The sequence below is a fragment of the Cibotium barometz genome, chromosome 15, assembly GCF_041138505.1.
Source record: "Cibotium barometz isolate CiBa-2024 chromosome 15, ASM4113850v1, whole genome shotgun sequence".
NCBI classification, from domain to species: Eukaryota; Viridiplantae; Streptophyta; class Polypodiopsida; order Cyatheales; family Cibotiaceae; genus Cibotium; species Cibotium barometz.
In genome coordinates this window covers 19,006,289-19,128,184 of record NC_141060.1, presented here as the reverse complement: position 1 = coordinate 19,128,184, position 121,896 = coordinate 19,006,289, and the positions used below count along the sequence as shown (strand labels likewise).

The following is a 121,896-nucleotide window of genomic DNA, read 5'->3' as shown; positions in this document are numbered from 1 at the left end:
ATACTCATCCAAGAGCAATTCATTCCACATAATGGCTTGTTTTTTAGCCTCTTAGTTTGTCATGGAGGTATGTGAATCAAGAACCTTCTTATTCAGGATGAGTATTGAGAAACCCATTTTGTGTGTCATGAATAACCCTTTGAAAGAACATGTTGTAACCTCATACTCAATGCCTTAGATAAAATTTTATATGGAGATCGAAGTAAAGTGATGGGCCTCCATTGCTTGCTTATCCCCACATTTTGGGATAAGGTGGATAAGACCATTCGTGTGAGAAAGGGGAGCATCATACGTGTACACTACATTGCGTGTAAAGAAGTAGCAACAAGATCATCCCCAATATGGTCCCAAAGTTGTATAAAAAAGGATGGGGAGAGACCATCATCCCCACCTTTTGGGATAAGGTTGATAACCATCGTACTTGTACATGCCACATCACCTTTGTAAATAAGCAATGAGATCATCCCCACTATGGTCCCAAAATTGTATCAAAAAGAATGGGGACCATCGTACTTGTACACGCCACATCACCTTTGTAAATAAGCAATGAGATCATCCCCACTGTGGTCCCAAAATTGTATCAAAAAGAATGGGGAGACGCTATCATCCCATGGGCATTTTCCTTTTGGGGGAAGAGCTTGCAATGCATGTCCTAGCTCATCTTTTGATAAAGGGGCATCCAATGAAAAATACTTATCATCTAAGATAAGTCTAGGCATGCATTCCCATACTTTTTGCTGCACATCTCTATGAGAAGTCTTGGCATAAGTGGAAAAAAACATATCATCTAAGTCTGGGTGGGCATAAGTATGGGCATGCACTCCCAAACTTTCTGTTGCTCACATCTGTATGCAGAGAAGGGGGCCTCCGTAGAGAGAATAAAAATATTGTGCAATAATCGTCACCTTATTTAGCTTAGTTTGAATCTCTCTTTGTGAGTCTTGCAATTATCTCACACATTCCCTACTATGCCTGAAAGTCCTCGTTAAGCATGAAACAAAAACTCAACCTGCCTATCCATGGCCATTTGCAACTCTTGTTTGACTATAGATAACAGGTATGGTATCCAAGGAGATTGTGGACGCTTCTCATGTTCCCTCTAAAGCGTAACAATCGTGTGGCCAATAGCTCTCTCCTTGTCCTGGGCTTCATGATTCTTGGCCAAAGCAGCACTATGATAATACTAGCTAGTCCTCTCTAGGGCCAAATCAACTCTCTATCGAGAGGGTAAAGATCGTCACATGACCTCCAAATTTCTCTAACCTCAAGTGAAATCTTTGCATCCAAATAAAGAGAATCAAGGATACAGACACGAGGGGGATGCCATCTGAGTCCCCAACTCCCTAAGGCACAAAATAATTAGGTGATAATCTAACTTAGTGGTGCAAGGAATGATAGGAATGGTGCCTCTCCTATCCAAGCTGCAATCATCCACATAAAACCTATCCAATCGTGCCAAGATATACTAGTTAGGCCTCCTATGGAAGTCATCCTCTCTCCAAGAGTCCCTCTCCCCCATGAGGCTTTCTCTGCAAGAGGTGTTCACGGCCACCCTTTTTTTGTCAGAGGGCTTCCCAACCACGTTTACATCCCCTCCAACTATCCTAATGATCTATTTGGGAGGGGAGGAGGTTTGAGATGGTGTCCCAAAAGGCCACCCTCTCCCTCTCACTTCTCACATTTGTTGCATACATATGCAAGATGCCTAATTTCTGACCCTTATGCATGACCATAATCCATTGTGCCCTAGCAAGTATATGGTGTCCCAAAAGGCCACCCTCTCACCTCTCATATTAGGTGCATATATATTCAAGATGCCTAATTTTTTACCATAATCCACTACGCCCTAGCAAGTATGATAACACAGCACATTCCATGAGACAGTCCTCATGGTAAAGAACCTCAGACCTAAGAAAACCCTTAGCCAGTGTGTCTGTACTCACCGCCTCTCATAATGTTAAAGGAGGGGGAAGTCACTCTGTAATCTCTGCATGTGTGCAATACATAAGCACCTTTCAAGGCATCATGATTAGATACCTCTTGATAGGGAGACATGTCATGGTGTGCATCTTCATGATCCTACATGCTATGTACATCCTACATACTATCCAACCCTAACAACTTAACAAAGTTATTTTGGCCTGATGCATCATCCTTTTGCAAAGATGACTCAAAAGCTTCATCACTCTAACCTAAAAATCACTCTGATTGAACCATGCATTAGAGAATGTGAGAGATTAGTATCGTTGTGTACTCACTTTTTTAGCTACTCCATTGCTTTCTAGTAGATAATGCGAGGTGGCTCATTAACTAATGTACAATTGGCTTCTCCAATGCTTCCCAAGCTAGGTCCTTTCACATGTGATCTAGCTTCTCCTATGGGGTCCTTCTTCATGCTAGTGCTTTCCAAACCTAAAAGTAGAGGGAATCATGCTCACATCTATTCTTTGAGAACTCTTTAAGAATCTATTATGAAATTAAGTATAAATCAATTTATTTACCAACTCCATTTGACTAAGGGAGTCACATCTATCACATTATATCTCTCGTTTTTATACCTTAGTTCAAAATCAAACTCTTGCAATATCTCAGTCCATCTAGTCTTCCTACCAGGAAGGTTGGGCATCAATGATCAAGTAGCAATCTACTTGAAATTTAGCACTATACAAATAGTTCCTTTCTTCAAAGCTCCTTTTCATATGCAGAATAATATTGTTGCTTTCAATCTAACTTCTTGCTTTCAAAAGCAACTTGGTTTACCTCTACGACATAAATATTAACATTTGTTTCAACCACAAAAGCTTTAATTATTCAAAACTCTTGTTTTGTAGGTCTTTCCAATGGGAATGTTTTTTCTTTCCTTTTAAGCTAGCATGTAATTTAACTTTCACATTTCCACCTTGGCAACAACAGGGCTGAATGTCTCCCCATAATCAATTTCGTAGGTCTGAGCATAACCTTTGGCAACCAATCTCACCTTGTACCTATGATATTGCTTCCATCTGAGTTGTGCTTCACTTTGTAGACCCACTTACATCTAATAGCCTTTTTACCCTCACACAAAGGCACCAATTCCCATGTCTTATTTACATCCAATGTAGCCATTTCTTCATCCATGGCGGTATCCCAATTTGCATGCCCAATAGCATTCTCAAAACATGTGGGTTCAACATCCTGCACAACCTTCGCCATGTATGCATAATGGTGGAGCTACATAACCATCATACATCAATCTTGGAATAGGGTTTTTCACCCTATTCGACGACCTACATGGTCTTGGATCTATCATTGGTGTCCTCGTGGGGCTGCCTTAGCCTTCCTTACCTCAAGTGTCCTGATAGATGGAATCCCAAACTCCTCGTCAAGGCTTTGCCATTAACAAATGAATGCCTTGCTAAAATGTCAGGCATACCAAGGGACTCATTGACCTTCTCTTTACCTTTACATGATGCACCTGCTAAATTTGTGGGACTGAACATTCTGCTCTGCAACTTGCCAGTCCTCCATGGTCTGTCAAACTGACCCACTGTTAGAGGACTCTCTTGATCCACTCAAAAACTGTGATTGTTTACCTGTCTTTTGTGCAACCACTTGTTCTCATGCATCAGCCCCATTTGAGTCTTTTACAACAGCATACCAACTGCTCATCTCATCAAATACAACATCCCTACTCACCCTCATCTCACCTATGACAAAGTTGTAATATGTATACCCCCTTTGCTCAAGGGAGTAACCAAAGAAAACACATTTTTCAACCTTTGGATCCAGCTTACTGCATAGCTCATCAAGAATATGTACATATGCAATGCATCCAAAAGGTGTAACAAATCTAGTTTTCTATCATTGTACTTCTCTTCTCAAGTCATACCATGCTTTACTATTGTGGGGGTCCTATTCAGAATGTAAACTACAATCACAAGACTGCTTCAGGCTAATAATGATGAGGCATGCTCTTCTCAGCCCCATTAATGCATGAGAACTTTTGCAGTGTACATATTCTTCCTCTCACAACACTGTTTTGCGAGACAGAGTGTACCTGCATGTAAATAGCCTCTGAATTTCACTTTTTCAAATATGCATTGAACTCATTGGATAAATATTCTCTCTCTCTATGTAATTTCAAGCACTTAATCTATAAACCTGTTTGTTTTTCAGCCAATATTCTAAAATTTTGAAAGTGAGTAAATACTTCACTTTTGTCTTTCATAAAGTACACCCACATCTTCCTTGTGTGGTCATCAATGAAAGATACATAATAGTGACATCCTTCCATTGATTCCATCTTTGCATTTGAGTGTATCGCATCAAGTGCCCTCTTGTTTACATTTTTGTCATGTGAAAATACATTCTTTGTTTGATTCCCAAATTGACATGGTGTGCAAACCTTATGCATTCCATCTACCTTAAACTTTGGTAAACCTATACAATTTTAAAATTGTGCATCGACTTCAATCGTTTCTCATTTACATGACCAATACGTGTTCTTTCTTTATGAAGAAATGTCCTTAAAACGAGACACTTTTCTTCTATGATCAGCATAGACACTAAGTCTCAAAAGTTAGGAACATTCTCTCTGACTGTGCAATGGAGGTCTTGAATAGCTTGTACTCTTTACTGAGCTCATTCAAATAAATGCTTACTAAATTATCTTTACCAATACATTGATAGGCCCAAGGGATTAAACGATGCCCTTGATCTTTAAACCATACTCATTGATAAACATGCTTTTCTTCTCCAGAGTATGCAACTCTTGTTTTAGCTGCAATTTTCTTATCTTTGTGTTGGTCAAGAACATCCACACAAGTTCTACCATGCAAGTTGGGGTGTTTCCATCATGTATGTGTTCTATCACATTGTGCCTATGACACTGATTGAAAGACAATATATGACTTTCCTTGCACCCTAGTTCTAGTGTTTGAATGCCTTTACATTTTTTGGAGTGGCATTCTCTTCAGGCAACTATGGAGGCTCCTCATTATCTCCTTTGACATAGTCCCAAAATCCTTTATCCATCAAGATATTGGCTATTCTAAACTTCCAAGGATGGAAGTTGTTCTTGTCCAACTTCACTGACAATCTGATTGAGTCTATCGTACATGTTTGCCTCTACAACAACTAGAAACTTGCAAACAAATAATTTCTATATGTAACCTATAACACAACAATATCTTTAGTGACTGCCACTAGTAGTGATACTTCTACATAACCTATATGTCATCAGATGTGACCAGAGTACATGTACATACACCCAAGATCACCCCAATACATGTGCAAACACTATATGTGCTCCCAAAATACATTGTTGTACTATAGTAACTAGGTTTCAAGCAAAGGAAGTTCTCAACCATAACTTCTCTAAACAACCCAAAAACACCTTCTCGTAGTGGCCAAGCAAAGGTCAAAACGGGCTTGAAACGCGATTCTAGCCGCAAAACTACAATACAATATGTACTATGCACCACAAAGGCATCTCCGCGCCTGCAAAGACAGCTCCTCAATCAAAGATGTGTAGCTCCTAGGGGGTATAGTACCTAAACAAGAAGGGAAAGACATAATGATGCTCTTACCTGTGTACCACTTCCTTTGCCTCTTAGCTTCCTTAGCTTAAATCAAGATTCGATACCAAGAAAAGATTGGAGGAAGAGAGAGAGCTTGAGTTCTTGTAAGCACACACACACTCACACAACAATGGATAACACCCACACAAGGATGGAAGAGAGAGAGAAGATTGGGGGAGAAGAGAGAGAGCTTGAGCTCTTGTAAGCACACACACATTCACACAACAAAGGATAACACCCACACACACACACTCATACAACAATGTATAACACCCACACAAGGATGGAAGGCTAAAATACAAAAGATAAGTGAAAACCCAACATAAGTACTAGACAAGCGGCCCATAATGTGAACAAGCTAAATAGGTGCGCTGGCAAGATAAGTATGCCACCATAACTGGACTAGGTAGGTGTAGTCTAGTTGTAGAATCACTAGCAAACATCCACCGTGTCAGCTACCAAACACACCACTAGTGTAAATGTGAAATGGTCACCCAAGTGCATCATGAGTGTCAACTCGTGTTGAGCTTAAGATCTCAACATAGTGCCAAATGTATTGTCATTAAACTCAATGGTATCTATACAGCACTCATTAAAGGTCATTCGCCTTCTCTGCAAATGAAGATAGTTATACACATTTTGGTCTTGTAAGCCCTCGAGAAGCAACAAGATCAAAATAGGTTGGCTTAATTTCTCATTGATTGAGCAACGCAAATATTTATGTATTAAATGTACTCCTATACAGACTCAGCTTCTTGTTGTTTAACATTGCTCAGCCGTTCAGCTAGTGTACTTGGGTCCAATCTTGGAGAATTCCACCCTAAAAGCATTTTTTAAGGCAAAATATGTAGCCTCAAGGGTTTGGAACCAACATCAAGATGCTACATCCAAGGTTAAGACAATTAAGATTTGGGTAGGTTCCCAAACACCTACACCTTTGCACATTTTCTCAAAAACTTCTAGGTGGTCCAATGCATCTAGTGTGCCACATCATACTTGTTCTCATCAATCTTTGAACTTATTGAGTTTTAGATTCTCTAGGAGGTGTTGTTCCTATTCTCAAACCTTGACCCATAGCTTCCATAAAAGCTAACATTTTTGGAGAGACTCTCAAGTAGCCATGAGGTGGATCAATAAAATATTTGTAGCAAGGTCTTGAAGGAATTTGCTATTTTTATTCACACTGAAAGTTGAGTCTACGGATACTATCATGACCTAGGAGGACTTATAGATACTAAACCATAGAGTTCAGAGATAGACATAGTTGTTGATTAGATGTCATTGGATCAATAAGGATTGGGTGTTGGAATGCCCCTGACTTTGTGCCATAGTGCCTAAGATTTTACTTCAATTAAGGTGAGCACTAAGTAGTAAGTGGCTCATCCCATCTTGTAAGAGATGGCTTTTTTGGATATTTCGACATAAGAGAGTATATCCATGAGTACAGAGCTAATAATAGAAATATACTAAGTTACTATACCAAATTCAGAAATGTATGAAGTTACCAACGAAATGTACGAAGTTACTCGACCAGATCGAGAAAGAGATTTGGTGTTTTGATAGACAGGGTAAAGTGGATGTTGTTCCTCTTTACTTCACTAGAGAAAAGAAAAATTATACACATTTGTTTTTTGTAATATGTTTATGAAGTGCGTACAAGGACCCATTATTTTTGTTGTCAACATCGGTTACAATTGGGCGCATATTGCCACTGTCATCCATGGGGGGGCAATAAAGATTGGTTATACGCTAGAATTCATATTGGTATTGAACACAAATTAGATGTGTTATTCATGTCAAAGAAATCTCAAAAAACAAAGATTGATTTTGTTTGTCTATCATTGTAAGGTGTGTATACCTAATCCACATATGATAGCATATGTATATACAAATTGGGTAAGCAATAAAGAATTTCTCATTAATTACTTTATAGTAAATCATTTTCCATAATTGAAATGGTTTATGATATTGTTTCAACTGGTAGACGTGTCCAATGAGACCACACTTGTAGAGGTGTGTTTGGATGGTGCTATTAGCTTTTGGTGTGACCATAGATAGCCCATAAACATGTTTGTAAAGACATGGTTGGCCATAGAACCATAGATATGTATTTCCAAGCAACCAAAGTGGTTGCAAGAGTAGACATGTGGATAGGCCTATATGTACTCATGGGCTAGGAGTGGTACTATCATTGGTGCATGTCTCTTGATTTTTTAGTAGTGCATACACACTATACATCACATAGACGCTATCTATGTGAAAATCATTTTCATTGCAAGATTTGTAAATTTTTCCTGGAGAACACAAGAACTTTTGGATAGAGGAAAGAGGAAAGTGTAGCTTTCCTTAGACTGTGTAAGGTCAATTCAACTTTACCACATTATAGAACAATTTGCTAAAGACTTGTAATAGTTGCACAAATTTGTTGAATTAAAGTCCATGTGGTTTCTAACCACAAGGGAAAAACATCTTTGATGTCATAGAACATGCAAACATCTTTGATGTCATAGAACATGCAAACGTATTCCGAATGTCGGAGCACATTCAGTTTGAGGTTCTTGAGGATTTGAGAACTTCTAGTGTATACTAAAGACATGATGTTATTCAATGCCTTAGTAGCAATTCATGTTTTATTGACATCTTTCATAGTTGTAGTGGAAACTATGGTTTATTGTTCTAAATGAAACACGAATGTTGCATGTTTCCTTGCTCATAGTACTTAAGAAAAATATGTGTTGTGCGTCTTGCTTTCCTTGTCATAGCACTTCTGGAAGTTACAGGCCTAGATGACCATATGGTCTACATATAGACACTTGTTTACAACTTTCCAAACCATTTTCGTTCGCGAACAAAAACTCTTCTTGAAGGGAAAAGTAAAAAGGTCAACATTTGACCAGCTAATAGGATGTGAAAACATCTTAGTCTAAAAGGCTCTTCAAGCATCCCTACAAACTATATGGCTTGGCTGCAGATATAGTGTTGGGTAGAGATAGAAAATTTGACAGACATCTTTGAAGGAAAATCTTCAAAGGTTAAATATCACTTTAAAAGTAAGTGAGATCAACCATCCATACATTGATGGTGGTCAAACTGAAAACCCAACGAGGTTCTACAGTATATGCTTGTGCATAGAAGAATAATTCAGTGGAGAGGAGTACCTCTCCCACCTTTGGAATCTGTTTATTTGTTGTTTGTGACTAGATTTGCTCCATTTACATTGTTTTATGGACTCTAGTCTAGATCTCTTATGCCGTAGAGCTATGCAAGGGAAATTTAGTAGCATAGTCTACAACTTGAGTTCTCGGAGAGATCTCCAGTACATCTAACTTTTAAGTTAGTGGCATACAAAAACCAGGGCATGCAGTTTTCCTTGAAGTTCTGGTTAAGAGATCGGAACCCGATGTTTACTGTGTATCAATAAATACTTGTTAAGTGAAAGGATAAACTGGAAAAGGTCTCAAGTGAGAACAACTAAACATGTTTACCAACAACTTTCCCAGTTTGTTTTCATAGACAAAAACTCTTTAGAAGGGGGGGGGGGTAATGTCACATAACCTATAACGGCATTCGTGAGTCGCCCGTAATGGTGGCAGAGCTCAATCGGACACAGAGTCCACATGTGGCAAGTGTGTTTGGGGTTCAGGGGTGAGGCGCCCAAGTCTAAGGACCATGGGCAGCCTGGCTAGTGTGGGCAGGCATACCACTATATAAGCCTGGAAGTGTGGATACTTATTCACATTCGCGTATGGTTGGGTGGTGACAAGAGCTCCTTTCCCTCTTCGACTATGACCGTGGCTACCAACATGATAGATGAAGGACTCAAATTGGAAAGCCCCAAATTTTTAAGGCTATAATGTGTCAATTTTAGCCAAAACTTAGGAAACCCCCAATTTTTAAGTGTTGCAAAGGCTTTAATTAGATGCTAATGGCCTACTTTTGGAGGAAGCCCCGAAAATTAAGCATGTGGACACCTTCAATTAGGTAATTTTGGGTGAAATTTTAAAAACCCCCAAATCCTTGCTAAGTGTTTCAATTTTGCTGATTTCACCTAATTTTAAGAAAAGCCATAATTTGATTTTGCTGTAGAATTTTACAAGTACTGAAGAAGCTGATGATGATGTTGATGATGTTGACTCTCTATAGGTATAAGAAGTTGGTTTTGATGCTCCTCTGGAAAAGGCATTGTTATAGGTAGAGGAGATGGAGGCTCTGGTGATTGTGTACATAAAGGTGGCCTACTAAGAAGGAGAAGGCATAGCAATGGGCGAAGAAAAACAAGCTATTGACGTGGCCTATTAAGGTTTGTTTAACCTTAATAGGCTAAGAATCTGCTGCTCGAAACTGCCAATTGTGGAAGATTGCTCGGTAGCATAAAGAGAGAGAGAGAGAGAGAGAGAGAGAGAGAGAGAGAGAGAGAGAGAGAGAGAGAGAGAGAGAGAGAGAGAGAGAACAGTTGTAGAAAGAGAAGGATAGAAAGAGCTTAGAGAGAGAAAAACAATGCCCTAGAGAGAGATTACATGACTCAAAGTACTTGATTAAAGTTGTGTAAAGTACACCAAGTGCATGCATTTTTATAGGTTGCAAACCTTATCTTTTGACTCACTCACATCACACACACAAATGGATACGAGACTCATGGGGCATACACTTATCTTATCCAGTATAAGGGTGAGTTCACGCCACTTAAGCAGGTGTTCACACACACACATACATGAATAAGGATACACACACACACACACTAGCCCTTTGGGGCAATTCACACACACACATGAGTACACAAGTGGACACTTACACAAGGGTACACATGATGGTTACGCATGAAGCTCTGACTTATCCTAACAATTTCTATTAAAACCATTACTTTGAAAGGTGATCCAACCCATCAAAAATCATCCTTGATTTCCTCTTCATGAGACTGCTGGAAAGATATGCTTTATTTGCCAACAAGCACCAGCATGGGGGTCTCATTTATCCCTTTCTTTTTAATAGCAAAATGTATCATATTCTTCAATAAATATGGATCCACATATTTCTCATATATGCGCCATCCATGAGATACAATAAAAATTACTTCATTCATGATTTCTTATTCAATTCAAACTAGGTTAAGGCTGTGTTTCCACCTAACAGCCCATCACCATGTGTCTAGGTGATGTGACAAAAAATGTCTTAATACTAATAATAGCTTAGGAATAGTTTAATAATACTACTAATTGCATGCCTCTAGTAAAAGGGTGGGGTTATAGAATTTTGTGGATCTTGTTTGATTTTTCATATTTCTTCTAACCACAAGTAATGGCGAAATACTTGATGCTTACTACATAGATGCAAAACTGCATCAACAAACTAGAAATTGATTCTAAATCTAGCTATCTAGGACACCATTCATTTCTCCAAATTGGCTAGAGTGGTGCTTTTGATACACTTACATGAAATGACTAGATCTACCCCAAGTGATTGCAAACTTCTACAACATTAATTTCTTGGAAAATTTAGATTTGAAGATATCATAAAGATGCACTTCTATGTGCCTATTATGGGATCCATATAACCTTCTTATTATCTGCTAAACCCTTTGCACCAACTACTTTAATGCTTACATGTAAGCCAATTTTGAGCACATGTAAGGTAGGGAAAAATGTAACCCATAACGTGTCCATTGATATCACATTTTGGCCCTAATGTTAAGTGTGGATGCACAATTCTCTATAAGTTCCTTCTTATGTAATTCCCACACAAATTTCTTTTGATGTTAAAAGAACTTTATAAGTGTGGATCCACAAACTCTCTATAATATCCTTCTTATATGTAATTCCCACACAAAGTTCTTTTGATGTCAAAAGGATAATGGTAACTTTATCTTCAAGCATTTAATCCATGAGGGAAAAATTCTTATAATGAGTTTACATGTCTCATTAGTGACGTGTACACTCTACACACTTAGTCTAGGTGGCCACATATAGAATCTTGCTCATGTATATATAGCACATTTTTTAGTAATAATAAAGGACACAATCCCAATATCCAAACTTTATTTTAATTTTTTTTCTTGCATTCTCTTGTATTTCTTCTCTCATCTCTTACGAGTGTGGTAGTATGTGTAGAGAGAGGAATTGCTTACATGCTTGTGTGGCAGAGTGCATCTTATTCTTTTTTTATTGCATTAGTAATATGAAAAGTAAGTGCCCACATAGCCTTTTTTTCATGCATTTCTCTCTACCAACCGGATTGAGGACCACAATAATAGAGTTACAAAAAAGTAGGGATACAAGCACGAGTAGCTTTTGTCACCATGTGGTTGAGTCCTCGACTTAAGAGGCAAATACCTAGATGACCCTTTCATTAACAAGTCTAAATAGAATCCATAGGGACACTAGCACAACTCCTAAGGATGGATCAACAAAAGAAGCTTGATGTGCTTGTAGAGATAAAAATCAACCTTACTCATATGCCATTGATCCCTTAATCTCTAGGTGTGCAACCTTCATCCGCCGTTACACTATATGTCCTCTAGCTTGATATCATGATTATTGAGTCCAAGGACCTCATGTACGTACTTGCTTAAGAGTAGTAATAATGGCCGGACCATTTTTAAGCTTTGGCTAGCCTGTTGTGAACACTAGCCACTTGTATATAAGTTACTTTTTACAATAATCAATACACATTCATTCCCTTGTAATAGAATACTTGCGAGCTTTTTTCTTCTCTACTCTTACTTGCATATAATACTTGTAATAGAATACTTGTGAGGTCTTTCCTTCTCTTCTCTTACTTACATGTAATTGAATCTTTCTTGCTTGATGGGATGCATACTAGATAGGTTTATTATAGATTTATCTCTTCTATTACCTTTTTTCCCATTCCACCTTTGTAAGAAAGAACCACCATAAAGGTTACCTCCTTATTAACTCCATCTACATAAGGTGGCTCTTCCTTCACCCCCCCCCCCCTGCAACTATTTTGATGTGGTGACAATAGAGTCAGGATGTGATGAACAAGCTAGCACACCCACATTGAGGAGTTGCATTGCGGCTGAAAGGAAGACCCAATGACACCTAATTCATCAAGGAAAAGTTAAGCGCTTAACTTGAACATATTTGGCACCTTTGATGGGGACTAACCTAAGGCTTAGCTTTGTTATTTTATCCATTCCAAGCTAGTTATACTTGCTATAATCATCAATGAATGTTACAAAATATAAATTTTATCCCAAAGAAGTAATCCTCATTTTCCACACACATCACCATGTATAAGCTATAATTTGTTATCAACTCTATTTATTGTATTCTTCAAGAAAGAAAGATTGGCGACAAGCAAGTTTGCTAAGGATGCATCTTTCAGCTCTATCTGTTGTATTCTTCAAGAAAGGTTGTCGAGCAAGTTTGCCAAGGATGCATCTTTCACAAACATATATTGGTGGTGGATCAAATAAAGAAAGTGTAATTTTGTTAGATGTTCATTCATGGACCCCTTTTCTTGCATATTTTCATTATCAGGTTGCCTTCTAAGAAAGGTTATCCTTGCATTATTTTTAACCTGATACATAATTTTTAGAGTGTAGCAAGCATGGATGTTTTACAAGAACATATGTGCAAAACAATACACCTTTTAACTAACAAGGCAATCAATGCCAAAGCTTAAGCATCATGTGAATCCCATGTTCTTTGGTCAGCAAAGTAATTTGAAGAGATTGTTGCTTGTTGGCCCAGACTCCTTTAAGGAGTAGTAGGAGCAATTGCGCCAAGTCTAGGGTCCTCACCAACTGACATGGCTCCATAAACCCTTTTCAAAATAAGGATATTTTTTTACCATAAAACTCCATAGGAAGTTATTTGACCTATCTAGTTTATCATCTTTGGAAAGAATACTAAACAAATCATTTATAAAGTTGTTGGCTACACCTAGCTACTGGAGACTTTGAGAAGGGAAGATGCAAAAATAAAGCTTGAACTTAAGTGAGATATTATTGAAAATTTTACAAACTATTGAAAATTAGCATTAGAATTGAATGATCCAAGAAAGAAATTTATTACCTCAAACGAGAGGCCACCTGAGGTCTTGACACACACTTTCATTATGGGTTTCTCACCCCGTGGAGCAACCAGATGGAGCCCCATTAAACAAATCTATTACCTCAAATAAGAGGAAGGTGAGATAATGTGGGATTACAACCAAGTATCTCCCACATGAGATACAGTCCCCACAAAAGATTGTGTCATTGATTGATTTACAAGATCAGTCTCAAGGGAAAAAAGCTTTATGACCATCTCTACAAGTCTAGACACTACATCTTTGATGAGTGTTGCCGTGATGCAACACTCATCAAGGGCAAGAGGCTTCATGACCATCTCTATAGGTCTAGACACTCATCAAAGATGAGTGTCTGTGGGCAACACTCATCAAAAGCAAAAGGCTTTATGATCACTTCTAGAGTTCTAGACACTACATCTTTAATACCGAGAGGTAATAGACCTAGTAGAAAATTTGTAAAGTAAGGGTATATATGCCATCCACCTAAACCACATGGGGAATGCATCATACAAAGCCTATACGACTAAAGGAGCTCAACTAACAATAACAAGTTCCCTTCTCAAGAAAATGACGAGTTGGCTAAAAATATTCTCTCAACAAAATAGGCCAACAATGGCTAGGCCAACCCCAATCAATTCTTCAAGTTGGACACCCACACTTATTTCCATAATAGAGATATGGTTTGGTGTGCAATTTGCCACCAAAAACATTTAAATATAGAGTGTGCAATTTACCACCGAGACCATACAAGTATGAAGTGTCCTCTCCTAAGGCCTAGGCAACAACAATATTGTGCTCATTGCCAGTGCCAACTAAACCATGATGCAACACATTGCTGGTACCAAGGAAACCCAACACCACAACCCACTTGCCCCACTGCCAAAGCAATCAAATGTACTAAATCAAAGCATAATCTAGTGCTCGTTTATCAAAACCCTTTATCAAGAGATATGTACAGATCACCACCAATGCCATACCCACCTCCGACATTACCACCTTGTTCAACTTTTAAGAGCTTACCTTAGTCTTGCCAAAGTATGTGTTGTTAGGTCTTGCCTTAGAGCTACAAATGTAACCTCCCTTTGTGGGTGCGCTAACTTGTTTGTCACGTCCTCACTCTGTTGTCACACCGGAATGCTCCTTGCCAATTGGGTGAAGGTAGAGCTCTCTTCAATGAGATGGAGGCAAATAGGGATGGTCCTTCACGCGATGATTCTCTCTCACAAAAAGCAAGGGATGAAGAGGAAGCTAATACAAGAGGAAAATCTTCAACCAATCATTTCTACTGGCAAAACATGCAAGATTCAATAGCATACATGCAAGCAAGGAGAGGGGAGAGGAGTATTCTATTGCAAGGGAATAATTGTATATTGCTTATTGTCAAAAACTACTTATACAAGTGACTAGTTTTCAAACTAGTCTGGCCAAACTCTTTAAAATGGTACGTCTATTACTAGTCTTAAGCAAGTGTATACATGAAGTCCATAAACTTTTCCTATTTGACGTTACGCACAAGCAAGGTCGCTTAATATATTCTAGCGTCATCTTGCACACAGGATAAGTGTCTGTTTACGCAGGTAAGATGGCAAAGTGCCTTACAATAGGTCAGGCGGGTGAAACCATGTTAACCTATGCAGTGGTTAAACATGCCCTTCTTCTTGGTAACCACGTCCTTGCATCACCCAAGTAGATGGTGAAGTTGTTGTCGGGGTGGAAAGGTGTGTATGGTTCACCATGAAGTTGGCATATGAACTTAAGTGGTATCACGGCATGCAAGGTTAAGTGGGACCGATCCCCACAAATAGAGGTACGGCAAAGTAGTGAGAAGCAAGAGCTTCAAAGTTGCCCTCCTTTGCGAGGACAGGGAGCGATCTAATTGTCGAACCTACTTATAAAAACCTCTAAAGAAACTCAATGAGTATCCCAACCCTGTGTTGGAGAAAGAACAAATGAAACAAGCACAAGAGCTCCTGGGAAACGTGCAAACTACACTAGAGCCAGTCCTTGAGCAAGTGGTCGTGTATGAACACCACTGACCTCGCCTTGGCATATCCTTGACCCTATCCCAGAGCCAATCATAGAACTCTTCAGTGACCCTCAAAGCATTTCAAAGCTCTTCACCGAGCCCACAACCATTCTCAATTGGCCACAGAAAGAGCCGTCTTTGGAGCCTCTGACTATAGCCAAACACCAAATCGCTAGATGCCATGAAGGATGACTCAATGGGAGGTGAAAGATGACCTTTCATGGATAATAGTCACCACGACATTTTCTCCAACATGATTGGAGAATAAGAGAATATGATTATCTCTACATTTCTCATGCAAACATAGATACGTTAGAGATGTGTAACATTATACTTGTTCACATACCAACTATTTTAGAATTGCATACCAATAAGAGACGATAGCAAAACAAGTAAGTGTATGGGAAGCTCACTTTTGCTGACTCATGGATAATGTCAGCAAGCGAAGAGATGAGGACGGACAAGGGTGCAAAAAGATCAAGATCCCTATTTATTAGTGTAAGTGATCTTCATAAACATAATCAAGATCGTAATGGAGGTGGAGGCATATAAAAGAGGTTATAGCGAAAGGTGGGGTGTGTAGGAAAGAATCTTGATATCATAATTGCCACATAGGTGTTGCTCCAATGGAATAGTGACATCTCAAACATACCGTATGTACTAGGGACCTGATTAGATAGTCTATGATACTTGGACGTGTCTCCAAGTGGGAAACAAGAGGGGCCTGCCTACTAAATATGGCAAATAGAACATTCATTATTTATTATCAAATCATGGATAGCTCCCAATGATCCACCAAAATCCGTACCTTTTTCTATTGTCATCTAAGAGCCTCAGCTCTCGAATGTTGTTCGGAGAGGACTATTAGAGGCAATTCGAGCACGAAATGGAAGGGTTTTATCCCATGTGCAAAAGCATGGAAGTTGAAGAGCCATACATAGGCTAGAGTGGCACTTTGTCAACGCTCGGCCGCTATTTTTTGAGGGCAACACAAGGAGAGTTGGGGGTCCTAATGGAGGGGTTTACTCCAGTGTTGCCCAAGGGGGGTATGGTCAGGTTCGTGGTGCTCGCCTCTTGGTAGTGCATCGCTTGATTGTCCTAATGGCCAATGTTATGCTTCGTTGTTCCAATGTTGTTGTGACTTCACATGGTAACACAACTCAAGCGTGTGATCTTGGGCAAACCTCGCTCCTACCTTCAAGTAGCTCAAATGGAAGAGGATCGTAGAGGTGATTTGAGTAATAATGGTTAAGAGGTTTGTTGTTGGATTATACCATATGTAACGTGGTAAGTTAAATAGCCATCCTGGCACCTTGTCATAGTACTCTCCCCCCAGCCAATGTGTGGGGGGCAACACCCCCGGGTAAGGGAGCCCGATGGAGGGTTGACTGCGGCGCCTAGTCGCCCTGATGGCTTGGGTTGTGCTAGGACATGGTGGCACTACTGACCTCCATGTTATGATCTAACCACACAACACTAATTTGATCCGAGGTTACCATGTCTAGTCCGTCCATGACCTACCCACACAACACTAATTCGATTCTGGGTAGCCATGTCTAGCCCATCCATGGTCTCATGGACTCCTTGGCCCTATGCAAGGCACTCCTCTGTTACGATTACTTATCCATGTAGACAATCAATTCCCTTGCCGCCCTAATCTAAACCGTGTTGGCTTTTCAATACTCAAACGGTACTGCAATGAGGTCATTTCCAACAGTCTCATGTAACTCCAAAGAAAGAAACAAAATTTAAAAAAAAGGAAAGGGATAGTGGAGAGGACAGCCGAGGACCTATAAGAGGCATCTGGGGGAAGCAAACTAGCAAACTAGCAAACAAGGGCAACAAATCAACAACCGAGGCAAACACACACACACACACACACACAAAAAAACATAAAAGACAAGGCACCAAATAGGCGAAGTGAATGGAGGCTACGCTTAGCTCATGCATAAAGGCAGCCCTAAACACAAACAGAATAGACCTACATTCCGAGGAGCTTCACAATAGTTGTAACCTAAGCGTTGCAAAAAGCAGCAACACTCCAGCACTTCATGCCCGAACATGCTTGTTTTGTTCAGATGATATTTTAGATTACAAATGACGCAAAACAACTGGAAAAAGTGTTTTATTCTATTGATACTTATCAAATGACAATAGGGTATTTCACGCCCCTGCAAGCTCCAACCTTTGTTTACACAGTAAAACCACCACAATAATTTCGAATTTTCATTGTCAACATTCGATGACTAAACGTACTTACACAAGCTTCAGTGTTGTGTGCTACCCTAAGCTTTTGTTGTGCATGAGCACGCTGAATTTCAGCTTGCTTCATTATGTAGGACAGGTCATAATAGAAGGGCTCAACATCATAAACACACCAACACTTTTTGATCACATCACTAAACCAAGGATATCTTCTCCTTCTCTTTGAAATCGAGCTACATAACAACCTAGAGCATCTCTAACACACCAAGACCCTGCAGCTACAAAAAGAATTGGCACCCATTTCATGGTAAGTGTTCATAAACGTTCCAATGTTCCATCCAAGGGGGCATAGACAAACCCCAAAACCTAAATGTAGCCCTGATACATTTACCAAACCCTGTAGATTGATAGAACAAGCATCAAATGGGAGGTAAATGTGGAGAAAGAAACCAAATTTCAAATCTTGATTTGTTCTAAAAAAGGTTAGGTCAAATCAACCAAAATTGACACTACTAACCTCAAAAATAGGGTGCACAAGGTCCAAGGACGCCTTCGTGAGAAGATTCCATGCAAAAAAAACAACAGGACCAGGAAAGAGTGAGCCAGCAGCATTGTGGACAGATACATTCGCAAGTCTCTGTTTCCTCTTTTTTGTTGTATTGAGTGTACATTAGGATAGAGCCTCGACTAACACTATGAATAGCGGGGATGAAAAAACTTCTGCAAGATGTTCCATACGATTCCCAAGGTATGCAACGTGTTTCTTGCTACTATGACTACAAAACCCACAAGGGTACAACAAGCTAGTCTCTGGGAACAAAGACTTATATTAACTAGCAAATCAAACACTACAAAACAACTCAAATTGTGTCTAATCGAGCCGTACATGTAATGTACAATAATCAGGACACGAGGTGGTTTACTCAACTCCTGGGAAAACAAAGCTTGACTGAAAGCAAGCACAAGGCATGAAAAGGAAGACACCCAATTGGACGCCCATCCCACAACTTGGGAAATGCCAAGAAAATACACAATGAAACATCACTCTTGACATAGCCTGGCTGAGTCTACATGAAATAGCTCAGAGAAGCTTTCTTGCGGGAACCTCCTTCACCATATAGCTCATTCCACTGCAGCAACTCAGTCATGTTGGCTGAGTCAGAAGCCACGCTAGCACAAACCTGCATGCAAATTAAGTCAATATGAGCCCACACATGACAAAAGACATGAAATCATATCATCCTTTCTAATAGTGCCAAATACCTGCTCATGTGCACGGCGCATGTCGTCCATATTCAAAGGCCTTATGTTAACAGGGCTGCCCGCAGTTCCCACAAGGGGTGGAGGAGACCGACCTTCTGCAACTGCAGCTTCTTGTTCCTACCAAGATAACCACCATACACCATAAGAGCACAATTTCAAAAATCTTAACTACGGAGAAACCCGAATACATAATAGAGACAACAGTACTTTCACGTACCTTCTTCTCCCTGTCTAGAATTTCCCGAATTGGGCGGTAGGCAGCCATGACACACAAGTTCTGCAGAAATGACAGTAAGCACCCAGCTTGAAGTTCAAATAAGTAAGCTCAATTACAGCTTATATAAGGTAGGTGGCACACTAACCTTCAGATCACTTCCAGAGTAGCCATCGGTCATGCTAGCAATGTCATCGAAGTCTAGATCAGGAGCCACTTCCTCCTTTGAAAGTATGACGTTCAAAATCTTGGAACGATTAGCTGCATCAGGCAGATTTACCATAAGCCTGCCAACAAAACATTACAGATCTCTGTAAGAGCTTTGCTTGAACACTTCATTATTGAAGATCTCACTAGTACAGACTTCGCAGACCTCCGAGGAAGCCTGCGAATAACAGCTTCATCCAGGTCAAATGGTCGGTTTGTTGCTGCGAGCACAAGTACACGCTCTCTATCCTTAGTTCTTAGCCCATCCCAATTGGCCATAAATTCATTCTTCATCTTGCGCATGGCCTCATGCTCTCCAGGCTTTTCTCTGCGTCCAAGCATACTATCTACCTGTGCTCATTGCCAGTAAAAATAATCTTTCAAAAAACAGAATATTATTAACGTCTACCATTGCCAAAAGACTGTCACCTCATGCCTCATCTAACAGCACACGCTGCACATGCGAAACATAAAATTGAGCACTACACAATGACCAAATAGACTCTACAAATACCTCATCAACAAAGACGACGCTCGGAGATATCTTGCTTGCCAAAGTAAACACAGCTTTCACATATTTCTCTCCTTCACCAAACCACTGCCGTGAAAAACAGACACATCAAAAACCCTGATTGTTTGACATGCAACAACTCTTGAGTGTTGCCACCTACTTACCTTCGAAGCAATGCTAGACATCGAAATGTTGATGAAGTTTGCACCAGCTTCAGTAGCAACAGCTTTCGCCAGCATTGTCTTGCCTGTCCCGGGAGGCCCGAACAGCAGTATCCCTTTGCAAGGCTGCAAACATTAGTGATACTTAATAACAGTCGGACAAAAAGATTCTTCTCTCTCCCCCTTCCTCCCTCTCCCCGCCCAAAAAACCAAACCAGTTTCGTGCCCATTTCCTTCAATTTTCTTTTCCACTTGGTACATTTGTGCTTCACCCAAAATTTGGGATGCTCCATACTCTCCTCCTCTTGCGCCCGTACTCTGTCCTGCCCTGGTGTATCCTCAATTCTCTTCTTTCTCCTCTTTCTCCTTACCTTCTCCTGGTGTATCTTCAATTCTCTTCTTTCTCCTCTTTCTCCTTATTCTCCTTTTTCTCTCCTCCTCCCTCTTCTATAAGAGAACAGAGCCCAGATCCAGGACAAACTGCACAGCCATCCATCACAAGCTTCTTCAAAATCACATAGGAGGGCAGCACCAGACAAGGACCTTGAGGAACCTCCCAGGAGGACCGAATTTTCTTTTCCACTTGGTACATTTGTGCTTCACCCAAAATTTGGGATTCTCCATACTCTCCTCCTCTTGCGCCCGTACTCTGTCCTGCCCTGGTGTATCCTCATTTCTCTTCTTTCTCCTCTTTCTCCTCTTTCTCTTTACCTTCTCCTTTTTCTCTCCTCCTCCCTCTTCTATAAGAGAACAGAGCCCAGATCCAGGACAAACTGCACAGCCATCCATCACAAGCTTCTTCAAAATCACATAGGAGGGCAGCACCATACGAGGACCTTGAGGAACCTCCCAGGAGGACTGGACAACATACACAGCCAGTTCTCGTGCCATCACCACTCCCAGGAGTCACCCTAGACAGAGCTCATCAGCTGAAACACACTAAAACCCACTGCTCTCTGGCCCGAAGTGGACCTCCACACAGCAGCTTCAGATCCAGTAGATTCACCTATTTTGAGTGGATTGATGAAGAGGACGTCTCCCTTCTATTATTTCTCATTGACTTGTACCCCCGTTGTATGAGTAGCGAGTCTTTACCTTTTCAGTTCCCATGACTTCGTATTTTAATGGATTCATTGTACTACTTTTGGTCTCATAGACCCCTTGGGTCTTTTGAAGACGTTAACATAAGTTTCTTTCTTTCTTTCTCCTCACCTCTCCCTCCTCATCCCTTCTCTTCCCACTTCTCTTCCTCTTCCTTTTTCCTCTTTTTAGACCTTTACTTACACCCTTCATCGGCAAAGGTGCATCATCAATGTTATTAGGCAGCACTTCTTACATGAGCTCAGCACCGAGCAAAGGTTGGCAATCAGATTGTTTGTTTCTTCAAATCCATAGTTCAGTCCTAATCCATTTTGCTTAGCCATGCTAATATATTTGTTATATTCTTTCACAATCGAAAAAAGTGAGTTTTCAGGTAAAAAATTTTAGTGCAATGCCCTGCACGTCAATGAGTTACTTCATGATTTGGATTGTGTTGCATATTCCGTTTCATTGCATCATCTTTTTGGACCAGATAATCTAAATCTAACTTCAGTTGCCAACCAAACTTCTTGTTGGATGAAGGTTTACATGAAGTAACATGTGGAAATACAAATCTGAAATTTCCAAACAGCTAGCTTAACTTGGGATTAAATGCACTTTAGTTGGCCCTAGATGGGTCTGAGCTTTCATGTCAAGGTGTGGATACATCCACTGGTCAAAACCTACATGTCAACCATGGCAAGGAGGAAGAGAGACACGAAGTGTAGAAAGAGAGTATACAAGATTGCACAACTCAAGAAAAGATTGATTGATGATTAACCTCCACTCAAGTAGATGATTTTCATAGGCTAGAGGGTACCCTTATCTTTTGACACATACCTAGGACACGTTCATACATCCACTTGTGGCTATAAGCCCTTGTTCACACAAAAGTACACAATGCACACACATGGTGAATACACACACGAGCTCAAAAACCCCAACAAAACCCCCTTCGGAGCAAAGGCGGAGTGGTGCTGGAGAAGACCTCCAGTAACAGCATCAATGATGACCTCTCGAATGCACACCACTGGTGCCAACACCCAGACCTCAGGTCAACAAGGCATGATAAAAGAAGCTATATCACTGATAAAAGGAGCTATATCACTAGGAAAACTACCTGGTAAACTTTTACCAATCTCCTGCTACCTCGAGATCCAATTGTGCATACTCGTTAACTATGAATATGTCACATGCCACAATTTTTACAATAGCATATACGAATGCTGTAAGTGAATTACCAAAATCCTACAGGTCAATTGCCTGGGAAACTCCTCGCGAGATATGTGTAACTGATTCTACCAGATAAAACTTTATGTCACTAGGAAAACTACCTGGTAAACTTTCAACCAATCTCCTGCTACCTCGATCCAATTGTGCATACTCGTGAACTATACGAATATGTCATATCCCACAGTTTTTACAATAGCATATACAAATGCTGTAAGTGAATTCTTGAAGCGCACCTAGCTGTTACCAGCAGTTTCAACTGAGGCATGTCTCTCTCTATTGGCAATCTACTCGATAGATTCTCTGTAGCTTGATCCAAGTGCCTAAACTATGTGAATGGCTTCCAAATGGCAAAAATAAACAAGACAACTATAATCAATTGCCTAAAATATATCATTTACAAATGATGGGCGACCAATACTAGTTACCCATCAACAATTTACATACCAACAACAATCTGAATATTCAATGCATATTGTGATGAAGCCATGGTTGATATAAATCATTGGACAGTCAATTCAACAGGTCCTTCAATAAATACGGCTGGTACATGCATAGTTATATCAAAAAATGGAGCTCATAATCAACAATTAGAGTTCATAAATAAGCAACTAAGATTCAATAATCAATTTATGTCCAAAAATCAACAATTAAGGTTCAATAATTAACAATTATATCATCAACGGCCATAATTAGGCTCAATAATCAGCAATTAAGCCCAATGACCAACAATAGATCTCAATAAACAACAATTAAGGCGAATAATCAACAATTAACACTAGTTTAGAAATAGGACATAAATAATTTTATGTTTTGTCAATTTAGATAAACACGTAGATTTTTGTTGGATGCCTTTTGCACCCGTCTCTTTTGAATTATCATATTACATATCTAAAAAAACTTGACATTTTTACCAAGCACAACCGACCCCTCCATCATATCCATTTCAAGTTTTAAAATCAAATTTTTGTTTTCCATCCAACCAATACTTTTCCCATATTGTTAGAATAATGTAGATTGAGCATGGATAAGGAAATTATGAAATAATGTTTTTTATGAGAAATTTGATTTTTTAGCATACCTATGAAATGACACTTTTATGTCATGTAGTATTACCAAACTAGGTTAAAGGCGGAGCAAAACAATGGAGGGAAGAGAAAAAAAGTTGGTGGCTCTCTAAGTTTAAGACGAAAATAGATGACGGCTCTTGCAAAATGTATGTATTTGTCTAGTTTATTTGCTTAAATGTTGTTTTGATATTAGTGAATGTAAGTCGCTAACCAAATGTGAAAAGGTGAGAGATTTCAGATGCATATACTTGATGATGTCATGGGCACATGTAATTACATGGATCCTGGCCACATGGGCATATTGGGTGACAAGCAAGGTATCATTGTGAGATGATGCATGTACATACCCTCTTGAAATTTAATTGATGTACTCTCTTTCTCTCAATATGTGAGAGAAGTCTAATGTGAGACACTTTGATTTTGTCCCATGTTCATAAACTTATCATTGTGTTACTCTTTAAACATTAAATTAAGAGCTTTGTTATATCTATATACCTAGATAAAATCCAGGAACATGCCCAAATTCACCTTTTAGGAACGTGCATGTTATATACTCATGGTAGTCAACCCACAAGACTATATAACTATCAACTCCATTATGCATAGTATGGACTAGATACTACGACATCCCCACTAACGTCCTCAATGCCCAATAGTGGGTGTAGAACTCTGTATCAAGGTATGCTCTCACACACGCACTCCACACACACATAAAAGCATATATTCACACAAAGCTCTTCATACTGAGTTTCTGTCAAACCTCTACCTATGTCAATTTTTCAAAAGTTTGGGAAGGAAAGAGAGGGGGGAGGAGCGACAATAAGATAACAAATTTTAAATCAATTGAGTGACTAAGTTAAAGAAACCTTCACTGATTTTGCATACCTTTGTCAACTGACCTTTACAAAACAGCTCTGGCCTTTGCAAAGGAAGCATAACTAGTTCCTTGAGTGTCTCCTTAACATTCTCTAGAGCCCCAATGTCATCAAAAGTCACTCCAATGTCACTTGGTGGGATAACCTCAGAAAGCAGCCTTTTCTCAAACTCGTTGTCTGTTACAATATCCTACACACATAACAGCAAGACGAGGTAAGTGCTCTTGTACAGAAACCATTTTTTTATTGAAATCAGTTTAACCAATTTGTGGTCATACCTTAAGAGTCTTCTTTAAGCTACGAGATTCATTTTGTACCGCCTGTAAAATATTTAGGCCATGGACAATACTGCAAAAAAGAAACACCAAAAAGACAAAATAAGCACTTAAATTGCAATTACAAGATGCTAACAGAAATAACTCCAAATGCAAATTGAGGTCACCTTTCTGTGGACAAAACCAACTTGTTGTTCCTAATATCCGGTTCTTGACAATGCATCAGATGATCACTCATCGCCCAACCAACTACCCTTTCAGTACCTATAACAGAAAGACAAATCCATGTTTTAAAGAAAAAATACCTGCACCACGTGAATGCGATAATAAAATGTCTACCTTTCCTAACCCAAGGACTAGATCATTTGCTGTGAAGGGACAGAAGCCTGCAAGACCAACTTAAAAAGCACTCACTCTCATTTGTAAGTGCCTGATCCTTAACAAAGACAGCAGAAAGACCATCGCACTCCACATTGTTCCGTGCTAATACCTGCAGGGTATTATTAAGTAGTACTAATTAAAATCTCTCTCTTTTGTACCATACATGGACACTATTGTATCACTTTTGGTCTCATAGACCCACTAGGTCTTTTGAAGACGTTTAATCTCTCTCTCTCTCTCTCTCTCTCTCTCTCTCTCTCTCTCTCTCTCATGTCCCATGTTCTTGGTATTCCATCATGAGATTCCATGGACAGTTTTGTATCACCCTGATGAGATAGCTTTGTTTTGTTTCTATTTTATTTTCCGTTCCATGATGAGATATGCCATGCACATTATTGTATCACTTTGGTCTCATAGGCCCATTGGGTCTTTAGTAGACACATCCTCTCCGACCTCGACCCCCACATCCCACTTGATGAGTTTACTACACACCTCTCAGCCACCCTCCATACGTCCGCTGCAGCCGCCTTCCCACACTCCAGAGCCACCCCTACATCACCAGGAGGGACTGTTGGGGTAAAGGCACTATGCCCACCCTTATAGTGTGTACAAGCCCATAAGTTATAGTACATAGTACACTTAGTACTTTTAATGTACTAAGTGCACTATGTGTACTAGTGCAATATACATGTGTGATAGGGGAGTCACACACTCATTCCCATGAGTTGACTTATCCCCACAACTCTCTCTCTCTCTCTCTCTCTCCCTTGTTTCTCTGTGTATGTCTCCCACATGAACTCTAAACCCTAATTCTCTCTCCCATTCAACTGGTATCAGAGCTAGTTATTTTTCTAGGGTTTCGTCGCTGCAGAGAACCTGCGTGTGCTGTATGGATCTGCGTGTTACATCATAGCAGGGGTTGGTCGCCTGTGAGTGCTGGTTCTCGTGTGTTGGGCGCAGCCTGTGTGTGAAGAGGCCAGAAGCGACCAGATACAGGCAAAAGGCAGCTGAGCAGGTAGCCTACGCTGCCCAGCAGGCAGCAGCCGCGCTAGCCAGCCAGGCGCCTACAGCAGCTAGGCGAGCATGGAGCCTTTCGAGCGTAGCTGGAGGAGTCGGGCAGAAGTTTAGCATTACGGCTGGCTACTAGGCGGAGTCTGCGAAGCAACGCGTTGGGCGGACAGCGCTGGCGGGCGGCGCTCAGCTCCACGTCACTTTCTCCAAGGCGCTTTGCTCCACGTCACCACTAACCTGCACCTGCCTCTTGGCGTCGAAGCAAGAACGCGTACCCCTCCGCCTTCATACGCGTTCTTTGCACTCGATGATCTCTCTCAGCACGGCAGCAGAGTCGATGCAGCCGAACATGGGCAGCTTCCACATGGTCCAGAAGCCATCTTAAGCACGCTTGAAAAGCCCTCCATCTGCACAACTAGCCACGGGCGCCTCCTCCGTTTCAATACGACTGTAGAAGCCTGACGAGCAGCAGCAGCATCATCGTGCAGCACTCTTTCTGCAGCAGCATCAGCAAAACCCCCTTTCCTGCAACAAAAAAAAAATCAAAAAATTACAAGGTATCTTGCTTCAATTTTTTTTTGGGATTTGCAATTGAGCAGGTACAATCATCAATTGAGCAGATACAGGTGCCGAATTGCTCAATTTTTGAGCAAAATTGGCAAAATTGGGTGACATTGGTCACAATCAGGATTAATTTGCAAGAAATTGGATGTCAAAATTTGGGGCTTTTGATGTAATTGTGCAATTAAGCATTCATACATGCTGCATGATGTGAGAAATCGCACATTCGAGCAAAATTGCAGCAAATTGCAGTGCAAATCAAGGGGCTTTTGTGCCGATTTGGTTGATTTGCATGCAGGCAATCGCATTTGATGCTGTGGACAATGTGTTGATGCCTTACAAGCACTCAATGTGCCTGTAAATCAAGGGGCTTTCATGTATTGAATGTATATGTGGCCAAGGGGAAGCATCGCGAAGACTCTGGATGCCTTCATGTGCGTCAATGTACCATGTATGATCAGCAATTGATCTTAAATCAAGGGGCTTTTCAAGATTTTATGCTTGTTAAGCTTGGCAAAGCAGCAGGCAAGACTTTTATGCCTTGAATCCTCAGAAATCAGCTTGCAATCAAGGGGCTTTTGCCAATTTCTGTTCGGGACTGTTGTATGCAGTGTACGAGACTGTAAAAGTCTGATTTTCACTCATTTGGACAGCCAGGAGAGCATTTATTGCTACTGTACCTGCTGGTACAGATTTGGTACAGCTTTGTACAAGTTTTGGCATGGCTGCACATTGATTTGAGTGAGCAAAAGGTTCATTTACAGCTGCTGTATTTGCCGGTACAAGTTTGGTACATCATTGGTGAGCACTTAGTACTGCTGTACAGTACTTTGGAAGGGGAACAGAGCACATTTAAGGTGCTGTCCTAAATCTGCAGCAACCAGATTTTGGTGATTTCATCACATACAGTGGGAGGAGAGTTGCATTTGTGCTTCCGCAGTGGGAGATAAGCTTGGGAGAACAACTGTGAGCACTTTGTGTGCTTTTGGTGCAGTGTTTGCACATTTTGCAGGGAGTCAGGCATTGACAGGTTACATATTGCTATGGCAACCACAGGTGAGAGCTCTTCATTGCTTCACATCAAGAAGCTTTAAGGCTCACATAACTATGATATTTGGCAAACCCAGTGCTATAATGTGTTGCTCCAGAAGAAGCAGCACAAGCCTATCAAAGAAAGGGGTGTAATGCCCGCTTCTCTTACTGCTGAAGAGTGGGAAGATATGGATGAGTTGGCAAGATCTACTATCATGTTGTCTGTGTCAGACTCTTTACTTTTCAGCATTCGTGAAGAGAAGACAGCTTGGGGAATGTGGCAAAGATTGCAGGACTTGTATGCCCAACAAAGTGCCTCAAGCAAAGTGTATTGGTTGAAGAAACTCATAGGTCTTCAGATGAAGGAAGGGGCGTCTATGACAGCCCATTTAAATGAGTTTAATGGTATTGTCAGCCAGGTCATTAATCAAAAGTTGGCAATGGACGATGAGTTCAAAGCCACTTTTCTCTTATGCACTTTGCCAGAGAGTTGGGACACATTCAGGACAGCCACTAGCAATTCGAATGCTATGCTGTCATTCGAATGCTATGCTGTCATATGCAGATGTTGAGGGTGCTCTTCTTCAAGAAGAGATGAACAGGAAAAACAACTCTGTTGGAAAGTCCAATGCAATGAATGCACGTGGTAGATCCCAGCAAAGGGGTAAAAGCCAAGAACGGGGAAGGAGCAAGTCTCGCTCCAAAAAGGATTTGGAATGCCATTATTGTGGCAAGAAGGGACACATTAAAAAGCAATGCTACAAATGGAAAAATGATCAAAAGGAAAAGGGAAAAGGCAAAGACAAAGACAAAGATGAAGCCAAAGATGTAAAGCCAAAGGGCAAAAGTGGAGTCAAGATTGAGGAAATCAATGTGTCACATGCAGGTGACAGTGAGGATGAGGTCCTATTTACGTCTTCACTTGATGCCCATTCACTTCTTACAGGTGGTCATGGTATGCACTCATGGATCATTGATTCAGGTGCCTCCTTTCATGTCACAGGTTGCAGAGACTTGTTTGTCAGGTATACTGCTGGCAATGAAGGAGTGGTTTATTTGGGTGATAACCATGCATGCAAGATTCTTGGCAGAGGTGATGTGAGGCTTGTGTTTTCAGATGGCTCACAGCTTATGCTCCATGATGTCAGGCATGTGCCTGAGATCAAGAGAACCTGCTTTCTACTGGACAGCTTGATGATGCTGATTATGTTACCACATTTGGTCGTGGAAAGTGGAAAATTAGTAAGGGCTCACTGGTTGTTGCCAGAGGCTCTAAGGTGGACACTCTTTACTTCATGCATGCTGGTGTTTGTCACCATGCTAATGTAAATGCAACCGAGCTGCCGGAAATCTCTATGTGGCATAGCCGGTTGGGACACATGAGTGTCAAGGAAATGGAGCAATTGTCTCGTTTGGGTTACTTGCCTTCTCTAAAGTTTTCAAGTTTTTAGTTTTGTGAGCATTGTATATATGGTAGGCAACTACCGTGCCCCCACAAGAAAGCTCTTGGACAGAAAGATGCTCAGTTAGAGCTTGTGCATACAGATGTATGTGAGATGCCTCAGCTTTCTTTGGGAGGGGCAAAATATTTTGTGTCTTTTATAGATGATGCCACACGCAAGGTGTGGGTCTATCCTCTTCGTTTGAAGAGTGATACATTCTCAGTGTTTTAGAAGTTTGTTGCTCATGTTGAGAATCAAACAGGCAAAACACTGAAGGCTTTGCGTTCCGACAATGGTGGAGAGTATATGTCCAAACAGTTTCAGGACTTTTGTGATGCTAAAGGCATCAAGAGGGAGCTCTCTACTCCTTAAGATCCTCCACAAAACGGGACAGCAGAGAGGATGAACAGGACTATTCAGGAGAAGGTCCGTTCTATGTTGTCACATGCTGCGCTACCTCATGGTTTTTGGGCTGAAGCTGTTATGACAGCCGTTCATCTTATAAACAGGTCACCTAACACGAGGCTTGGTGGGAAAGTGCCAGAAGAAGTATGGACAGGGAAGCCTCCGTCATACAAGCACTTGAGAGTGTTTGGTTGCGTTGCGTATGTGCACATACGCAGGGAAATGCGCACCAAACTTGATCCTAAGTCTCACAAATGCATATTCCTAGGATATGGTGACAGAGGTGAAATGGGGTATAGACTTTGGGATCCCGTGAATAGAAAGATTATACGCAGCAATGATGTCATTTTTGATGAAACATGCATGTATAAGGAGCCTGCAAGGCAACAGGAGCCTAACAGAGTCATCTTTGATGATGATGGACATCATGGACAACAACCAAGGGCTGTAAATCAGCCATTACAGCAGCAAAACCAGCCCTTAAATGGTGCTGAAAATGGTCCAAATGGACAGCCAAAGATGGCAGAAGATATCCCTATGGATATACCACAGTTAGAGGAGATACCGGGCATGATTTTTCAACCTTATGGCATGGAACAGGAGCCACCAATAGGTGATATGCAGGCTGGACAGCAACCTGCAAATGATGGTCATTGGGTACGGAGGTCCACAAGACCCTCCAGAGCCCCTGACAGGTTTGTTCCAGGGGTTGACTACTTAATGCTTACTGACTGTGGGGAGCCCTCATGTTATAAGGAGGCTTTACAGAGGGCAGACAAGGCTCTTTGGGAGCGTGCCATGAAGTCAGAGATGGATTCTCTGCACAAAAATGGAACATGGAAGTTGGTGCATTTGCCTGCAAGCAAGAAGGTTTTGCCATGCAAGTGGGTTTACAGGCTCAAAGTTGCACCAGATGCAAAGCCAAGATACAAAGCCAGGTTAGTGGCTAAGGGCTTCAAGCAAGAATATGGTGTGGACTTTGAGGAGATCTTCTCTCTAGTGGTCAAAATGACCACACTTAGAGCTGTGTTAGCTTTGGTTGCACATGATGATCTGGACTTGATTCAGATGGATGTGAAGACTGCTTTTCTTCACAGTGATCTCCATGAGGAGATATATATGCAGCAGCCAGAGGGTTATGCAGTGAGTGGAAAGGAGAAGCTTGTATGCAAGCTGAAAAAGAGTCTTTATGGGCTCAATCAGGCACCAAGGGAATGGTATCATAAATTTGATACATTCATGAAATCTCAAAATTTCAAGAGAAGTGACATAGATCACTGCTTATACACCAAGAAAGCTTTGGATGGCAGTCTATTGATCCTCATCTTGTATGTTGATGATATGTTGATTGCCGGGAAATCTCGTAAGGAGATGGATACCTTGAAGCAGAGGCTGCATCAAACCTTTGATATGAAGGATTTGGGTGATGCAAATCACATCTTGGGTATGCGGATACTTCGGGACGGAAATCAGCATGTGTTGCATTTGTCTCAGAAGCAATACATTGGCAAAGTCTTGCAGAGGTTCAATATGGACGGGGGAAGAAGACTAGTACTCCTTTGCCTCCATATGTGAAACTCAGTGCTATGGACAGCCCACAGTCAGATAGTGGCAGGGCTGATATGGCCAAGATTCCGTATGCTTCAGCTTGTGGCAGTCTCATGTATGCCATGGTTGCTACTAGGCCGGACATTGCATTTGCAGTGGGAGTGGTTTCTAGATACATGGCCAACCCTGGCAAGAAGCATTGGGAAGCAGTGAAAGGTGTCATGAGATACCTGAAGGACCTGCATGGTTACACAGATTCGGATTATGCCGGTCATCCAGATAATCGGAAGTCTACTACCGGTTATGTGTTTACATTCACAGGAGGTGCTGTGTCATGGATATCCAGGATGCAGAAGTGCACTGCCTTATCTACTACAGAGGCCGAGTATATTGCAGCCACAAAGGCTTGCAAGGAGGCATTATGGCTATCTCGGTTAGTGGTTGATTTGGGTTATACAGGGGATATTCCATTGTTGCATTGTGACAGTCAGAGTGCCATCCAGTTGGCAAAGAACCGTGTCTTTCATGCAAAGACAAAGCATGTGGATGTGAAGTATCAGTTCATCAGAGAGGTGATAGAGAACAAGCAAATTCAGCTTGTTAAGATTCATAGGGATGACAACCCGGCTGATCTGTTGACAAAGAGTTTGCCTCCGAAGCGGTTTGCTCATTGCAGACACTTGATGGGCATTGGATGAGGCCAGTTTCAGCCTTGATATGGCCTTGTATATTATCATGTACATGCTGATTTTTTCTTTTCCTTCATTTAAGGGCACTTTGCCTTTAAGTGGGAGGTTGTTGGGGTAAAGGCACTATGCCCACCCTTATAGTGTGTACAAGCCCATAAGTTATAGTACATAGTACACTTAGTACTTTTAATGTACTAAGTGCACTATGTGTACTAGTGCAATATACATGTGTGATAGGGGAGTCACACACTCATTCCCATGAGTTGACTTATCCCCACAACTCTCTCTCTCTCTCTCTCTCTCTCTCTCTCTCTCTCTCTCTCCCTTGTTTCTCTATGTATGTCTCCCACATGAACTCTAAACCCTAATTCTCTCTCCCATTCAGGGACTGTCCCACAGAATAGCTGGTACGACGAGGAATGTCGTGATACCCGAGCCCGTCTACATCGGGAGATGGCACTAGGATCCACCACTCACTAGCAGGCGCGAGTGATCTTTCGACGTCTCACACGGAGAAAGAAGAGAGCCTACCTAGCAAGGCTTGAGCAGGAGCTATCCCAGCTATTTCTTGGAAGGGACCGTAAGGAGGCCTGGAGGATCTTCCAGGATCATCGCCTTCCAACTCCGATTACTTCACCCAGCACCTGGCACACCTATGCCACCTCTCTCTACCATGTCCCCGAGCAACCACCTCTCCCCCATCCACCCGAACCTCATCCCCCACACTCTTCCTTCTTTCACCTCAGCATGGTGAGAGATGCTATTGACAGGATGCAGACTGGGAGAGCACAGGATCATGATGGACTCCTCACCGAGCATTTCTCCCATGCTAGAGACACGCTAGCCCCTTTACTAGTTCACATGTTTAACAGGGCTTTATGTGAAGGCTTCCCCGTGAGCTGGTCATCGAATACTATTGTACCTATCTTGAAAGCAGGTGACCCCATGGACCCCAACAACTATAGGACTATCATGATTGGTCACACCTTGGCCAAGATTTATGGTTCGATTTTGGAGCATGAGCTTAGTAGATGGTCCGAGGAGCAGAGACTCAGAGCACCAACGCAGGCAGGCTTTAGGAGAGGGCACTCCACACTAGATCATATCTTTACACTATGGGGGATCATTGAGGAGGGGAGCTCACGGGCAATGGATATACTGTTGCTTTGTGGATTTCCGCAAAGCTTTTGATACTGTCCCACGGGCCAGACTGATGAGGAGACTGCACGATATGGGAGTGCCAGCAAAGATGCTCTGGGGGATCATTACACTCTATGAGTCAATCACAGGCAGAGTAAGGGCTCCAGGAGGTGACTCAGAGATCATACACAGCACTATCGGGGTGAAGCAGGGCTGCCCCTTGTCTCCTACTCTATTTGGTCTATACATTGACGAGATCTCAGATTACATAGACAAACAGGGAGGACCAGGAGCACATTTGGCAAGAGTCCTGATACCGATCCTCTTGTATGCAGATGATATTGTTCTTATTTCTGATTCACCAGAGGGACTGCAGAGGCATTTGGATGCATTACAGGTCTTTTGTGAGGACCGGGACCTTACTGTGAACCTTGGAAAGACTAAGGTCGTGATCTTTAACACCTCCTCACAGTGGACAAGTAGATCTGCAGTACAGTTTACATACAGTGGAGAGCCTGTGGAGTATGTTACCTCGTATGTATACCTTGGGATCACTTTTGCTGGACCTCAATTCTTGATGCGGAAGGCGGCCGACGCTAGATTGATGAGGGGATATGCAACCCTTGGCTCGCTAGAGAGGCAATGCTCACAGATACAGTTTCAAGAGCCGAGGACGAAGCTGTGGCTATTTGATACTCTAGTTACACCTGCACCACTGTATGGTGCCCCCATCTGGGGTCCTAGCTTATACCATAGGAGGAGACAAAGGAGAGCCGGCCGAGACAGATACAGAGGAGGTATATGATGGGTGGAAACTGATGGAGAGGCCCCTAGTGGCGATGATCTCACCCATGATTAGGAGTAAACCATCAGTGCCACATGAGATTGTGCACGTAGAGATGGGGGCTGCACTGATAGTGACAGAGGCTCTACTCCAGACAGTGACATACTCGCATAGGCTATGGGAGCTTCCACTTGATAGATACCCCCGGCTAGCCCTGGAGTCCTCGAGACAGTTGACACTTGAGGGAGATACATAGTGCTGGTATGCACACGTAGGCACTTGGTTTGGCATGCACGGTATGCAGATGGAGGCACTCCCCCCCTTCCAGTACAGCATAGAGGCCCCATCATTTGCTCTCAGCCGCACAGAGCAGAACAAGGTTATCAAGAAGAACATTGTCAGACTGGATACTCAGAGGACATGGAGTTCACCTAGTCGTCCACTGGGGACAAAGATGGCCTTCTACAGAGATCACCTCCTATGCCTGACAGAGGATGGGTTCATCATCCGTCCACGCTACATGGACATACACCTTTCCTTTGGGGTGAGATGTGCGATCGGCCAGATCCGCACCTCGTCTCACCAGCTGAGAGTGGAGACCGCCAGATATGGGCCTAGGGTGGCCGCACCAGAGGACAGGATATGCTGGCTCTGTCACACAGAGCCCGAGACAGAGGACCATTACATATGCCGATGCCCCGTGTACTATGAGATTCGGGGGAGATTTCATTGCCTCTTTCGAGCTAGATTCGCACCACTTTCCAAGATCATGGACTTCCCGGATCAGCGATGCCTAGGACTTTTTCTTCTAGAGCTCCATAGACACAGGATGTCCTTAGTGAGATCCAGATCAGCTGTACTTGCTCGAGGACCAGCACAGAGAGGCCTCCAGTCCTCCTGGCTGCCCGACTGCCTGTAGAGAGTCTCCCGCCTGGCGCCCGTTCCTGGCTGAAGCCCATACGTGCAGCCACCTGGCATAGAGAGCCTCCCACCTGACACCCGCCTGGCTGCCCGACTGGCTGCAGCCCACCTGGCGCCCGTAGCTGACTGTAGCCCATCTGGTCGCCCATTGCACAGCCGCCTGATCACTCATACGTGCAGCCTGACGCCCATGCTACAAAGAGCCTCCCGCCTGGGAGTAGCCCATGCGCGCAGCAGCGCCTGCCTGGCTGTAGCCCATGCTTCAACATTATGCATTATGTATTAAACTTAAAGTATATGCTTAAAGCATTATGCATAATGCATAATACATAATGTAATAAGTATTAATGCATTAAGTGTCATGCATTAAGAATATGCTTAATGAATTATGCATAATGTTACAAGCATTAATGTATTAAGCATATGCATGATGTAAAAAGCTTAATACATGATGCATATTATATAATAAATATTCATAATGCAATAAGCTTAATGCATTATGCATAATTTATAATGAGCTTAATACATTATGCATAACGCAGAAGCGCCTGCCTGGCTGTAGCCCATGTGCGCAGCGGCGCCCATACGTACCTCACCACGACCACACGACTTCGCTCCAGAATCCACATGGAGACCTGCATACGATTCCGCCATCCTTCGCCCCTTTTTAAAGATGCGATTCCGCTTTCTCAAAAACGCCAAAAGCAAAACACATGCCTTCAAAAAAAAATTATATATATTTTTATCATCAAAGGTTTTAAAACCTTATAACCTTTAAAATCCTTTGTGTCCCCTTTCACGCTTGGGCTGGCCACACATATGGGTTTCCTTTTCATATCCAAACTGATACCTGTTCACACTGTCCATCCCGTGCCCGTGCCCACCTGCTTGTTGTCCAGAGGGAAAAACACAGGGTCGTAACAGATGCACATGACATCCCCCCGGCAGCCCCCCGGCGCTAAACTTGATGATGGGACACCATAAGGGTGGAGACTCGGAGCAAAGGACACTACCAGAGAGAACACAATATGAGGTTTCATTGCCCCTTCAGGGAGGGGTTTGGGCCATTGTCTCGGGTCATTGATTCCCCAGACGAGCAATTCATGGGACTCCACCTGATTGACTTGTGACACCACAGAAAGACATACAGGCAGACCCAAATACTTCACAGCCCACCATCATGAGTTTCTTTCATCCAACCCAGGATGGATGGCCTCATCGAAGACCACGAGATAGCCTTGATCCAGATGCCCCTACTCGACGCACCACAGTGCACACCAACAGCACATGTGCCAGAGATGCCACCCCACCTAAAAGGTGTCTCCCTAGAATGAGCAATTCAGGTGCAACGAGCTAGAAAACCGATACCCACCTGTTCAAGGAGATGCTCCACCCAACAGCTTCAGATCCAAGAGATCCTCCGGAGATACAAGAGTGCCCCTCCCCACAGGCAGTGGGGAGCCTCTATATAGACATAGATGTCGAGGACCCACTTGGATACCCTCACATTGTATTATTGTAGTGGCAGTTCCAAGGCTGTTGTTGCTTGTCTCAGCTCTTGTGGGATGTTTTTATCATGTTTTCATGATTTTTGACGCTACATGGACACATTGTAACACGTATGGTCTCACAGACCCCCTTTGGTCTTTTGTAGACAAACCAGCAGATGAAGCTTATTGAAATCCATAAAGATATGGTTATGCTACCTAAACTAGAAAACATCAAGACTGGGACCATAAGCGTTTCAAAGGACCATGGAAACATTACTGTATAAGGCCAGCGTCTAACTTCTACGTCAGAGTTCAAAAAAAACCGGACACTAATATAAATTGAAGTATGTACAACGCAGATCTTTATCCTTGACCTGAAGATATATTCTCTGGTTAGCTGAACATAAACCACTGTATCCAGACTGAACAATAGGCTGGACCTTGCTGCTCTAAACAGTTCTTTGCCACAACTTTCTTCTGAGCAGGGCTCTGAAATACCCTGTTTAGCAAGGTCTGCAGCAAAATGCTTGCCTATGCTCAGTGTTAATTGTCTTAGATTGATGCCACGTTAGGTGCTGATTTGTCCCTACTCTGGGGATCAGATGACTGAAGGGAAAGGCTTGGCCTATTGACAGGGCAAATCATGCCCCACCGCTCCAGACCTGCTAACTGGCTGACCTGCTTCTGCCCGACCTGCCCACCGCTCCAGACCTGTCCAAACGTGCCCAGATCCATCCCTGAAGGGCTGGGTTGCCTGCCGACCTGACTTGGGCATCTTGCCTGTGGGCTGACTTCTTGCATGGCCTGGGCATCTTGTGTGTTGGCTGAATTCTTGCCGACCTCATAAGCTGCCAAGACATCTGTACAAATGTCAACTTCAAGTGGTCTGCAGGCTTTGCACACATACAACTGCCTGGACTAAACCCTGATGGCAACTGGCCGTCTGTCGTCGCTAGACTGGGGCTCACAAGATGCATTGTTCACATCACAAACCCAAAACTTGCACTTTCTGGTACTGTCATGTCACAGTGCCACGCAAGTACAGTGGGCCCACATGACAGAGGATCATCTCAATCAGGGAAACGCCATACTAAATGGACCAGATCAAGCTGTACTAGAGCTGCCGGGTACCTTACACATGGACAAGGATGATTTATTGGAAACATCCATTTTGATGGTGTGGCCATTTTCATTGCAGCGTTTTTTTTATCATGATACCAAAATGATTGGCTGGTAGCATGGATGTAGATGCTTTTTTCTTTTTCTTTCTGAGAAAGAAAGAAAGAAAGAAAGATATATTAACGTCTCCGAAAGGCCAAAGTGGCCTATGAGACCAAAACATAGTACACAGCTGATGGTGTCTCATCAAAAAAAGTAAGACAAAAAGGACTAAAAAAGTCCTAAACAGCTATGAAAGGAAAATACTCCTATTGAGGTACAACAAAAGTGTATAATATCTACAACTAGCATAAGACTGGTGTAATCTGCTCATCTCAGTATCTCTCTCATGGGGTGCTGTCAGATAGAGAAACTAAAGTGGCGGGGCAGTCGTCTCCTGTGGCAGGTCGTGTATCTGAGAGAGAGAGAGAGAGAGAGAGAGAGAGAAGTGAATTATATTATAAGAGCAATCCCAGTTACAGCAGATTCCCTACTCATCAGCTATATGCACCTCAACATCAAGTTACATCACCAAGCCATCTAAGAAGAGTACTCTTCTTAGCTTGCTTTCTTCTTCTTACCCTCATAAAAAAGCATGGATGTACAGAATTCATTGTGTATGGAATGTGAACATAAACCATGACTCGCGTGAAGCTCTCTCTTCATGCAAGTTCTGCCTACGTGACCTCTTTATTGATAGGCATTTGTCTTTTGGGTAGAATTCTTTTGTTTAAACTTGTGGGCATCCCAGCTATTCAGTCCGTATGAACTTGTAAAGACCGTATCATTGGGTATGAAAAAGATTCCATGGATACTTTGGAAGCAGAAATACTATGAAAACAAAATAAACATGTTCAGCAACTGCAATGCTATTAAACCTGTGAATCACTTGATCATTCTCATTGCGAACAATGGAATATAGAGGGACCAGATTCATACTGATCGCAGCTGGACCATATTAGCCTTGGATTTTAAAGTATCTACATCCCGTTCCAGTTGACGCTTCCATTCAGATAGAAGATTTTCATCCTGAGCAGACATTAAATGGAACGTATGAGATTTTTGTTAAAAGACACAGATGAAAACATATGGACCATGATTAATAAACCCTAGCCACTAATTAGTACCTGAGGAAGCTGCACAGAAACCTTGTTGGGGAAAAGTTTAGACAGCATTTTTGATGCTTTGGGTACTTCCTTGCTTCGTTCGTGAAGCCTTCCGAAATTGTCCTGCATGACATCCACATAAACGCAATCAGTTTAAATAACTTGGCATGGTCTATAAACAGCAACACAAATAAAGGCAGTTGTTGTACTACCGGAAATGCAAGATCAAGAAGTGTTGTTTGATTGCTTCCAAATTTAGTGAACACGAGACCACCTGGATGAGACTGCAAATCGCATCAAATAATCATTCAGGAGTAAACAAGAAGCACGGAATGAAAGCCCTCTGGAGAGGGAAGCATTAATACACTTTAAACTTAGTGAGAGGTTGTGGCATGCCTTTTCCTTGCGGTTGTCAGACAAAGTATGCGAACCAATGACAACAGTTCCACCCTCTAGCTTCTCCAGCTTGCTCTTGAAGGCTGCATGGTACTCGAAGTTTCCAATAATTGACTTCTCTACATCTTTGACAAAAAGTATACATGGGCCTTTTTTATTCTCTGTTGCCACAACCTGGAAGATTAACCAGTATAAGGGTGTTTACATATATAAATTTCACGAGCAGACAATCTTGGAGATCCATCCAAGCTCACCCACTCTCCAACCATAGCCAGAAATTGAAATCTATGCACACCAACGTGATTGCCAAAATCTTGTGCTGTATGCCTCACCTCAAAGAGCACATCTGTCACAAGCTTCTCCAAATCTTCACTGTAAGCTCCCTCCAATCGAAGCTCACTTGCTGATTGGGGAAGAGTGGTTAGTGAGCAGCAAATGTGATGGTTGTTGGGTGCAGATAACATGCCATAGACTTCTCCATTGCAATAATTAGCCTAGCTTACAAGTGCAGCAGATACTAACCATTGCAGAAGAAACCATGGTCATCCTCACTAAGTCCTCCTAGATTGTTACCGTCAGCAACAGCTTTATCGAATCGAACTCCAACTTTGCCAGGATTTTCGTCAAATGTAAGGAGAACCTTCCCTCGGGCACCAATGGAAGGACCCCGGCTGTACACAACAATGATATACCATTAGGCGGGGCTGCAACACCACAATTGTTGCCTACCTATAAGTGTAATCACACTACATTATTTTACAGGCAGTCTACTGTTGCTCCCGATGGCCAACCAACAGCTTTTTTGCACTGTTTGCCCAGCTAACTGCTTCAGGTTTTGTCACGCTCCTGTTGTCCACCCAAACCCTGCTGGCCGCTCTGGTGGTTGAACCTCACTGGTCTTTGTCTACTACCTTGTTTCCTGCCCCACGCTAGTGCATCCTACAACTATCTTGTGCATTCCCACTCACACTGGTATTGCCTCTAAGTCAAGGCTCTCACAAAAGAGGCTTTTGTTCTCCCTTCCTAATGGGCTATAGGCCTTTTATTCTCTCTTCCTATAGGCAAACCAATTAGTGCCCACGTCTGCAAATGACACTATAATTTCCTTCCTTTCTCCCCCTAACTCCATGAGCTTGAAATCTCCTCCAGGTGAATATGCAATTTTCTGTTGCGAAATTGATATGTCTTGAAGGCATTGTGGGAAACAAGCAGATATAAGCGGCATATACCATTAGGAAAGGAAAAAAAAAACTTCACCTTATCAACAATTCCTCAAAATGTAATGGCATCACAATTTTAATCACAGCAGAAAAGATAAAGGTGTCCACCTGCACACGTAATTCTGAAAAGCAACACTCGCAACATTGGGACCAATAAACTTGACCCGATCCCCTACAGATCCAGATCCAGCCGCAAATGAGCTTAAACTTCACCTGTCTGGCTAAGCTGCAATCTATAAATCCTGTGTGCTCTCACCTACCTATTTTGAGGATGCGTTTCGAACTTGCTGCACCAAAAACAGATGCCATATCTAGCTTTGAGCTTGCATTAGCAATCGATGGCAAAGAACGTGATACAAGAGCATTCAGATCTGCCACAAAGGAAGATTCATCTTTTCGAATGATATCTTCAGATGTTTCTGACTCTTTTCCAGAAGAACTCAGTTCAAGCATTCCAGTCTCTTTGGCTAAATCAGTATCACTTCCAATCGCAATTCCCTGTACAATATAAACATTATAACTGCATCAGCGAAGCAGCTTTTGAGTCTAAACTAAAAGCATGACTGCTACGAGGAAAATTTCAAAACTTGCTGAAACTTCAAGCCCCAACCCTTGCAATACTAGACAACCCTATACATAAAATAGTTCAACAATTGAGACCAGGGAGGACAAAATGCATTTGAGAGTGTGCAGTAAGAGAGAATTGGGCATTTTGATGTTTGAAAATTTGCATGGGGAGTAGGCATGGAGAATAAACACGCTTATTCTCTTTTATGGAAAGTGATTCAAGCTTGCAGACCTTATGTTTATTTCCTTAGTTTGTGACCAACTGGTTCATGCTGTTCTAACATGGGTGCCTGCGGAAGCATGTGTATGAATTGATTGATTACGATTAGCACCTAATTAGAGACTTAAGCCCATTTTCAAACTGTTTCTTCGTAATGCTCAATACACCGTAGAGAGATGACCTAATCTACCATGTATTACCAACATGAAATATATGCAAGGCTAAATAGAGATACTCAATGCTAGTGGAGCGTTGCTGATTGTGGCAAGACACTGGGGATTGGGGAGTGAGGTTCTTCACAACACAAGTTGTTGAATCAACCCCAACTTCAACAAAAAATGCTTGCAAAAAGTTTTCATTGCATGAATGTCATTGGAAACCTGACATGTGATGCCCACGAAGCTTGTATCTTGAGGAATCCTTGATAATACAATCATATTACACGGGGGTCGGCCGTTTCTGGCCCTATTGCAGCTTTGTCATCATATTTAATTTTGTGCCATTTTATCTTGTTCAGTAATATTGATAGTTTTAAGTGTGTGTCAAGATTGTAATCAACCCTTTTTGGGGCAATTACATAAACCCATGTTCAAATGACCTAATCTACCATGTATTACCAACATGAAATATATACGATGCTAAATAGAAATACCCAATGGTTGCACTACTCCTAAGCTCTCAATGCCTCAATGATGATCAATGAATGAATATGGCTAAAGCCTAGACTCCTATTTATAGTGTCTAATGTTGGTGAGTTGGTTACCAACTCTACCAAGCCTAATACAAATGTCCAACTAAGTCAGTAAGAAGAGTTGGTGACTGAAGAGTAAACTAATGCTCGCTGAAGCTCACGCTCCCCCCCCCTACTCGTGCTGACTGCACGCTTTCCCCCCTCTCCCGCCATCGCGTCTGCTCCCCCCCCTCCCCCCCGCCTGCACTCACGTTGGCCCCCCCTCCCCTGCCTGGCTGTCCTGCGCGCCCCAGCGCTGCATCGCCCGCCGCCCCTCTCCTTCGCGCCCTCCCGTCTTTCTTCAGCGCCCCGCCCCCCCTTTCGCCGCCTCGCCTTATCTTCCCCTCCGCCCTTTGTTTCGCGCTGTTTCCGCCTCCCCCTAGGGGCTTTTTGTCTTTGCCATCTTACCTCCTTTTTTTTCTGATTTCTCCGTCCCCTGGGGTCTCCCTTTTTTTTTTCTTTTTGCCTTCCGCCTTCCCTCTCCGTCCTTTGTGTGCAGCTCGGCTCTTGCAGGACTCTCCGCTTTCGCTCCGCCTTCAACTTAGCTTCAGACACTGATGGAGGCTCCTCCCGCCCCACCTCAGAGGGACTCTCCCGCAGCCCCCTCGCACGCCCCTGACGATACCCCCATCAGGCTTTCTCTTTCGCCAGAAGAGGAAGCGAGCCTCGCCGCAGAGGTGGAACGCCTCCAAGCACACTCCACCATCTGTCGTATAGTCGGCACTCGCCCCAGCAGAGGGGAGATCCGAGATCTTCTCCAGGCCCGCCTTCTTGCAGATGTGGGCAAGATCCTGGACGTTCAGCTACTGGGCCATGGTCACTACCAGATTGAGTTTGAGACCGCCCAGAGCGTGGCCAGTGAAGGCACTCAAGAGTTAGGGTTAGGGTTTACACAGGTTCAAGCAAGCAAGCGTGGAAACCTAGGAGGAGGAGTGAACACGACTGTTGTATACTTCAATGATAGAAAAATCAAGTACAATAGCCACATGATAGTGACCCTAGGGCCTAAAGGATAAGTGTTCACATGTCCGGCCATAAATGTGCCGGGTGGACCAAAACACTTATAAACTGCATATAAGTGAAACTGAACTAAACTGGGGGAAAAAACCTCCACTAACTAAAGTAAAAAGTGCCCCAGTAACCTACTGATGATCACTAGCACTCCTCTGGGTGCATACACAGCATAAAACCCAACAAACCCCCCTGGAGTGATATGTGATCACTGTACATCATCCACCAAAAGGAAACAAATTCAAAGCATTGCGGAATGCTTCAAATTTCGGACGTGGTAATGCCTTGGTGAAGATGTCTGCCACATTCTGATCTGTATGCATGAAACACAGGATTCCTGGCCACAGCAATGGCACTCTGACTATCACTATAGATAGGTGTAGGCTCCTCCACTGAAATATCCATATCAGTCATAAGACGACGCAGCCAAACACACTCAACAGTAGTAGTGTAGGCTGCTCTGTACTCTGCCTCACAAGACGAAGTGGCCACTGTGGTCTGTTTCTTGCTTAGCCAAGAAATGCATGAAGCGCCAAGGAAGAAACAATTTCCACTAGTGGAATGTCTGGTATCAAAGTCACCAGCCCAATCTGAATCACTGTAAGCATGTAACTGCATGTCACCCCCCTCAGGATAAAGCAACCCAAGAGACAAGGTACCCTGCAAATAACGGAATACACGCTTCACAGCTTGCCAATGTGACAACCGTGGGCTGTGCATGAATCTGCTCAACTGAGAGACTGCATACTGAATATCTGGCCTTGTATTACACAAGTAAATGAGGCACCCAACAGCCTGAGCATATGTAGTGGCATCAAAGGAAACACTGTCATCTTGTAGTGACAGTTTCATCCCAGGCTCCATAGGAGTACTAATAGGCTTGCAATCCTGAAATTTAAACTTCTCCAGAAGTTTAGCAACATAACGTGATTGCAACAACCCAATGCCTCTGTTATCCTGCACAAACTGTATGCCCAAATAGTAATGTACAAGGCCCAAGTCAAACATGTCAAATGTGTGTTGCAGTATCTCCTTAAAAGCTGCAATTTTGTCATCATTTGATCCCATGAGCAAGAGATCATCCACATAAAGACTGATGACCAGCAGATCTGTCTCTTCTTTCTTCACATACAAAGTGGCCTCTGATGGACTGTTCACAAATCCCTGAGTGAGTAGAAAAGCATCTATTTTTGCATACCAAGCTCGTGGAGCTTGTTTCAAACCATACAAGGCCTTTTTCAGCCTGCATACTTTCCCCTCATGACCATGTTCTGCAAATCCCATGGGCTGAAATACATAAACTTCCTCCTCGAGGTCCCCATGTAGGAATGCAGTCTTTATGTCCAACTGGTGAACAACCCAACCACGATGTGCAGCCAATGCAATGACACACCTAAGTGTCGACATACGGGATGTAGGAGCAAATGTTTCCTCATAATCAATGCCCTTCTTCTGTGCATAGCCCTTTGCAACTAGACGGGCTTTGTACCTGTCAATGGATCCATCTGCATGTCTTTTCAACTTATCGACCCATTTAGTACCAATGGCTTTCTTGCCTTTGGGCAGATCAACCAAATCCCATGTTTGATTCTTTTTAATAGAATCAATCTCATCCTGCATGGCTTTGTTCCAATGCACATTATCTCGTGCATCCACAAATGAATCAGGCTCATCATCATCCTGTAAACTGGCTGCCATAACCAGATTCAAATCCATGATGTGTGCATGCTCATTGGTCCTTGTCTCCCTACGAGTACGACCAGCAAGAGGACCCTCCAAATGGCTGTCCTGTAATGTCCTCAAATACCATCTAGGTATATGTCTAACCTGTGGTGCCTGCTGTCCCATATTTGGTTCAGCTTCTGGCTCATTTGGCTGCTGAATTTCTGCACCACCTACATCATTTGCTGGCTGTCCAGTACCCTCATGAGTTGGATCACCAACTGTGGAATGAAACTCCATGGGTAGTAGACCTTCAAACACATCATTTTCAGCCTGATTTGCCTCATAACCAGCCATGGATAATTCTGATTTTTCATCAAAAATCACATCCCGACTGATGAATATCTTCCTGGATAGTGGGTCATATAATCTGTAGCCCTTGCTCTCACGGCTATACCCAACAAAAATGCATTTTGTGGCTTTATCATCAAGCTTCCTCCTCAACTCTTTGGGTATGTGTGCATATGCAAGACACCCAAAGATACGAAAATGCGATACAGAAGGCTTGCGGCCATGCCAAGCCTCAAAAAGAGTAATAGAAACCAATGCCTTTGTGGGACATCGATTCAAAATATGACAAGCACACATTACTGCTTCCACCCAAAAGATATGTGGTAGTCTTTTTGCCTTTAGCATACATCTGGCCATCTCCATGAGTGACCGATTTTTCCTTTCTGCAACCCCATTCTGCTGCGGAGTGTAAGGAGTAGTATACTGATGTTTTATACCTCTACTCCCAAGAAAGGAATTCAGCACATGTGACATATATTCCCCCCCTCGGTCAGAACGGAGAGTCTTCACCTTGCATCCTGACTCTGTCTCAGCAAGTGCTACAAAGGCCAAAAATGCATCATATACCTGTGATTTCTGTGTCAAAGGATACACCCAGCATATACGAGAGAAGTCATCAATAAATGTTGCAAAATAAAAGCAACCACCTAATGACTTCGTCTGCATGGGACCACAAAGATCATAAGTTGCAACCTTGCAGTTGCTCTTAGAGCCTGATCACGTGGGAAGGAAAACCTGTACCAGTAAGCATCAAGGTCAAGGCATTTGCTTTGTCTCTGACCATGCATTTATCATCATCAAAGTAGACCTGCATTCCACAATGTGCTAAAGAAGAGATGGACAACAAATTCTTCTTTATCCCTGGTACATATAAGGCATCTGTAAGGCGGAGAATGGAGCCATCAATGGCTGTAAGCTGAATCTCCCCAATGCCACAAACTGGATATGAAGCATTGTTGGCACACTGAACAGTTTTGCCAACAGGGGCAAGGCCAACATGACTAAACAAATCCCTGCGAGATGTGATATGCTTTGAGGCACCACTATCAAAATACCAAGTACATGCATGCTCTGTCAAACTGAGTGCCTGTGAAGACCAAGAGGCATCATAGCTGCATGTATAAAAACAGTAATCCCTGTCCTCAACAAAAGAAGCAGTATCTGGAGGAGCTTTAGAAGTATCATTAACTGACATCCCAGCTTCCTTTGCCTTCTTTTTGGCAATCCTCTTCCTACATTCCGTGATGTAGTGACCTGGCTTCTTACAGTAATGACATTTGCCCTTCTTCTTGGGCTTTCCATCACCTTTCTTGGTATCCTGTGAAGAACCACCATCACCTGAATTTTGGTTTGCACTCTTTGGCTGAGTTTTTCCTTTCCCCTTTTGACCTGTAGTAAATGCTTGTTCAGCATTTGTGTTCATATTCATATTCTTCCTCATTTGCTCCTCTTGTAGTAAGAGAGCAACAAGTTCCTGATACTTGAGGGGTTCAACAGCATTCCTCATGCTGAGGTTCAAAGAGGTATGGAAAGCCAAGTAAGATCTTGGCAAAGAGTGCAAGATGGTGGACACAAGCTGTGTCTCAGGAATAATCTCATCCACATTGATGAGTTGCTCTCTCAAATCCTGCAGCTTGTTTAAGTGGCTAGACATGTCATCTCCTTCATTCATTTTCTGATTTTCCAGCTCTCTTTTCAAAAATGAGATCCTAGCCTCATTACGAGCAGCATACATCTGCTCCAAAGTCACCCATGCATTCTGTGAAGAGCCAGCTGAACGAATATGAGGTATAATGGACCTCTGAACTGACAATGCAATGAGTGACAAAGCTTGTGCATCCCTGGCATCCCATGTCTTTTGAGCATTTGTTCTCTGAACAGGCAATAGCTGTCCTGGAGCCTGTACCTGTTGTCCTCGTCCACGAGCACCCCCTTGGGGAGGAGTCTCTGGAGCCAATGGACCTGGACGTGGTTCATCACCACTAACAAAATCCCAAAGACCTTTTGCCACAAGCACATTTTTCAGCATAAAACTCCACAAGGAGTAGTTCGTGCATCCAATTTGTCTTCCTTAGACAAATATGTGAATACATCACTTTGCTGTTGATTTGCCATTATGCTTTACGCACAATGTTGTACCTGTTTACCAAAAAACCCAATAGCAGAAACCCTGATAACAACTGTACTCCACTGAATACAGTTCACCCAAATCTGCCTGCACTCTCAATCCTCTGAATGTGCAGCTCAATGCACCAATGACTGAGTAGAGCAGCAAATGGCGTACACAATGCCAAAATGCCCCAAAAATGCCCAAATTTGCTGCACCCTAACTGTGCAAAAAACCTGTATATTTTCTTGCTAGAAAATCTGCCTGTTGTGCCTGTATATTTTCACAGAGAAAATAAAAATGCCCAAAACTCAAAACTTGTAATGCTTACCAGCTGAGATTTCAATAGGTATGAGTTGATTGTAGTGTGCAGATTCGTAGACTGTTGTACTGTGCAGGTAAAGATGACTGTACGGCAAATGTACTCAGCTGGTACTGTACGGAGCACTGTACTGAACAGTGCGAACAGGTACACAACAGGTACAGAATGCGCACAGAAGGTACAGTCGCCAAATACAGAAGGTGTGAGCAGGTACACGTCAGGATGGCTGCGCTTGACTGTACGGTGGCTGCGCTTGACTGTACGGGCAGGTACAGTCACTGAAGGCAATGCAAGCGGCGCACAGATGTACGGGCTGAAGGCAGACTGAAGGCGACCAAGCACAATTGGTACAGGCGCTGACAAGTGCAGTACAGTACTGCGCTGTCTTGTACAGTTGGCGCAGGCAGGTGACAGTCGGCGCTTACAGGCACGGAGGCTGCAGTACGGCGGCGCTGTCAGGTACGGAGGCTACAATACGGCGACGTTGACAGGAACAGAAGCTGCAGTACGGCGGCGCTCAGGTACGGAAGCTGCAGTACGGCGGACTGGTACGGGCAGATGTACGGGCAGATGATGAAAGTGAATGTGTACAGCAATGGGCAAAGGCAAAGCTTCAATGGCTCTGATACCAATTGAAGGCACTCAAGGGTTAGGGTTAGGGTTTACACAGGTTCAAGCAAGCAAGCGTGGAAACCTAGGAGGAGGAGTGAACACGACTGTTGTATACTTCAATGATAGAAAAATCAAGTACAATAGCCACATGATAGTGACCCTAAAGGATAAGTGTTCACATGTCCGGCCATAAATGTGCCGGGTGGACCAAAACACTTATAAACTGCATATAAGTGAAACTGAACTAAACTGGGGGAAAAAACCTCCACTAACTGAAGTAAAAAGTGCCCCAGTAACCTACTGATGATCACTAGCACTCCTCTGGGTGCATACACAGCATAAAACCCAACAGCCAAGGTCCTAGCCATGAGTCCCCTAGACATCAGGGGTGCTCGGGCATTCTTCAGACCTTGGCAACATGGCTTTGACCCAGCAGCGGCCGAGCAGGGAGAGCGCCTTTTCCATGTTACAGCTTGCTTCCCTGGACTCCGCCGTGAGTACCTGGCACCTGCCGCTCCTTTCTAGGCTAGGAGCATTGGTGGGTTCAGTGCTAGAGACTGGCCCCACAGTAGCTTCAGTGGTGGCCAGAGCAGCTGGGCTACCTTCAGTCAGAGTTTTGGTTCCCGACATCTCCTCCCTTCCGAAGGTCATTCAGCTACCTAGGATAGGGGGGGGGGATGGATTGATCAGAGAGTGGAGTTCTCGGGGCTCCCGAACCAGTGCTTTATTTGCAGGCAGGTCGGCCATCTGGCCAAGGCCTGTCCTCGCAAGAGACCCCGACCCTCACCGCAACAGGCCCGATGCGGCTCGACAGGCAGCCTCCGGGACACCTGCTCAGGCTACAGAGACCTCGGAGTGGCAGCCTGGACAGGGGCGCCGTCGAGGGAGACAGCCACAGCAACACGCCCAGAGATCGATGCAGCAGCAGCCACAGTCTCAGCATCACTGGGTTCCCGTGAGGAACAGCTTTGCTTCCCTACAGGAGGAGACCCCTGCGACGACTGAGGACCAGGAGATGCCAGCACCCCCTCCTTCACCCCCCCCACCCCCATCCCCCCCTACCGCCTCGATTCCACCTTTGCCGCCTCCCGTCCCCGCTCCGGCTTCGGCAGCGGCTCCTTCTCCACCCCCCTCGCCCCCCCCCTCCTTCCCCCCCGGCCCGCCTCAGCTCCCCGGGAGGCCCTGGCAGTCCCCTGGCGTTCACCTGCAGTCCGGAGGGCTCTGAGCACCGATCTTGATCGAGCACAGCAGAGGAGACTTACCATGCCGATTCGGGCTTCACGGATATCATCTATCCGCAGTCGGTTGAGTCGCCTCGGTACTAGACAACGCTCGGAGGCTTTTGATTACTCCTCCACACGGCTTTTCGGAGCAGAGGGCCCCCATGAGCCAGCACCCATCCGAGTTCATGTAGTGATACCTCTAGCCCGCGGGGAGAAGGCACTTGATTCAGCGGTGGCCTTCTCGTTCCCTCTCTATAGCCCATGCGACCAGGAGTGGACTCTGGAGCTCGCTCTTAGCACTTTGAAGACTCAGGCAGTTGAGTTTTCCCACCATGTGAGCGATCTGGAGGTGACAGATGTGATAGGCCGACTATGGGAGTTGGCTCATTTTTTCTTGGATCCCGGGAGTGTGGATGCCTCAGGGATTCGTCATTTGTCGTTCGCATAGTGGCAGACTTAGCACGCGACCCTGGATATGTATGCATACACGAGGTTGCTCTGTCTGAGCGAGAGGCATCGCCATGGGACACAGCCAGTGGCGCCTGATCCGTGATTCTTGCAGCACACCGGGTGGGCAGATTCGTAGCCGCTCGGATGGGGACTATCTCCATCCAAGCCGCTGGCGAAGGCCCGCCGTACGGCTGAGACAGCATCCACCTCAGCAGGTCATCCATGAGGATCATCTCATGGAATGTACAAGGCCTTGGCGGAGCACATTATATACGCTATCGTGGTTGCTTGAGGCAGGAGCTGCAGAGATGCCTGGTTGGTGGCAGTATTGATATTTTGATGATGCAAGAGCACCACTTGGGTGAGGGCAGGATCCGGAGATATGGTTCGGTGATGCCTGGTAGATGGGACACCGTTTGGTCTGCAGGGTTGGGCCCTTTGGGTGGACAAGGAGGAGTATGCATGGTCATTGCAGATGTATGGCGGCAGGCCATTGTGGATCAAGGGATCATTGTGCCTGGTAGAGCACAATATGTCATTCTGAGGATGCATGATGAGCTCTTGGGCGTGCTCAACGTCTATGCGCCCAACCATGCTAGTGCCAGAGCAGAGGTCTGGACCCAAGTTACGGATGCATTGCCAGAGGCCGCACATTGGTGTGTCAGGGGAGACTTCAACATGCTTGAGGACCCGGCCGATAGGGTGGGAGGCAGTCATGTTACAGTGCACGGCACGGAGCTTGCAGCTTGGGAGCGATTTTGCATGTCACTGAGGATCACTGATGCATGGCAGCATGGGGCCTTCTCTCGCTCTCAAGACAATCTTAGTTTCTCTCGATCGGATCGCCGGTAGGGAGGGACTAATCTATCACGGATTGATCACTTTTATGTAGGCGACTGGTTAGGGGAGCGAGGGGGCTCCGTTGGCATTCTCGCTGGCACCTCATTTTCAGACCATGCGCCAGTTATTTTGACACTTGAGGAGAGGACAAGGGAGCCCAGCCTGCAGTTGAGGATCCCAGAGAGGGTACTTACAGATCCTAGTCTCGCTGAGGACATTGAGAGGATCTGGCATGACAGTCAATGCTCTGACCAGGATGCAGCAGGCCAGTGTGCCCAGGGACTCATCGAGCTTAGCTCTTTTCTGCACGCTGCAGCTTTGACACGGCTGAGAGAGACTCGCGAGCGGGAGCATCGGCTGAGATGCAGCCTTGCTTCGCTTCAGCGCCTTCAGGAGCAGCAGCCTGCATGTGAGTGGGTGGCGTCCCAGCTGAGCCAGGCACGCCAGGAGGTTAGAGAGGCAGAGGAGCAGAGACATGAGTTTTACTATCGTCGCCAGGCCTCTCAGTGGACGCAGCTTGGTGATAGAGTGACAGGGGAGTTTTTTGAGATCACTGGACCCCGCCATGCTCGAGCAGGAGTCCGTCAGCTTGGGAGGCCGGACGGATCGGTAGCTACTGAGCCCGGGGAGATCAAAGCCATTGCCACTGGGTTCTATAGAGACCTGCTTTCTGCGGAGCTTGCAGACAGACTGTGTGGGCCCATGTGCAAAGGAGGGTCACAGATCGTATGTGTTCAGTTCTCGGTGAGCCTCTTTCAGAGGTTGAGCTTGCTGAGGCCTTAAGGGTCCTGCCACGCCATAGTTGCCCAGGGGAGGACGGATTGACACCTGCCTTTTTTTGCGCTATTGGGACCTTTTGGAGCCAAGCCTCCGCAGGGGCTTTCAGTATGTTTGGGACACTAGGGTGATGCCACAGAGCTTTTCAGAGGGCTTGATCTTTCTTATCCCCAAGGGGGAGGGAGTATCAGATGATATTCGACATTGGAGACCTATTACGATCCTCAACACTGTCTACAAGGTCTTAGCAAAGGCCTTGAGTTTGAGGATCCAGCCCTTCCTGGGGGAGTTGATTCATGCTACCCAGACAGGATTCGTCAAGGAGCGTAGTATCCTTGACAACATTTTCACCTTCTGGGAGGCGACGGCCCGAGCTAGATTTCTTGGTGAGGACTTGGTCGTGATGCTTCTCGATTTTGAGAAGGCATACGATAGAGTCGATTGGGGTTTCTTAGAGGGCACTATGCTTCGCCTGGGCTTTGAGCCAGGTTGGATTAGAGGGGTGGCGGCTCTGTATTCCACAGCTCGTAGCCAGGTATTGATTGCAGGAGAACGGGGGCCGAGTTTTGAGCTGACCAGATCAGTCCGACAGGGGTGTCCTCTCGCCCCGTTTCTATTTCTCTTCTTTGCTGAGGCTATGAGCATGTATTTGACGGCAGAGGAGGTTGGTTTGAGAGGACTCCAGCTCCCAGTCCAAGGGAGGACCTGCTCGATGCTGAGTTTGCTGACTACACGGGCTTATTTTTGCATGGCCAAGAGGCCAATCTTCTTCGCGCAGAGCAGTCACTCCAGGTTTTTAGTGCAGCTTCGGGAGCATTGATCGATTGGCGCAAGACAGTGGCCTTTTGGATCAATAGCGCTCCCACTCCGGCATGGAGCCCAGACCCCGGTTTTAGATGGATTCCTCCTGGCACAGCAGTGCGATATTTGGGATGCCAGATTGGACTAGATTTGTCACCTGAGCAGCAGATTGCCCCGCTTCTTCTGAGCATTCGGAAGAAGCTTTTGTATTGGAGTACAGCTCGGCTATCCTTGGCTGGGAGGGTGGTGGTGGCAAATCAGGTGCTTTTAGCGACCATGTGGTACATTACGTCTTGCCGGATCTTCTCGAGCTCTTGCATCAGCCAGGTACAGAGGCTAATCAGGAACTTTCTTTGGTCCGGGCGGGACGGTCAGCCAGCTCGGGCAAAGGTTGCTTGGGCAGTTATTACACTTCCGCTGGCCCAGGGAGGCTTGGGCATTATAGATCCAGTCGATCAGAGTAGAGCCTTATTGGGGAAGCTTATTGTTCGGGGGCTGCTTCTAGGCGCTGAGCCTTGGAAAGAGCTTCTTTTGCAGCGGCTGCAGGCTCGGGCTCCCCCAGCAGGGGGCACTTGGGCACCAGAGATTCGATGGATCTTCATAGAGATGAGGAGGACAGGCCTCAGTAGAGGATGGGAGGACAGATTTGCTTTGAGCATCCTGAGAGCTTGGGAGCTGCTGAGACCGAGGCTCTCTCAGAGACCTCCTCCTTGTGTTGAGGAGCGGGCCAGACAGCCGCTCATCTGGAGCCCAGCGGTTCGCACAGAGCAGGGTCATATGCTGGGTTCTCGGCCTCGTCTAGCCTGGGGACCTTTGGCGGCAGGCCCAGCACGTAGCTTTGGAGACTGGCAAGCCTTTTGCAGTCTCCCAGAGGGGATCCAGGTGGAGAGGCTAAGTCACTTCAGAGGGGGGTTGATTATGAGGGATGACATTCAGGAGGCACTCACAGAGGAGTGGTTCACGCCTCTCGAGCTAGTGGCCCCACGGTGGATGGGAGCCGTTACACAGTTGGAGATCCTCATTGCTGTCAGAGCTTGCACTGAAGATGGCAGATGCCTCTACTATGAGATTCAGGATGAGGGCCGACTTCAGAGAGTGGAGGTGGAGGCATATTGACCCAGACCCTGCAGATGTGCTCCCGGATTGGCGCATATGGGCATATGCAGTGCGCCCCTTGGCCCGGCTACAGTGGGACCCTGGCGAGTACGAGTGGCATGATCCTTATGCATCCCTTGAGGCCACAGAGATCACCTTTTTCCAGTATACTGTTACGCTGGGGCGGCATATTTTGACGGCGAGGAGGATGGTCTCTCCAGCTGCAGCGGGGCACTGGCGGCTACAGGGACTCTCACAGGAGTTCCTGGAGGATTTTTGGACCCGGCTCTGGGCTAGTCAACAGGCCCGCATGATCTTGACTTTCCAGTGGCTGGTCGCCCACAGGGGCTCAGCAGTTGGCACCCGGCTTGTCTACAGCGGTATTCCGGCGGCCTGCGTCCGATGCGGCCACCCTATGGAGACACAGAGACATTGCCTTTGGGATTGCCCTCAGGCGCAGCAGATTTGGTTGCGGATGTTGCGTATTCTGGCCCCCTTCTCTCTAGAGGGTATGTATACGTGGGGTGCCGCTGCTTGGTCGACTTTGTCATGGCCTAGTATGGGCTATGAGACGGAGCAGGACAACCAGGCCATCAGATTCATTAGGGACCAGCCTCGCCTCGTTCCTTCACCGGATTTCTCGTCCGCCAGCTGGACGCCGGAGAGGGATCTACGATGGGAGCTCCTCAGCAGCCTCACCATCTGGTTCACCTGGAGGGCCCGGTGTTTCAGGGCCTTTGAGGGGAGACTGGAGCCACCAGCAGAGACTGTACGGGGGATTTGGCAAGAGTTGATCCACACCCTGCGAGGACAGTATGACCGCATCCGGGGCGACTCGGATGAGGCGATCTTGCGGCGCCAGGCCTTTCACACCACCTCGCGCAGCGGCCCCTTCTATACCCTACACGCGGGGTCCCCCCGTTGGCATTACAGGCCACCTGTTTGGCTTTTCCCCCCTCCTATTGTATGATTTAGCCCCTCAGTTCTTTGTACTGATGCTTGTACTTTTCAGCACCTAGGGAGGAGAGTCTTCCGGGCTGCCTTGCTTTGTTCACTGCTCTGTTTTTCTTGTGAGCAGGAGAGGATCTTTTGTAGCCCTACGGGCGTTTTTATATAACTAGTGAAAGGATCTTTTCTCGAAAAAAAAATGTCCAACTAAGTGTGCTCACACAGTAACCCAATAACTTTGTCCACACTAGTGTTCACATGCCCCATGCCATGCGGATTGTGATTGGCGAGATACTGGTTTCATCCATTCCATGATGAGTTGGAAGCCACTTCTCAAGGCAAGCTTGAGGATGGAAAATTTCAGCCCTCCTTTATTGAAGAGCTGAATACCATCAAGGAACAAATGAGGATCATTCGAGAGAAGGAGGAGCAACATAAAGAGAAGACATCTTCATGGGTGGAGGTGATCACAGAGACACAAAAGAAGATGGACGAGGCAGAGAAATGGATCGAGGTCGCAAAGAAAGGGAAAGGTAAAGAATCGCCACCCATCCCCACTCCCACCATCAGCAACATGACCCTTGAAGAGGAGCAAAGGAGGAAGACCCGGGCCTTACATGTGCGAGTGTCCGGTCTAAAAGACCGTGATGATGCGGAAGGGGAAACCAAGGAGCTCTTCTCTATGATGGGCATTGAAGCCACGCACACAAAGGCATGGAGAGTGGGAAAGAAGAGAGAAGGTAGTGGCGAATCTTCTAAGGAGAGAGCATTTATCATTCGTTTCTCCTCCAGGGAAGCGAAGAAAGACTTCTTGAAGAGACATCCTACACTCAAGAAGACGGGAATATTTCTTGGAGATGACCTCACACTCTTGCAACTTGCCCACATGAAAGAAGTTATGCCCGAGATAAGGGCAGCCTGAGAGAAAGGGAAAGTGGCCTTCTATAGAGATGGTAGAGTGGTGATTATGGAGAGGCGCTCTTCATGACGGCGCGAGACCTATGGGACTACACTCAAAGTTGCTACTTGGAATTGTGATGGATCTCTACGCCTTGATGTAGGGGCTTTTGAGGATAGTTTCACTGGGAGGGACATCATCTTCTACTGTGAGACGCATCAGGCTCCTGGACAGTCCATGCCACATGTTAGTGGATACCGATGGGAGACAGGTTGTAGACAAGAGACTAGTTCAGAGCATAGAGGACGGGGCTCAGGAGGAGTGGCAGTATTGTTTAGAGAGGAGCTGCAGCCACTGATACATATAGTCCGCAGAGATGAGCAGGCTAGGTACATGTGGGTTGGCTAGGTACATGTGGGTTAGACTGAGGGCAGAGACGAGCAGATATCTCTACATTGCTATATGCTATTTTGCTCCTAGTACATCAGTGTATGCATCACCTAGCGGGCAGTCTCCCTTTTCTATTTTGGATGATGACATTTGGGAGTTCTCCAGGGATGGTGACATCATTCTCCTGGGGGACTTCAATGCCAAGACCGCCCATAACCAGACAATATTTTATGATACCTCAGAGGAGATGTTGAGGGAGCTTGATGTTAGGAATATGGGCCTATCTAGACTCTCACAGAATGAGAAACATACTGTGTATGGGCAGTATTTGATAGACATGGGGATTGCACATGGATTGGCCATCCTGAATGGCCTACAGAGATTCCGGACGGCAGGCGGTTTCACTAGCTTTCCACATCGGCATGGTGCTAGTACAGTGGACTATGTTATGGCTCAGCCCAGTCTCATTCCCTCTTTTCAGGATTTCATGGTAGGCACTAGGCCGGTTGGAGTAGCAGTGGATCATGCTATCTTGTCCTTCACTCTCACATTTCAGTTCAGCACAGCTCCATTGGGACAGATCTCCACACACTCTCGTTATACCTTACGAGGGAGACTGACACCGTGTACACAAATGAGATATACAAACGCTTATGTGCCGAGGAGCCGGGACGGCCATTAGATGAGCTCACTCAGATATTGATAGAGACACTTCATGTTGCAGCATCAAAGGCATATCCCCATAGTCAGCCTACACGGAGACGATCTGGGAACATGCCCCAGAACAGCTGGTGTAATGAGGAGTGCACTCATAGACAGTCACGAATTACCTTCCGGCGCCTAGTGCGACAAAAGAAGAGGGCTTATCTTGCTCAATTAGAGAGGGATTTGTATCAGTTATTTATGAGTCAGGACTCAGGCGAGGCATGGAGACTATTCCATGAGCATTCACCATCACCAGGCATTACCTCCACAAAGATTTGGGATGAGTATGCAGCATCCCTGTACACAGCACCAGGACAGCCGCCCCTGGCAGACCCATCGGAGCCATGCCCAGAAACATGTGCTTTCTTTACTGTTGTGATGGTAAGGAAAGCTATTGACAGGACGAAGACTGGGAGAGCATATGATCATGATGGTTTGCTAGCAGAGCACTTTATTCATGCCAAAGATATGCTTGCAGAGCTTATTGCTATGATGTTTAACCGAGCCATGTGTGAGGGTTTTCCTGAGACTTGGAATATGTCCACGATTGTGCCTATCTTCAAGTCAGGGTATCCCATGCTTCCTGGGAATTATCGTACCATCATGATTGGTCACACATTGGCTAGATTATATGCATCTATTCTTGAGCAGGAGTTGAGTAGATGGGCAGAGAGAGAGGGCATCCGTGCATCAAGGCAAGCAGGGTTCAGGAGAGGTTTCTCCACTCTTGACCATATCTTGACACTCAGAGCTATTATTGAGGAGGGCAGATTATATGGCAGGAGGATTTATTGTTGCTTTGTGGATTTCCGCAAAGCTTTTGACACAGTACCGAGAGCCAGACTGATGCGCAGACTACAGGAGATGGGAGTGCCCACAGAGCTGATTTGGGGAATCATGGCTTTATACAGGACAGTTGTGGGGTAGGTACGTACTACTCAGGGTATATCTGAGATGGTTCACTCCACTATTGGGGTGAAGCAAGGCTGCCCCCTTTCTCCCACCTTATTTGGGATGTATGTGGATGAGGTTTCGGACTATGTAGAGCGGGAGGGTGTCAGAGGAGCACAGCTAGCAGGGACATGGATTCTATTGTTATTGTATGCTGATGATATTGTGCTGATCTCAGATTCTCCAGAGGGGATGCAGCGTCATTTGGATGTATTGCACACGTTTGCACAGGACAGTGGATTGTCTATTAACCTTGGTAAAACCAAGGTGATGGTTAAACCAAGGTGATGGTGTTTAACACCACAGCACAGTGGGTTAGGAGGTCAGTACCCACCTTTACATATGGTCAGGAGACAGTGGAGTATACATATGCATATACTTACCTTGGTGTGGTTTTTAGTGGCCCACTATTTTCCTTGAGGAGAGGAGCGGAGACCAGATTGACCAGAGCTTATGCAGCATTGGGGAGACTAGAGAGGATGTGTTCGCAGGTTCAGTTTCAGGAACCTCGAACAAAGCTCTGGCTCTTTAACACTTTGGTCACTTCAGCCACGCTGTATGGAGTGGAGATATGGGGACCCTCAGTGGATCACCATAGCTGAGCTAGTAGCACTGATGGATGGAGATTGGTTTCTATGATTTCCCGGATGATTAGGACCAAGGCCTCTGTACCACATGATATTATCCGTGCAGAGATGGCTGCCCCCCCATTGGTAGTAGAGGCACTCACTCGATCAGTCTTTTTTATACATAGCACTTGGGCTCTCCCTAGAGACAGATATGCTCGCTTAGCCCTGGAGTCTTCACGACAGTTGGCATCACAGGGAGACGGATCATGTTGGTATGCACAGATGACAACTTGGTTCCAACTGCATGGCTTTAGTATGGACAGGCTACCTCCATTTCAGTACTCCCTGGATGCACCCTCCCTCTCTCTCACACGGGTAGAGATTACCAGACTTATCAGGCAGGACTTGACTCAATTGGACACTAGGAGGACATGGATACAGCCGACACACGAGCTTGGTACGAAGATGGCTTTCTATAGAGATCATCTTCTCCAGCTCACGGAGGATGGGTTTGTGATTAGACCCAGCTACATGGATACTCATCTTTCTCATGGGATACGGTGTGCTATTGGTCAGATGCGCACATCCTCACACCAGCTAGAGGTTGAGACTGGCAGATTCAGAGGAGTACCAGCTGAGGCCAGGATTTGTCAGTTGTGCCAGATGGAGCCAGAGACAGAGTTACATTACATATGTCACTATCCAGTATATTATGAGATACGAGGCCGTTTTCACTGCCTGTTCAAAGAGGGTTTCGGACCACTTTCCAAAGTCATGAGATACCACAATCAGAGATGCCTCGGTTTATACTTGCTGGAGCTGCGTAGACATAGAGAGGGTCTCTTGAGAGGGAGAGGATCAAAGAGGGAGAGACACCTACAGAGGCACATTACAGACTTCTTTCGACCAGAGATTGAGCAGTCAGGCCAGCAGGCATTGCAACTAGCCCCAGAGTATAGCCGCACCAGAGGTACACTGATTGATCGGGCTATTGTAGGCATATGCTCACTTATGGTAGTGCTATGTGTGAACAGGGCTTAACCAAGGGCACTTTTTCCCATGTGGTTTTTTCCTTTGGATATCAAGTGTGAAAGGACAATCTAACATATAATATTTTGTACTTCTATATTATATGGATGTGGCACACATGCAAGGGTTGACTTCCCTTCCTTCCCCCCCCCCCCCCCCCCCCCCCCGCCCTTGCTCAGGCCCCCAAGGTAGCAACATAACTCTCCCTCTCTCTCTCTCTCTTTCCCGTTGCCCATCTCTCCTGCTACTCACATACGCACCTGTGCACCTATTGCCCACCTGCGCACCTTAGTTGTAGGGTAGGGTTGTAACCCACCTCCAAGCAGGTAAGGGCTTACACCTCATGGGGGTGGGGTTCGTGAAGAGCAACCTCTCAAACAGTCCAGCAGTTTGACATGGCCAGCAAGAAAACCTTCTCCGAAACCCTTATCTCCCCTCCTACCAAACCCAATGAAAAACCATCACCATGGGAGCGGTACCTCCTGAGCATGATTCAACATCTTCAGCAAACAAATTCAGCCTTGCAAAATGAACTACATCAGACAAAACAACATCTTTCAACCCTGGAGAAACAGATTAAGGAACAACAACACGAAAAAGAAAACAGGGAGGAAATCACACAGGTAAATTTACTTGATCCACAGCCTAAAGAAATTCTCATTAACGAAGTAATATCACAAATTAATGAAGAGAACGAGCAGCAATGGATTGCAAAAGAAATTAGGGTGGGTGGTTTGTCAGAGGGTTGGGAACAGGTGGAGGTATTGGAGGACGAGGAGATTGCGAATGATACTTATGTCCCGGAATGCGAGATTCTACAAAGAAAGCTGTGCAAAGCTATCCCTTTCATCGACATTGGAGATCCCTCACAGTGGCAATCAAAGGAAAACATGTGGTTTTGAGGTACGCAGATATGAAAGACAAAATTAAAGTCATGAAGCAAACAAGGTCACTTAAGGCAACGAAGGTGTGGATGGCAGATGAACTCACAGCCACACAACTAAAAAACAGGAAACAAGAACTCAATAAAGTATACGAAGCAAGGAAACAAGGAAAATGGGTAGTCTACCGTAGAGGTAGAGCTGTTATTGCAGATTTCAGGACAACCAAACATGGTAGTAATGAAGAATAGCTGCTAGAGAAATCCTTCATGTTATCTAGGATTCTCCTACGGTCATGTAGGGAATTTGAACTACTTTTAGTTTTATCTCTATTTTCATTTTGTTGCCCCCGAAGTGGAATGTAATCACATGGATGTATCTGATTAGTCCTATAGGTCAGATGTGGCCTCTAAAGGACGTTAATATAGTTTTCTTTTCTTTCTTTTCTTTTCTTTCTCTCTCACTTCTGTGTGTGAGCTTCTCTATCCTGCATCTAACCCTAATGTGCAGGTTTGTGTGTGTGAGTGTGTGAGTCCAACACCAACAATTGGTATCAAAGCTGGGAGCTAGCCCTGAAATTCTGCCGCTGGAAGAAAACCTGTAGATTTCCGTCGCTCTGCGGAATTCCGTCGCCGTGTCCGACAGTTCCATCGACGCAGGTTTCGTCCGTCGATTCCGGCCGGCAGTTCCGTCGCCTCCGCCCCCGTCAGCCACTTCCGACGGCACTAGTGGGGAGCCCACCACTGCCGCTCAGCCCGCGAGCAGCACCTCCCTCTCCAGCCGGCGGCGATGGTGCACCTAGGCAGCCACCGCCTAGCAGCGCCTCCCCTCCGGCACTGTTCCGTTCCGACCGCCCACAGCCCCCGTCGGTGTTCCGTTCCGCCTGCCCAGACCCGCCGCCGTCGGTGTCCCGTTCCGGCGCCCAGCAACGCCTACCATTCGACGACCTCCGTCGCTGCTCCATTCCGTCCGGTCGTAGCCGCCCCACCATCTTAGCTCCATTCTGGCCGCCTCGCCATATGCTCCGTTCCGGTTGACGTTGCTGCTCCCTTCCTGTTCCCCAACATCCGCCCCTACTCCAAGCTCCGCACGTGCCCGGGCCGACGACTCAAGCCCGTTCCGGGCCCCCAGCGAGTTGCCTGCAACCACCGTGCTCGCCCTGCGCCTACCGCCTCCGCCTGGCCCGTCTGATCTGCGCTTCGCCTCCGCCTAGCTGCCACATACGTGGCCCCCCATCTGCAGCTCCGTGTGCTCCTCCTCGTCGAGTCTCCGGCTCCGCCGGCTCCCACCAACGGCTGTGCCTCCCTACTGCCCCGTCAACATGTTCAACTGTCTGCTCCCCGCCTAGCACCTGCTTCCTCACACGTGATGCCCTTGCCTAAAGGTATTCACTGTACATATTTTTGTTCAAACACAAATACAAATTTTGGAGCCATTTCAGTGCAGGTCAGATACAATTTTGCAGACACTACAGTGCATGTGGTGAAAATATGCAGATTTTGCAGACACTACAGTGCATGTGGTAAAGGGTTCAGGCGATTTGGAGGATTTCTCAATTTCAGGACAAATTGATAAAATTGGGCATGTTGCTTTGCTTGCAATTTGGGGGTTTTCAAAATTGAGGTCACAATCAGCAAATTGACCCTCTTTCAGTTGCAAAAATTTTGGGCTTTTGTGAAAATTGACCAATTAAATGCACATTGGAGCAATTGGAGTGCATAAAAATTGGGGATTTTCATATTGGAGCATGTAATTGGGCATTACAGCTGTGATATGTCGCGTATGTATACACATTGTGTGTAATTGGACAATTTAGTGCAGGTTTACACTTGCTTTGGTTTGCAGGCATACATTTGCAGAGGACATTTGGTTGCCTGGCAGTGCACATTGGTGCTTGATTTGCTTGCACGTATATTTTGTTGACATGGCACAAAATGCCACAGATGTATTTGGTGTGCTCACCCAGGAGGACAAGTTGGATGGATCTAACTACTCCCTCTGGAGTTTCATGATCCGTAATTTGCTGGTAGCCAAAGAGCTTTGGGGCATCGTGTGTGGTGATGACACACGCCCACTTACCATACAGCCAGCCACGCCTCAAAGGGGAGGTGCTCAAAGAGCTCCTGATATAGAACCTGCTCCCACACAAGAGCAGAAGAGATGGGACTCTAGAGATGCACAAGCCATGTCATTGATAGCCCTTTCAGTGAAAAGGACCATTATTCCGCACATTCGTTCTTGCAAGACATCGAAGCTTGCATGGGACACATTGGAAGCAATGTATTAGGTACGCAACGAGGCAAGAGTTGCCTACTTGAAGAGGCAATTGGATCTTCTTTCTATGGATGAGGGTGACTCCATGGCAGATCATCTCACCAAAGTGAAAGATTTGCAGGAACAATTGCTCAACATTGATGAGGTTATCCCAGACAGACAGATGGTCACCAACACTCTTCATTCTTTACCACCTTCCTACTTGGGATTTCGCACCTCTCTCAACCTCTCAATGAGAGGAGGTGCTGATCCCGTCACTTTTGAAGAGCTCGTGGGTTTACTCTTGCAGGAAGAGCAAACAAGAGCAAACTTATCGAGCAACCGTGGTGGAGACAAGGCATTTACAGCCAAGAATAAGGGTAAAGCAAAGAGCTTTAAGCATGGGGGACAACAGTCTAGCAAGGCTGGTCATGGACAGCCCTCTTCTGGTGGTGAAAAGTCTGACAAAGGGGATGCAAACAAGCCCAAAAAGAAGGGCAAATGTCACTACTGCCATAAGCCTGGACACTACATCAATGAATGTAGGAACCGGATTGCAAAAGAGAAAAGGAAAGAAGCAAGCAATGCAGCAGCAAACTCTTTTGATGACAAAGCACAGCAATCAGCTAATGTAATCCAAGAAGAGTACACTTTTTTGGTCACATGCACTAGTGGCACACCAAGTGCTTCAGACAATGATATGTCTTGCATTGCATCTGACAGACAGAATGCATCATGGTATTTTGATAGTGGTGCTTCGAGCCACATCACTTCATGCAAAGATGTATTTCAGCACTTGGTTTATGCTTCAAATGGCCGCACTGTATCATGTGCACATATCCAGTAAAGGGAATTGGCAATGTCATACTTATTGCAGCCAATGGTGCCAATATTTGTATGAAAAATGTATTGTATGTTCCAGGAATAAAGAAAAATCTGCTCTCCGTCTTAGCCATAAACGACCAAGGTTTAAAGGTTGAATTTGAAGACGGGAAGTGTTTGGTAAAAGACCCATCAAAGGGTTATGAAATAGTCACTTCTAGAACACGATACAAAGGCTTGTATAAGCTGGACAGCTATGACAAGCGTACTTATGATGCAAATACAGTGGCTGCCCACACTCCTGCTATGCATGATGCAGAGCTATGGCATGCTCGTTTTGGGCATGTAAATTTTCGGAGTTTGATGCTTTTGCAGAAGCATCATATGGTTGATAATATGCCGCCTCTTGAGTCTCCACCAAGACATGTATGTGAGGGGTGTATTTTGGGAAAGATGCAACGAAAACCATTCCCCAAAGATGGAGCTGTTAGAGCTGAAAGTAAATTACAGCTCATACATAGTAATGTATGTGGTCCAATGCGGACACCATCCATAGGGGGGCATCTTTACTTCGTCACATTCATTGACGACTACTCCAGGTTTGCTTGGGCTTACCCCTTGAAAGCGAAAGCAAATGTGTTTACATGCTTTCGACACTTTGTAGCAATGGCTGAAAATATGTGTGGATGTAAAGTCCAAACACTCCGCTCAGATAGAGGTGGAGAATACATGTCAAATGCATTCAAGGATTATATGCTTCAAAAGGGCATCAAACACCAATGTATTGTGCCTTATACACCGCAGCAGAATGGTGTAGCTAAAAAGAAAAATAGATCTCTCATGGAGATGGCAAGATGCATCCTGAAAGCACAAAAGTTGCCTCACAAATTTTGGATGGAAGCTATAATGTGTGCAACTCATGTGTTGAACAGGTGTCCAACAAAAGCTTTGAAAACCATAACACCATTTGAGGCTTGGTATAGCCGAAAGCCAACAGTGGACTCATTTGGGTGTTTGGCATATGCACATGTGCCGGAACAACTCCGAACAAAGCTAGATGACAAAGCAATGAAATGCATTTTTGTAGGCTACAGCAATGAGAGCAAAGGTTACCGTCTTTATAATCCAACTACACGAAGGATTTTTGTAAGTAGAGATGTGGTATTTGCTGAAAAATCAGAAAAGCCCATGTACAGCTTGTATAAAAGCAATGATACAGGCATACAGGACATGTTTGATGGACTTCTACCCATTGCAATTAGGGGGGATTCAGATCAGCCAGCCCCTACACAAGAAAATCCTCATGTAGAACATGTGGAACAGCCAGCCATTCAGCATGAGGCCAGACATATCTTTTGGGGTGTCTTTGTTGAGCAAATTCATGCACAGCCCAGGCACAAAGCATTGGCAGGCAGTCAAACGCATTTTTCGTTATCTTAAGGGTACCCTGGATCTTGGTATGGTTGAGGAGACTATGGCTGCTGACACCCACCACCATTCTCACTGATAGCCAGAGTGCTATGGCCGTGGCACGAAATCCAGTATTTCATGCACGTACCAAGCACATTGAGATTCATTATCACTATGTCACAAAGAGGCTACATGCAGGGGAGATCACTTTATCTTACTGCCCTACAGAGGATAATGTTGCAGATCTATTCACAAAGGCTTTACCTCGAGAAAAGTTTGTAGCTTTTCGCAAAGCTTTGGGCTTACTCTCATACAGAGAGTGATCTGCTGCCTTGTACAGGTTCACACTTCCACTACAGGGGGGATTTGTAGGCATATGCTCACTTATGGTAGTGCTATGTGTGAACAGGGCTTAACCAAGGGCACTTTTTTCCATGTGGTTTTTACCTTTGGATATAAAGTGTGAAAGGACACTCTAACATAAGGATATAAAGTGTGAAAGGACACTACATATAATATTTTGTACTTCTATATTATATGGATGTGGCACACATGTAAGGGTTGACTTGCATTTTGTGGATACCACACTTTTGAGGAAAAGTACGGTACCAGGCGCCCCAAGATGAGAGGCCCATCTCGACACCGGCGGAGACTACAACAGAGGATCAGGATCATACTAGCACGGCATGGGAGACGTCCAGTCAGAGTACTCACCATGGAGGACATTGAGGATATCCGCCATCGACCGATGAGAGACATCTTTGGATAGTGATGTGTATGATGCTTACCTTTGTTGCTGGAGTTTTCCTCCTAGATGTTATCCATTAGGCGTTCCTGGTACCGTACTTTTCCTCAGTTGTTTCAGTTTCAGTTAGTTGTTTAGTTGTTTTTAGCTTTCCTTACACAGACATTGTATCAGATCCACCAATTATTGTAACCTTTTTGGTCTCATAGGTCATTTTGGCCTTTTGAAGACGTTAATATATCATTTCATTTCATTTCATTTCATTTCTCTCTCTCTCTCTCTCTCTCTCTCTCTCTCTCTCTCTCTCTCTCTCTCTCTCTCATTTCTGTGTGTGAGATTCTCTATCCTGCACCTAACCCAAATGTGCAGGTTTGTGTGTGTGAGTGTGTGAGTCCAACAGCAACAGCTATAGAGCTGGGGCGGTGCTTCTCCTAAGCAACACAGGTGCACCCCAAGGTGATTTACTTGGACGGATCTGGCCCATCCTCAAATAATCTTCGAGTTGTTTAGCCAACTCATCTTCCTCAGCTTGGCTCATCCTATAAGGTGGAATACTCACAGGATGAGCACCAGGGATCAAGTCAATACGATGATCTACTGCCCGTTCAAGTGGTAAACCCGATGGCAGTTCCTTAGGAAATACATCTTGAAACGAATCAAGTATCTTCTATAATTCTTTACTTTCAAACACACTTAATTCATTTACATCCATGGAAGGGATGAGAAAGGAAGAAAGTGGAATCAATACACAATGGAAAGCGGTATACAAAGAAGAATTCATTATATTTCCAAAATCAATTGTATTTACAAGAGGTTCCTGAGAGGGATGAATACAATCACCTAGAATACTATACTTGTTGTCTCTATGCTGAAAAGAAAAAATATGACTAGACCAATTTATCTGGACGTCAAGAGTCTTAAACCACTCAATCCCTAATAACAAGTCTACATTTTCCAGATGCATAACATAGCATTCCAGAGTATCTTTGTCGTGAATCTGGATTGGAAGCATCTCCACCTTGCGATCCCAAACTTGTCTTCCCGCAGGTAGACGTACCTCATAGGTATGGTCGCTGAGTGTCGTATCAAGACTCAATTTCTGCACAAGTTTGTAGTTAACAAAGTTATGCGAACTTCCAGGGTCTAAAAGAATGTGAATCTTATGGCCCTTCACTTCTCCATAAACTCGGAGAAGATCATGCATGCCAAATACCTTAGAATTGAACAAACAATCAGAATAAGTACTAGGGCGAGAAAGTACAATAATTGACTTACCTGTCAAAGACAACTGGTTAGCTGCATTTGGCTTGGGTCCTGCGTTTGACTTGGTACCCTTTTTGCTTTGGGCACTCGTTACGCATGTGTCCTTTTTCTTCGCAGATAAAACAACGTCCTTTCTTCTTGAGCTTCAAAGCTCTAAGGAGTTGTTTCTTCTTCGCTGGTGTCGAACTTGAATTCTTCGAAGGTTGGTCCGAAGACTTGCCTTCTGTCGTGTTAGCCATAGGTGCGGAGAACTTTCTTTTATTCTTGTTCCCCTGCTCGGTAACGGGTTTCGACTTGGAAGAGACCATCGTATCATCATAGATACGAGTTGAATGAATGGCCTCGTCCAAAGTTTTATATTTGTTATTTTTAACCTGTAATCGGTACGAGTCTGGTAAACCAGCTACGAAAAATCCCAAAAGCGTAGTGGGATCCATCTTTGTAGCTTTCATCTGCAAGTCACCAAACTTCTAGAGGTAGACCTCATAAGTGAGGTGCTGCGAGATCATGGTCAAAGCTGTAAACCGGACAACAACATTGTAATCATCCTCTTTCTTGAGGAATTCTTTCTTGAAAACGTCTTCAAATTGTGCCCAAGTCGTTGGCTTAGAGTTAAGTTCCTTCCACCAAAGCAAAGCTTTGTCGGACAAGAAACCTGCTGCTAACTGGATCTTCTTTCCATCATCATATGGATGAAACTGAAAGTGAACTTGCCACTTATGTAGCCAAGTGTCCACAATCTCCTTGGTGCGCTGCTTTTGCTCGCTCCCAAACGGTTCCGGAGTGATGTTGGGGCCTAAAGCTGAAGCCAAGGTATCCATACCCGAGAAAGTAGAGGGGGTAGTAGTCAATAGAGCGATGGAGTTCTGCAAAGCTTGCATCTGGGCTGCGATTTGTGCCTGACGTTCTGTCGAAGAAGCTTCGAGAGCTACTTTGAACTCTTGGAAATCTGATTTTGACACAAAATCGTCAAAAAGATCGGCATCGGTACCTTCCGTACCCGGCAAGCCTTCGCGTTCCACAAGGGACTCCAACTCTGATTCTTGGGTCGACATCGTGAAGAGGGTACGTGGAGAGAAAATTCGATCTTTGCACAACAAAAGTGCGAGCGAACTTGAGAGCTTGAGAGCTTGAAAACTTGAGAACTTGAGAGATGTGTGGCAAGAAGCCCACTTGAGGGGATTTATAAAGGTTTCCCAAAAGCCAAAAATCTCCAAAAGCTAGGCTTAGCTTTTGCTTTGCTTTTGTGTTTTTTTTTCTTTAGAACATATATATCCATATATATATATACTGATACCACTGTCAAATCCCCACGGATCCCCTCGTGATCGATCTTGGTTCGAAACTGAATCCTGCAAACAAACGAACAATAAACAAGAAAGGGGGTGCAGGCCTGAATCACCTCCCAACCATGACAGCCGTGGGCGAGCCCACAGTCTTGGCTGTCCCCACCGAGCCACGAGCTGAGCTAACTAGGATGACGTACCGACCAATCTCCTCCTCGCGACATCCCATACCGCCACGAAGCTGCCCTCGCGGGCCTCGAGATTGCTGCCGACCTTGACTGCATAAAGCAGGTGCACGTCTGCACTAGATCCAGACTCCAAGACCATAGAGCTCTCACAAACTCGCGAGACTCTCTATATTACAATAACTAACCTTGGCCACCCTTTTATAGGCTCTTGGCCAGTCATCGGGCGTCCACACTTGGCCGCCCGCCCGTCCATACTTGGGTGCCCGTCCGTTAGTATTTCCCTAACTCAGCTCGTCAATTAGCCTGCCTAGTTCCAAGCTTCCCCAAGCCTCGAAACTAGTCTTGCATGCGTATAGCACACGGTAGATACACACTGTGCACATGACAGCATCGGCGATGTATGATATCTTATATCCCTCTTATAGCACTGGATGGAGTTAGCCATAGATCTGCATAGCATGCTTGTACTACCCCTTCAGCATATAGAGATGCATCTTGCCTTAGCACTCCATCCACATCCCCACCCCCCCTTATATTGTTTGTATATGGGCTCCACCGATCCATGATGATTCTCAGTTGTATCCAGACACATGCACACTTTTTCTTTTCTTTCTTTTCTTCCGATGACCGGAAGAACACAGTTGTATTTTTTTTTGTCTCATAGGCCGACTTTGGCCTCTCGTAGACGTTAATATATCTTTCTTTCTTTCTTTCTTTCTCTCTCTCGGGCAGGCTTTCAAAGGAGCTACTCTACCCTTGACCACATCTTCACCCTCCGTGTCATTAGTGTAGGCATATGCTCACTTATGGTAGTGCTATGTATGAACAGGGCTTAACACTTTTTCCCATGTGGTTTTTCCCCTTGGATATCAAGTGTGAAAGGACACTCTACATATAATATTTTGTACTTCTATATTATATGGATGTGACATACATGCAAGAGTTGACTTGCATTTTGTGGCTACCACACTTTTGGCTCTCTCTCTCTCTCTCTCTCTCTCTCTCTCTCTCTCTCTCTCTCTCTCTCTCTCTCTCATTTCTGTGTGAGCTTCTCCATCCTGCACCTAACCCTAATGTGCAGGTTTGTGTGTGTGTGAGTGTGTGAGTCCAACACCAACAATTGGTATCAGAGCTGGGGCTACCTGTGGAGTTCTATCCCTAAAATCTGCAGTAAACTGAGAGTTTCCATCCAAAACTGCGAAATTCCGTCGCTTGCACAGTTCTGTCCGTCGCCTACAGAATTTCGTCGACGGAGCTAGTCCATCCGTCGACGTAGCCGTTCGCCTCTTCCGCCCAGCCCGGCCGGCGGCACTAGTGCAGCCAGGACCACCGCCGCCCAACAGCGCCTCCAGTCCGCCACCATCCGTCGCTGTGCCATTCCGGCCCGCCACTGCTCCGCCGCCCAGAGCCCACCGGCAGTGCACGTGCCCACCACAAGACTCCCACCTGTTTTCGCCTCCAACGCCCTGCGCATGTGCTTCTCGCCTGCAATTCATCCACCTGCACATCCGTACTGCCCCTCCACGTGCAGGTACCTGTACTCCAAGAAACTTAAATATTCCAAATAAATAAACATATAAAAGGGGGAAAGGCTTTGCAGGCACTCTGCTCCAGATTCAACAAGTTTTGGGGGATTGCCAGAAAATTTGAAAATTGCAAGTGGTTCAGGGTTCAGGCAATTTGGGGGGTTTCTCAATTTGAGGCCAAATTGAAAAATTGGACATGTTGCTTTGCTTGCAATTTAGGGGTTTTCCAAATTGAGGTCAAAATCAGCAAATTGAGCCTCTTCCAGTTGCAGAAATTTGGGGCTTTTGTGAAAATTGGCCAATTAACTGCACATTGAAGCGATTGGAATGCATAAAAATAGGGGCTTTTCGGATTGAAGCAAGTAATTCGACATTCCTGTTGTGATTTGTCGCATATGTATACACATTGTGTGTAATTGGACAATTTGGTGCAAGTTTACACTTGCTTCAGTTTGCAGGCAAACATTTGCACAGGACATTTGGTTGCCAGCCACGCCTCAAAGGGGAGGTGCTCAAAGAGCTCCTGATGTAGAACCTGCTCCCACACAAAAGCAGAAGAGATGGGACTCTAGGGATGCACACGCCATGTCATTGGTAGCCCTTTCAGTGAAAAGGACTATTATTCCGCACATTCGTTCTTGCAAGAAATCGAAGCTTGCATGGGACACATTGGAAGCAATGTATCAGATACGCAACGAGGCAAGAGTTACCTACTTGCAGAGGCAATTGGATCTTCTTTCTATGGATGAGGGTGATTCCATGGGAGATCATCTCACCAAAGTGAAAGATTTGCAGCAACAATTGCTCAATATTAATGAGGTTATCCTAGACAGACAGATGGTCACCAACACTCTTCATTCTTTACCACCTTCCTACTTGGGCTTTCACACCTCTCTCAACCTCTCTATGAGAGGAGGTGGTGATCCCGTCACCTTTGAAGAGCTAGTGGGTTTACTCTTGCAAGAAGAGCAAACAAGAGCAAACGTAGCGAGCAACCATAGTCTAATTAAGAATAATCCTTAATTATCTGGGAAATCAAAGTACACAAATTTTCGTATCTCTATTTAGGAGCCCTTTATAAGTAAAGTAATTACACGCTCGATTAGATAGAATTGTGGGCTTTTGTTTTTTTTAATCTTTTGGTAACCACTTAAGCAGCGTAGGATTTGATGGCTTTCTTGATCACTGTGATGGCAAGTTCATTGCATTCTTAGCACTCTCATATTTTCTGCATTTCGCAGCACTGACTTGCACTTACATGAACCTATGAAAATTACGCACTTTCAAGGGCTCTTTTCGTTGAGGTGTTCTTAATTATTTTTTACATCTGACTTTCTTAATTATTATTTTTAGATTAGGCAAATGTAATCAGCTGAGCTAAAAGCACTACAAAATTACAAATATATGTTTGTGATTATTTGTGCGCTAATTAATCTTCATTTATCATTATTTAATTAGTTATCTGGGATAGGTCCATGCATCACCGACATTTTACTGTTTTACGTAAGCTTCGTCACCGACTTTTCACGTATGTGATTGATTTTTTTATTCCAAATTTCGAAAATTTAATTCTACAGCGTCTCAATTGCCCAAAATTTTAGACAATCTGACGACTAATCATTCACTGGGATGGCTTGTTTTGCACGTTTCTGGACTTAATGTGACAATTAGGTTTTCCCTCCTGCACTAATCAGCTTAATCACCGTGTAGTCAGTCCTCTTCAATGGCTGTTTTTCCATGATCTCTGAGCAGACACAAAATTGAAAGTAGGTTATTTATTCCGGTTAATGGTGATTAGAAACCGGGTTGACTTCAATCGATTCGATTAAGATAACCGGGGCAATGGGCGATAATTTAATGGTAATTAGTACTTGGGTTGCCCAGTTCCGAATGGATTAGTATCATGGTATTTTCATAGTGGTGCTTCGAGCCACATCACTTCATGCAAAGATGTATGCTTCAAATGGCTGCACTGTATCATGTGCAGATCATACCACATATCCAGTAAAGAGAATTGGCAATGTCATACTTATTGCAGCCAATGGTGCCAATATATGTATGAAAAATGTATTATATGTTCCAGGCATAAAGAAAAATCTGCTCTCCGTCTCAGCCATAACAACAGGTGTCCAACAAAAGCTTGGAAAACCATAACACCATTTGAGGTTTGGTATAGCCGAAAGCCAACAGTGGATTATATGCGTACATTTGGGTGTTTGGCATATGCACATGTGCCAGAACAACTCTGAACAAAGCTAGATGACAAAGCAATGAAATGCATTTTTGTGGGCTGCAGCAATGAGAGCAAAGGATACCGTCTTTATAATCCAACAACACGAAGGATTTTTGTCAATAGAGATGTGGTATTTGCTGAAAATTCAGAACAGCCCATGTACAGCTTGTATAAAAGTAAAGATACAGGCATACAGGACATGTTTGATGGAATATTACCCATTGCAATTAGGGGGGCCCCTACACAAAAAAATCCTCATGTAGAACATGTGGAACAGCCAGCCATTCAACCCCCTCCTATGGAAGAAGTCGAAGATCTTACCAGGGAAGAGCAAACAGCCATAGACACAGCCAAGTCAATGCCAAGATGGTTGCTGAAAACTTTGCAAGAAAGCAAACTTGCAGCTCCACTCACTGGTAGAACAAGGGCAAGTTCCAGCCATGCATTGAATATACATCGTGGGGAGTCTGCATTAGCAATGGGTGGTCTCTTTGATTCAGAAGAGCCTTCTTCTTATGAAGATGCACATGAGAATGAGCATTGGGTGCAGGCTATGCAAGCTGAAATCTCTTCTATCATGAAGAACAATACTTGGGATCCTGTGGAATTGCCTAAAGGCAAGCATGTCATTGGAACAAAGTGGGTGTACAAAGTCAAAAGAAAGTCTGATGGTACTATTGACAGGTACAAAGCAAGACTTGTGGCTAAAGGCTACTCCCAGAAAAAGGGAATAGATTATGAGGAGACTTTTGCTCCTACTTCAAGAATGACCACAATAAGATCAGTGATTGCATTGGCTACACATAAAGGATGGAAAGTGCATCAATTGGACATCAAAACTGCATTCTTAAATGGGGATTTACAGGAGGAAGTATATGTAAATCAGCCCATTGGTTTTGTAGTTCTTGGTGAGGAACATAAAGTATGCAGATTACACAAAGCATTGTATGGGTTCAAGCAAGCTCCAAGAGCTTGGTATGATAAAATACATGCTCATCTAAATAGCCAAGGTTAAGAGAATAGTCCAGCTGAAAGCACTTTGTATGTGAAGAAAACCGGTGCCGATATTCTCATAGTCATCTTGTAAGTAGATGACATGCTCATTACAGGTACTAGCACAGCACATATTTCAGATTTCAAAGCTGATTTGAAAGATTTGGGGCCTTTACACTACTATTTTGGCATACAGTTTATGCATACAGATGATGGCATTGTTATGCAGCAAAATAAGTACATAAAAAGTTTGCTAGAAAGGTTTCACATGGATGAATGTAAGCCCACTTCTACTCCAGTAGAACCAGGCGTACGGCTTACTATGCATGATATTGGAGAGCCTTTTGAGGCCGGCATTTACAGCCAGGCAGTGGGATGTCTCATTTACTTGTGTAACACGAGGCCAGACATATCTTTTGGGGTGTCTTTGTTGAGCAAATTCATGCACAACCCAGGCACAAAGCATTGGCAAGCAGTCAAACGCATATTTCATTATCTTCAGGGTACCCTGTGTCATGTGCACAGTGTGTATCCATTGTGTGCTACACGCGCGCAAGACTAGCTTCTAGGTTTGGGAAAGCTTGGAGCTCGGCAGGCTGATTGGCGAGCTGAGTTAGGGATAGACTAACTAGCGGGTACCCAAGTATGGACACCCGATGACCGGCCAAGAGCCTATAAAAGGGTGGCCAAGGTTAGTCATTAGTCATATAGAGTCTCGCGAGATTTGTGAGAGCTCTATGGTCTGGAGCCTGGATCTAGTGCAGACGTGCACCTGCTTTACGCAACTGAGGCCGGCAGCAATCTCGAGGCCCACGAGGGTAGCTTCGTGGCGGTATGGGACGTCGCAAGGTAGAGATTGGTCGGTACGTCAACCTAGTTAGCTCAGCTCGTGGCTCGGTGGGAACAGCAAATTTTCAAGTCTCGTACCAGGAGCGTTCTAGGAGGAGATCCTATGGGGATTTGACAGTGGTATCAGAGCGTGCCTCGTGAACGAGCAAGTCGGTAGGTAGAGAAGATGAGGTCAAAGAAAGGTATGTGTTCAAGAAGCTTGCTGTTTTGTTTATGCATACTGCTGTTTTTTCAGATAGTATGTGCTTTTTCATCAAAGCACCCGTGATGAGGGTGTAGGTGGTTTGGTAGGGTTGTTTTGCTTTGCAAGACGAAGGCTGAAGATGTTTGTGGAGTCACATGAACAAGTTGTGAGAGAAAACAGAAAAAAAAAAGAGCATGTTCGTTTTTTGTTGAGAGAGAGAGAGAGAGAGAGAGAGAGAGAGGATCGCCGGCTGATTGTACGCGCAGTCGCCTAATGGTCGCCGGGTCTTGCACGGACTGTGGGCACAGGTGTACAGGCAGCGTAGGCGCACGTAAGTTGTCGTTGTGGGCAGCACAGGCCGGCATGCGCCTAAGCCTCGGAAGGCATGCGCCCAAGCCTAGGCAGGCAGGCGGCCAAGCCAAGGCGCAAGTTGGTGCAGGCAGCTAAGGGCATCAGAGTGCAGGCGGCCAAGGGCCTCTAGGCGCAGGCAGCCAAGAGCATCCGGGCGCAGGCGGCGGCCACACCCTTTCGCAAGCAGCAAGGCAGTACACTGGCGGCAACAACTTTAGCCCATGCCGGTGACGTTGGCGCTAAATCCAGGTTGGGGGGGGAGGGGGGACCAGTAAAAGCTTTGAAACACCGATTTGGGCTTTTTCGGGTTTTTTTTTTAGATTAAAATTTTTTTTTTAAAGAGTTTGAAGGTCCCCTCTAAGGTTTAAAGGTGTTTTTTTTTAAGAAAACAGAATATATATATATCTAAATATATATATAAAAACACAAAAGCAAAAGCTCAAGTTGCTTTTGGGAAAGATTATATAAACCCCTTAAGTAGGCTTCTTGCCACACCTCTCTCAAGTTTTCAAGCTCTCAAGTTCTCTCGCACTATTCTTGTGCGAGATCGAATTTTCTCTCCACTTGCCCTCTTCAAGATGTCAACCCAAGAATCAGAGTTGGAGCCCCTTGTCGAACGCGAAGGCTTGCCGGCTACGGAAGATACCGATGCCGATCTTTTTGATGATTATGTGTCAAAATATGATTTCCAAGAGTTCAAAGTAGCTCTCGAAGCTTCTTCTTCGGAACGTCAAGCACAAATCGCCGTCCAGATGCAAGCTTTGCAAAACTCCATCTCTCTCTTGACCACTACCCTATCTACTCTTTCGGGTATGGATACCTTGGCCTCTCCTTTAGGCCCCAACATTACTCCGAAACAGTTCGGGGGCGACCAAAAGCAGCGTACCAAGGAGATCCTGGACACTTGGCTACATAAGTGGCAAGTCCATTTTCAGTTTCATCATATGATGATGGAAAAAAGATCCAGTTAGCAGCAGGTTTCCTCTCAGGCAAAGCTTTGCTTTGGTGGAAGGAACTCAACCCTAAGCCAACAACTTGGGCACAATTTGAAGACATCTTCAAGAAGGAATTCCTCAAGAAAGAGGATGATTATGATGTTGTTGCCCGGTTTACCGCTTTGACCATGACCTCGCAGCACCTCACTTATGAGGTCTACCTCCAGAAGTTTAGGGACTTGCAGATGAAAGCTACAAAGATAGATCCCACTACTCTTTTGGGGTTCTTCGTAGCTGGTTTACCAGACTCATACCGTTTACAGGTTAAAAATAACAAATGCAAAACATTGGACGAAGCCATTCATTCAGCTCGTATCTATGATGATACAATGATCTCTTCCAAGTCTAAACCCGTTACCGAGCATGGGAACAAGCATAAAAGAAAGTTCTCCGCACCTATGGCTAACACGACTGAAGGAAAGTCTTCGGACCAACCTTCAAAGAATCCAAGTTCGACACCAGCGAAGAAGAAACGACTCCTTAAGGCTTTGAAGCTCAAGAAGGAGGAACGTTGTTTTATTTGCGAAGAAAAAGGACACATGCGTAACGAGTGCCCGAAGCAAAAGGGTGCAAAGACCAACGCAGGACCCAAACCAAAGGCAGCTAACTAGTTGTCTTTGACAGGTACGTCAGTTACTGTACTTTCTCGCCCTAGAACATGTTCTGATTGTCTGTTCAACTCTAAAGTTTTTGGCTTGCATGATCTTCTTTGAGTTTATGGAGAAGTGAATGGCCATAGAATCCACATTCTTCTAGACCCTGGCAGCTCACACAATTTTGTTAACTACAAACTTGTGCAGAAATTAAGTCTTGATACGACACCCAGCGACCATACCTATGAGGTACGCCTACCTGCGGAACGGCAAGTATGGGATCGAAAGGTGGAGATGCTTCCAATCCAGATTCAGGACTACAAAGATACTCTGGAATGCTATGTTATGCACGTAGAACATGTAGACTTGTTATTAGGGATTGAGTGGTTTAAGACTCTTCAAGTCCAGATAGATTGGTCTAGTCATATTTTTTCTTTTCAACATAGGAACAACCAGTATAGTATTTTAGGTGATTGTATACATCCCTCTCAGGGACCTCTTGTAAATACAGTTGATTTTGGAAATGTAATGGATTCTTCTTTGTATACTGGTTTCCATTGTGTATTGATTCCACTTTCTTCATTTCTCATTCCTTCCATGGATGTCAATGAATTAAGTGTATTTGAAAGCAAAGAATTACAGAAGATACTTGACTCGTTTCAAGATGTATTTCCTAAGGAACTGCCATCGGGTTTACTACCTAAAAGAACAGTAGATCATCGTATTGACTTGATCCCTAGTGCTCATCCTGTCAGTATTCCACCTTACAGGATGAGCCAAGCTAAGGAAGATGAGTTGGCTAAACAACTTGAAGACTATTTGAGAATGGGACAGATCCGTCCAAGTAAATCACCTTCGGGTACACCTGTGTTGCTTAGGAGAAAGAAGGACAACACCTAGAGAATGTGTATAGATTACAAGAGATTGAACAAGCTGACAATTAAGAACCATTATCCTCTCTCTAGATCAAATGACCTAATTGACCAGTTAGCAGGAGCGAAATATTTCAAGAAGATAGATTTACGTACTGGCTATCACTAGATACGTATTCATGAAAGGCATGTCGAAAGAACCGCCTTTCGGACTAGGTATGGCCATTACGAGTTTCTCGTATTACCTTTTGGATTAATCAATGCTCCAGCCACTTTCCAGCAAATGATGAACAATCTTTTTCGTGAACATTTGGGAAAATTTATGGTGGTGTTCCTGGATGATATTTTGATATATAGTTGTACTCTTGAGGATCATGTTCGACACCTCACGATTGTCTTATCTATTTTAAGACAAAATCGACTATATGCTAAATTAAGTAAATGTGAGTTTTTTATGACAGACATCATTTACTTGGGACACAAGATCACTAGAGATGGATTGAGCATTGAAGGTTCTGGACTAGCCTATACCAAGAACAGTGAAACAACTTCGTTCTTTTCTCGGTTTTGTTGTTTTTCCTCTAAAATCGGTGCGGGAGTACTCTCAGCTCACACTATCGATGACCGACTTGTTGAAAGGTCGTGGACGTAAGTCAAATCAGCCTATCACTTGGAATAACGATTTGGATATGGCCTTCAGACTTTTGAAAGATAAAATCAAGGAAGCACCTATCTTAGCATTACCCGATCCTAGTCGGTCTTATGTTCTTGAAACTGATGCCAGTGACTATGCGATCGGGGCTGCTCTATTTCAGGATGGTAGACCAGTTACTTTTGAAAGTAAAAAGCTTGACGATACTCAATCTCGTTGGCCAACCCTTGAGAAGGAGCTTTATGTTGTGATTCATGCTCTCAAGGTTTGGAGACATTATTTATATGGCTCCAAGTTTGTGGTATTGACTGATCATCAGTCAATCAAGTATGTGTGTGATGCGGATGATTTGAGAGAAAGGAAAGCTCGTTGGACTGAGTTAATAAAAGATTTTGATTTTGAGATTCGTTATCGAAAAGGGTCCATGAATAGAGTTGCAGATGCGCTTAGTCGAATTAGAGAGGTGAATACTTTGTCATTCACCGAGATTTCTACTGACTTATTTCAGTCATTGAGAGGGCTTTGCAGGACTGATAGTTATTTTGGTCCATTTTAGCAGAAGATCCAGGACGGGAGCTCATTGATTGACCAAGACTCGATGACTGAACAGTCTACCATTCAGGCTGCAGGAGTCCAGTGGATGATTCGGAATGGTTTACTATTCCGTAATGACAAAATTTGTGTACCACATATCCCGGACATTAGGTCCATGATTCTTAAGAAGTGTCACGAGGCCCCTTATGCTGGACACCCTGGGGTACACAGGACATTAGCGTTAGTGAAACGCACTTTTTATTGGCCAAAGATGAAAGAGTATGTAGAAGATTATGTTCTCAAGTGTCAAATTCGTCAAGCAAATAAAGCTGAACGCTTTAGACAGGCTGGGTTGTTGCATCCTTTGCAAATCCCAAGTAATAAATGGGAAAGTATTTCCATGGATTTTATTACCGGATTGCCAAGAACACATCAAGGCCACGATTCTATTTGGGTTGTGGTAGATCGCTTGACAAAAATGGCTAGATTTTTACCGACCCGAAAGACTATTACAGCTCCGCAATTAGCAAGGCAGTTTATCGAGCAATTGTTTAGACGGTACAAGTTACCGCAGGACATAGTCAGTGATAGGGACTCTAAGTTTACAAGTGATTTTTGAAAACTTGTTTTTGAGAAGTTGGAAACAACTTTGAATTTGAGTTCCTCATATCATCCTCAATTTGATGGCCAGACAGAAAGAGTGAATCAAATTTTGGAGGATATGCTTCAAGCATATGTATCCAAAAGATAGAGTTCATGGGAGGATTATCTTCCTATGTTAGAATTTGCATATAACAATACTAAGCATACGAGTACAGGTTTTAGTCCTTTCATGCTTATGTATGGTTTTCAACCTAGATCACCTGTTACGGTAGGATTCTCAGGACTTCAGCATGATGCAGCACGTAATTTTTCGCAAGATATGCAAGAAATGTTACAAGTTGCGAAGGAATCTATTAGAAGTGCTCAAGACCGAGACAGATTTTATTCTAATAGACATCGTTTACCCAAAGAGTTCTCTGAAGGAACGATGGTGTATTTGCGAGTTCCGAAAGATTCCAAGACATTACGGACAGGTCAATCTTCGAAATTATCCCCTAGATACTGTGGACCATTTCGTATTACACGACGGATTGCTTCAGTTGCATATGAATTGGATTTGCCTTCTCATGTGAAAGTTCATCCTGTATTCATGTCAGTAGACTTAAGGAAGTACTGGATGGAACAGACCAATTAGTTACTCCTCAAGAAATCATAGATGTCGAGGACATGACATTTGTTCCACACGAACCTGCAAGGATTCTTGGATTTCGTAAAAGAAGATTGCGTAATACGCTTATCACGGAATCCAAGATCAAGTGGAACGATCGTGTTGAGGAGGACGCTACATGGGAGACATTGACTACTCTTCAGAGAGACTACCCTGGCTTTTTAGTGAGCTCAGGAGTGAGCTCTTAGTGGAAGGGGAGTATGTCATGTGCACAGTGTGTATCTACCGTGTGCTGCACGCATGCAAGACTAGCTTCGAGGTTTAGGGAAGCTTGGAGCTAGGCAGGCTGATTGGCGAGCTGAGTTAGGGATAGACTAACGGGCGAGCACTAAGTATGGACGGACGAGCACCCAAGTATGGATGCCCGCTGACCGGCCAAGAGCCTATAAAAGGGTGGCCAAGGTTAGTCATTAGTCATATAGAGTCTCGCGAGATTTGTAAGAGCTCTATGGTCTGGAGCCTGGATCTAGTGCAGACGTGCACCTGCTTTACGTAACCGAGGCCGACAGCAATCTCGAGCCCCGTGAGGGTATCTTCGTGGCGGTATGGGACGTCGCAAGGTAGAGATTGGTCGGTACGTCAACCTAGTTAGCTCATCTCGTGGCTCGGTGGGGACAACAAACATTGTGGGCTTGCCCACGGCTGTCATGGTTGGGTGGTGAGTCTGGCCTGCACCCCCCTTCTTGTTTGTTTGTTTGTTTGTTTGTAGGTTTCGAGTCTCGTACCAGGAGCGTTCCACGAGGAGATCCTATGGGGATTTGACACACTCGATCTTGGTTTGTTCTATCTCGGGGGGCAGCTTGCAGCTTTATGCATACAATGATTCAGATTGGGCTCGTGATTATGATACCAGGCAATCCACCAGTGGGAATTGTTTTTTTCTTGGCAGTTCATGCATATCTTGGTTGGGTAAAAAAGCAACCCACTGTTGCCACATCTACTTGTGAGACTGAGTACAGGGCAGTCTCACAGCTACAGTAGATTGTGTATGATTGAGGAGCTTATTGGCTGATCTTCGTGAGTGTCAGCAGACACCCACCACCATTCTCACTGATAGCCAGAGTGCTATGGCCGTGGCACGAAATCCAGTATTTCATGCACGTACCAAGCACATTGAGATTCATTATCACTATGTCAGAGAGAGGTTACATGCAGGGGAGATCAGTTTATCTTACTGCCCTACACAGGATAATGTTGCAGATCTATTCACAAAGGCTTTACCTCGAGAAAAGTAGAAGGGAGAGAGAGAGAGAGAGACATATGTGGGGATAAGTCAACTCATTAGAATGAGTGTGTGACTCCCCTATCACACATGTATATTTGCACTAGTACACATAGTGCACTTAGTACATTAAAAGTACTAAGTGTACTATGTACTATAACTTATGGGCTTGTACACACTATAAGGGTGGGCATAATGCCTTTACCCCAACAACCTCCCACTTAAAGGCAAAGTGCCCTTAAACGAAGGAAAAGAAAAATCAGCATGTACATGATAATATACAAGGCCATATCAAGGCTGAAACTGACCTCATCCAATGCCCATCAAGTGTCTGCAATGAGCAAACCGCTCAGGAGGCAAACTCTTTGTCAACACATCAGCCGGGTTGTCATCTGTATGAATCTTAACAAGCTGAATTTGGTTGTTCTCTATCACCTCTCTGATGAAGTGATACTTCACATCCACCTGCTTCGTCTTTGCATGAAAGACAGGGTTCTTTGCCAACTGGATGGCACTCTGACTGTCACAATGCAACAATGGAATATCCCCTGTATAACCCAAATCAACCACTAACCGAGATAGCCATAATGCCTCCTTGCAAGCCTCTGTGGCTGCAATATACTCGGCCTCTGTAGTAGATAAGGCAGTGCACTTCTGCATCCTGGATATCCATGACACAGCACCTCCTGTGAATGTAAACACATAACCGGTAGTAGACTTCCGGTATCTAGATGACCGGCATAATCCGAATCCGTGTAACCATGCACTAATGCATCCTGTTTGCCAAAGCATATGCACATATCCTGTGTGCCCTTAAGGTATCTCATGACACCTTTCACTGCTTCCCAATGCTTCTTGCCAGGTTTGGCCGTGTATCTAGAAACCACTCCCACTGCAAATGCAATGTCCGGCCTAGTAGCAACCATGGCATACATGAGACTGCCACAAGCTGAAGCATACGGAATCTTGGCCATATCAGCCCTGTCACTATCCGACTGTGGGCTGTCCATAACACTGAGTTTCACATATGGAGGCAAAGGAGTACTAGTCTGAGTTTCACATATGGAGGCAAAGGAGTACTAGTCTTCTTCCCCCCATCCACATTGAACCTCTGCAAAACTTTGCCAATGTATTCCTTCTGAGACAAATACAATAGATGCTGATTTCTGTCCCGAAGTATCCGCATACCCAAAATGTGATTTGCATCACCCAAATCCTTCATATCAAAGGTCTGATGCAGCCTCTTCTTCAAGGCATCCATCTCTTTACGAGATTTCCCGGCAATCAACATATCATCAACATACAAGATGAGGATCAATAGACTGCCATCCAAAGCTTTCTTGGTGTATAAGCAGTGATCTATGTCACTTCTCTTGAAATCCTGGGATTTCATGAATGTATCAAATTTATGATACCATTCCCTTGGTGCCTGTTTGAGCCCATAAAGACTCTTTTTCAGCTTGCATACAAGCTTCTCCTTTCCATTCACTGCATAACCCTCTGGCTGTTGCATATATATCTCCTCATGGAGATCACTGTGAAGAAAAGCGGTCTTCACATCCATCTGAATCAAATCCAAATCATCATGAGCAACCAAAGCTAATACAGCTCTAAGTGTGGTCATTTTGACCACTGGAGAGAAGATCTCATCAAAGTCCACACCATATTCCTGCTTGAAGCCCTTAGCCACTAACCTGGCTTTGTATCTTGGCTTTGCATCAGGTGCAACTTTGAGCCTGTAAACCCACTTGCATGGCAAAACCTTCTTGCCTGTAGGCAAATGCACCAACTTCCATGTTCCATTTTTGTGCAGAGAATCCATCTCTGACTTCATAGCACGCTCCCAAAGAGCCTTGTCTGCCCTCTGTAAAGCCTCCTTATAACATGAGGGCTCCCCACAGTCAGTAAGCATCAAGTAGTCAACCCCTGGAACAAACCTGTCAGGGGCTCTGGAGGGTCTTGTGGACCTCCGTACCCAATGACCATCATTTGCAGGTTGCTGTCCAGCCTGCATATCACCTATTGGTGGCTCCTGTTCCATGCCATAAGGTTGAAATATCATGCCCAGTATCTCCTCTAACTGTGGGATATCCATAGGGATATCTTCTGCCATCTCTGGCTGTCCATTTGGACCATTTTCAGCACCATTTAAGGGCTGGTTTTGCTGCTGTAATGGCTGATTTACAGCCCTTGGTTGTTGTCCATGATGTCCATCATCATCAAAGATGACTCTGCCAGGCTCCTGTTGCCTTGCAGGCTCCTTATACATGCAGGTTTCATCAAAAATGACATCATTGCTGCGTATAATCTTTCTATTCACTGGATCCCAAAGTCTATACCCCATTTCACCTCTGTCACCATATCCTAGGAATATGCATTTGTGAGACTTAGGATCAAGTTTGGTGCGCATTTCCCTGCGTATGTGCACGTACGCAACGCAACCAAACACTCTCAAGTGCTTGTATGACGGAGGCTTCCCTGTCCATACTTCCTCTGGCACTTTCCCACCAAGCCTCGTGTTAGGTGACCTGTTTATAAGATGAACGGCTGTCATAACAGCTTCAGCCCAAAAACCATGAGGTAACGCAGCATGTGACAACATAGAACGGACCTTCTCCTGAATAGTCCTGTTCATCCTCTCTGCTGTCCCGTTTTGTGGAGGATCTTAAGGAGTAGAGAGCTCCCTCTTGATGCCTTTAGCATCACAAAAGTCCTGAAACTGTTTGGACATATACTCTCCACCATTGTCGGAACGCAAAGCCTTCAGTGTTTTGCCTGTTTGATTCTCAACATGAGCAACAAACTTCTAAAACACTGAGAATGTATCACTCTTCAAACGAAGAGGATAGACCCACACCTTGCGTGTGGCATCATCAATAAAGGACACAAAATATTTTGCCCCTCCCAAAGAAAGCTGAGGCATCTCACATACATCTGTATGCACAAGCTCTAACTGAGCATCTTTCTGTCCAAGAGCTTTCTTGTGGGGGCACTGGAGTTGCCTGCCATATATACAATGCTCACAAAACTGAAAACTTGAAAACTTTAGAGAAGGCAAGTAACCAAAACGAGACAATTGCTCCATTCCCTTGACACTCATGTGTCCCAACCGGCTATGCCACATAGAGATTTCCGGCAGCTCGGTTGCATTTACATTAGCATGGTGACAAACACCAACATGCATGAAGTAAAGAGTGTCCACCTTAGAGCCTCTGGCAACAACCAGTGAGCCCTTACTAATCTTCCACTTTCCACGACCAAATGTGGTAACATAATCAGCATCATCAAGCTGTCCAGTAGAAAGCAAGTTCTTCTTGATCTCAGGCACATGCCTAACATCATGGAGCATAAGCTGTGAGCCATCTGAAAACACAAGCCTCACATCACCTCTGCCAAGAATCTTGCATGCATGGTTATCACCCAAATAAACTACTCCTTCATTGCCAGCAGTATACCTGACAAACAAGTCTCTGCAACCTGTGACATGAAAGGAGGCACCTGAATCAATGATCCATGAGTGCATACCATGACCATCTCCTGCAAGAAGTGAATGGGCATCAAGTGAAGACGTGAATAGGACCTCATCCTCACTGTCACCTGCATGTGACACATTGACTTCTTCAATCTTGACTCCACTTTTGCCCTTTGGCTTTACATCTTTGGCTTCATCTTTGTCTTTGTCCTTTCCTTTGCCCTTTTCCTTTTGATCATTCTTCCATTTGTAGCATTGCTTTTTGATATGTCCCTTCTTGCCACAATAATGGCATTCCAAGTCCTTTTTGGAGCGGGACTTGCTCCTTCCCCGTTCTTGGCTTTTACCCCTTGCTGGGATCTCCCACGTGCATTCATTGCATTGGACTTTCCAACAGAGTTGTTCTTCCTATTCATCTCTTCTTGAAGAAGAGCACCCTCCACATCTGCATATGACAGCATAGCATTTGAATTGCAATGTGTCCAACTCTCTGGCAAAGTGCATAAGAGAAAGGTGGCTTGATCAGAAATTGATCTTAAATCAAGGGGCTTTTCAAGATTTTATGCTTGTTGAGCTTGGTACATTAACGCACATGAAGGCATCCAGAGTCTTCACAGTGCTTCCCCCTGGCCACATATACATCCAGTACATAAAAGCCCCTTGACTTACAGGCACATTGAGTGCTTGACAGGCATCAACACATTGCCCAAAGCATCAAATGCCAGTGCCTGCATGCAAATCAACCCAATCGGCACAAAAGCCCTTTGATCTGCCCTGCAATTTCCTGCAATTTAGGCCCGAATGTGAGATTGCTCACATCATACAGCATGTATGAATGCCCAATGGCACAATTACATCAAAAGCCCCAAATTTTGACATCCAATTTCCTGCAAATTGATCCTGAATGTGACCAATGTCACCCGATTTTGCCAATTTTGCTCAAAAATTGAGCAATTTGGCACCTGTACCTGCTCAATTGATGATTGTACCTGCTCAATTGCAAATCCCAAAAAAAAATTGAAGCATGTACCTCTGAAATTTTTTATTAATGTTGCAGAAGGGAGGAGTCGTGAAGGGAGGAGTCGTATTGCTGATGATGCTGCTGCTATGCAGGTGGGCAATAGCTGAGGAGCTCTGTAGCGATAGAGGGGAGCTGGTGTCAACGATAGACAAAAAAAAAATTGAGGCTGGTTGCGGCGTTTCGCTATAGGCGCCTCATTTGCTGTGAGCGCTGCTTCAGCGAGTCGGGAAGAAGACCTCCCTCTAGCGCCAAAGACCTCCACGGGCGCTGCCCCAGCGAGTCGGGAAGAAGACCTCCATGGGGACATGTTTGCTGGCGAGCGCTGATGTTACGCCTTGTGGCCAGGCGTCTGACACGCAACGGCTTGCTGGCCTGTTTGTTGACGCCGCCTCCGCCTTTTCACCAACAGCTTGAGCGAAGCTACGCTGCCAGCTATTACCCTTCCGTTTGAGGTCCTGTCGCCCACGAGGAGAGCTTCGCACGGATACGAGCCAGGCTAGTGCATTGCTCCAATATCTTCACACGCATAGGCTCGTCTTCATGCGCGTGGTGATTTCTGACTTGCGCGCTCTGTTATAGGTGCGACGTTTCTCTGCCTGGCGGGCTCTCTTGGCAGCGGAGTCCACCTTCTTCGTCGTAGTGGCAGCGGCAACAACACGTATCAAAGGGCGCCTTTTGACGTCTGAGAAGAAGAAACCCCTACGAGCCAGTGATTCATGAGCGAGTGGGCTAATGGCAAAGCTCCACGAAGAAGCCAGATAGCAGGAAGGCGCAGGTGGAGAAGAAGACGAAGAGTGAAGAAGCGAGAGGCGAGAGCTCAGCAGATCTCTGCAGTTCTGTTTGCCAAGGCTCTGATACCAGTTGATGGGAGAGAGAATTAGGGTTTCATGTGGGAGACATACACACCGAGAAGAAGGGAGAGAGAGAGACATATGTGGGGATAAGTCAACTCATTAGAATGAGTGTGTGACTCCCCTATCACACATGTATATTTGCACTAGTACACATAGTGCACTTAGTACATTAAAAGTACTAAGTGTACTATGTACTATAACTTATGGGCTTGTACACACTATAAGGGTGGGCATAATGCCTTTACCCCAACAGCTACCACACTTTTGGCTCTCTCTCTCTCTCTCTCTCTCTTTCTCTCTCTCTCTCTCTCATTTATGTGTGAGCTTCTCCATCCTGCACCTAACCCTAATGTGCAAGTTTGTGTGTGTGAGTGTGTGAGTCCAACACCAACAATTAGCCAGGAGGGCACAGCACGACATCAGAGGATTTATTGCTACTTTGTGGATTTCACAAAGCCTTTGATATAGTACCCCGAGCCCGCCTCCTACACCATCTATAGGAGATAGGAGTCCCATCCGACATGGTTTGGAGCATCATTACCCTCGATGAGTCCGTCCCTGAATGAGTGAGAGCCCCCAGGGTCCCAGCAGTTACATCGTAGGAGATTTCGAGTACTATTGGGGTGAAACAAAGCTGCCCTCTATCACCTTCTCTTCTGGCCTCTACATTGATGAGATCTCGAGCTTCATTGACAGATTAGGCGAGGTTGGTCCCACCTTGGCAGGCATATTGATCCCCCTACTACTTCATGCAGATGACATCGTCCTCCTTTCAAATTCAACGGAGGGGCTTCAGAGACATTTGGATGCCTTACAGGACTTTTTCACTCAATTGACCCTGGTAAAACCAAGCTAATGGTCTTCAATACCTCCCGCCCATTCACATCTAGATTGATCTTCACATACAAAAAGGGGATGCTATGGAGATTTTCTTATCCTATGTCTACCTCGGTGTCACCTTCAATGACCCAAGCTTCACTACACTACAATTCCGAGAATGAAGTAGCGAAAATTTCTAGAGGAGGATTTTGCACTCCTTTGGATGTAGGTAAAGGTGTACTAGACGAGCTTCGCTCCCCGTCATGAAATCATCATTCAACACCTACGCAGAGTCGAAAGTTATGTGTTGTGTTGTTGTGTTGCGATCAGTTGTGTGTTGTTCAATTGTGTTGCATGTGTGACCTAATCCCGTGTGTTGTACTCACTCTACCCTTGGGACCCCACAAGGGGCATGAGAAACTAGGCCATGAGCCTAATATTTATCCTTGACACAGAATGAGGTAATCCCTTGAGGGGGGGATTGTTGGGAATCAAGGTCTTACATGTGTGTGAACCCACTCCTAGAGTGAGGAAGTATATGTGTGAACCAGTCCTTAGAGGGGTATCAAATAATATCTAGAAATTTGTGAGTGAGTGACATAAGCAATGATGTCAAGACGCGACTTTTGTAACCTATAAAGATACTTGTACTTTCATTGAAATAATCATGTAAGTGTGACATCGATTTGAGTCATGTACTTCACCTCTCTATTATTAAATTTATCTTCTCTCTCTCCCTTTCTCTATTGTGTGCAATGCAACAACCATAGCCATGTTCATCTTCCAATCACCATAGCAGGGTTGATGTAAGCCCAGCGGGGCGTGCAGTGACAGACTCAACCATGTGTCCAAGAGATAAAAATATAAAAAGAGAGAGAGAGGAGAGAGAAAAGGGAATGGGAATCTTGCACAGTACACCACATTGAGCAGGGAACAGGCCCCACTCCCTTTCAGGAATTTATTCAGGAACAATCCACGGGCACGCTGGCCAAGATCAATATAATCAATGAATACAAAACAAACAAATATGCCGATGTAGGATATTCAAGTCAATGCCGATGTCGACGCACAAGATCTCTGATGTCAAGCACCCCACGGGGATGACCCACAAGTATCTCTCACCGAGCTAGTACCAGATCCAATATGCAAATCCAATGGATCCCAAGTCCAATGAATCCAAATCCCAGTCTAAAATCCAAGCTCCATGTCTAAGCTCTGTGTTCCATGTTCATGTCCAAGCTTCATGCCCAAGCTCTATGTCCAAGTTCTTCATGTCTATGCTCAAGTTCAAGCTTCCATGTCCAAGCTCTAAATCCACTCGCTCATCGCATGAATAATCTCCATAATTCCTACAACCTTGTCGATGATGAAAACCCTAGAGAAGTTCTTTCTGGCAAGAAAACTGATATAAAACCTGTTTTAATGGTTTTCGAGCGATAAAAACATCCAAAAAGCAGTTTTTAGGGTTTATTGAGCAGTTTTAGGGTTTTTGGAATTTTATGTCCATATAGTCCATACAACTGTACAGATCTGTACGATCACACGGAAAGATGGTGACATGGCACTGCAGTTGCTGGAGGCGCTCTGAAATCAGCGAGTAGATATGAAAAACTCCATGATTTGGTTCATAGATGATAATAAAGAAGATAATCTCCACGCTTGAACGAAGATGGCAACGCAATGAAGAGGTTCTTCTTCAACTTGATGCTCAAGAGAGGCTCATGCTTCTTTTATTGTAACGCGCGGAAGCTCTGGGTAGTCTTCTTTCAGCCCTAAACACTCTTGAAGACCGTCTTGATGCAAAACGCACCATGATGCAAAAACGCAGGTAGAGAGAGAGTAGAGAGAGAGAGTGAGAAGTGCTGGAATTTCAGTATATACTATGTACAAAAAAGGTACAATTCTGTACAGCATTTGGCTGCCCACTTGAAAAGGTGATAAACCCTAATTCTGGCCCCCTATGGGACCTCTAGTGACCCACACCCCTAGTGGGAGTGAATGCTTTCAATGATGAGTCCTTGTTGCCTTTTATAGGCTCTTTGGAGCTGCTGAAAACTGGCCGACTGCTGGTCGGCCAGTTCTGAATTTATTAAATGGCTTTAATTCAGCCGACTGGGTGATCTTGGCCTTGTCTTCATGCGCCTGCTGCTGCCACGTCAGCCGACCTGTTTTCTGGTACAGCCGACTGTACCCTGGTTCTTCTCCACATCCAAACTGGCCACATGCTCCATAGTCTGACTCTATCTGGTTCCTAGTCTTTATCTGCTTGCCTCTTCTGGATCTAGCCCTAGAAATGTCCATGGCATTGCTGATGCACACGTCATCCAAGAGTAGGTTGGATTCCCGTCATCAAGTTTAGTAGAGGGGGATGTCATGTGCATCACAGATGCCATGGACATTCTCAGGGCTAGATCCAGAAGAGGCAAACAGATAAAGACTATGAACCAGTAGAGCCAGAAAATAGGAGCTTCAGGTGTAGCATCTGAGGTGAGCATGGAGCAAGACAAGTGGGGTCATGGAGGGAAGCAGTCGGCTGAAGCACATGAACCCAGACTAGGGCTGTCGGCTGCAAGGAAAGGAGGATGTTGGCTGTCAGCTGACGTCAGCAGGAATGGTGGGCAGCAGGCGCATCAATGACAATGACCAGCAGTCGGGCAGCACCAAAAAGGACCAGTCGGCTGATATAAATGGTATTTAACTCATTTATGACTGGCCGACCAGCAGTCGGCCAGTTTCCCAGCAGTCCTAGAAGTCCAAGAGCAGGTATAAAAGGGCAAGGGTGCTCCTCATTGTAAGCATTCTCTCCCACTAGGGGATTGGATCATAGGAGGTCCCATAGGGGACAGATTTAGGGGTTAACAACCTTTTTATGAAGGCAGCCAAGGGCTGCAAAGACATGTACCTTTTTTGTACATAGTATATACTGAATTTCCAGCACTTCTCACTCTCTCTCTCTACTCTCTCTCTACCTGCGTTTTTGCATCATGGTGCGTTTTTGCATCAGGAGGTCTTCAAGAGTGTTTAGGGCTGAAAGAAGACTACCCAGAGCTTCCGCGCGTTACATTGGTATCAGAGCATCAGGCTCAGCCAAGCTAAACACTGATTCAGTCCCAGATGATGGTGTACAGGTCCAAGGTACAGGAAAGTACACGGATTCGAAGCCCAAGGCGGGAACACAGATCGGGAAGATCTCCCAGGAGGTTTGTTGGTGGTGTTCCACAGTGCCAGATGGGGATGGCAGTACCGTGAGCCAGATGGGTTCTCAGGTAACGGTCCCAAGGGAGGTTGATCCTCCAAGGGTGATGTGAGAGTGCCAGACTCAGTTCTAGGAATGAAGACCAAGACGGTGTTCAGAGTCAGGGCAGGAATGGATTGTGGACCAGAGGAAGACCAGATGCATAGATCTTCATCAGAGACAGAGTGGTTTGGAGAACAGACCGGATTTTCAGAGAAAAAGGTTTGCCAGGGATGGATGATGACAGAGGGACTTCGGAACAGGATTGGGATGATGACAGTCATCCAAGAGCAGGTTGGATTCCCGTCATCAAGTTTAGCAGAGGGGGATGTCATGTGCATCACAGATGCCATGGACATTTCCAGGGCTAGATCCAGAAGAGGCAAGCAGATAAAGACTATGAACCAGTAGAAGATGGACATGGAGCAGGACTTGGAGCAAAACATGGATCAGAAGGACTGTCGGCTGGATGGAGGATGACATCAACAACACCAGTGGGCTGTCGGCTGCAGGACAGAGGGGTGCTGGCAGCAGGCGCATCAAGAGATCCAGTCGGCAGCATTAAATGGATTTTATGAATTAATAACTGGCCGACCAGCAGTCGGCCAGTTCCCCACATGCTCCAAGGCCTATATAAAGGCACCTTTGCTCCATGTTTGAGTCATTCCACCCACTAGGGGTGTGGGTCACTTAGAGGTCCCATAGGGGACAGAATTTAGGGTTAGGAACCTTTTAATGAAGGCAGCCCATGGCTGTACAGATTTGTACCTTTTTTGTACATAGTATATACTGAATTTCCAGCACTTCTCACTCTCTCTCTCTCTCTACTCTCTCTCTACCTGCGTTTTTGCATCATGGTGTCCCCTATGGGACCTCTAAGTGACCCACACCCCTAGTGGGTGGAATGACTCAAACATGGAGCAAAGGTGCCTTTATATAGGCCTTGGAGCATGTGGGGAACTGGCCGACTGCTGGTCGGCCAGTTATTAATTCATAAAATCCATTTAATGCTGCCGACTGGATCTCTTGATGCGCCTGCTGCCAGCACCCCTCTGTCCTGCAGCCGACAGCCCACTGGTGTTGTTGATGTCATCCTCCATCCAGCCGACAGTCCTTCTGATCCATGTTTTGCTCCAAGTCCTGCTCCATGTCCATCTTCTACTGGTTCATAGTCTTTATCTGCTTGCCTCTTCTGGATCTAGCCCTGGAAATGTCCATGGCATCTGTGATGCACATGACATCCCCCTCTGCTAAACTTGATGACGGGAATCCAACCTGCTCTTGGATGACTGTCATCATCCCAATCCTGTTCCGAAGTCCGTCTTGGTCTTCATTCCTAGAACTGAGTCTGGCACTCTCACATCACCCTTGGAGGATCAACCTCCCTTGGGACCGTTACCTGAGAACCCATCTGGCTCACGGTACTGCCATCCCCATCTGGCACTGTGGAACACCACCAACACACCGCCTGGGAGTTCTTCCCGATCTGTGTTCCCGCCTTGGGCTTCGAATCCGTGTACTTTCCTGTACCTTGGACCTGTACACCATCATCTGGGACTGAATCAGTGTTTAGCTTGGCTGAGCCTGATGCTCTGATACCAATGTCACATGCGGAAGCTCTGGGTAGTCTTCTTTCAGCCCTAAACACTCTTGAAGACCTCCTGATGCAAAAACGCACCATGATGCAAAAACGCAGGTAGAGAGAGAGTAGAGAGGGAGAGAGTGAGAAGTGCTGGAAATTCAGTATATACTATGTACAAAAAAGGTACAAATCTGTACAGCCATGGGCTGCCTTCATTAAAAGGTTCCTAACCCTAAATTCTGTCCCCTATGGGACCTCTAAGTGACCCACACCCCTAGTGGGTGGAATGACTCAAACATGGAGCAAAGGTGCCTTTATATAGGCCTTGGAGCATGTGGGGAACTGGCCGACTGCTGGTCGGCCAGTTATTAATTCATAAAATCCATTTAATGCTGCCGACTGGATCTCTTGATGCGCCTGCTGCCAGCACCCCTCTGTCCTGCAGCCGACAGCCCACTGGTGTTGTTGATGTCATCCTCCATCCAGCCGACAGTCCTTCTGATCCATGTTTTGCTCCAAGTCCTGCTCCATGTCCATCTTCTACTGGTTCATAGTCTTTATCTGCTTGCCTCTTCTGGATCTAGCCCTGGAAATGTCCATGGCATCTGTGATGCACATGACATTTATACTTGGGGAAGCCTTGCTTTTTGCCAAAAAGTAATGCTTTTGCTTTGCTTTTGTCTTTTTATTAAATATTCTTGATAATAGCCAAAGTTCTTGATTTGTGCTTTTACAACTTCAGGGCCTTGCTTTTTGGTCCTTTGTAGGTTCAAACTTCATTAAAAAGAGGCCGAGCAATATATAAGTTGTTCAGGTTGCCTCATACCTAAGTTGCTCTCTCTCTCTCTCTCTCTCTCTCTCTCTCTCTCTCTCTCTCTCTCTACTATGCTTAAAATCTACAAATCAACCCGAAGGGTCTCTTTTATGGATGTTGGCTGGCCTGAAATGTTGTGCTTTCTTGCTTTTCCCATAGTCTTAATTATCTTCTAATGTCCTTATTGACCAAGATTGGAGATTCATGTTAGTGCCGAATTGAGCCCCATGTTTCCTCTTTTAGCAACATGTGCTAGTTTTGGAGTAGAGCTGCTTTTCATTTAAAAAGCGACACACCCTCATATAGATTGTCCACCTATGAAGCGCCCATGCCATAAATTGTCCATGTGTTTTAAAAACTCCTTTTTTATCAGACCAAAGTGCAATAGATTGGAGGAACCACAGACTCACAGCATCCCCAGCACAAAAGCAATCAACATCTGCCCACAAATTGGACGCTGGTGTTTTCAGAATGTTGTGCAGAAACCATAGCGTAAAGGTTATTTGTACAAAGTCTAAGGAGCTATAGAAAAAGGAATTAACAGGGCTGACTGGACTTAATTCAAGGCATGCTTTTTTGCATGGAAAGTGGATGATCATCCAAAAAAAAAGGATCCAAATCCAATCTTTAAGTGTTTGTTGTGTCAGTTGTCTAAGACTGTTTGTCGAGACTTGGTCTAAGTGCAGTGTCCCTGCCTAGCACGATTGTTGCAAAGCAATAAAGACATTACTAAAGGGGGGATCAACACAATCCAGGGGGACATCTCTTGGCCAAGCAATCGTGCTCTTTATATTTGTGATCATCCTTGATGAGTTCTTCAACACTAGCACTTTATTCGTGTTTCCTTTCTGGCATCACTCCAATCAGCACTGCACCTCTTGCTAATGTTATAGATACTACACTACGCAGTTAAATAAACTCAAATTTCCTTCCAATACCGCCTCTACACATGAAGAAGACTGACAAAGAAGCTAAGAAACTAAAAGTGGGAACCACCAAGGTCCTAAAAACAGGAATGGAAAAGCAGACAGGCAAAAGAGCTAGGAGCATGAAAGAGGGAGCTAGAGAAGTCCCAGGAAGGAAGACTGACAAAGAAGGTGTGGCTACTTCTCGTAGACAGTCTCAAAGTGTCCGACCATCCTGGGGGACTAAGTTCTCTTGCTTGGACACGATGTGACCCCGCAGGTAACACTCAGAAAAAACATCATCCTCGGAAGGGGATGGATTCTGATTGCATAATCAGTTGGCGAAAGCAAACCACTACCCTCTAGCTTCCCCACGGGAAGCTTACCATACCTTTGGTATACAATGATACCCCAATTCTCTCAACATCCCAAGCCTCATCGCCCAAACATACGATAAACAAACTCGCAGGCTGCATACCAATTATTAGTACAGGGTAAGTGTAACTTTGTAGCCTACCGCTGTGGGCAATGAGCCGCTGTCAAAAACAAGCAACCTTGCACTGAAATGCTTTGCCAAAGCTTTCACCAGCACCTCCTGATAGATGTCCGACCCTGATCCAAATCCCAGGTAGTTATCAAGAAACTGGAATAAATGAGCAGTGTCATGTAGAAATAAGATGACAAAACAAAAACAAACCTGCAGGCCCAGAAAGCAGAATACGTGGACTCACTCCATGCAAATCATTTGTGAACCTGGCATAATCTGGGCGCTTCAAATGAATGTAGGTTGAGGCAATCAGCACATTCTTTGTGCTTTCACTGGCAAACCATGCACTTTTACTTAGCACAAACTGGTTCAATATTGTACCCAAAAAGCATTACTACCACATTGTAGATGATAAGTCATACTTCTATACTTCAAGTCACACCACTCACCTCAAGAAATATGGGAAATTATCAAAGGAGACCTCCATGTCTTGGCCTTCAATGACCATCCTTGTAAAGTCATCCTTCAAAGCTTGCCATTTTACAGCCATTGCAGAAGCCACGGCAGCACCACTGTCTCGTTCCATATCATTACCCTTAGCACTTCTTTGAGAGTCACCTCCTACGCAATCAAGCTCACCACAAATCACATTCTCCACGTCCTTTGGCAAAGATCCTAGACAATCACCTGCCAGCTCCACAGCATGGGCAGAACCTATATCCATTCCTGCATCCTCCATGGTAAGATCTGTTGCAGACTTCTTGCCTCCTGGTTCAGAAGGCATAACAACAGGATCCTCACAACTTTTCCCTGTTTCTCCAGCTGCCTCTACATCAGACATGGATCCATCTGAAATATCAGAAGGAGGTGGCATGGGCGGCAGCATTGCTGTCATAGTTGCTTTCAACCGTTCATCTGAGCTCTGTGCTAAACCGAGAGGATACACTGTGTTCTGAGTAAAATTTGAAAGAGACGCCAGTATAGAGGCCCCTGCCACATCTAAGGGGTCTCCAGTTCTGGCTTCATCAACTTGCAACACTTTAGCTGCTCTGTTCTCCGGAACAGGATGGGCTGCTGATGAGGGAACAGTATTACTCGATAAAGGCTGAAAGATCTTCAAAAGCGTAATTAAGAAAAAGTAGCCTTTCTGTCTTTTGATCAGTTTAAAGACTCATTGCATAAAATTTAAAATAAAACTCATAACTTAAGCTACTATCACCTATTTAACAGCAAGTTCTTACTGTTAGCATGGATACGTATGAGTAATGCTTGCAAGATGAGAAGACAACTTCATCACCACCTTTGAGAAGGATATTACAGTTCTTCTTCAAGGTTTTTTTGTTTACAAGCACCACACCATTATTCCCAGTGTTCTCAAGGAGTGTTACTCCGCCTTGTTCATGCTGAAAATGACACAAAATATGAATTGTATTAAACCAACCATGACAGAAAAAATATGTTCCAAGTTTAGCCAAAAGGAAGACAAAGACTACCTGCATAAACTTTAGCCTGCAAAGAACCCCACTGATGCCCTGATCCTTCAGCTGCAAGTTGCAGGTCCTGCTACGTCCAATGGTAAAGGTATGCCCGACTAAGTTCACATGTTGATGCTGCAATGTAAGAGCCATTCCACCATGAGTTTGCAGCAACATGTTTGATATGTAGTGCAGACCTAATCAGGGGTAAAACTAACAATTTAAGACTAAAATACCATTTTGGTCCATTAAAGAACCATATGTGACATGATTGCCCTGATGACGTTGCTGTAATTTTAGGAACACAAAAATTATGAAGAAACTCACCTGATTGCATTGAGATAAAAGCTTTCCCCACGGATTACCAGTGTCTGGGGGCTTCAATCTGAACCAGGTTCCAGAGTTCCTCTGTCTAGGTAATGTTGGAGCCCCTGCTTAACAAACAATCATGTATAGGCAATTAAACACCCAAACATGTAAAGGCCATGGATTGCACATGTGCCGGTAAAAATGAAGAAGAGCATGCCTGATCAACTCAATTGAAAAGGGTAACCCTAACTTCTGCAGACAAGAAAGAGAAACCCTAACTTCTGCAGGGTTATTCTACCTGGAGCATTAAACAACTTTGATTTCTCATAGGCAGCATCTGAGGCGCCATCGTCGGTCAGTTTAGGGGTCCGAGGGGAGCTTTCATCAGCTTGGTCGCCAATAACCGGTGCAGTATCCTGTGCTAGGTTCTCCTCCTGCGGCGACGGCGTGCACGGCTGTGAATCATTCCGCTCTGCCGCACGCGCAGATGGACCCTCTTCCTCCGGTTTCTCTTCTGTCTGCAGGGAAAAAAAACGCAACAATGGCGGCGGCCCATGATCAGAAGGCCCCTCTCTCTTTGTGTGTGTGCGAGAAGAAAACCACCATGCTGAGAACACAGACCTTCGCTCGTTTCAGCGATTGCGGCTGCTGCTGCTGCTGCCCGGGCGCATGGTCGGAGGAGGGAAGCGGCAAGCGCTTGGCAGCAGTTCGCCGGGTGGAGACCATGGCGGCGGCAAGGGACGATCGGTTCAGAGAGGCCAGATATGGCAGAAACCGTGATAGGGAGAGAGTGTACGAGGGAGAGGTTATGGCGAAGCAGAAAAAAGGGAGATATGGCCCAACGAAGAGAAAGGGAGGCTATGGCGGTGGATCAGCGAAGACAGGGGTGCGAGATCAGGGATAGAAGATGGAAAAATTTGCGCAAGGGCGGGTCGATCTGTGCAGAGAAACCTCAAACACGGAGAAGAAGCCGGGATATGGCTACGGCGAGCTCAGACAGAAGGTTTTGGTTATGGCTATGGCCTTGATTGTTTGTTGCACGATGGAATAGCGAGATGAACGAAATGCTAGAGCATTCATTAAGGACAGTTTCCATGTAGCCCTCCATGAAAGACAATTCCATGTAAGGCTCCTCTCAGACGCATCACCCCTTTTGGATGCCCCTCTCACCATGAAAGTGGTCAAGGAAAAGCTGACTCACTAGCCATGGCCCATTGAGTAGCAATGTGATGGTCAGCCAACATCTCTCAGGCATCAATGGGGGCAGGCATCAATGGGGGCAGAGCTACCATTCGGAAGTTTTGATGGGTCCATCTTTGAGGGACCGTTTGCAAGTTTTTTAGTAGAGCTGTGTGGGCCTCAAGGTGGTGCCCACGCTACCTGCGCTATGTACATGGAAAGAAGGTCTCTTGGTTGTTTGTACCGTGCCTACCCCCCCTTAGGTTTAGTTATCTCGGAGTTTCATTGGGAGGTCTTTAAATCACCTAAAACTTTGGTCAACTCTCATCAACCTTTGTAAAGAATTCTTAGATTGTATATAATGAGCTTTGGAGACCACATAAGGGGCAGGTTGCATATGTCCTCGTTTTCAAGTTTAGGTATATCTATAACACATGCGCAATCACTAACAAAAGTCAGTAAATTGCATAAGAGGCGATGGGGTTTACAAAACTTTACAACATATTGTGGGGGACCAAGCAAAGAGGGTGGTTGTGGAAGGCAAATATATAACCCACCATGAGTAGTTTTGCATCCCTACAAGCTAGCTCTAAATTTGCATTAGTGAGGAGGAGAGGTCTGAAGGGCTCTCTCAATTGCACCTTAAAGAGCATCCGTCCATCCTCTAGCAACCTACAAGAGATCCCATGCAACCTTTCTCCAAATACATATTATATGAAAGCTTCCCACATTTATAATTTTTTGCCCCCACATTCATGTGGATAATTGGATGATTAAAATGGGTGTATACATGACTTACTCGAACAAGTCCAAGTTCGAGTTGTGTGGTTACGTGCTTGAATAAACCTGTTCATTATTAATAAATACCAATGAGATTGAGGAGAATGCTACTTGATTGGCAAGATGAGTTCCCGAGAGGGATTTCCACACCATTGGAATTTCTTTAATATTGTATGTTGGTGAATTTCACACCATTGAGAAGAGTTTTCTAACTTAACTAACAACCACAAAGTTGACCACATCAAAGTGTGGTCTTGCAACTTATCTCTCTAAAGAAGCCTTATAATTAGCCCATGTATTGTAAACCTCATTGTTTAGCCTCCCGTAGTAGCAAGTTCCTTAACTTGCATTAGATTTAGCTCGATCACTTTCAATAAGGAATCAAGCTAGCGATTATGTACATGGAAGACATAATCTCATCAAGCCCGTGAATTGAAATGTGTGATTTCCCATTATTAGATCTAGAAAGATGTTACACCAAGTTATTCTAAGCCAAAACAATTTGTGAAACCAATTCCTTATTCTCAACAAATAATTTTGATACCTCAATCATACTCAACTTTCACCACACAATATGTATTGTTGCATATTGTGGCACACAATATGTACCGCTGCATAGCATAATTGACTAGTTTGAAGCAAACACATGTGTACACACACACACACCCACCCCTATGCGACATATGCATGTACAAACACACACACCTGTAGGTACACACACATGTGCGCACACATACATGCACATACACAAATGCATCATACAAAAAGCATCCCATGCCTGTGTAGGTTATCCCATGTGAAAAATATTAAACTTGAGTGTGATAATGATGAAAGTTTCACATCCTTAATGTCTTGTTTTCATAGATTATAAGTGTTATCAAATGAGCTGCTTTTACTATAAACTCATAGAGCTAGGAACTAAAATACTATTTGAGTGTGATAATGATGAAGGTTTAACATCCTTAATGTCTTGTTTTCATAGACTATATGTGTTAGCAATGAGCTGCTTTTACTATAAACTCATAGCTATGGACTAAAATACTACTTGTTTTATACATTCATGTTTACATGATGTAGAATGGGCTTAGAGCATGTACGCTTATACTTGGGATGATTCTTATTAAACCCGATTACATCCTCATTGTTGGTATGCATTGACCTCAAAACATAAAGAAACTTTAACACAAAACTCATTTGACTCGTCGCATAAGCATACAAGGCAAGATTATGTTATGAGCTTATAGTATGATGGTATAACAACATGTGTAATTAGTATCATAAGTATGGTCTCAACACACAAACACCACCCTTTACATGCTTAGAGGTGTAAGCCAATAACTCCTCGAGGAATAAGTAAGGTGTGAGTAAATGTATATGTAGCTACTTGAAAATAGCCAAGCCTACCTAGACATTGCATAATTAACATTGAACACCCATACAAATACAAGCCTTTTATAGAGCCAAAGGATACACTTTAGAAAATGTGCCATATGTAAGATTTATTATAACTATAAAAGAGAACAAAAATATATCTCCCTACTAACTTAGACCCAAAAAGAAAACAACTAAATTCTCTTTAAGCTATGCTTTGCATGCCTTAGACAAGTAAGGTGATGTTTTTAGAAGCCAACACTAAATAGGAACCATAATGAATGGTAATCTCTAAGAAATAACAAGTTTATGATGAAGATCCTTGAACATTTCGTTGATGCTATCAAAAGACAATCATGCAAGACACTAATTTTTTTTATCATAAAGAAATAAGAAGGATCTACCATTGTATCTTTACAAAATAAACACCTTATTGTCTCATTAATGAATTTTATATAACATTAATCAAAATGAATAATAAATCCCGTGGTTATATAATCAAAAAACATCGAATTATCAAAGTAAGCACCATGTCCTTATAAAGCTATGGATAAACAATTTGTAAGGAATCTTACAAAAGATACATGGTGTTTTTTTTTAAAGGTAAATTCATTTTCTCTGATTCATCATGGAAGTGCTCCCTATACAATCATGGTATAGTTTATCAATGTAAAAATTTAAAAATTAAATGCATTCAAAAGGTCAAAATTGGAAATCTACTTGCTTATTTGAACTTGAAGGTTTCAAAACCGCTAGTTTTTTAGGGGTTTTTGTTATAAAAGCTTCAAACTTCCAAAAGACCTCCAAGCTTTTGTATTTAAGGTTTTCAACTTGTAAGAGGAAACTTTTTTCCCCATACATGCTCTTTAGGAGAAAAAACAATCTACATGTTAGATTGACACTTGCAAGAATGAAAGTGACTACATGCACACGACTATCCTCTTATGCAAAATGAAAAGAGCAAGTTGCAAAATATCCATGGAATCATAATTCACCACATCGAATAGGTTTTTTTTCTTCATCATATGTATGTGACAACCTGGTACCCCTCCTCAAGTTGTGGCTTGTGCTCTATAATAACATGAAGTTGTTTGTCCCGTCTTGCTTACTTCCACATTACAACACTTCTATGTCACACATTTTGCAATAACATGAAGTAGACAAAGACATTATCCTGTTATGCATGTATGTCTCTCCCACTCATAGTTCCTACCTTATGCATGAAATATATTACCCTTCCTCTAGCACAAGAGAGTTGCAAAATCAACAAAGAACTCTATTTTTTGGGAACCACTTCTATCATGAAGTGAATAAGTATCGACAAAATAGCACACATTTAAATGTGGGCATGCTGCACCCCTTATTTATCACGAAGCAAGGAAGAGAAAAGGAGCCATACCACCCCTCTACCATAGCACTATTTCATAAAAATTTCATTTTCTCCGCATCACAATGCCCATTAAGATGAAAATTCTATCAAAACAAAATATTATATGCTATGCTTACACATATCATCATATGTCTTGTCAAAATATTAGATGCTATGCTTACGTACATCATCATATGTCTCGTCAAAATTTGTGCATGTGCTAACCTCTCACAAATCTTTCTTTGATTTTTGTGCTATGAACTTTGCTATTTCTTGTTATGTTTCAATAAATCACAAGGGAGGGTAACCTCAGTAGGAAAGCATATAAAGCATATATACACACAAAATGTAAATTATATAAAATGAAGGCACACAACTCATACAGACCATAGGAAAGCATAGATCACACACAAAAAGTAATTTATATAAAATGAAGGCATACAACTCACCTCTTTATCCATAGAGCCTAAAGGACTGCACAAATTGTGTCATAAATCAATAAATTTGTTAGAGTGTGAATGTTTTTGTGTTTACAATGTTTTTCTTCCTTCCATTTTGATATCTCAAGCTATTAGTTGTTCTCTATTTAGTATCATGGTTTCTATATACAAACCCAATGACTTATCAAGGTCAGGGGGGCATAGCAAATCAAAACTAGTCAAAGAGAGGTAGTAGTAATTTTAGAAGGCCATCCATACAGCTAAGTCACCAGGTAAGCTAGGAACCTTGAGTCACACTATTACCCTATTTTTGTGATCGTCAATGCCAATCAAATTCTAGTTAACCAATGAAACCAGTGAATGGGCACAAGAAGTCGATTATAGTCAAATTAGGTTAGTCTGATCAACTCACTACAAATCCAACCTTTAAGGCTTCCACTGCTCATTGCAAGGATATACACTTTGCACCTTGTTGACACTTGCATGATGTAGATGAGTAACTACTTTTTAAGCACCTACTAAGCATGGTCAAAATCAAGTTAGTCTAATCAACTCACTACAAATCCAACCTTTAAGGCTTCCAAGGCTCATTGCAAGGATATACACCTTGCACCTTGTTGACACTTGCATGATGTAGATGAGTATCTACTTTTTAAGCACCTACTAAGCATGGTCAAATAATCTATTAACAAAGTAAGTGGTACCTCTCATCAACTAGATACACTTTAATAATTAGACATTTGATGCTTGCTTGGTATTTTCACAAAAACTACATTATTGGGGTGGTGTTACAGAAGACATGATGTGGTCTGTTAGGACTAGGGATTTCTCTCTCTCTCTCTCTCTCTCTCTCTCTCTCTCTCTCTCTCTCTCTCTCTCTCTCTCTATGTAGAGACCACACCTAGGTTATTGGTGTTAGACAGGCATAAGGTGGTCTATTAGGACTAGGGATTTCTCTCTCTGTTTGTAGAGTCTACATCTAGGTTATTAGGTTTCTCAACCACCAAGCTTACATCCTACACCCCTTTGCTTCTCTCTCAACTTTTCTTATGATATAATCTAAACAAGGACAAACTTGGCTTTGCACATGGTATTCTTTGTATTTTGAGCAAACCTCTAGTTATGGAAGAAACTCCGCACAATATGTTTCCTTCCATTTATGGTATCGATTTCACCATTTATGATAACCTTTCCACTTGTTGGTCAGAATGTGGCTCCCATGCACCGCTTGAAGGATCTCTCCCATCATAATCTTATTATATATTTTATAGAGAAGAAACCAAGAGAACTCTATGTTTTTTAAGAGTCCAAAGCTTAAGTTCTTGCTTCTCTATCTAAACCCATTAGTTTCTATTCTACAGCTAGTTTACAAGGGTTTCTAGTAGTTTCCCATCCCACAAATTTACATTAGAGGCTTCAAGATATAAGAAAACACATAGCTTCAAGGAAAATCTCAATGTAAGTTCTTGCTCTTTGCAATGGATTTGATTCCATAGCCATGGATAAGGAACTCCCTTAATTGCACATAATGAGAGCTTGATAAAGAACTTAGAGACTCTTGAGTTGCATGAAATATGCAAAAAAACACAATATCAATCCTCAATAGAGAGGTCATGTATAATCAACAACAAGAGGGGGAGAGGAGATTAGCTCCATGCAAATCATTAGCTCTATCATTTAAAAGTCCATTAGAATGTAGATCATTTTTCTCGTGTCTCTACAACCAACTAGGCCTAGAGACATTTCACATGTCCAATGATGCCTTAGTTTCTTTTACATTTTTTAGTTCTTCTATTGACTAATACTATAATACTATAAAGACTTTACCTACTAGGAACATATGTGGGCACACTTTCGTGCCATCTTCTACCCTATAATTTATAAGAAATTTACCTCTTGGCATCGCGGGGTGTCATCCTCTACCCTATAATAAATTTTCTTATTGGCATCGTGAGGTTTCATTTTCTACCCTATAACTTATAATAAATATTCTTGTTGGTGTCACGGGGTGTCATCTTGCATTTGTTGGAATGTAGATCTTGACTTTTGTAGTTTGCTTGGGGCCTTTTTGACTCTTTTCCACATTGGTCAATGAAGTCCATGTAGTCAATAGTATTGATTGGCATAATATCAGCTTATACTTCCGTTTAAGATGACATCAATAACCTAATACTTCCATGCTAAGAGTTTAATTTTTGTTGTGTTGTGGTGGATGAATTTATATATCAAGATGGCTCACTTTCTCCAAAATGATGGGACTAACTTAATGAGATGAATTAAATAAATCTTTATATCTAGATGGCTCACTTTAAAAGGGACTGAATTAACGAGACACGGTCTTGAGCCACTAGTTAATGCTCCAAAGTCCAAACCAAAGATGGTGGTAGCATAAAAGGGGAAAAAACCTCCTAAAGAGGGGAAAAGTGGCCTAACCCATTTTTAGCCTATGTCCAGATCACTACCATATAAGTTGCTACAAATCCTCTATTCCCTTCTCTTGAGCATAATCCTTTGCAACAAACCTTGCCTTGTAAATGGTCCAATACTACAATCAACTTTAAGCATAATCTTATAAACCCATTTCGTACCAATGGCCTTTTTTACCCATAAGGCAAGTCTGCTAAATACCAAGTGTAATATTTAAGGATTGAGTTGTGCTCATCCTACATGACCTGCATCTAATGATCATTTTCCTATGCTTCCTCAAAGGAATCAAGTTCCTCTTCATTGCATATATACTAGTAATGAGAGCATGATCCACAAAAGAATAAGATGCGTGATGAGAACCTGCATGTGTCCTAGTAGGTAAAGGAGTAGCTAATTTATCGTCCCGTAATGTTTGCACTAGCCATTTTGGCTTACTCTTGGTGGACGCTTGTATGGTAGCCCTTTCCTCATCCAAAGTTGGCTTACTCTTGGTGGACGCTTGTATGGTAGCCCTTTCCTCATCCAAAGTTGCCTCATTAATAAGCTGATATGTGGACTAAAATTCAAGTTGGTTTTTAGCCGACATGGACTAATTTACAACACCTTGTTCAACATTCATTTGCTCCACATATGGTTGCTCGGTAGTGTATAAAGGTAGGAGTGTATCAAAGATATCTTTCTTTTTTTTTTGGGAAAAAAGATCCTTCGATTAGTTAAATAAAAATCAGCCATAAGGGGCTAAGTACAACCACGACGGGCTAGATACAAACTCGCATTATATAAGGGCGAATTATATAAGGGCGGGAAACAAGTGATCAAAGGGGGAGAGATGCTTCTCGTCCGATTGACCACCCGTGAGAGGAGAAGGTTATCTCATAGAGGGGGAGGGGGGGGAACAACCACACAGGTGGTCTGTAATGCCAAATGGGGTCACCACCTCTATATGTGAGACGAAAGGGCCATGTTGAGATATCGAGCTCGTCTAGTGAGGCGGTGGACACTGATGACCCGCCTGTGGGATAGGCCCCACACTTACACCACTGGCATGGTTGGTGAGATCATGGGAGATATGCGGCCAGTGGGATGACAGGCTGTGTGACAGCCATTCTAGAGACTGGCATAGTTATAGCGCCAGCTCATTTAGTCGGGTTCACACTATAGAGAACCCGTGTATGTATTTTCATATTATGTGTACTCTTATCTTGTATATGGTGTGTGTTGAGTGTTGTGTGAAGAAGAAGAAGATTTTCAGCCTCTCACCTTGTGTGTTCTCTATTAGGGTTTTGTGAGTGTGTGTGTGTGTGCTTGCAAGAGCTCAAGCTCTCTTCCCCCCTGCATCTTTTCATGGTATCAAGAGCCTGGTTCGTGCTAAGGGCTGAGCTGCAAGCAAGAGAACCACAGGAAGCGATACGAGGGTAAGAGCTTCAACTACTCTTCCCTATTTGTGTTGTGGTGACTACACCCTTGTCGTCGGGAGCTCTACGGGAGGCACCGGCAACGATCTCTGATTGAGGAGCTTTCTTCACGGGAGTAAAGCTATAGGTCAACTATACTATCCTATCGGACTACTTTTTCTGGGCCGAAAATGCGTTTCGGGCACGTCTGGACCTCCGTTTTTCAGAAACCAGGCGATTTCGAGCACTGCGGGTAAGTCATCGATTCTCTGCAGAACTCTGTTTTAAGAACTGCAGAAAGACAGATTGATTGTGCAGTCATTGTGGGTGCTGCAAGAGGTCAACAGTTGCCATTGGGTGTATGTATGCACATTGAAGTCACTAGTTGTGACATTTGAGAGTACTACAGTACCGCTGTGTAGAAAATACAGCAGTTTGTGCAGAAAAACCAGAGTGCAGTTTCTGGTAAAATTGTGTATCTGGCAAGATGTCAAATGATGGGATAACTCAGATTGTGGCTGAAAAGCTTGATAAGAATAACTTCCATGCTTGGAGGTTCAGGTTGACGAATTTTCTGATGGGAAAGGGCTATTGGGACTACATAGAAGGTGAGCATAAAGAGGCACCGGAGATACCGGACATAAATCCTACTGCTGCAGATGTGAAAGAGTTTAAAGACTGGAACCAAGGAGCTAGGAAAGTCATGTATTGGCTCTCCATTAGTATACAGGACACCATGATTGGGCACATTCAGGATGCCAAGTCTCCCAAGGAGGCGTGGGACACCTTGGTAAAGCTCTATGAAACAAATACCAAGGCACGTAAGATACAGTTGAAGAATGAACTTCATACTGTAGAGAAAAAGAGCATGTCTGTGAATGACTATGCGCTGAAGATAAAGGGTATTATGGAATCCCTTACATCTATTGGTGCGTCAGTAGATGATGATGACAAGGTGGAAGTCTGTCTACGTGGTCTCGGGCCACAATACAAGGCGTTCAAGAGTCTATTCAGACTCGGAAAAACATTCCCAACTTTACAGATTTGGTGTCTATGCTGATTATCGAAGAGAAGAGCTTGGGTGAAGACCAACAGTCTTCACAAAGCAAAAACAGTTCAGAGCAACAGGCCTTCTACACAAGTTCAGGAAGAGGACGAGGTAGAGGAGGCCGTGGACGCGGTCAAGGAGGTGGCCGAACAGGTAATCAGAATTATGGCCAGCAGGCAACAGCAACAACAACAGTCCCAGAATCAACAACAACAACAACAACAACAACAACACGCAGGTGGAAGAGGCAAATTCAGAGGCAAGGGGAGTCAAAGAGGCCGTGGAAATTGGTAAAGGCAATATAATGATGCACGTGAATGCTATTATTGTGGTAAGCCTGGACATGTGCAGGTAGAATGTTATAAGAAGCAGGCTGACATGCAAAATGGGAAAGTGCAGCAAAACAACTATGCATCCTCAAGCAGAAATAATGAGGATAATGAAAGGTTGTTTGTTATGCAGCATGTCGTGAATGCCATGTCTGAAAATGTTGATGCAGCACAAAAAGATGATGTGTGGTATGTGGATTCAGATGCTTCGAACCACACGACAAGTCATGGGGAGTGGTTCAAGGAGATGAAAAACCGGGAAAGACCAGGTTTTGTGGAAACAGGGGATGACACTGCTCATCCAATTACCCATGTTGGAGATGTGCCATTGTCTATGTAGGATGGCAAAGTGAAGTACCTTGCAGATGTACTTCATGTACCGAACATAACAAAAAATCTGGTTTCAGTTGGCCAGATGATTGAGCAGGGTTTGCAGGTTTGGTTTAACCCTGATGGTTGTTATGTTGAAGATTTTAAAGACAAGTGCAGGTTGGTTGCAAAAGGCAACAAAGTGGACAGAATGTTTACATTGAATGTAGACATGCCTGAAATGAGTGCTGCGATGTTTGCAAACGGTTCAGGAATTGTGCAGACACAAACATTTGGCATAAAAGGATTGGACGTGTAAATGTGCAGAGATTGAAGTCTATGCAGACAAAAGGAATTGTGACAGGGCTGCCAAAATTTAAAGTGGAAGGTATGCAGAAAATATGTGAAGCATGCCAATTTGGGAAGCAAACAAAGCATGTGTTTCCACGTAACAGATATGTGAGTAGAAATGCACTAGATGTTGTGCATTCAGATGTATGGGGTCCTACGAAGACCATATCTATGGGAGGCTGCAGGTATTATGTGTCTTTCATTGATGACCACACAAGGAAAGTGTGGGTATACTTCATGAAAGAAAAGAGTGAGGTGTTCACTCACTTTCAGAATTTCAGAGTTTTGGTTGAAAAGCAAATACGGAAATATGTAAAGTGCCTAAGGTCAGATGGAGGAGGAGAGTACTTCTCCAATGAGTTCTCTGATTTTTTGAAGAAGAATGGTATTCGGAGACAGTTTACATGCAAATACACTCTGCAGCAAAATGGAGTTGCTGAGCGGAAAAACAGGCACATTGCTGAGATTGCGCGAGCATTGATGGAAGAGAAGAATATGCCGCATAGCTATTGGGCTGAGGCTGTTTCTACAACTATATACATCATGAACAGGACTCCAACTGCAGCCATACATGATGTAACTCCAGAGGAGAGGTTTACTGGCAGAAAACCAGATTTGTCTCATCTGAAAGTCTTTGGATGCATTGCATATGTGCATGTGCCAGATGAGCTGAGAACTAAGCTGGATCCAAAAGCTGAAAAATGTGTGTTTATTGGATACTCCCTTGAGCAAAAGGAATACAGGTGTTATAACCCTGCTACACGTGAGTTGAGGGTAAGCAGGGATGTTGGCAGCTGGTATGCTACTGAAAAAGAAGCTGTTGTGGCGCTGATGTGAGTGGAAGTGTGGTTGCACAGAATGGAGGTCAGCAATCACAGTCTTTGAGTGGACCAGGAGAGTCCTCATCTAGTGGGTCTATTGATAGATCATGGAGTGGCAAGCTGTGTCATAATACCAGTCTTGCAAATGTGATTAGTACATCACGTAAAGGAAAAGAGAAAGTGGTTGAGCCCCTTGGTATGCCTGACATTTCTGCAGGGCATTCTCATGTTGATGGAGAGTCTAGTGGCTCAGATATGAGCCTTGATGAGGAGCTTGGGATCCCAGCTATGAGAACACCTGGTGTAAAGAAGGCTATGGAAGCCATGAATTCAAAGCTGCGAAGATCTGGGAGAGTGAAAAATCCTGTACAGAGATTTACCTATGATGGTTATGTGGCACATCACTATGCATACATGGCAAAGGTTGTGCAGGTTGTTGAGCCCACATGCATTGATGAGGCTGTTGAAAATGTGTGTTGGGAGAAAGCTATGGATGAGAAGATGGATGCACTATATGGAAATGAGACTTGGGATTTAGTACAATTGCCTGAAGGCAAGAAAGCCATTGGATGCAAGTGGGTGTACAAAGTAAAACATAACAGTGATGGAAGCATAAACAGGTACAAGGCTAGATTGGTAGCCAAAGGATATGCGCAGACATATGGCATTGATTATGAAGAAACTTTCAGCCCAGTTGCCAAGATGGCAACAGTGAGAGTTGTGATAGCAGTGGCTGCGTCAAAGCAATGGTCTTTACATCAGATGGATGTAAAGAATGCATTCTTGCATGGGGATTTACAAGAAGAGGTGTATATATTGCAGCCACCTGGATATGAGGATGTGGGTCACCCCGAGCATGTTTGCAAGTTGAAGAAAGCCTTGTATGGCTTAAAACACGCACCAAGAGTATGGTCTGACAAGATTTCTGAATATCTTGTCACTATTGGCTTTCATGTAGCCAATGCAGATTTCTCGCTGTATGTGAGACATGGTGATAGAGGGGTTGTGCTTGTTGTTATCTATGTAGATGACTTGATCATTATGGGGGACCATGATGTAGAGATCTTTGATGTAAAGATCTTGCTTAGATAGAAGTTTGAGATGAAGGATCTGGGGGAGCTCAGATATTTCTTGGGCATTGAGGTGATTAGGTCACCACATGGTATTGGATTACTGTAGAGACAGTATGGCTTGGACATGTTGTCCAAGTATGGTATGACAGGCTGTAAGCCTATTTCTGTGCCATTGGATCAGAATGGCAAGTTGAGTGCAGATTCAGGAGAGATCTTGGAGGATCCTACTATGTATAGGCACATAGTAGGAAGCTTGATCTATATGACGATCACCAGACCAGATTTGAGCTATGCTGTTGGGTTGGTGAGTCAGTTTATGCAGGTTCCACGGAAACCGCATTTGGATGCAGTGAGACGCATACTGAGGTATGTGAAGTCTACTTTGCATTGTGGACTATTCTATGAGACTGGGACAGAGATATGTGTACATGGGTACACAGATGCTGATTGGACTGGTAGTATCTCAGATAGGAGATCTACTAGTGGATTCATGTTTTCTTTGGGGAGTGCTGTTGTGACTTGGAGCAGCAAGAAGCAGCCTACGGTTGCTCTATCGAGTACAGAGGCGGAGTACAGAGGAGCTGCCTATGGCAGCATGTGAGGTAGCTTGGTTGAGGAAGCTACTTGCAGATTTGGGTCTATCAGTGGATAGACAAGTCATTTTCTGTGACAACATTAGAAGTATACAGTTGGCCAGGAACCCAGTCTTTCATGCTCGCACAAAGCATATAGAGGTCCACTACCATTTTGTCAGAGAGAAGGTCTTGGCAGGAGACCTTGACCTTGTTTATGTCAGCACAGAGGATCAGGTAGCTGACATCTTCACCAAAGCATTGGGTACAAAGAAGCTTCGCAGATTCAGGGCATCGCTTGGTGTACATGAGATGGAGTTGAGCTCGAGGGGGAGTGTTGAGATATCGAGCTCGTCTAGTGAGGCGGTGGACACTGATGACCCGCCTGGGGGATAGGCCCCACACTTACACCACTGGCATGGTTGGTGAGATCATGGGAGATATGCGGCTAGTGGGATGACAGGCTGTGTGACAGCCTATAGCGCCAGCTCATTTAGTCGGGTTCACACTATAGAGAACCCGTGTATGTATTGGTTGAGTACCTTTCATATTATGTGTACTCTTATCTTGTATATGGTGTGTTGAGTGTTGTGTGAAGAAGAAGAAGATTTTCAGCCTCTCACCTTGTGTGTTCTCTATTAGGGTTTTGTGAGTGTGTGTGTGTGCTTGCAAGAGCTCAAGCTCTCTTCCCCCCTAAGTGTTGAGATATCGAGCTCGTCTAGTGAGGCGGTGGACACTGATGACCCGCCTGGGGGATAGGCCCCACACTTACACCACTGGCATGGTTGGTGAGATCATGGGAGATATGCGGCCAATGGGATGACAGGCTGTGTGATAGCCATTCTAGAGACTGGCATAGTTATACCGCCAGCTCATTTAGTCGGGTTCACACTATAGAGAACCCGTGTATGTATTGGTTGAGTACCTTTCATATTATGTGTACTCTTATCTTGTATATGGTGTGTTGAGTGTTGTGTGAAGAAGAAGAAGATTTTCAGCCTCTCACCTTGTGTGTTCTCTATTAGGGTTTTGTGAGTGTGTGTGTGCTTGCAAGAGCTCAAGCTCTCTTCCCCCCTGCATCTTTTTAGGCCAGGCCTCCAAAGTCTCAAGAAGGCTTCCCGCCGCTTTCACCATGCGGTCAAAACCTTCCTGTAGCTTTCTCCACACATTGACTGCGGATGTGAATGATATCAAGTAAGATGCTCCTGATAGTTGAGTGTGGATACCCTCAATGGCCTTGCTACATCTAACATGCCAAATGTGCCAGGTTGCTGCAAATCTCTCATCTCTAGCAGGAGCCTTGTCTCACCAGTTACCTGTCGGTGGGGCTGTGTGACTGGTACTGCTGCAATACGATGGTGGGAGACCTGAAGGGCTAGTCCTCCCCCATCCTCCTCATAAGTCTTGACAACTCTAGCCTTGGTGGCCCAAGCGATAGTACCCCAAGTGATGATCCGGGTCGATGCCTTGTCTATAGCAAAGATGCGGAGAATCCGCTGCCAAATCTGTTGAGCCTTTGGACAAACCCAAAGGTAGTGTCGCCTGAGACTCCCGAGGGTGGCCGCACCTTGGGCAAGTTGCTGTGACTGACCTCCAACTGCGAGCCAAATACCGACCGCCAAACTCTTGTGTGCCATCAACCAAAGAAAGAGAGTGATCTTCCTCGCTCGGAAGTTTTCCCAAAGCCTCTTCCAGAAATATTAAAGGAAGCGTTGTAATAGGCCTTGAGACTACCAGTGCGGTGTTGTTGTCGAAGTGCCATCTATCTTAGGTATCTAGATCCTGCAGCTAAGCCAACTGTATATGCAAAGAAGGGGGCATCCAATGTCTCCTCCCGATATGTGGGACAAGTCCACTCTCCCAGGTCCCACTACTGCAACCGCGTGAGAGGTCAGCACTCCCAAATCCATACTCGCCATAGTATCTCCCTAACCACCTTGGCCGATGCTGGATCTATGTGCCATTCTCGTGCCTGAAAACCAATCGCCCTCACCCTCTACAAGGTGTAGCCTCAAAGATTCTCCAAGGGCCGCTTTGATCTCTCCAGTCTGCCATGGGATCCGATAGAGAATGTGAGCATACCACTATTCTCATTTGCTCCATGGACTATCACAAGAATATGGGTCTAGTAAACACACCTAACCACATTGGGGGGTCAGGTTTGGAATAGGAGTCAGCCACTCCTGAGGAATAACTGAGTCTATGTCGATGTTGAGTCTGTCTCTGCCCCCTCGGATCCGTGTTAGACCTATCTCCTGCTCCTCTTGAGGTAACTACCTGTGTGCAATCCAATCTCTGAGAGACCTGGCTGGTCCCATGCTCAAGGCACCCTAGGATATATGCGATTGGGGCCCCTAGCATGTGGCTGGGTAAATGGATCAGGCAGTTCCAAACCAAGGGCTGCCCGAAGCTGCTCCTCTGAGGCAACTGGAACACAATGTCTAAGGGGCTGGCCTGAGATGATCCCAAGTACGAAGTAGACTGGCTGTGCGAATTTATCCTCAAACGCTAGGCTAAAACCACAAGCTTGCATCTCTCTAAAAATCCATATAGTACTCTGCGGCCATGGGCCCCCAAGGCTCGAAGTGTGGGCTGAAATCCGGGCCAAGAGGAAGTCCTTCCAGGGCTCGGGGTAGGAGTCCCCTAACAATCAACTTGCCCAGAAGGGCATGGCTCTGTATAGCGGGATCGATGAGGCCAAGCCCCCCTCTACTATGTGGCTAAATGATCACTCTCCATGCCACCTTGGCCATGGCTGGTTGTCCATTACTTCCGGCCCATAAGAAGTTCTGGATCAAATGCTGTACCTGGCTAATATATGTCCAAGAAAAGGCCCAACACAAAGTGATGTACCACATGGTGGCAAGCAATACCTGGTTTGCCACCACCCTTTTGCCTTGCTAAGGATAGCCTCGTTGAGCTCCAATATAAAAGCTTATTCCGAATACTTAGAAGAACCAGAGAGAGCTACTGCTCGGGAGAGATGTCAATGCCAACCTGGCAACTGAGGTAGCGAACTGGAGTGCCCCTCAGGATCCATTGGAAAAACTTAACTGGTCGCCAAGTCGGAGCGGGTGCTGGCCAGTTAATCTACGCTCTTGATGCACGACAAAAAATCTCAATTGCCTACGCGAATCTCTGGAGATTCCCAACATCTCTTGCAAGGTAGGTTGTTGTGTTGCCTGCAAACTTTGAATCAAGTAGCCCCTCCTGCATGCGAAGGGGAAGGTGCAATCCCTGAAGTCTGATCTCCTAGGCGGAGAGAAAACTACTCATGGCCTCGGCGCGACAAATAGAAAGAGATATGATGCCAGAGGATAGCCCTATCAAACCGAGTGGGAAAGGGGGAATCTGTTGCCTCAGGCTCCATGAATGAGAACCTGGCTGAATGATGCTGAATAAAGTCTTGAGACTCCGCGAATCCACTCCATGGGGAATCCCATCCGGCTCACAGTGCCCTCAAGAAAGCTCCAATCCACCCTGTCTCATAAGCTTTCTCAAAGTCTAATTTAAAAGGAAATTCGCAACAAAGGAGGTTGCATAGAAGTTGCCCAAGAGAATCGCAAATGGGAGTTTTGCAAGATGGAGAGCCTGCTCATCATCAAAGAGCTGAAAATGGAGATTTCAGCAAGTATGAAGACTATGGAGTCTTCGTTTGTCAACAAGAAGCTGCCAAGGAGATAAAAGGTGTCTCAAGAAGGTTGGTTTTGTGAGTTTTGCCTCGTGAAATTTTGGAAAAGGGTTGCTATTTTGGGATGTGTGAATCCCTTGGTACCTTCAAATTTGGCAAGGATGTGAGGTGCATGCTTGTTCATGTGAAAACAAGCAATTATGGGCTAGTTGGAGCCCAAGTGGAGCTGATTATGCTCACTGATTTTCTCATGGAAGATGAGTTGGTTTTGGATGCTACTGGAGCATTCATTTTTTTTTGGTTTATACACCTTGTGGTTCTTGAGAGAAACCAAAATTGAGAACCACCCTTGAGTGGTTGCATGCACAAAGGAGGAGCATGCATATTTGGAGCTCATGTCCATATTGATAACCTCATGCAAGAGGTTATGGAGGAAAATCATTGTAGCTAAGTGGAGCTGCATATGTACACAAGGAACTTGGGTGTCGAGTGGGTAGAGACCCAACATAGCCAAGGCTCAAAAGCAAGCGTGGCATCAAGTGTACCAAAGGAAAGGCCGCATGAACAATCTAAAGGATCTCAGAGGGCTTTTGTAAAATGAAAGGCTCAAGAAAAAAAAAAGTAAAAGAATGTGAAAATCTTGCAAAAGCAGACAAAGTGACGGAGATGGAGTGTTGCTAGAACGCAGACTGCTCCTCGCTCTATGACGACTCAGCAAGAAGGAGATGGCGGTCCGGAGCTAATGGTGATCAAAGAAGAACCATCGAAGCCCAAGTTCCAGCCCTTAACGGCCCACGAGATCAATGGGCGGGCAGTCCTAGTTCCGTAAAGTCCTAGTCCCCGTGCACCGCTACACTCCGCTGAAGCAGCACTGGATGGAGATCTACACCCCCCTCTTTGAACAGATGAAGATCAATACCTGCATGAATCTCAAATCTCGAAAAGTAGAACTGAAGACCATAACAAGGAAAAGAAGCTTGAAAGCTTCAAACTCCAGCTATGGTGGCGGGATGTTGATGAAAAAGAAGTGCTGCAAACAGTAGCCGATATAACAAAAAACAACTCACAAATCAAAGAAGGAAATAAAAGCCACGGAGACTAGCAAAATCAAAGCAGCTACAACAGTGAGGCGATAGCTATATGATGGTAGCTCTAGGAGCAACCGTTAGAAGAGAGTGACGGTTGTTGAGTCATGCGAAGGGAGGTGGCAGCTACTGCAAGATGCCATAAATCAGGGAAGAGATGCTAGAAGTAATGGCTATGGTAGAGGAAAGCTGTAGAGTAGCATGTGGAGGAGAAAGAGGTTGGATAATGGCCACCCACCATGGCCTATACATAAAGATAGAGGCAGGCGGCCTTCATCGTAGCCACCAACAAAATAGCGTAGCTCACATTATCTCTAGAGCAGCATGTGGAGGAGAGAGAGGTTGGATAACGGCCACCCACCATGGCCCATACATAAAGATAGAGGTAGGCGGCCTTCATCGTAGCCACCAACAAAATAGCGTAGCTCACATTATCTCTTTTATTTTGCTAAAAAAAAGGATATGGATTAAACCCTAAAGTTTTTTAAAATCCCATTCACACCACTTATTTGTTAAGCCCCCATTCACATGCTTTGTAACATGTATGCTTGTGTGAAATGGATTTGTATCCCTTCACAACCCTGAAAGAATGGGCAATTATTTGCATTGTTAAAACAGAGCTCGCATGTCTATCATGCTTCCATGGGTCCTCTAGGGAGGGCATGATCTCAGAAAGTAGTGCTTGCCAGAATACCAACCATGCCTCCGTGGTTGTAAGTCCACTCATCGATGATGTAAAACATGTCCAGCCGGAGAGAGGTTGGGGCCAGTGCTCCGCTTATCTGATCGAGAGAAACTAAGACTCCCAGCGCTACTCCCAAACTCTAGGAGATGCCCCAAGGGTCCTGTCCCCTAAGAATTAGTATCATCTCCTCCCAGGCAGAGTACTTCGCTCTTGAGACTGTGGCCGTGCCACCTCCAAGTGTGTCCTCTGCTGCCTCTTTCATATTGAAGTCACTGCCCATGCACCAAAAATCAGCGTGGGGAAGGGCCTGTCAGACAGTGCTCCAAAAGATAGCTTTACCTACAGCAATATTTGGGGCATAAATGTTGAGGAAGCCAACGCTATCCTCACCCATCAGAATGGTAACCCACTGAGTATGTCCTACAGCTATGACTCGTGATCCTGTCCCCACAGATGGCAGAAGCTGCTCACTGACATAGAGAGACACACTCCTCCCTATACGATCCCGAAGGGCCGAAGGATGGGGACCAAAAAGTACGACTCTTGCCTGGTAAAATCCTCCCGCACAGTGGGTGTGCCCCTTAGTAAGGTGATGCTCTTGGAGGAAAAGAATGTCGATAGGTCCCCCCCACCGTAGCTCACTGAAGCTCTCCTCTAAGGACGCCTCATCTATGAAAGCACTGAGGCCCTCCTAAACCCTGAATATTCCATGAGACAATCCTCATATCAAACTTTGTGTGAGGCGAAACTATCGGAAGTGCCCTCCACTCAAAGAGTCTTGGGCGTGGGTTTAGATGGGAAATAGTCACAATCTGTCGTCCTGGTGCGAAGTATGCATGTACTGCCACTCTGTCTGCTGAGGCGCGAGAGTATGCATACTATGTGCTCCATTCATCACAATGAAGATACCTATAAGAAGGGGGGAGAGGTATTGTGATAGAGGTATGCATGAACACAAAGAGCAGCACCTCCAGGCTAGAGGTCACCATCTCCCCTTCTTGGTCTTTGTGGGCTGATCCACCAAGCTCCATCTTGGCCAGAGGCCATAGATGAGTAAGAACCTTGGTGATGCGAAAATCCTAAAGATGATGTGATAGCTCAACTGCCTGGCCCTAAATGGTAGCAGCCCCACTAACTCTGGATCCCATTTGTCCCCGGGGCTACGCTTCAGGGGAAAAAGAAAATCATCGCACCAATCTCTAGCGTAGAGGGTCTGGAGCGGTGGAAGACCACGCATATTCGAATAGGGGCTACAGTCTCCTCAAAACTATATGTCCCTTCTGTCGAAAGATATTGGAAGAAACTAAAATCCACAGGCTACCCAAAGATCCTAGGGAGCCCTGCCTGGAGACTCAGGTGAGAGAGGCCTCACCGGTGAGGCCGTAATGGTCATCTCCACCAGCTCAAAGAAGTGATGAATCAGGTGATGAACGGAGCTCATCGACTGTCTCCTCTCCGGATTAGGAGCTCTAGGGGGCCGACAGGAATGCTCTGGAGAGGTGGAGGGGGGGGATCGTGGGCACAAAAGAAGAGGAAGGGCCAAATGGAGCGATTTTATGGGTAGAGTTGAAGGCGAGGGTGGGGGAGGAGGTGGAGGCGGAGGCGAGGGGGAGCAGGAAGGCGGAGAGGCCGAAGAGGGATGCTACTAAGAGGCATCCATCGGAGAGGAAGGCTCGTGGGGAAGGCTCGACGGAGAGAGGGTGGGGTCAACCGACACCACTGAGGGTGGGGCAACCGGCTCCACTGGGCACTGAGGGCCAGAAGAGGAGTCACAATGAGGAATCAACCCCGCCAAATCAGGGGGGGTTTCCATGATTGGAGGGGACCCGCCGTCTACGGGTAGATACTGTGACAAGTGCTCGTAAAACGGTTCTATGACAGAATCGAATCCTCTTGCATGCTGCTAGCTTGGCATGCATGGCGGCGACGCTCAGCTGTGGTCCCAGTGACTCGGGTGGGGCCAACCGTTAGCCACTCTTTGGTTAATGAGTCATCCATGGCCGGTTACTGGTGCTCCGCAGCCAGGGAACCTGCTCCTCCATTGACACCTTGGTGTGGATCTAAGCAGTAAGTAGAAGGGGGAACCACTGGGGGCGGTCTCTTAGACAGATGCCGAGAGCAACAAGCTCTGGCCAGATGACCCATCTGCCTGTGCAAATGAAACATTGGCCTGGAAGGCCGGAATACTCCACTCTCTGCATAATGGGGTCACCCCAAAGACTGGGAATAGATATCATGTGAGGCATTGAATCCGGTAAGGCAACACAGATGCGAAGAGATGGGATCCTGGTTGCCCGTACGAGGGCCGAGGTAGCAGTGGGGGGGATCCCATCACTCTCCCAATGGTACCACCAATCACCGGGAGAAGAGGAAGGTATTCCTTCCTGAGTCTTGGAAAGCAGACTATCACAAGAAAGCCTGAAACTCCAGCTAGAGGGTTAGATGTCAGGTCGAAGCCGTGCTACCACCGTGCAAAGAAGGCGTGGGCCATACGCAATGCAACGAGGCTCAACTCCATGACAAGATCAAATGCTGCTGGGTGAATCAAACTCAACCTGGTAGTAGCCACACCCCAATGTATGAATATCTGCGATCTTTGCCAGGCACACCTAGGAGGCTAGCCTAAAGGAGATCTCTAAGTTGGCCACACGAGCGGGGTGGCTACCGACAATCTTGCATACCATAGTGGAGGCCTCTAGGGATGCCACAGTTATATAGCGAGAAGCTGTATGTTCGCTTTAGAAAACGAAAGGCAGGTAACGGCGGCGGCCTTGGTCGGGGGAGACGGAGCGGCTGCCATGGAGTCCTCCTAGGGGTGAAGACCATAAGAGGCTGAAACTTGCCAATAATAGAAAAAACCCTCAAACTGAAGGTGCTGCCAATGACCAAGGAAGAAGGGGGGTAATAAGACTACGGCACAAACGGAGGGGGGGGTGCTGACGGGAACTCTTAAGCAAAGTGGAGGGAAAGAAGGGGGGAAAGGGGTGTAGGAAGGAGGGGGAGGTGCAGGCTGGAGACGGGGGGAGAAGGGGGAGGTGCATGCTGGAGACGGGGGAGAAGGGGGAGAGCAAGCGATGTAGGCGACAGAGGGGGGGGAGCGGGGTGTGAAATGGGAGTAGAAGGGACGAGCGGTGAGAAGTTGGGGGGGGCGCAAAGGGAGCACAGTCGGAAAGGGGGGTGTTAGCGAGAGCAAAGGGGGGGAGCACAGATGGGAGGGGGGTGTTAGCAAGAGCAAAGGGGGGAGCATAGACGGGAGGGGGTGTAGGGCGCTAGCGAGAGCAAAGGGGGGCGAGAGTGGGGGCCGGGGGCATGCAGGGTGCAAAACGGGAGGAGGAGGGGGTGACGACAAGAAGCTGGGAGGGCGAAGGGAGGTACGGGTGGACAGTACAGAGCACGACGACAAGGCGGCAAAGAGGGGGGGACATAGGCAGGCAGCACGATAACAATGGGGGGGAGCGTAGCTTCACTCACCTTATGCAACTCAATGGCAATTGGCTGGTATCAAAGACATCTTGTGAGCATACATTTTGTTGTTTTTCACCAAAATCTACTTTGTGTCTGGATGGTAAAGTCTATACCCTTTGCTTTCTGAGTTGTATCCCATAAAAAATACTTTCTACGCCTTATCATCTAGCTTATTTCATTGTTGCTTAGGCACAAGATTATGAGCAAGACAACTAAAAACATACAAATGAGACACAGAGGGCTTCCTGCCATTCCAAGCTTCATAAGGGGTAATTGTCTTGGTGTGGTATTTGTTTATAGCACATAAGTGGCACACATAACTACCTCCAACCAAAAAGCATGAGGCAAATTCTTGGCTTCAACCATGTAACGAGCCATCTCCACCATGAGAGATCTGTTCTTCCTCTCAACCACACCATTTTGCTGAGGTCTAAAGCATGGTAAAAACTTTGCCTTTAACGGTGTGCCTGGAGTAGTCATTAATAAAAGTCACAAAGTAGAGATACCCTCAGATCTATGGTGTCCTCATAGGATTGCATACATTATCATGTGTAAGTTGTACTTTTTGGTGGACAATCCTTTTATTGATTCATCTTTCAAGAATGATGCTCGTTGCATCTTCCCAAAATGCACCCCTCACATACATGTTTCATTGGCAACTCTGACACCATCTCTTGCCTTTTAAGACACAACAAATTGCCAAAATTCAAGTTACCAAAGCAAGCATGCCATAGCTCCACCCATCAGTCATAGCATGTGTGGTAGTAACTAAACGAGCATTATGTCTTAATCTTTCATGCCTAGCCAACTTGTAAATCCCATGGCTTAGAGTTCCAAATACCACATTGATGTCTCCATCACTCTGGTCATGCACTATACACTTTTCCATCGACAAATATGACCACCACTAGGCTTGCCCTAGCAATGGCAGAGACTAATAGTAAGTTCTTTTTTATGCCTAGAATAAAAAGACTTTAAAGAGAGTAATTATCCCACCATTTGCAACAATGTGAGCACAACCATACAAACTCCTCAACTCCTTTCACTGGATGTGAGGAGTTGTTTGCACATGTAGTTGTGCCTCCTTGAGGAGCAGACTCAAGGAAGGAAAATAAATCACACTGAGAAGTAATGTGCTTACTAGCACCACTATAAAAGTACGAGATGTTGATTTGTCACATTGACATGCATACATTATGGATAGAAGGATCATAACTACAGTGCACAATGATGGTGAACAGCCCAATCATCCTTATGTGCATAGTTTGTTGACTCCTTCTTTTCAGCACTTGGTGTGTTGATGCATCTACCACAACCATACTCGAGTCTTTCTTCTTCTCCTTATCCAATATTTTTTTGTGTATTTATTGATATAATGGTTTGGCTTCAGAGTGTACTTGAATTTTCCTTTCTTCTTAGGCTTATCTCACCACCCTTCTCAGCATCCTTTCCAAAAGACTAGGATGATTCTGTCTTTGGTTTATCACCCCCTGCTCAGCTCATTTCTAAAAGATTGGGATGATTATACCTTTAGCTTATAGCCACCTTCAGAAAAGGCTTTACCATTACCTTTATTAAGTGGCAGCAAATGCTTGATCTCCCACACACATACTAGTTTGGTTTTGTCGAGATTTCTCTTGTAAGAGCATTATAACCAACTCATTAAAAGTAAGGGCATTGGGGTTACTCTTCATCATGAGCCGAAGTGTAGATGCAAAACCCTGGTATGAATTCAATAGAGCTGTGAGAATAGTAAACACCAAAGAATTGTTTGGATAGGCCTCATCAATATATGCAAGCTGCTCCTTGATATCTTCAACCCTTGTGAGTTAAATCTCCCTCATTCATATCCTCAAACTCTAACTACTTATGTAAGTAGGCCACTCATGCCTTGTTACGCACTTGGTAAAGTGCAACAAGCGTATCTGTAGCATGATTCATAGTTTTACATGAGAAAATATGAGGAATAATGTTGATTTTTGCTGAAAGTGCAACTAATGCATGTGCATCCTTGCCATTCCACATAACTTGTTCCACTGTGGGTGGAGTCAAATGCCATAGTTATAGCAGAACTTGTAATCACCATCCAAAGTACTTGTACTATGCTGCTACGTTGGCGAGGCACAGCAACGTCAATGCCAATAACAACATTCCAAAGTCATTTATGGGTGACCAATCCATGGTATATCATATATGACCACAAACGAATAGTGTGTCAAGCTTATCCTTAGCAGTGGGAAAGCATCCTAGATACATCACTGCCTATTGCCATTTTCTAGCTTGCAAATAACCAATCTTTGACATAAAATGCAAATATCCCAACTACTTGCATGTATTGTTAACTGAATGCAATGTCGAGTAGTAGATTACTGATGAACCTGCAGTAGTGTAAGAAAAATTTGATGAGTGTAGAGTGTGGAAATGATACTTAGCAAGAATGTAAAAATCGATAATAATGTTGACGATACTGTTGAATGTGATGTCGAAGATAACGACGACCCTTTCTACACATCAAATATTGTTGTTATGTAGAAAACCCAAAATTAAACAAAAACATTTCGAGCTGACACTCCCCGGATGCTTGCGAAAACCTCGTACATTACTTCCTCTTGACAAGAAAGATCACCATAAAAAGATATCACAAACACACAATAGATGCTTTAGTGTAGAGTTTGAGTTAACAGATCTTGGACTCATGTATTATTTTTTTACAGATTGAGGTCTAGTAGAAGCTAGGTAACATTTCAATCTCTCAATAGAAATATGTAGATGAGGTACTCAAGGCATTTGCACCACCATGACCGAATGCAAGGTAGTTTTTGGTAACCTAATGGAGGTTGATCTGAAAGCTATATGTTTTAAGACACTTCAAACCTTGTGGTGTTATGGCTTGCTCAAACCCTCATCGAAACACGTTGTCAGGCGTTTTTTTGAGAGAAGTTTTGGGCTTGTGTACATATGGAATGCGTGGTGTGAATAAAGGCTTGGCCTTGGAATGCGCTGCCAGGTGTACAGGGTGGATGGCTTTTGTTTTGGGCTTGTGCAGGCCTATCCGGAGTAAGGTCAGCTGGAGATGATATCAGCTGTTCGGTGGCTCGTATGTGTACGCGTCCCTTTAAATAAGTGGGCATTGGAAGGTTGCATTTGAAGGTGTGTGGAGGCTTGGGCCATTAAAGGTTGAAAGGGGCCAGTGTTGTCTTAGATTGGTGTGAAAAGGCATTGTGTGGCCATCTTCTAGGCCTTAGGGAAAATAAAAAAAAAATGAAATGATAATTAACGTGGCCGCCAATGTGAAAGGCCACATGGCTGTTTACTTTGATGCCAGCGCTGCTGCCAGCTCGAAGAAGGAAGGTTGGCGAAGGTGTGAAGTCGGCGGGCCGGGTGAAAAAAAGGTAGCCGTGTGGAGTCGAAGGCTGCTCTGGAAGCTGGAAAAGGCGCAGTCGCTATAGAGCAGAGGATCGCCAACGAAGAGAACGTGTGGGAGGTGACCTCTGTGGGAACAAGACGGTTGACAGGTGCAAAGGGTGGCCTTAGTTTGGTTCAGTTAGTCAGAGTGGACGCTGATTACAGACTGGTGGCTGGAGTCGGTGTGGCGATGACGTGTAGAGGTTGCCCTTGTTAATACAAAGAACTCTCCCATTATGCAATAGAGTCTTGATCTTGCTAATCCTCTTGCTGATCTCTCTCAATCCATGCTAGTGAGTGTGTGTGAGTGAAGTGAGGTGAGAGGAGAGACAAGTACACGTAGTGCAACATGGGCGATGTGACAACGCTCATGGGAGGCACAGTGGAATTGCTTCTCAAGGAGTTGTAGAGCTTTGAGACCTCAAGGGTTACGAGCTCGGCCATTGAAAAGATCCTCACGATAGTTGTGGTTCACTAGATAATCTTCTTTTGTTGGATGTGTTCCAAGGGGGGTTTAGGTGAGCCATGAAATTTTTCAGCGCCGCCTGCCAAGGAATCATCCCTTGGCTTTTTCCATCATTTTTCTCTAATCTATGCATTACCAATTTCCCGTTGTCTTGATTAGTGGTTTACTATGAAAAATCTGTGGTTTTGATGGAGATTTGTGTGTGATTCTATGAGAAATAGCTCTCTGTTTTGTTTTATATAAAGAATACTTTTTTGCTTAATTTTTAGCTTAAATCATTGTTTTTGTTGTTGAAATCATTGTTTTTGTTGTTGTTAATTTGGTTTTTACGTTCCTAGGGCTTGCACATAGAGTTTTTTAGGCTTTGTTTGCTTCCATTGCATTAAAAAATGCAATAGAATGTAATTTTTAGTGATTTTTAGCTCTCTTTAGAGTTAAACATAGAGCTAGAATCATTAAATTTTGTTTGATTTGTGTGTTTTTTGTTTGATTTATATGCATTAGAGTGTTAGCAAGTATTAGGAGTATCTTAATTCTTTAATAAAAAATTAAAAACTCTTGAAATTGACCAATCTTCCTTAATTGACTGGGTTTTGTCTCATTAAGGGTGATTAACCCAACTTAAGAGGCAAAAAAGCTAGAAAATGTGTTTTTTGGGATCAAAATTGATTATGTAAATTAGTGTTTTTGAGTGTTTTGAGAGCATCTAGATGCATCAAAACACCTAATTGCATCAGTTTCTTCATCAATTGGAGGAAATTTCCTTTCTTTTGCTTAATTTTGCATAAAGAGAAGAGACTAGAATTCAGAGTTTAATTAATCTCTAATTATAAATTAATTTACACATTAGTTGATGCACCTAGGTTAGAAACTTCATGCTCTATCTAATGATGTGCTCAATGGTGTGAATTGATTATTGATTTGTGGTTGATTAGAGCCCTCGATTAGTCTAAAAGGAGGAAAGATTAATCTTTGATTAATTTTTAAGCGCCTTTTTCCATAACTCAATAAGTCTAATGAGCATTTAATGAAAAGATACCAATGAGTTGTCAATTTGTCGGGGTCACTTATGAAGGGTGTAAGGGGGTGTCATAAAAGTGTTAACTTTTTTATTCCCACTTACCTTTTTGTTGGGAAAATGCTCATATCTCCCCAATTTTAAATTTAAAAAATATTCTCTCCACACAAGGAAATTTGAATTTCCCACTAGACTCCAAAAAAAAATCGCGTGAAACTCCATTTCACGGCGTAAAACACACTTGTTTCACAATGTGAAACAAACCCCCGCTAGCAGCCTTAAAAAAAATCCCGTGAAACTCCATTTCACGGCGTAAAACACACCTGTTTCACAAT

The 121,896-nt window shown here is 44.4% G+C and overlaps 1 protein-coding gene and 1 long non-coding RNA gene across 2 annotated transcripts; both read right to left on the bottom strand.

Moving 5' to 3' along the window:
• Nucleotides 1-18,101: 18,101 nt before the first annotated feature.
• Nucleotides 18,102-18,475, bottom strand: LOC147631031 (uncharacterized). The gene is made up of 2 exons (XR_015267513.1): nucleotides 18,338-18,475; nucleotides 18,102-18,217 (listed from the first exon to the last, which is right to left on the bottom strand). It is a non-coding gene; the product is annotated as an uncharacterized LOC147631031 (long non-coding RNA).
• Nucleotides 18,476-18,887: 412 nt separating this feature from the next.
• Nucleotides 18,888-95,657, bottom strand: LOC147631030 (uncharacterized). Its single transcript, XM_086809133.1, has 27 exons — nucleotides 94,965-95,657; nucleotides 94,642-94,861; nucleotides 94,362-94,465; nucleotides 94,053-94,169; nucleotides 93,816-93,962; nucleotides 93,009-93,673; nucleotides 92,770-92,891; nucleotides 92,590-92,684; nucleotides 40,251-40,488; nucleotides 40,099-40,162; nucleotides 39,293-39,441; nucleotides 39,103-39,173; nucleotides 38,771-38,944; nucleotides 38,587-38,658; nucleotides 38,396-38,497; nucleotides 38,208-38,297; nucleotides 25,121-25,196; nucleotides 24,874-24,970; nucleotides 24,710-24,779; nucleotides 24,442-24,621; nucleotides 20,180-20,302; nucleotides 20,019-20,102; nucleotides 19,671-19,855; nucleotides 19,446-19,584; nucleotides 19,286-19,360; nucleotides 19,084-19,200; nucleotides 18,888-19,001 (listed from the first exon to the last, which is right to left on the bottom strand). Exons 1-27 carry the CDS (start codon nucleotides 95,067-95,069, stop codon nucleotides 18,888-18,890), a joined length of 3,795 nt encoding a protein of 1,264 aa, XP_086665259.1. The 5' UTR covers nucleotides 95,070-95,657.
• Nucleotides 95,658-121,896: the final 26,239 nt, after the last annotated feature.

Excerpts from the sequence above, each read along its gene's own strand:
- LOC147631030 (XM_086809133.1), bottom strand. The coding sequence starts at position 95,069 with ATGGTCTCCACCCGGCGAACTGCTGCCAAGCGCTTGCCGCTTCCCTCC. Across the intron at positions 94,170-94,361 it reads TTTTATCTCAATGCAATCAG|CATCAACATGTGAACTTAGT; the intron begins GTGAGTTTCTTC and ends CTTACATTGCAG. Across the intron at positions 40,489-92,589 it reads GCGGCTCATTGCCCACAGCG|GGAATTGCGATTGGAAGTGA; the intron begins GTAGGCTACAAA and ends TATATTGTACAG.